Source organism: Salmo salar, chromosome ssa04, assembly GCF_905237065.1.
Source record: "Salmo salar chromosome ssa04, Ssal_v3.1, whole genome shotgun sequence".
NCBI classification, from domain to species: Eukaryota; Metazoa; Chordata; class Actinopteri; order Salmoniformes; family Salmonidae; genus Salmo; species Salmo salar.
The window spans coordinates 75993023-76137201 of NC_059445.1; the positions used below are offsets into that span (position 1 = coordinate 75993023).

The 144179-nt window shown below is 41.3% G+C and overlaps 1 protein-coding gene and 1 non-coding gene across 6 annotated transcripts; one reads left to right on the forward strand and one right to left on the reverse strand.

Moving 5' to 3' along the window:
- Positions 1-19053: 19053 nt before the first annotated feature.
- Positions 19054-94849, forward strand: LOC106603848 (gamma-aminobutyric acid receptor subunit gamma-2). 5 transcript variants are annotated; one of them, XM_014198039.2, is made up of 10 exons: positions 19054-19501; positions 28067-28206; positions 29939-30006; positions 51289-51509; positions 52281-52363; positions 55285-55422; positions 71475-71627; positions 76608-76813; positions 86669-86692; positions 90168-94849. In XM_014198039.2, exons 1-10 carry the CDS (start codon positions 19386-19388, stop codon positions 90447-90449), a joined length of 1431 nt encoding a protein of 476 aa, XP_014053514.1. In that variant the 5' UTR covers positions 19054-19385; the 3' UTR covers positions 90450-94849. The 5 variants fall into 5 exon arrangements, with proteins under 5 accessions (XP_014053514.1, XP_014053515.1, XP_014053516.1 ...); XM_014198040.2 differs by having other exon boundaries at positions 90171-94849; XM_014198041.2 differs by lacking the exon at positions 86669-86692.
- A 19919-nt stretch (positions 94850-114768) lies between these two features.
- On the reverse strand, positions 114769-114844 carry trnaa-ugc (transfer RNA alanine (anticodon UGC)). Its single transcript has one exon. It is a non-coding gene; the product is annotated as a tRNA-Ala (tRNA).
- Between the last annotated feature and the right edge of the window lie 29335 nt (positions 114845-144179).

Here is a 144179-nt window from a genome sequence, read left to right on the forward strand (position 1 = left end):
AAGACACTAATGGTTTTCAAGGAAGGAACTTGGCTGGGTTTTTTCCCCCTTCTACACTCAAGGTCACCTTGACATAGAGGAATGAAATGTCCTCCATCACATGACATTGCCCTGTGTTCTCTGTCTCCCGGGTAACCTTTACACACTGCCTGTTTATGTTGATGTTACTGGGGGGGATATTTTACTGGCAGAATTTTTTTTTTTCTTATGGATTCATGTTGTTTCATCTGGCTCACAGCTCCCGCGCCTCTGGCATATTGACAGCCATTTAAGTCTTTATCGCAAGACCAAAATACACATTTCGTTTGGTTGTTCTTTGACTCTTTGTGTGACACGTTGTGTGAATACTGATGGTGGACTTTGTGTGTGACACTGCTCACATTGTGTGAATACTGATGGTTGACTTTGAGAGGGATGTTAGTTCCCATTGATTCAAACCATTGCAATTGAGTGACATCAACTCTCATAAACATTCACATTTCAGTCATACCTAAATTCCTCTGAAAAAAACGTCCCCCACCTCCGTTTATTACCGTTAGTGCTTTATTTTGCACGGCCAAATACAAGAAACATCGTGGGAGAGCGGAGAGTGGGACAGGAGAAAAGTAGCAAATAAATAGGAAGAAAAAAAGGCAAGTGAATGTAGCAAAATGAAGAGAGAGAGAAGGAGAAAGAGAGAATGAAAGTGAGCGAGTTAAAGAGTGTGAATGCGAGTGAGTGAGAAAAAGAGAGGAAAGAGAGAGAGAGAGAGAGAGAGAGAGAGAGAGAGAGAGAGAGAGAGAGAGAGAAAGAGCGATAGCAAGAGAAAGAGAGAGAGAGTGAGAGAGAGAGAGAAGGAGAGAATATCAGCATACTCTCCATAATTCATCAGCTCATCTCACTGCAGTATTTCCAGCAGGGGGAGTTGTTGCAGTATTTGGTGGTGTGAGCAGCGCGGCGTCAGGCAGGCAGACATCTATAGCCAGAGACAGCCTAACTCTATCACTCCAGTTAATCTCACCAAGTGCAGTGAGGGACAGCCAACTCAGAAGAGTCCCGTGACAATAACTGAAACAGGCCTCTGTCACCGACCGTCGAAGATCACTGTAGGTGTGCAGCCCAACTGGCACAGATAGAGAGCCACACAGTCCCTGCACTTAGGAGGCACTGACATTTTGCCTGCTATAGTTCTCTGGTCTCACGCGGACCGGCTGAGACAGTCTGAGCTGAACTGTCTTTTATTCAGAGCTGTGGTATGCGATAGCATGGGCAGTATGGATATTTGTTTGTTTGGGTTGCAGGGACGAGTTTGCTTCTGAGCGCTTAGGATGTGTAATTTCTTTCTGTGTACTATACCTGAATTTGGAAAACACAAAAAGGAAGTCACCCATATTTTAGAGGAAATTGATGACATATTAATACTGCATAACGTAATGAATAACAGATGTTTGTGTTGTTGAGTCATAAAAATAGATTATGCCCTGTGGTGGTGACTGTGAGGTGATATGAAGTCTTATTTTCTATAGCATTATGCCCAGTCGCAACGCTTCCAGGGACTCCACTGCTACAGTATTACTCAATGTTTTCACTAGATTCTATATCCACAAAGTCCGATTCCACAGCAAGTCCAAATTGACTACAAAAATGAGTTTCTTGATCTTCGTTTAAGGTTAGGATTAAGCATAATATTAGCAGTGTGGTTAGGGTTAATGTTAGGGTATAGAAGTTTGTGATGACCATTACTCACTGAGACTGCAGTGGGAGAAGTTGATTTTTCAGCACTAAATAAATCATGCCACGTCCCAAAGCCATGGTGAGCACTGACGTTACTGCTTTCAGCTGGACTCCAGCTAAATTCAAATTCTTATTCATTTGTATCTTTTTATTAACTTTATTTTCTTAATTGAGAACCATCCTTCTTGCACAGCACATCCAGACTAATTAGACTAATTAGAGCCAGGTCATAGGGTTTATATTGGTAACATTTTAGCTATAAATAATTCATTATCACTATTAAACTTGCGAGCAGGAGACACATACTGTATAGCAGCGTGGTGTGACGGTGAGATAACGATTTATAAAATGCATGTGTCAGAGCTGAAGTGGAGCACCAGGCAAAGCCTTCCCAACACAGGCTAGGCAGCAGAGTGTATGCTCGGGCTGTGGGTCCGCTGGGACCGGGCTGTGGGTCCGCTGGGGCCGGGCTGTGGGTCCGCTGGGGCCGGGCTGTGGGTCCGCTGGGGCCGGGCTGTGGGTCCGCTGGGGCCAGGCTGCGGGTCCGCTGGGGCTCGGGCTGTGGGTCCGCTGGGGCCGGGCTGTGGGTCTGCTGGGGCCGGGTTGTGGCAGGTTAACTGCTGATTGACGGGGGATCAGATATCAGATACGCCTCTGACAGGGGCACCGCTATCTCACGGCCCCCCTCAGCTGACACGTCGCCTGTGCGCGTCCTGCCTGTGGCACTGTAGATGTTCCACACTGCACTCATTGTGGGAGGAAGAGGTGGAGGTAGAGGGGAAGCATAAAAAAATCCAATCCAGATTTGAACGCTCCACAGAAAATACATTAAAAGTTCTAACCTAAATCTATTATGCTCGAGTAAGAGGGTTAGCCAACTTAGCCTTCCACTTAATTGAATCATAGGGCCGAGTAATTGTTATCATGTTAGAAAAACAGGCCCCTGACCTAGACAGTAGACGGCTGAGAGGTAGGATAAGGTGTGGATCAATTCACAGAAGTGGATCTAATGCAGAGGGAAAAGCTGCATTTCTCAGCCAGAGCACTTCTCAGCCCGACAGAGATATTGTAAATTAGACTTAATGCATATTTGATCAACTCATAAATAACCCAATAAGGCACAAATCAGAAGTTAATACACATTGCAGCCAGGGTGCATTATTTTTCATTTGTTCTGGCCAAGTATGAAAAATGAGTGTGTATCTCCAGATGTGTTACTCAAACCTTCACCATGTGAAGCTGAAATTTACCTTTACATGTGGGTGTAAAAGGGGTTGTGCGTAAATGAAAATATTTCAAATATAAATGTAGGCCTTCTCAAAGTGTTATCTGTAAGCATCGTGCAAATTTCAGATAAGACTCTGACAAATGGAGTGTGCCATTTATTTCTGATAAAAGGGTAATTATTCTGTATCATGAATTGAAGATTATTAATAGAACAGTGTTCGGTCACATTGTAAAACATTAAACACATGTAACACCAATGTCCTATGCCTCAAAATCCTTAACATGGGCTATGCTGTTACTCCGGCATCCTCATCTGTTAGGTGGACGGAGTCTAAATCCTTAACATGGGCTATGCTGTTACTCCGGCATCCTTATCTGTTAGGTGGACGGAGTCTAAATCCTTAACATGGGCTATGCTGTTACTCCGGCATCCTCATCTCTTAGGTAGATGGAGTCTAAATCCTTCACATGGGCTATGCTTTTACTCTGGCTTCCTCACCTGTTAGGTGGACGTAGTCTAAATCTGAACAGATGCATCATATGCCGCCCAAGGCACTTCTCCCAAATTAGATCCAAAATTTGCTCGGCTTGCCAGGTGATATATGATGGCCTGCGGTAAGGCGGCAGGCCTAAAGACACTCCTAGTGACAAAAATATATATACAGTGCCTTCGGGAAGTATTCAAACCCCTTGACTTTTTCCATTTTTTTTTACATTACAGCCTTATTCTAAAATTGATTAAATATGCACAGTTGAAGTCGGAAGTTTACATACACTTAGGTTGGAGTCATTAAAACTCGTTTTTCAACCACTTCACAAATTTCTTGTTAACAAACTATAGTTTTGGCAAGTCGGTTAGGACATCTACTTTGTGCATGACACAAGAAATTTTTCCAACAATTGTTTACAGACAGATTGCTTCACTTATAATTCAATGTATCACAATTCCAGTGGGTCAGAAGTTCACATACACCAAGTTGACTGTGCCTTTAAACAGCTTGGAAAATTACAGAAAATGATGTCATGGCTTTAGAAGCTTCTGATAGGCTAATTGACATCATTTGAGTCCATTGGAGGTGTACCTGTGGTTGTTATTTCATGGCGTACCTTCAAACTCAGTGCCTCTTTGCTTGACATCATGGGAAAACCTAAAGAAATCAGCCAAGACCTCAGAAAAATAATTGTAGACCTTCATCGTTGGGAGCAATTTCCGAATGCCTGAAGGGACCACACTCATCTGTACAAACAATAGTACGCAAGTATAAACACCATGGGACCACGCAGCCTTCATACCGCTCAGGAAGGACACGTGTTCTGTCTCCTAGAGTTGAACGTACTTTGGTGCGAAAAGTGCAAATCAATCCCAGAACAACAGCAAAGGACCTTGTGAAGATGCTGGTGGAAACAGGTAGATAAGTATCTAAATCCACAGTAAAACGAGTCCTATATCGACATAACCTGAAAGGCAGCTCAGCAAATCGCCATAAAAAAGCCAGACTACGGTTTGCAACTGCACATGGGGACAAACATTGTACTTTTTGGAGAAATATCCTCTGGTCTGATGAAACAAAAATAGAACTGTTTGGCCATAATGACCATCTTTATGTTTGGAGGAAAAAGCGGGAGGCTTGCAAGCCGAAGAACACCATCCCAACCATGAGGCACGGGGGTGGCAGCATCATATTGTAGGGTTGCTTTGCTGCAGGAGGGACTGGTGCACTTCACAAAATAGATGGCATCATGAGGCAGGAAAATGATGTGGATATATTGAAGCAACATCTCAAGACATCAGTCAGGAAGTTAAAGCTTGATCGCAAATGGGTCTTCCAAATGGACAATGACTCCAAGCATACTTCTAAAGTTGTGGCAAAATGGCTTAAGGACAACAAAGTCAAGGCATTGGAGTGGCCATCACAAAGCCCTGACCTCAATCCTATAGAAAAATTGTGGGCAGAACTGAAAAAGTGTGTGCAAGCAAGAAGGCCAACAAACCTGACTCAGTTACACCAGCTCTGTCAGGAGGAATGGGCTGAAATTTACCCAACTTATTGGGGGAAGCTGGTGGAAGGCTACCCGAAATGTTTGACCCAAATGAAACAATTTAAAGGCAATGCTACCAAATACTAATTGAGTGTATGTAAACTTCCGACTTCAACTGTATGTTTTCTCAACAAACTAGACACAATACCCCATAATGAAAAAAATAATAAAAATGTTTTGTAGAAATGTTTGCAAATTCAGACCCTTTGCTATGAGACTTGAAATTGAGCTCAGGTGCATCCTGGTTCCATTGATCATCCTTGAGATGTTTCTACAACTTGATTGGAGTCCACCTGTGGTAAATTCAATTGACTGGACATTATTTGGGAAGGCACATACCTGTCTTTATAAGGTCCCACAGTTGACAGTGCATGTCAGAGCAAAATTCAGGCCATGAGTTCAAAGGAATTGTCCCTTGAGCTCTGAGACAGGATTGTGTCGAGGCACAGATCTGGAGAAGGGTACCAACAAATGTCTGCAGCATTGAAGGTCCCCAAGAACACAGTGGCCTCCATCATTCTTAAATGGAACAAGTTTTGATCCACCAACTGAGCAATCGGGGGAGAACGGCCTTGGTCAGGGAGGTGACCAAGAACCCAATGGTCACAATGACAGAGCTCTAGAGTTCTTCTGCGGAGATGGGAGAACCTTCCAGAAGGTCAATCATCTCTGCAGCACTCCACCAATCAGGCCTTTATGGTAGAGTGGCCAGACAGAAGCCAAAAGGCACCTAAAGACTCTCAGACCATGAGAAACAAGATTGTCTGGTCTGATGTAACCAAGATTGAACTCTTTGGCCTGAATGCCAAGCGTCACGTCTGGAGGAAACCTGGCACCATCCCTGCAGTGAAGCATGGTGGTGTCAGCATCATGCTGTGGGAATGTTTTTTAGTGGCAGGGACTGGGAGACTAGTCAGGATCGGGGCAAAGATGAATGGAGCAAGGTACAGAGAGATCCTTAATGAAAACCTGATCCAGAGCGCTCAGGACCTCAGACTTGGGCAAAGGTTCACCTTCGAACAGGACAACAACACTAAACACACAGCAAAGACAACACAGGAGTGGCTTCGGGACAAGTCTCTGAATGTCCTTGAATGGCCCAGCCAGAGTGCGGACATGAACCCGATTTAACATCTCTGGAGAGACCTGAAAATAGCTGTGCAGCAATGCTCCCCATCTAACTTGACAGAGCTTTAGAGGATCTGCAGAGAAGAATATTCCCAAATACAGGTGTGCCGAGCTAAAAACCTGTTTTCGCTTCGTCATTATGGGGTATTGTGTAGATTGATGAGGGGAAAAAAACGATTTAATCAATTTTAGAATAAGGCTGTAACGTAAAAAAATGTGGAAAAAGTCAAGGGGTCTGTATACTTTCCGAAGGCACTGTACCTTCAACAAAGTCAAGTACATATCTTCTCCAAAGTCAGGTTTGAGATGTATTACAGAATTAAAGGACAAACCAGTTTGTGATGCATGGCCTTGTTCTCAAGAGCAGAACACAAGAGTACAAGGCTTAACCTTTTCCTACCTCCTGCTGCTGCACCCCCAGGGATAAGGAGCCCTGATTAAACACAGCAGGCAGAGAGAGAAACACTTACTGTATATTGACCTAAGATGACACAGGGCCATACTTTCCACTGGATTTAGCACTAACCCTTTCCATAATTGTTCACCCTGTCTGTTTTGTAAAAATTGTTATCTGTGATATTCTGATGTTAGTGTTCGTTGTCATGGTGATGAGAAAGTATAAAAAAAATCTCAACAACTGATAACCTCAGCTCAAAACCCAAATCACTCCAATATGTTGTGAAATATGCTAATATAAATCCATCCTTGCAATACATTCATTGTCCTCAAGGATGTCTATATTGCACTGATGAAAAATTCACGAGTCTTATTAGAAAACGAGTCTGAGCAACATTCTGTAATATTAAATTGTGCAGGTTCTGACCATCAGATTCTGATCCATATACATCCATTTCATATTTTGAGTTGACACTTTTCAGTAACTGCTTTGTCAAGCGTTTTTTTGCCATAACAGCAAACCATAAGTTTGCAGCTCTGTATGCAAAAGTATAAACAGTCATAAAGGTTATTTATTGTCTGTTTCCCCTGGTGATGCCAAGTACACTTACCTTCATATCCTTAGTCAAGGAGAAAATGTTGAACACGCTCAAAAAACCTGGATGAATGAACAATTGTTGGCTGGGTAACTATTGCCGTCTGTATTCACAGTGAGAGAAATCTATGGCCTTGGGTTGAACAACAGTTATATAACTGCCTGATGAAAATGCAGAAAAGGCTGTGCTTTTCGATACAGCTCTTGGGCAATACATTTGATTTTCATCAAAATTCTGCAGCATTGAGAACTACTGAACAAAGCAAGATTGGCATTCTAAAGTGGCTTGCGAAAGTATTCACCCCTTTGGCATTTTTATTATTTTGTTGCCTTACAACCTGGAATTAAAATAGTTTTTTGGGGGTTTGTATCATTCGATTTACACAACATGCCTATCACTTTGAAGATGCAAAATATTTCTTCTTGTGAAACAAACCAAAAAACAGAAAACTTGAGCGTGCATAACTATTCACCCCCTTCCAAAGTCAATACTTTTTATAGCCACCTTTTGCAGCAATTACAGCTGCAAGTCTCTTGGGGTATGTCTCTACAAATTTGGCACATCTAGCAAAACTTCTCCAGCTCCTTCAAGTTGGATGGGTTCCGCTGGTGTACAGCAATCTTTAAGTCATACCACAGATTCTCAATTGGATTGAGGTCTTGGCTTTGACTAGGCCATTCCAAGACATTTAAATGTATCCCCTTAAACCACTCAAGTGTTGCTTTAGCAGTATGCTTAGGGTCATTGTCCTGCAGGAAGGTGAACCTCTGTCCCAGTCTCAAATCTCTGGAAGACTGAAACATGTTTCCCTCAAGAATTTCCCTGTATTTACCGCCATCCATCGTTCCTTCAATTCTGACCCGTTTCCCAGTCCCTGCCAATGAAAATTATCCCCACAGCATGATGCTGCCACCATCATGCTTCACTGTGGGGATGGGGTTCGCGGGGTGATGAGAGGTGTTGGATTTGCGCAAGACATAGCATTTTCCTTGATGGCCAAAAAGCTAAATTTTTGTCTCCTCTGACTAGAGTACCTTCTTCCATATGTTTGGGGAGTCTCCCACGTTTGGCGAACACCAAACGTGTTTGCTTATTTTTTTCTTTATAGCAATGGCTTTTTTTCTGGCCACTCTTCCGTAAAGCCCGGCTCTGTGAAGTGTATGGCTTAAAGTGGTCCAATGGACAGATACTCCAATCTCCGATGTGGAGCTTTGCAGCTCCTTCAGGGTTATCTTTGGTCTCTTTGTTTCCTCTCTGATTAATGCCCTTCTTGAACTGGTCCGTTAGTTTTGGTGGGCGGCCCTCTCTTGGCAGGTTTGTTGTGGTGCCATATTCTTTCCATTTTTTATAATGGATTTAATGGTGCTCCGTGGGATGTTCAAAGTTTCGGATCTTTTTTTATAACCCAACCCTGATCTGTACTTCTCCACAACTTTGTCCCTGACCTGTTTGGAGAGCTCCTTGGTCTTCATGGTGCCACTTGCTTGGTGGTGCCCCTTGCTTAGTGGTGTTGCAGACTCTAGGGCCTTTCAGAACAGGTGTATATATACTGAGATCATGTGACAGATCATGTGACACTTAAATAAAGTCCACCTGTGTGCAATCTAACTAATTATGTGACTTCTGAAGGTAATTGGTTGCACCAGAACTTATTTAGGGGCTTCATAGCAACGGGGGTGAATACATATGCACACACCACCTTTCCGTTTTTTATTTTTTAGATTTTTTTTAAACAAGTAATATTTTCAATATCACTTCCCCAATTTGGTCTATTTTGTGTATGTCCTTTAAATGAAATCCAAATAAAAATCAATTTTAAATTACAGGTTGTAACGCAACAAAATAGGAAAAACGCCAAGGGGGATGAATACTTTTGCAAGGCACTGTGTTATTACCACAATAACATGAATGCGTCCTAAATGTAACATACTGTAGGGGAGACTGGGGCTAGTTGCCACTCTGGTTAAATTTACAGTCCCAGTCAAATGTTTGGACACACCTTCTCATTCCCGGGTTTTTCTTTATTTTACTATTATTTTTACTATTTTCTACTTTGTAGAATAATAGTGAAGACATCAAAACTATGAAATAACACATATGGAATCATGTTGTAACCTATATTGGCTGAGCTGGCTAATCAGTGGTCTATTCACATTAATATTTTTAATGACATCATGTCCACATCGTTCCATCACAGAAAAGCAGATTTTTAACATACTTAATAAAAACAAATTGGAAGGAAAACAATTTCACTCACATTATAAGTAATATTTCATAGAAATCTGGAAACACGTCACACTTACTTAAAAATATGGAAGGTGCTGTGAATTGTGCGTCTACAGATCAGCTATGTTGTTCGTACATGTCAATGTTGATAAATGTTAATAATGAACAACACCCTATCGTTCAGATAGTTGTGAGTACAGTGACCACTGTCTTCCCTATGTTATAAATCCTACCTATCTTGTATACAGCATGAACTCTGTTGAAAGGGTCAGCTTGATAGACAACTCTTCCTTAGATACCGGCTATGCTGTGCTCATGCCCTGTTGCATTAGGTTAACCCAGGGACAGTAGTTATCTGTTGACCGTTCTACACAGTTCTGACTGATACGAAGGACAAGTTTTATTGTTATTAAAAGAGACACAAACCATTTCAGGCTCTGCCGTTTGAATTCCCCACTGTTATCTTAATGGCTTTGATTGCGCATTTTGTCTTTGTACTGAATGTGGTAACATTTCAGGGCTAAAGGCCTTTATGATAGTCCCTCATGCATGCTTCTCCAGGCATTGTGTTTCATTTGTCATTAAAATCCAAAGCAGTTGATGGTAGATGTGGCTAAATGTCCCCTGGCTATAAGAACCCAGTTACTGGCCTGGGAACTATTCATCCTCACTATGACAAACATTTCAAAAGACCAGGGTTTCATTATTTCAAATAGAAATGTCCTTCATTTTGAGGATTTTTGATGGCAGAATGCAATGCGACACAAACCTCAGACTTGCTTGAGAAAGAAAAACTGTAATATTCCCACCCCCCCTAAAAAAGGGTAATTGCTAAGAGTGTTCAATAACAATCATATCCCACTGTCAGAGGGAGCCAAGAGGTTAGTGGAGGCATGGGAGAAGAGTGGCAAAAACGAAATAATTCACCACAACTTGGCGGAGCAATACCACCTCTGAGTTTGCTGCTCCAAGAAACCTGGAATAAGTCATGTTGCTCCCGAGCACCCCTCTGCTGTTGGTCCAGAATAACTACTTAACCATACATATATGGGCAACTCATGTTCACCTCTAGTCACTCATGAAACAGAATGATTTGGATTTAGTTTGATTGAGTTAGTTGATTGGAGACTTGGAGTGAGAAAGAATCCTAGACATCCCTAGAGCATGGCAAATGTTCTTCAATAGTCAACAGAAGCTGCATGTAGAATTGGGCTAAATGAATTATTTTGGTTTCTAACATCTAAAATAAAAAAATGCATTGTACTGCCAATCTAAAAAGTCACTGTTTTGTTTTAGTCTGCCAGGGGAGAACTCTAATGAATTGGGATCTGTTGAGGGTAGGGTCTCTATTTGCCTCTTTTTCTTTTCTCTATTAGGTCTAATTGGCCCAGTCTCAGTACTTGAATAATGGAAATTAAGTTATACCTTGTATTTGCTTAATTGCTAATGGAATGTTGATCTTAGCAATAATTACTTATTATTGGCAGGGGAAGTCATTTGTCAAATATATCAACATATGGGTGAGTAGTAACTATTTTTTACTATTTGATTTGTAACTCATCTCATTTATGCATTTACCCACAACAAACATGTCTAGTTGCATGACATGATAGGGCATTTAGTCCAGAGGATCACCTAGTTATATTTATGGAGGAGGATATATATTTGGAAGACAGTTTAAATAAAAAATACATACTGGCATCTTACAAGAAAATTGCATTTGATTTTAATCAAGCAAACCTGTTGGAATCAAATTATGAAAATGTTACTTTCATAACTTGAGAGATTGTGGTAAAAAAAAGTACATGAGGAGTTGAGGATTTAAACTTGTAATCAGATAAATCCACAGGGTGTCGAAGAGTGCCTGAGGACGTGTTCATTTGATTAATGATTGCGCTTTGACAACATCTTAAACCAGCTGAATATTTTGTCAACAGAATGACATACTGTATGTGTCTATGCATGACATTTACATTTGAGTCATTTAGCAGACGCTCTTATCAAATGATGTATTTGATTAAGGGTTAGTGTAGGAATGAAGAGACAGGCTTTATGCACAGATGGAATCAGAACCGTCATTTCTTTGTTTACGGTACTCTACACTCTTAGAAAAAGTGTTCCAAAAGAACTATTCCACTGTCCTCATAGAACCGTTTTTGGTTCTCCTAGAACCCTTTTTGGTTCCATGTGAATCCCTCTTTGGAAAGTGTTTTACATGGAACCAAAAAGGGTTCTAACTGGAACCGAAAAAGCTTTCTTCAAAGGGTTCTCCTATGGGGACAGCTGAAAAATGTTTTTATGTTCTAGATAGCACCTTTTTTTTCCAAAAATGTAGCCTACAAGACTTTATTATTTTCTTGTAATACAGTAATGTGGCTAATCACCTCTTCGCCATCTATATTCTCCTTTTGGATATAGCTAAAAAGTATCACTGCATACCAGTTGATTGTTCTGATGTCAATTTGAATGGCAACCTCCCTACAGAGAGCATCAAGGCCCTGCAAACAATATCTAAGCCAAAAGGAATAACCCAGTATGATCTACTTTAGGGAGGGGAGATTATACCTGCTTAACGGAAGCAGACCAAATACTGTATCAGAGCATGGTTTAAATCAGCCTGTTGACGTCTTCCATAATCACAGCAGAGAGAGAGAGAGAGAGAGAGAGAGAGAGAGAGAGAGAGAGAGAGAGAGAGAGAGAGAGAGAGAGAGAGAGAGAGAGAGAGAGAGAGAGAGAGAGAGAGAGAGAGAGAGAGAGAGAGAGAGAGAGAGAGAGAGAGAGAGAGAGAGAGAGAGTCAGGCACCCCACTGCTCACAGACCTGGAGGAAGGAGTTGCCAGCCTTGCAGAAACATACATAAAGTAGCTTTAGTGTGCTTACAAAGTGCAGGAGTGTATTTTTCCATTCAACTCCAGTTTCAAACTTTTTGGGTTGTCAACCTCTCATGGCATGATTATGTTCTGATGACTACAGTACCATCCTTGTTGGGATAGGCTACTAAAGTGTTAAATGTTTCTGCACTGGCCTCCATCCCATGTGTGTAATATCAGGACACACCAGAGGTGGAGGAGGGGTTTGAGGTGCAGTGAATTTATTTCATTTGGATAGGTTTAGATTACGGTGCCTTTAGAAAGTATTCATACCCCTTGACTTATTCAGCCTGAATTTAAAATGGATGAAAATATATTTTTGTATCACCCATCTAAACACAATACCCCATAAAGACAAAGTGAAACATGTTTTTAGAGATTTTAGGAAATATATTGAAAATGAAATACCCAAATATGTAATTTACATAAACATTCACCCCCCTTTACTCCGACTCTCCAAATTCAGCTCAGACGCATCAAATTTTGAAAAACATGTTTTCAATTTGTCATTGTGATGTATTGTTTGTAGATGGGTGACATTTTTGTTTAATCAATTTTGAATTCAGGTTGTTAGACAACAAAATGTGGAATAAGTCAAGAGGTGTGAATACTTTCTAAAGGCATTGTAAATAGACCAGACAATACATGAGCCATAGACACACTGTATAGATAGACTTCCTGGGTACTGTGATATGGCTTAACAGTCTTGGAGGCAGGTTTGTTGGTGTTGTCATTGCCAAACCTTTAATGAAAGCCATCAACTAGGAGCTGTCTGTGTCCTAGATCTATACAGGCAGAGGAATATGTCCCCTGAGGGATTAGGAGACGTGTAAATATTATTCCAGATTTTATCTTGATTTTGATCTGTGTGTACAGAAATAGTTTTTCAGAAACCGAATTCTAATTTATATATCTAGTTGGTATGCACAGTGATTCGAGTTTTTGTTACCCGGACCGCTCAGAGGTTTTAAGATGAACTCTGCCTGGCAGACAATACATAGTCTAGTATCTGTAAAGGCCACATAAGCCCATCTCCATATTGTAAGGAAGCACTCACTGGAGACAAATATGTCTGCTCCTCTCTTCACGTAGCCTATGTTTGACCAACGGTAATGCGGGGCTTAACCTAGTTCTTAAAATAATGCTCTGACTGGATTTATACTCATGGGGTCCACATTTTCTTTGTGTCTACAATGCTTTATTTGGTTCGTTTGCTGAACAAATGCTGAACAGTAATCCATTAAAACAATAGCCATTCATAATGCATACTATCAACTTGCTATTGATCTACATTTATATTTTAGCAGACGCTCTTATCCAGAGCGACTTACAGTAGTGAATGCATACATTTCATACATTTGTTTCTGTGCTGGCCACCCGTGGGAATCAAACCCACAACCCTGGCGTTGCAAACACCATGCTCTACCAACTGAGCCAACTGAGCTACAGGGATGCTATTAAACATCTCATATAGCCAATCAGCATACTAATGACATGTCTGTAGTGGAGTGATGGTGTGACAGCATATGTGGCAGTTGTAAATCCACAATGACTCCCGTTGGCTAGGCATCTGGAGTAAAATGATGATGCCATTGTGGAAGGGCAAACCTACCCAGTCCTCCCTCCTGTTGCTGAAGAGGACACCACTTACTATCCAACCCCATTATCTACCAGCAACCCAGCCTCTATGTTGTGTTCCCTTATTATGTCAACAGAGTAAATGATTCAGAACCGATTGAGCTCATTTCAACGTATTAAGAATATCTACCTGAAAGGCTAGTGGTGTAACCTAAGTATGGCATCTTCATCATGTATTCAAAGTGCCCCGTCTCCAAAATTTCAGCCTATCAATGATGCATAAGATTCTCTTTAAAAGGATGCCCTTAAAAATACATGATGCAAAATCATTTAAAAAATATTGATGATGCAATCAATGCTATGATGGAGTTCAAGTATTCACATTGAACAGGAACAACACTATAAAACACAACAACTTACAAATTACTTCAGTTAATCTAGTCAAGTGAGTATGAAAGGCTGGTGCAGCTAAGAGGAGGCTTACATGTAAAGTGGTTGTCGCTGAGGTGCATATTGCAGGTGAGTATTAGGGAGAGTGTGTAGAGGCACTCTCTGGACAAAGTCCAGGGAGAGAGTCCGGGAAGAGAGTCCGGGGAGAGAGTCCGGGGAGCGAGTCCAGGGAGCGAGTCCAGGGAGCGAGTCCAGGGAGCGAGTCCAGGGAGCGAGTCCAGGGAGCGAGTCCAGGGAGGCAGTACAACACAGGTGCCTGCATGCTAAGGGAGCGTTCCCCAACCCAGCCTTGTGCTGTGACCGCTAAACCAACCTGCCTCTCTCAAAATCCCCTATAACCTGTGCTTGCCTTGACTGAATGCCCAGGCAGCGCCATGAGTAAATTCCTATATTGGTCCATCTCCAATGGTTATTGTGTAGCAACAGCAGTTTGATTGTATAAAGTAATTACAAGCATTCGTTAAAAGGATATAGTTATAGTTTTCTTCATTGACTATCATACAAAAATACACAAGTGCAGTGCTGCATCAAAGGTTGCATCGGAATTACGTCAGAGGTTATTTTGCCTGAAACATTGAATTAATTAAACTGAGCAGCAATGACCGCTGGAAAATCAGCATCAAACCAAATCAATACGAAATCTCTGTACCATCTTTAGGGGATTAGCAGTGACCTGAGAGGTGTCCATGACAGTACCAATGACATGGAGGCCTGCCTGGGAGTGTGATGCTGATGCATCAGTACCTGGGGTAAGTGTTATTATGGATGTTGGCTATAGAGTCTCGGTCCATGTGAGTAGTCAGACAGAATCACATCAGCACACTGGTGCCTGTTTATCCTGTGGGTAATGACGGCACACAGAGAGGAATCTGACGACTGCAGAACATGGAGGCTGGGTATGGGAAGGAGTGGGTAACTGGCAAAATACAGATGTTGGATCTTAATTTGATGACCCTGTTGCAGGAGAACTTTCCTGCAATGTAGGAAATGTAAAACTTGTAGTGTATTTGAGGTTTAAAAGGCTTATGAAGTTTTTAATTTCCACTTTGAAATGTCAGACTTGATTTTCCCTTATGAAAAATGTATCAACCCCTACAAAAACGTCCATGAATTATAATCCACATAATAATTCACATTTCCTGTTGCTGCAGGATTATTTTCCTGCTGTAGCAAACTGGCACAGTATAAGTGAGTTATGCTGTGGCTGATTCTAATGAAGCTGATCAAGAATTAAGACTATCGGTGATCTATAAACAAAGGATGTTTCCCTCCACCATGCAAATTACACATTTTGTCTTTTTTTACGTTTGTTGTCTTCATATCAGCATATAGGGCCCATGTAGATAAGTAATTAAACCCTACGATAACTGATAATTCAGCAATGTATGTGAGAAATTATTGGAATGAATCTGTATGATACAGAGATTAGCTGAAAGAAAAGGCCTAGAATGTATATATAAAATCTCCAGTCAAACACTTCCAGCAATCATGACATGCTGTTGTAAAGCCTTTTGTTTATCGTGTTAATCTGTCTGAGGCGACCTGGAGAGCTGGGTCACTTATATGACACTGAATTAAACAAGAAGAATCTCATTAATCTGCAGACAACCATTGATAAAACCCGCAACCTGGGTCGTGAACTAAGGCAGTGTAATCTTCCTCCTCTCAATTTGTTATAATAATACACAGGCTCAGCTCTGTAGTATGTGGTTCATCCTGACATTTAATACTTAAGTATAGACGTTATACCCACTGGATGTAAAAGTATGATTATCTGAAATCAGCCTCCAACTACACAGGCTCAAAGCTCAGTGTAGACTTCTTCACTAACCAGTGGATGTCATGGTACCATGCTGTGGCTGAGGGTTAAAGGGGTCACTGTGAGAATATAAAGTAACAACGACAGTCGGAGATGAATAATAATGCCGTCCTCTGTCTTCTTTGCCCTTGTGTATCAAACCCCAACACACCCTTTGCTCAACACATCTCCAAGCTGTTTCACTGTAGCACACATGATCTAAAAATGACCTTTTTTTGTTGTTGATCTATTTTGTCCTCAAACAATGGAACAATGAACCATGGTTTTACGCTGGTACCTGACAACTGTATTTATTTGGGGTTATGATGAGGAAAGGATTCAGAATCCCTTTTTGCGAGTCACTGATGCGAAATACAATTTTGATTAGATTTATTAGGATCCCCATTAGCTAACGCCAATGGACACATCTAGTCTTACTGGGGTCCAATACATAACGAAAAAGACATTACAGACAAAATGTACATAAATAAAAACATTTACATTAACAATAGAATGTTAAGGAACAAAGCAGAGACTTTAGTGAGTGTACTGTAGGTGGCATGGCTGGAGAACACCAGGCTTGCCTGTGTCTATGTAACAGTTTAGCTTCCGTCCCTCTCCTTGCCCCAACCTGGGCTTGAACCAGGGACCCTCTGCACCCATCGACAACAGCCACCCTCGAAGCATCGTTACCCATCGCTCCACAAAAGCCACAGAGCAAGGGGAGCAACTACTTCAGGTCTCAGAGCGAGCGACATCACCTGATTGAAACGCTATTAGCACGCACCACCGCTAACTAACTAGCCATTTCACATCGGTTACATCTAGTTTCTGTATTTGATTGCTGGGTTTTGTAAACATGGCAATGTGGTTATTTGTTGTGATCGCTCTAAATGTAGTTCATCATTAGTGTAGATATATGGCTGGTGATGAAAAATGACCTAAAACTGTTAGCGTTTCCACATGTTGCGTGCAGCACATTGTGAATCTGACATTTGAAGAAAAGCTTCAGGCGAGGTGGAGGAATTGTGTTTAAAACCGTTGCTAGGATAATGCAAAATATTTCAACCAACTCTCTTCCTTTTTATTGAAGGTGGTTGTTGAATACAACATTTTTCAAGGAGTTCTATTGTAAATCTGGTGAACCAACTTACGATTTTCTTGAGATAATTATACCACTCCAAGCTTAAATTGCTATAAATGAGTACATGGTTTTGTTTATTAAACCAAGGAACCTCCCCATCCATACATGGCAGAGGCAGCTGGTAAGGCTAGCCATTCAATTGGATTCAGTCAAAACAAATAGTAAAACTTAACTGAACTGTCATTGCTGATTTGCAGAGGGGTCGATGGAAGGACACTGAATCCTCATGTGTATCTGAATGAAACAGTTTTTACATTGCAACATTGAATTGATACAGGCAAAGAGTTCATGAGCACTATCCTCATAGGACCCTCATTTAAAGAGTGGTGTGTGTCTGTTGTTGTGTATGCATGTGGGCTAAGTGTTCAGAGGGATTTTGGCAGGCATCCCATTAAAATATGTAGAATACTGGATACATCTGCTGCCATTTACTTCTGGTGAGTGAGGTTTTCTGACACCGTTTGTTTTCAGCATATTTTTTTTGTTTGAAAAAGCAAGAACACTTTTAGTTTTCATACAACACCAAGCCTCTTAAATTTGAATGGCTGGTTTGTGAAGGGGAAAATAAGACAAACCCAACAGGACAGCTCAGACAGCAGGTTCAAATGTCATGTGTCCCATGGTGTAGGCCAGGCTATGCATTTGGTGGATTTTAATACATATAGTACATATACCTTGCTGTACTTGAATTGAAACAATTTCCTGTGGAATGCATTACAGAAATATAAGGTACTGTCACTTTGATGCTTAGATGTGCCAGTGTTCAACAAATTAATGCATGTAGACAGTATACTGTACATAGGCTTCCAGGGAGCATCATGCTGCTTTATATCAGAGACAAAGTGGCAAACTTTATGTGACTGCTGCTAATATACCCCAACTACAGTTTACTCAGTAGAGAAGCAACGCTAAGCACACGTGACGCATTTGATGACGTCACGAACGTAATTATGTGCATAAATTATATTTCAATTGTTTTTTTTGGGGGGGGGGGGGGGGGGTTCATCCCTCAGGCAAAAGTAAACTGGGACTGACCATTTGGGTTTACTGTCTCCCATGTTTGAAATGACCCAGACTGAATCAGATAATTTGTCAAACAAAGGATAGCCTATTATCTGATGTTATGTTATAGTTGTAAATTACCCAACTGAGACCTCAGAATGAATTACAGCAAATGGGAACATAAATATGGACATTGATCCATGTGCTGAACAAATTTGGAGACTCTCCAAAAGAGACTATTGAACGCCACACTGTTCGTAAATTACAATTAACAACAAGTCAGGGTGGGTTGTTAAAATAGCCCTGAACTACAAACCTCCAAGACCAAGACAAAATAGCCAGTATCAAGCACTTTGGCGACTAATAAGTATTAAACATGTTATTTACTACGGAAATATATCTATTTGTTAAAGATAGTAAATTATTGATTATTCTGTTTATAATCAACCAATAAATCAATGAATCAATCAAATCAATAATTTGCTTACGGGGAAAGCCAGACAGTCTGGTTTGCATTTTAACGGGGGTGCTGAAAGCAGAACGATCTGTCCGTACTGGTGACGAGTAGAATACGCTAGATCACATATCTTTCAGCTCAATGAATTACATATTGTTCCCATACTTGTTTAAAATGGGCAAGATTTACCTATAGCCTAATTATCACCGCCATATCAGCTGTTTGCTGGCTTTATTTAATCGCACACAATTCAAACCCGTATCAAACCAACAACTCCCTCTAAACATATAATGCGGCATTTATATTTTAGGGAAATAACACACACACACACACAAAAAAGATTTAGGGTACATTTTTAAGTATAGTAGCAAGCTAAGTTTTATTTTTCTCTCCCCACAGCTCTGCTTCCGCGCAATGAAACCACGCATGTGTTCATCTGTGCTGCAGCAACGTGCATCAATTCCTCTTTGACCCCAGAGTTAATCTGCATTCAGATTTAGATTGACGCTCCAATATATTTCTCAGTTGCTGGATTTTAGGCTATTCCGTTGCTGCTGTATTTATGTAGTTGTTACTGTTATTTCTTAGTCGGGGAAGCTTGATTAGATTCAATCGGTTTTGTGGCCGTTTTGTTCAACACCGCAGAGGGTGTACATTTTCCGAACCGAACGCTAACACAAACCGTTTATCCTATGCTTATGTGCGTGATGTACCACAGTGAGGATAGACAGTAGTCCATATGCAATAAAGACGGAAAGAAGATGGTGATCATTGCTCCTCCAAATTTAGCATCTAAATGCTCGAAAGCGATGGCGAAGCCTTCCTTCTCTCTAAAGCTATTTCTTTGGGTGTTTTTACTGGCTAATCTTCCTACAAGGTAAGGAGAAAATATACCAGGCTTTTATTAAAATGCCGTCGACACATACATGTGTGGCCGGGCAAATATTTTGTTTTTGGATACTAGAATGAGAGTCCGGCCCAGTTATTTCAATCTTATGTTTTCCTCAGATCTTCCCCTTATGCTTTCTATCAGACAGGATAAAACCCTGCCGTTTATTAGGGTGGCTTGTTACAGAACCAGGGCTCGTTTAGTTACATGTCAAGGAATGTATTTCGCACATTGTTGGCACTTTGCATGGGTGGTATTGGCTCCATCAGGGGAATAACTGTAATGCTTAATGTGATTCCCATAGATATAGTCGTGTTTTGGGGAGGTTAGAATAAAAAGCAGTGGTCAGGTAAGGATTTCCATTATTTGCACGGGTTTATTCGCTGTATAAGGAATATTATAATGGTGCTGTAGGCTACTGGGCAAAACTATTCAGATGTGAACAATATTTAAAGCTAATGTCTTGAAAATAGATGTATACCATACCATATCATTCTGTTGAAGTGTTGTCAACATAAATCATTATGTTTATGTACTGTATAAATGGCATGTGTGAAGATGTAGCCTATTGATGCATGAACCTTATATATTACAAGATCCAAAACGTCCCCATTCCCAGAATGTTTTTAAGGTGATGCATGTAGAACTTCAATGAAACCCACCGGTCTCATATGTACCGCCCCCTTAGCCATTATAATCATGATTCAAAAGTAATTGTTGATTCCTGTATCTAAATCCCGACTTTTCAAAATGGTAGACTTTTATATTTACATAGAAGCAGTGCAATAAAGGCAACAATAGAGAGACTATCTCTGGTTCACTGCTAACTCCACAATCTGTAGAAAGAAAATGCTCAATTGACTTGTCATGAAAAGGCACCCATTGCACCAAGAAAATATGAACACTTGAGAAGGAAGCGGATGGTTTAAGGGCTCACATCGCTTCTGTCTTGTGTGCTGCCTGAGGGTGAAAAATGGAGGGTGATAGATCAGTCTTCATTCAATCACCATCGTAGAAAATGCAGCCATGGAGTCTCTGGCCTAGATCAAAATGTCTGCACTGTGTGTGCTATTGTGTTCACACATATGCCAGCCTTTAACATGATTCAAACCTAATTTAAAAGGATTCTGTTCTCAAGAATTCAGTAGTCAAGGCTTTTCATATGCATCTGGGACCACGTAAATAAGAGCGATGAAATGTAATGAGCTCACCTTGACTGCAGCTCATGGTTATCAGAGAAAGGCAACATAAGGGTGCATCCTAGGTAGTGATAACACGTAAGCCCCTGTGAAAGAGCAACACTGTATAGGCTGTCATGGCTAGGTACAACATAAGGCTTGAACTGTCCTAACAACTGGCCAAGGGATTTTATGTTGACACATTGAGGGATATATTTGTTATTACAATTGTATTACTATCTATTTGAATATGGTATTAATTGTATAGTAATAACATACTCATCCAACTTTCACTCCAACTACTTGGTTTACAGTACACTGGGCCATGCTCCACGGCCACCCATAGGGCACCCAGGGGAAACACATGCCTTCTGATGTAGCTAATCCCCAAGGAGTATCTGTAAACCCAGGAAGTGCCAAAGCCTTGCCAGCAGGAAGTAGTGCAACAATGAGAGATTACCTGTAGTCTGGTGGGCCTCCCTTCGACCCCAACCCACCTGGGCAGCTTGTGTTGTGATGTCTCTGCTTCCAAAAGACCAATAGAGCATCACAGGTTAGGTGATCTGCGTTGAGTGGATTATCACAATATGAATAGCTAATAATCCATGTGCAGACAGTGCTGGATTAAGGTGGGCCCTAGGTCGGGGCCATACAAAACAATGGGAATAGGTGTATTAAGCTTTATCACATTGGTGTGCCTTATCAAAGGGCATGTGTAGTGCTTGATCCATATTGCAACCATTTCAGGCAATCATACTTACAACTTGTGGTGGATGGTCAAGTCAGCGCTTTGCAAGTCAGATCTCAATTATAATTTCTGACAACATTGCATGCAACTCGGTATAGGTGGATGACACTACTGTCAAACAGTTTACCTATAGCAGACTCACCATACTCAACATACCTGTATTGTTAATTTGTCTCTCTCAGTGTGTCCTCTCTTTCTTCTCACTTGATATACTCAACAAATGTTGTCAAAGAAGCAAACATACACAACTACAGTATAGCATATGGAGGACAATCATCAATGGCCTATGCTCATTATAGGAGCCAAGGGATTAAATCAAGTAACTCACTGTTTAGCATGCCAGAAACAAGGCCCATGTTGCCCATTGGGTTAAACTGTCCATGACTATAGACTATGTTGTGATTACACAAGCAATACACTACATGGCCAAAAGTATGTGGAAACCCCTTCAAATGATTGGAATGAGATGTTCGACAAGCAGGTGTCCACATACTTTTTGGCATGTAATGTATGTCAGACAAACTGCATCTACTGTATAACCCCTCAGGATGTCTATTACTGTGACCTACAGGTGTCTCGTGTGTCTACCGGCCTTCAATCAAGTGACTTTTATGGAAAGAACTTTGGATACGGGCCGCTGGGCCTATTCTTAATCCTAAACAGCAAGTTTATTTCCAAAGAGCACAGGGAATAAGCCTACTGTAGTGGGTGACCTGGTGATAATACAACTTTTTCACAAGTATTTATATCACCTGCTTCCTTAAATTCCCACCTGCATGCCGCTCAGTATGTCTAGAATTTCAGTAGGTCTCTGTACTCCCATTTTACAATTGAACTGCTCTGTTTTAATAATGGATTTCGGGTTTTAACTGGTATCATTTGCCATCCCTCGCTAGTTGTAAAGAAACAGTACACCCTCTTTCCATCACAAACCTCTGTGTACTGTAGGCCTATGGGTCCTTTTTTCTTATCTGAACTGTTGGCTGCTGAGGGAGGACGGGTCATAATAATGTCTGGAACGGCGTGATTGGAATGGCATCAAACACATAGAAACCATGTGTTTGATTATATGATACAATTCCACGGATTCCGCTCCAGTCATTACCATGAGCCCGTCCTCCCCAATTAAGGTGCCACCAATCTCCTGTGGTTAATACAAATGAAATCAACAGTCTTGTGCCTCTCAAATTAGCCTTATCTGTCTTAAGATCTATTTAATAATTGATGGAAAACAATGTATTGCGCCTCTTAAAATACTTTGGGATTTTGACAATGAGGCGCTTTATCTACTTCCCCAGATTCAGATGAACTTGTGGATACCATTTTTATGTCTGCTTGCAGTTTGAAAGGAGGTTGCTAACTAGTGCTAGCACAATTGCTAACTAGCATGCTAGCAGATACCCATAGACTTCCAGTCATTGCACTAACGCTAGTTAACATTGGCTTGCAAAACTTCCTTCGTACTGGACGCAGAGACATGAAAATGATATCTACGACTTCATCTGACTCCAGGAAAGTAGATAAATGGCCCAAATCCCAAAGTATCCCGTTAAACAATCATAATGTTTCTAATCTGTCTGATCCCATTTAGTTCGGCTTAACTGGGTACACAAATAGAGCTGCTGCCAGAGGTGAGCTAATTAGGGAGTACCAGGTCACCACAGGTCAGGTGATCTGTCACTAATAACTCTGTGTCCTCAGGACAGAGGCCATTTTATAAAATGTCAGCTAAACTGCAATCTTACCCTCCAAGAAATGAACAAACAGAGGCATTTTCATCTTGTTCCACCATGGATAGATCCTAGTACCTTCTCTATGGCGATAACAAGCAAAATGGTGCGAGGACTACGTTAAGGCAGTCAGTGTTAGCTACCGTAATGAGTCTTCATTTGGTGTAGTGATTGTAAGAATGGTGCTCAGTGATGTGTCTTGTGTGTGGCTGGATAGGAGGAGAGTTGGGATGGGCTTTGCCTCATTAGCCACAGACACAAACCCAGGAAATTATAGCTTACGGAAACGTGACATGATTACTATCAATAGACAAGCAGTGATTTTCCCACCTGATAACATTATGCTCAAATATATATTTTTAAAGTTAACATCAAATCATCCCAGAATTGTTTGTAGTATTTTAAACGATATTGAAGTAACTGATTTGGCGGTCTGTACAGTATACTTGTCACGTCCTGACCAGTAAAAGGGGTTATTTGTTATTGTAGTTTGGTCAGGGCGTGGCAGGGGGTGTTTGTTTTGTGTGTTTCGGGGTTTTTGGTTTATGTTCTAGGTTATCTATTTCTGTGTCTTTCAAATTTTTCTATTTCTATGTTAGTTTTGTCAATGACCTCCAATTAGAGGCAGCTGGTTGTCGTTGTCTCTAATTGGAGGCCATATTTAAGTGTGTTCATTTTTCACTTGTGTTTGTGGATGGTTGTTTCCAGTATAGTCTGTGCACCTTATTGGACTGTTTTCGTCGTTTGTTTTGTTTAAGTGTTTTTCCTTTAATAAATAAGAAGATGGGAACTTTACCCGCTGCATTTTGGTCCACTCCTTATGATGCCCGTGACAGAACCACCCACCAAAAGAGGACCAAGCAGCGGAAGAAGGAGCAGCAGGATAAATATTTGGAGTCGTGGACATGGGAGGAAATATTAGATGGAAAGGGACCTTGAAGGCAGGCTGGGGAGTACCGGCGACCGAAGGAGGAATTGGAAGAGCAAAGGCAGAACGACGGAGGTATGAGGCATTATATAGTGTATCCAATGTATCCTGTTCCTGCTCCTCGCACTAGCCCTGTGGTGCGTGTTACTGTTCTGGCGCCTCCAAAGCCAGCCCCACGCATCAGGCCTCGAGTGCGCCTGCCCAGTCCAGTACATCCTGTTCCTGCTCCTCGCACTAGCCCTGCGGGTTACTAGTCTGGTGCCTCCTAAGCCAGCCCCACGCATCAGGCCTTCAGTGCGCAGTCCCAGTCCAGAGCTTCCGGCGACAGTTCCCAGTTCAGAGCTTCCGGCGACAGTTCCCCGTCCAGAGCTTCCGGCGACAGTTCCCCGTCCAGAGCTTCCGGCGACAGTTCCCCGTCCAGAGCTTCCGGCGATGTCCTACAGTCCGGAGCCGGCAGAGACGGCCCACAGTCCGGAGCCGGCAGAGACGGCCCACAGTCCGGAGCCCTGCAGAGACGGCCCACAGTCCGGAGCCCTGCAGAGACGGCCCACAGTCCGGAGCCCTGCAGAGACGCACCTCAGCCCGGAGCCCTGCAGAGACGCACCTCAGCCCGGAGCCCTGCAGAGACGCACCTCAGCCCGGAGCCCTGCAGAGACGCACCTCAGCCCGGAGCCCTGCAGAGACGCACCTCAGCCCGGAGCCCTACAGAGACGCACCTCAGCCCGTGGTCTCCAGCGACGCACCTCAGCCCGAGGTCTCCAGCGACGCACCTCAGCCCGAGGTCTCCAGCAACGCACCTCAGCCCGAGGTCTCCAGCGACGCTCCTCAGCCCGAGGTCTCCAGCGACGCTCCTCAGCCCAGAGCCTTCAGCAGTGGTCTACAGCCCTGAGCCTTCAGCGGGGGTGGGCAGGTTAGAATGGGGACTAAGGCCGGAGCAAGAGCCACCTTCGTAGTTGGAGGATGGGGGGTTGGGGGGGTGTAGCATGGGAGCCGTCGTTGATGGTGGCCAGCCTCCCTTCCCTCCCTTTAAGTTTGGGGTTATTTTTTGTGGGGTTTTTGTTTTCAGGTGCATTCGGGGTCTGCACCTTTGGGGGGGGGGTACTGTCACATCCTGACCAGTAAAAGGGGTTATTTGTTATTGTAGTTTGGTCAGGGCGTGGCAGGGGGTGTTTGTTTTGTGTGTTTCGGGGTTTTTGGTTTATGTTCTAGGTTATCTATTTCTGTGTGTTCTAGTTTTTCTATTTCTATGTTAGTTTTGTCAATGACCTCCAATTAGAGGCAGCTGGTTGTTGTTGTCTCTAATTGGAGGCCATATTTAGTTGTGTTTGTTTTCACTTGTGGTTGTTCCTAGTATAGTCTGTGCACCTTACTGGACTGTTTTCGTCGTTTGTTTTGTTTAAGGTTTTTTTTCCTTCAATAAATAAGACGATGATCAATATACCCGCTGCATTTTGGTCCACTCCTTACGATGCCCTTGACAATACTGGTATTTGGATATCGATGCTTCCGAGTGCTGCAGCAGTTGAAGGCACTGCATCACAGTGCAAGAGGTGTCACTATAGTACCTGGTTTAAATCCAGGCTGTGTCACATCTGGCCGTGATCGGGAGTCCAATAGGGCGGCGCACAATTGGCCCAGCGTCGTCCGGGTTTGGTCAGAGTAGGCCGGCATTGTAAATAAGAATTTGTTCTTAACTGACTTGCCTAGTTAAATAAAAAATACATGTTTTATGAATCATTGGTGTTGATGATAAGAATTCAATTAGAGAGCATATTTAACAGAACTACTTTAAGGAGTGTTTTCAAATACATTCTAGTTGTTTTTCTGAAGACAATTGAATTGTCTTTCATCTGGTACGTGAGGAAAGTGTCAATTAAAAGAAAATCCATCTGATAGCAGTTTTCACATGATGCAACTGCGATAAAGGCCAATTTAAACCTTTCAGTATAGGAAACAGTCCTCTTGTGGTTAGCTAGGCCCTGCAGCATGTTCTCAATGGGGGTAGCTACAATAACATTACTGTACTCCAGTGGACTCCAGTGTCACATTCTAAGTTGGACATTTTTATGGGCCTCCCGTTACCAAATTAGCCACTGATACTTTAGATCTGTCTGGGGGACATACACAGATTTCTCTTTCATCCAGCCGTCTCTGGAGGATTTCCGTTGACAACTGGGTTCTGCTAAAAAGTAGGAACAGCACCTGAATGCTATTGGCTCAATCGACTCTGCAGTAGATTAGAACCAAAGACCTAGTATGTTTAACTATTTCAATCTTCATTGTAGTTCTATTATTAGAACAGAGGGGACTGCTGAACAATTAATCAAATGGCCACCCGGACTTTACACTGCTGCTACTCGCTGTTTATTATCTATGCATAGTCACTTTTTTTTCTTTTTTACTTTAGTTTATTTAGTAAATATTTTCTTAACTCTATTTTCTTAACTGCATTGTTGGTTAAGGGCTTGTAAGTAAGCATTTCACGGTAAGGTCTACACCTGTTGTATTTGGCGCATGTGACAAATAAAATTCGATTTGATTCGACATCAGGTCCATTTACAATGTCCAAGATAGGCCAAAAGATCCAAGCTGTCCTGAATCCCTCTATAAAGTCTTAATGTGTTGGTGGTGTCACCATATTTAAATATAAAGCATGTAATGCTGCCTGAGGAAGCCTGGCAGTGAAAACACAATGTCCTGCACCATGCCTAAGTGCATGAAAACAATTCTTCCTCTGAAGCCTCTCTCTGCTCAATGGACTTCCAGTAGCTGGCTGTTCTCAAGGTTTTTCTATATATACAGTATCCCTCGGATTCCATGGTTACTGAGTTGGGTAAAGCTCTTGGTACAGTAAGTTCTGACACAATGGAAATCCTTCATATTCCATCTATCGTGCCATTGGCGGTAACAACTTCCCAGAGCCCTGAATCTGTGTTTGTTAGTCTAATCACACACTTCGTGACAGTGTGTTGCCGTTAGCACTTCTAGATAAGACTCATCTGTGGTGCACTCCAAAGCACCATCATAGGTATATTCACACCTCCAGCCTCAGTATCCCAGCCCCATTGCAAAACACTTTTATTCAATGTGTAATTCAGTTAACTGGCACTTGGCTGAGTGAAGAACATTTTCATTAGGATTTTTGAGACATTGTAATGCATTGAGACATTTTACAGAGGTGAGCCAACTCCCAAGACTAAGTCTTCTGCTAGAGCACTGAAAAGAGAGCAGAGAACCAAGGAATCTCAAAGAAAAAAAATCTCACAAATGGAACAACAGAACCACTGTTTGTACCTTGCATTTCTTCAGTGTGTTATGAAAGGGCCTGAGTAACCAGAACATTCTCTCCCCATGTTTCTCTCCTGACTGTGTTTTTGGTGACTTTACAGACATTTTACAGAAGTGAGCCAACTCACAAGACGGATCCTTCTGTTCGAGCACTGAAAAGAGAGCAGAGAACAATCATTCTATTACAAAATCTCACACAAAGGAACAATGTCAGGTCCACTGTTCGTACCTTGCATTTCTTCAGCGTTCTGAAAGGGCCTGGGTAACAGTCTTTCTCTCCTAACTGGGATTTAGTTTTTGAAGACTATGCTACTATTCATTGCCGTTATCCTCAGTTCCAGCTGCACTGTGGGGCTGGTGTCAGTTTGTGAGGACTTTCATTTAGGGTATCACATAGAGATCAGTGGCAACCAGCAGGAGTTCTGCCCTTTTATCCCGTTTCTGGCTTGTCCTTTGATTTCAACCAGCGGGCAGTGCCATTTCAAAGAATGGAACCTAAACGCGTAGCAAGCTTAGCCTAGTATGATGTAGTGGTCTTTTCTGTGCTGTTGTTGTGGATCGTTGCTTTACATATTGACAGCATAACAAGATTCTCTCTCTTTTCATTTTACCTTGCTGTTTATAGTGCTGATGGAAAAATCATTGCTTCATATTTCCTCTGTTCCCCTTTTCTCTTCCCAGCTCCCTCCAGACGGAAAATGACGATGATGTGACAAACAAAACGTGGGTGTTGACTCCCAAAGTGTACGAGAGCGATGTCACCAACATCCTAAACAGCCTACTAGATGGCTACGATAACAAACTGCGACCAGATATAGGAGGTAGGTGTCATACCACTGCACATTGATTGGCTGCTGCTGCTATGGCCGCCCTCCCCAAAGATCAATCTCCATTTGCATCAACACCTTCGTCACTGCTGCCATAGGCCCGCCCCAGTATGACTTGTGTAAAGGTTGGCGCAACAGAAACAACATTCTAGCATTATTATGCAGACGCAGTGTGAGCTATGAAACCTGGACGGCTGGTTATCCATCATGGGCCTATTAGCCTCGTCTGTCCCTGCACTGCTGTTGGCCAAGTATAGAGCCAGTGAAGTAGCTTTCTCTCCCTTCACTTGGGCTGGCAGCTGGGGTCAGCTCCCATGTTCAGACAGAAAATGCATACAGCTACAATAGATTTACCGAGGCAGCCGCCACCATCTTACCATCAAACATGATCTGATGTTGCACCCTGTCATCTCCCAGACTGCCAGAGTTACACAGTGGGTATAATTAGCTAACAACTACCAAGAGTGCCCCGTTTTTTCTCCAACATGCACTGAACACTGGGATTTGGATTCATTGCAGATTGTGGACAGTTCTTTTCAAGTCCATTGTGCAGCTCATTCAATTGTAATGCTGCTGCAGTCTATGTATAGCAAAATAGCTAACAAGAGAGATATGTGGGGAATGACATTTGAATTTCCTCGCGTTATGATATCACAAGGACACAGGCTGCAATGTTGTTATCTGCTAAAAAGGAAATGTGTGCGTCATGGCATGCAGGTATAGACAAGGTATAATATAAAGCCAACCTGGAGCCAAAGGAAATGAGGACGTCCAAACGGCAGTTTGCTGCATTTGTTGTTTGGCTATAGGTTTTACACACCATTGCACCTTTGATGAGTATTCCCATGATGAATGTAGCAGTTTGTTTATATGACTGCGTTAATGTTATCATCCTCAAAAGTGGTGTGGCAATTCAGAAAGCCAAGCTATGTTTTTATTTAATTTGTATACGGTCATATTTATTGTGTTTTTCAAATAAATCTATTTACCAGCTGGCAATTGGAACTAAATCTGGCTTCAAGTTTTAGTTTTTATCATGCTATGTTTTTGACACCGATTATGCAGTCGAAACTCACTAAATGGGGCCAGTTTATGTCCACTCACTATATAATCTCTAGTAACATGCCTTTTATGGTGAGAGAGTTTGTGATTGGAGATAAACTAGAAGCCGTGTCTGTGTTGTGTCAAAGCCTTTACCACATCAATATCGTGGAAAAGCAGAGATCGTCTCAGGCTCAGGACAGATGTAGGATCCTAAAATTATTTTCTCTTACAAAAACATATATTAAACCCTACAAAAATGTCCACATAATAATTAACATTTCCTGTCATTTTCCTGCTGTAGCAAACTGGCTCGCTATTAAGAGCCTACATCTGTACTGTATCATGCAGTAAGCTCCAGTACCATGGTGAACTTTGGAGAGAGAGAGAGAGAGAGAGAGAGAGAGAGAGAGAGAGAGAGAGAGAGAGAGAGAGAGAGAGAGAGAGAGAGAGAGAGAGAGAGAGAGAGAGAGAGAGAGAGAGAGAGAGAGAGAGAATTTAGTGCAGGGTAGTAAAATATGTTTTCAGCACCATGGACAGCTCCATGGTGCCGTCATTTTACACTCGGACACACTAACTGCTATAGTAGTACAAGCTATTTAGCCCTGACATAAGATAGACATGAATAATACCTAAACACAGAATATCGAATGTGCATCATAACACTTGTTTTTTCTTCTTTCAGTAAAGCCAACCGTGATTCAAACTGACATGTTTGTCAACAGTATTGGCCCAGTGAATGCTATCAATATGGTGAGTATATAGAGAGAGTCCCCTCTCAAATTACAATCTGCTGCTACTGTTTAGTATCTATCCTGTTGCCTAGTCACTTTATCCCTACCTATATTTACATATCTACCCCAATTACCTCGTAACCCTGAACATCGACTCGGTACATGTACCCCGTGTATATAGCCAAGCTATGGCTATATACACGGGGAAACTACAGGGCTTTTGTTGTGAAGACCTATAGGGTGGATGAGTTAAGGCTGTTTGTGCAGTACTTTATATAGACAAGTTATCGTTACTCATTGTGTGTTTATTCCTTCTGTTATTATTGTTCTATTATTTATCAAATCATTTTTTGATTTTAAATGTTTTGTATTGTTGGGAAGGGCCCGTAAGTAAGCATTCCACTGTTAGTCTACACCTGTTGTTTACCAAGCATGTGGCAAATACAGTTGGATTTAATTGATGTGATGTCTATCAGTAGCCGCCAATCATTGCACTTTTTCAGACATATTTTATTTACGTCATGGTCTGTTCATGTACATGCCAAGTTTGTTTTAAAAATAGATAGATACATTGAAAGCCGTAATGTTGATGAATTGCATTAAGTAATGAATGCCATAATTGTGTTGCTTTCATGTCATGTCATGGATTGTTGCATAAATCTAACTTAAGATACCTTGCACAAGGTAATATCATAGCTTTTGTTTCATTGCCTTGGCTATGGTTGTTGGAAAGACATCCAGAATTCTATGGAGTAGGCCTATACAAACTTGATGGAATAAGCTACTCCAAGATGGTTGTTGCTATTTGTAGACAGTACAGGAGTTACTGTAAGCTGGGCTGTAAAAATAGGGCAGGGTGTGTAGGGTGAGATAAGTGGACTGCATTGCTTAGAGAGCCTGCAACCACTGTGTCCCATTGTACTCCAGTTAAAATCCATGCTGAGGTTCCAATTCCATTGTAATTCAGCACAACAATCTCATCTCCACCATGGGCAAGCGCCAAGCCACAGAGAAAATCTTAACACAAGCATGGCTCTGTTACTGTCATCGTGGAGTTTAAAGACAGTCACTCGTTTGATCTTCTTGTTCTTAATCACCTTCATCCTCCATAGCAACCAGCTCACATTTCTTAGTGTTTATGTGTGTGTGTTTGCATGTGTGCATTGTGTGTCTGTTTGTGTGTGAGTGTACCTTTGTGTGTACGTGCATGTCAAGACCATATTGATTGCCGTACATTCAGATGTAATCAGTGCTGGGTACGTTCACATGAAATCACGTCATGGCTGTTGTTGAGGATTGTGGTGAGGATGCTAGCTTTTCTAAAGAGAAGAGGATTATGGGTCAACTGATGATGCTGGAGTGTGTATCAAAGCATGAACGGTATAGAATGCAGGACTACTCACTTTGCCACAGCTTTTAGCAGCATCCATTTGGTGCAAGGCCTGCTTGGGTCGTAAGTTGAAATGTCCTGTTGAGAATAGCAAGATCCTGCTTTCTGGTCAGTAGTCATGGCGTTGGAGTTTAACCGGAAGCCGTTGCTATAACAACGTTTACAAATGCTTACCTGTGCATGCACAATTCCTATTCTGAACAGGAAGCAATCTAGCTACATTTATAATGGGAATCTGACTGGTAGCAGGAGGCTTACAGTATAGTATCCTCCAAACTGGTTTCAGTAGTGTCACAGGTGGCGTAGACCAAAACGCAGCGGGAAAATATATACTCATCTTCTTTTATTTAGGACAAAGAAGGAAAACGTATACAAAAACACAACGACGATTAACAGTCCTGTAAGGCATGAAGCTATACACGGAAACAATCTCCCACAAAATCCCATGACAAACACACTCCTAAATATAGGACCTTCAATCAGAGGCAACGATAGACAGCTGCCTCCAATTGAAGGCCCCAATCCCCATTACCAAAACATAGAAATACAAACACCTAGACAGAACATAGAAATAAACTAACATAGCACAATAACCAAAACCCTGGACTAATAAATCAAATACCCCTCTACATACACACATACACAAACACACCCTAAACCACATAAAACAAATAATCCCTGCCACGTCCTGACCAAACTACAAGAACAAATAACCCCTTTACTAGTCAGGACGTGACAAGTAGACTATGGCTATGGAGGTAAAAGAGATACTAGGTAAGTATAAGTCTACGGGATGTTTGCAAATATGGCCAAAACTGCATGTTTTAAAACTCCAGTTTTGGGCTTGATGTGTCAATGTACAGTATAGTTCATGTACACCAATAAAATATTCATTGAATGATTGTTTTACCTTATTTAACCACGGAATCCCTAGTTTGACATAGGTTTTAGACCACCAGAGTTATGAGGTTTTAGGCAGACTTTTTTCTCAACATACGGGTTATATGGAATCTGGTGACGTACTGTCGGCTTGTGTTCCCATGACCTAGGCAAGCCCCTGGCCATTTGAATAACAGCCAGCCATAAGCACTTGAAACAGTGCAATGTGCATTCTCTCATTCCTACGAGACAGACAGCCTACAGTAGTTGACCCGCTAGCTAGTTAGTAGTAAACACACATCTTCTCAAGAACAAAACATGTCACCCGAACAGGTAATGTCGCTACAGTGCATTCGAAAAGTTTTCAGACCCCTTGACTTGTTCCCCCCCCCAAAATACGTTACAGCCTTATTCTAAAATTGATTAAATATTTTTTTCCCTCATCAATCTACACACAATACCCCCAAAACAGGTTATTAATTATTTTTGCAAATGTATAAAAAAAATATATACAGTACCAGTCAAAAGTTTGGACACCTACTCATTCAAGTGTTTTTATTTTATTTGTACTATTTTCTACATTGTAGAATTATAGTGAAGACATCAACAGTATGAAATAACACATATGGAATCATGTAGTAAACAAAAAAGTGTTAAACAAATCAAAATATATTTTAGATTCTTTAAAGTAGCGACCCTTTGCCTTGATGACAGCTTTGCACACTTGGCATTCTCTCAACCAGCTTCACATGGAATGTTTTTTCAACAGTCTTGAAGGAGTTCCCACATATGCTGAGCACTTGTTGGCTGCTTTTCCTTCACTCTGCGGTCCAACTCATCCCAAACATTCTCAGTAGGGTTCAGGTTGGGGGATTGTGGAGGCCAGGTCATCTGATGCAGCACTCCATCACTCTCCTTCTTGGTCAAATAGCTCTTACACAGCCTGGAGTTGTGTTGGGTCATTGTCTTGTTGAAAAAGAAATGATAGTCCCACTCAGCGCAAACTGATGCCAGGCGGCCAGCTCTAGGAATAGTCTTGGGGGTTCCAAACTTCTTCCATTTAAGAATGATGGAGGCCACTCTGTTCTTGGAACTTCAATGCTGCGAAAATGTTTTGGTACCCTTCCCCAGATCTCTGCCTCTACACAATCCTGTCTCAGGACTCTAAGGGCAGTTCCTTTGACCTCATGGCTTGGTTTTTGCTTTGACCTGCACTGTCAACTGTGGGACCTTATATAGACAGGTGTGTGCCTTTCCAAATCATGTCCAATCAATTGAATTTACCACAGGTGGACTCCAATCAAGTTGTAGAAACATCTCAAGGATGATCAATGGAAACAGGATGCACCTGAGCTAAATGTTGAGTCTTGTAGCAAAGCATCTGAATACTTATGTAAATAAGCTATTCCGTTTATTTTTTTGTTTTTTTAAATAAATTTGCAACAATTAAAAAAAATCTGTTTTCACCTTGTCATTACGGGTTATTGTGTGTAGATTGATGAGGAAAAACTATTATTTAATCCATTTTAGAATACGACTGTAACGTAAACATTTTTGTAAAAAGTCAAGGCGTCTGAATACTTTCCCAATGACCTGTATATAGTCTATGCATAATATGTCTTTATTAAAGGTCGCTGGTTCGAATCCCGAGCCGACTAGGTTACAATTCTGTCATTGTGCCCTTGAGCAAGGCACTCAATCTTAGTTACTCCTGTATGTCGCTCTGGATAAGCGTGTCTGCTAAATGACTTAAATGTTAAATGTAAATGATTATACTTGTTGTTGTTTTTTACTGTGAAAGCCCATTATCTCAGAGACTTAGATCAGACTGGGGTGGAATGGGATGGACCCCTCTACTGTGTTGAGAAACAAAGGTGGGATAGGCAGTATATTTCAGCTCCCGCTTGGAAGGCCCAAATTAAAAGGCCAAGAGTGCCATGTCATTGAATTTGGGCTGTCCGTTTAAAAATCACAATAACAGCCAATTGAATTGGCATAAATGTCTGCCGGGTAACAGGGTTGCTTTTTATTTCGTTCATGACTCTTTGTTATGGATTTGGGCTTTACTGTTAGGCTAAGCATTGTAGAAAAGGTAATGACTATGTCCTCTCACACACAAATCCACAAATTTCTTTCTCTCTCTCTCTCTCTCTCTCTCTCTCTCTCTCTCTCCTATTCTCTCTTTCACTTTCCCTCTTTTTCTTCCTTTCTCTCTCTCTCTCTCACACTCAAACACACACGACCACACACACATACACTCCTCTCTCCTTTCTCCAGTGTTCTATTGAATAGCCTTCATATATATTTCCTAGGCCTGTTGAATGGGAGACAGAGAGCACTGCAGGAAGGGTTTTGTCAGAGTGAGAGCAAAGTGCTTCTCAGGGAGGTTATGAGGTTAGATAATGCTTCTGCTAAACAAGGGAAGCCATTAATTGCCCCGTTAAACATTTCATTTTCAGGTTGAGGGGCTCAAGGTGGCCCAGTGCAGCTGCATTCTTTAATAGGAACAAAGGATTCATGGCCTGAAAGGAAGCCATTTTGCTTTGAGAAAGTGCTCTGCCACTGTATCCCAGACAGCAGTTTTACCATGTAGTTATAAAACTGCCCTCAGTTTAAATGGGTTCGGTGGAACATGGAGAGTGATTTGTATTCAACGTTTTGGAGGACACTCGGTCCTGTTTAGAGTCTCAGGGTGTTCTACAGTAGTTTTTATTCATTGTTAAATTTCAACACAGAATTTAACGTGTATATACACTACCGTTCAAAAGTTTGGGGTCACTTAGACATTTCCTTGTTTTTGAAAGAAAAGCACATTTTTGTCCATTAAAATAACATAAAATTGATCAGAAGTACAGTGTAGACATTGTTAATTTTGTAAATGACTATTGTAGCTGGAAACGGCTGATTTTGAATGGATTATCTATATAGGCGTACACAGGCCCATTATCAGCAACCATAACTCATGTGTTCCAATGGCACATTGTGTTTGCTATCATTTAATAAGGCTAATTGATCATTAGAAATCCCTTTTGCAATTATGTTAGCATACCTGAAAACGTTTGTGCTTATTAAAGAAGCAATAAAACTGGCCTTCTTTAGACTAGTTGAGTATCTGGAGCATCAGCATTTGTGGGTTCGATTACAGGCTCAAAATGGCCAGAAACAAAGACCTTTCTTCTGAAACTCGTCAGTCTATTCTTGTTCTGAGAAATGAAGGCTATTCCATGACAGAAATTGCCACTGAAGATCTCGTACAACGCTGTGTACTACTCCCTTCACAGAACAATGCAAACTGGCTCTAACCAGAATAGAAAGAGGAGTGGGTGCACAACTGAGCAAGAGGACAAGTACATTAGAGTGTCCAGTTTGAGAAACCAACGCCTCACAAGTCCTCAACTGGCAGCTTCATTAAATAGTACCCGCAAAACACCAGTCCCAATGTCAACAGTGAAGAGGCGACTCCGGGATGTCTACACTGTATTTCTGATCAATTTTATGTTATTTTAATGGACAAAAATGTGCTTTTCTTTCAAAAACAAGGAAATGTCTAAGTGACCCCAAACTTTTGAACGGTAGTTTAAATGAAGAGTTTCGTTCCAAAACTCTATATCCACAAATTGTTCACATTTGTGTTTTTTCATCTGAAATGATTGCCTATGGGTACCTTCATGTGTGTGTAAAATATTACTGATCTCTGATTTTTAATTCAGCGATTTTAGATGTGTATAATATTTATATATTGTTGCAAAATGCTATATATCCATTCTTTAGCTGGAATGCATTGTTCGTATCCTGTATATTTGACTGTGATATGTGGTTGTCTCACCTAGCTATCTTAAGATGAATGCACTTACTGCAAGGCGCTCTGGATAAGAGCATCTGCTAAATTACTAAAATGTCAAATGTAAATGTTTTACATACAGATCTCATATGTAGCATTTGTACAGTTCTTTATTAAAATGTGTTACATTTGATTGTGTAAAACCTAGCAGTACTACTTATTTCTCTGAGAGTGAGTATTATTAACCCAGTATTAATAATTTCTCTGAAATTAAACCATCAAGTGATTTTAAACAAATACATTGCTGTCATTGAACAACCTCATGCCATGATTAGATATAGCACACCAATCTCTTTCATAATTTATTTAATAAAAGCTAATTTACCAACATTTGGACAGTGACACAATTTGCATAATTTTGTCTCTGTACGCCACCACAATGGATTTGAAAGGAAACAATCAACATGTGCTTTAAGTGTATACTTTCATCTTTAATTTAAGAGTTTTGTCAAAATTATTGTATAAACTGTGTAGGAATTACAACCATTTTTATACATAGCCCCCCCCCCAATTTTAGGGGCTCAAAAGTAATTGGACAAACTAACATAATCATAAATTAAATTGTGAGTTGTAATACTTGGTTTCAAATCATTTACAGTCAATGACTGCCTGAAGTCTGGAACCCATAGACATCACCAGATGCTGGGTTTCTTCCCTGGTGATGCTCTGCCAGGCCTTTACTGCAGCTGTCTTCACTTCCTGCTTGTACTTGGGGTATTTTATCTTCAGTTTTGCCTTCAGCAAGTGAAATGCATGCTCAATTGGATTCAGATCAGGTGATTGACTTAGTCATTGCAGAACATTCCACTTCTTTAAAAAAAGAAAAAATATTTCACCTTTATTTAACCAGGTATTCTAGTTGAGAACAAGTTCTCATTTGCAACTGCGACCTTGCCAAGATAAAGCATAGCAGTTAGACACATACAACACAGAGTTACACATGGAATGAACAAAACATACACTCTATAATTCAGTAGAAAAAAAGAAAACAAAAAGTCTATATACAGTGAGTGCAAATTAGGTAAAATAAGGGAATTAAGGCAATAAATAGGCCATGGTGGCAAAGTAATTACAATATGGCAATTAAACACTGGAATGGTAGATGTGCAAGTAGAGATACTGGGGTGCAAAAGGAGCAGAATAAATAAATAAATACAGTTTGGGGATGAGGTAGATAGATGGGCTGTATACAGATGGGCTATAAACAGGTGCAGTGATCTGTGAGCTGCTCTGACAGCTGGTGCTTAAAGCTAGTGAGGGAGATGGGAATCTCCAGCTTCAGTGATTTTTGCAGTTCGTTCCAGTCATTGGCAGCAGAGAACTGGAAGGAAAGTCGACCAAAGGAGGAATTGGCTTTGGGAGTGACCAGTGAGATATACCTGCTGGAGCGCGTGCTACGAGTGGGTGCTGCTATGGTGACCAGCGAGCTGAGATAAGGCGGGGCTTTACCTAGCATAGACTTGTAGATAACCTGTAGCCAGTGGGTTTGGCGACGAGTATGAAGTGAGGGCCAGCCAAGGAGAGCGTATAGGTCGCAATGGTGGGTAGTGTATGGGGCTTTGGTGACAAAACGGATGGCACTGTGATAGACTGCATCCAGTTTGTTGAGTAGAGTGTTGGAGGCTATTTTATAGATGACATCGCCGAAGTCGAGGATCGGTAGGATGGTCAGTTTTACGAGGGTATGTTTGGCAGCATGAGTGAAGGATGCTTTGTTGCGAAATAGGAAGCCGATTCTAGATATAATTTTGGATTGGAGATGCTTAATATGAGTCTGGAACGACACCCAGGTATTTGTCGTTATCCACATATTCTAAGTCAGAGCCGTCCAGAGTAGTGATGCTGGATGGGCGGGCAGGTGCGGGCAATGATCGGTTGAATTGCATGCATTTCGTTTTATTTGCATTTAAGAGCAGTTGGAGGCCACGGAAGGAGAGTTGTATGGCATTGAAGCTCGTCTGGAGGTTAGTTAACACAGTGTCCAAAGAAGGGCCGGAAGTATACAGAATGGTGTCGTCTGTGTAGAGTTGGATCAGAGAATCACCAGCAGCAAGAGCGACATCATTGATGTATACAGAGAAGAGAGTCGGCCCAAGAATTGAACCCTGTGGCACCTCCATAGAGACTGCCAGAGGTCCGGACAACAGGCCCTTCGATTTGACACACTGAACTCTATCAGAGAAGTGGTTGGTGAACCAGGCGAGGCAATCATTTGAGAAACCAAGGCTGTTGAGTCTGCCAATAAGAATGTGGTGATTGACAGAGTCGAAAGCCTTGGCCAGGTTGATGAATACAGCTGCACAGTAATGCCTCTTATTGATGGCGGTTATGATATCGTTAAGGACCTTGAGCGTGGCTGAGGTGCACCCATGACCGGCTCTGAAACCAGATTGCATAGCGGAGAAGGTACGGTGTGATTCAAAATGGTCGGTAATCTGTTTGTTAACCTCTTGGGGCTAGGTGGGACGCTAGCGTGCCACCCGTGGTGCACTCCATCAACAGCAGGTGCATTTCAAGAGCGGCAAATTTGAATCCAAATAAATGTCAAAATTCAAATTTTTCAAAAATACAACTATGTTACACCATTTGAAAGATAAACATCTCCTTAATCTAACCACGTTTTACGATTTCAAAAAGGTTTTACGGCGAAAGCATAAATTTAGAGTATGTTAGGACAGTACATTTACAAGAGTTGTGTGTAATGTTTTGTCAAGTCAAAGACAGGGTCACCAAAACCATAAAACTAGCTAAAATGATGCACTAACCTTTTACAATCTCCATCAGATGACACTCCTAGGACATTATGTTAGACAATGCATGCATTTTTAGTTCTATCAAGTTCATATTTATATACAAAAACAGCGTTTTACTATGGCATTGATGTTGAGGAAATCGTTTCCCTCCAATAACCGGCAGTCAAGTCAGCGTCACAAATTAAATAATTAAAATTAGAAAACATTGGTAAAATATTATATTGTCATTTAAAGAATTATAGATTTACATCTCTTGAACGCAATCAACTTGCCAGATTTAAAAATAACCTTACTGGGAAATCACACTTTGCAATAATCTGAGCACTGCGCCCAGAAAAATACGGCGTTGCGATACAGACTAGACGTCATGTTGGGGAGATCTAAAATCGAAAATACTATGTAAATAATCCATTACCTTTGATTCTCTTCATCAGATGTCACTTCCAGGTATCACAGGTCCATAACGAATGTAGTTTTGTTCAAAAAAGCTCATCATTTATGTCCAAAAATCTCCGTCTCGTTAGCACATGATGTAAGCCAGCCGGACTTCTCGTCATGAACGAGGGGAAAAAATATATTTCCGTTCGTTCAAACATGTCAAACGTTGTATAGCATAAATCATTAGGGCCTTTTTTAACCAGAACATGAATAATATTCAAGGTGGACGAATGCATACTCTTTTATAACGTATTGGAACGAGGGTACCCAACATGAAGTAGCGCGCCAGGTGTCTAATGGGACATCACCGTTCCATGGCTCTTGTTCGGTCAGATCTCCCTCCAGAAGACTCAAAACACTTTGTAAAGGCTGGTGACATCTAGTGGAAGCAATAGGAAGTGCCAAAATATTCCTAAACCCCTGTGTTTTTCAATGGGATAGGTTTAAAGTCAATACAACACATCAGGTATCCACTTCCTGTCAGAAAATGTCTCAGGGTTTTGCCTGCCAAATGAGTTCTGTTATACTCACAGACACCATTCAAACAGTTTTGGAAACTTTAGAGTGTTTTCTATCCATATATAATAAGTATATGCATATTCTAGTTACTGGGTAGGATTAGTAACCAGATTAAATCGGGTACATTTTTTTTATCCAGACGTGCAAATGCTGCCCCCTAGACCCAACAGGTTAACTTGGCTTTCGAAGACCTTAGAGATGCAGGGTAGGATAGATATAGGTCTGTAGCAGTTTGGGTCAAGAGTCTCCCCCTTTGAAGAGGGGGATGACCGCTGCAGCTTTCCAATCTTTGGGAATCTCAGACGATACGAAAGAGAGGTTGAATAGGCTAGCAATAGGGGTTGCAACAATTTTGGCAGATAATTTTAGAAAGAGAGGGTCAAGATTGTCTAGCCCGGCTGATTTGTAGGGGTCCAGATTTTGCAGCTCTTTCAGAACATCAGCTGTCTGGATATGGGTGAAGGAGAAATGGTGGGGGCTTTGGCGGGTTGCTATGGAGGGTGCCGGGCAGTTGACCGGGGTAGGGGTAGCCAGGTGGAAAGCATGGCCAGCCGTAGAGAAATGCTTATTGAAATTCTTAATTAAAGTGTATTTTTCGGTTGTAACAGTGTTTCCTAGCCTCAGAGCAGTGGGTAGCTGGGAGGAGGTGCTCTTGTTCTCCATGGACCTTACAGTGTCCCAGAACTTTTTTGAGTTTGTACTGCAGGATGCAAATTTCTGTTTAATAAAGCTAGCCTTAGCTTTCCTAACTGTATATTGGTTCCTAACTTCCCTGAAAAGTTGCATATCACGGGGGCTATTCGATGCTAATGCAGAACGCCACAGGATGTTTTTGTGCTGGTCAAGGGCAGACAGGTCTGGAGTGAACCAAGGCCTATATCTATTCCTGGTTCTACATTTTTTGAATGGGGCATGCTTATTTAAGATGGTGAAGAAGGCACTTTTAAAGAACAACCAGGCATCCTCTACTGTCGGGATGAGGTCGATGTCATTCCAGGATACCCCGGCCAGGTCGATTAGAAAGGCCTGCTCGCAGAAGTGTTTTAGGGAGCGTTTGACAGTGATGAGGGGTGGTCGTTTGATCGCGGACCCATTACGGATGCAGGCAATGAGGCAGTGATCGCTGAGATCTTGGTTGAAAACAGCAGAGGTGTATTTGGAGGGCGAGTTAGTTAGGATGATATCTATGAGGGTGCCCGTGTTTACAGATTTGGGGTTATATCTGGTAGGTTCATTGATAAGTTGTGTGAGGTTGAGGGCATCAAGCTTAGATTGTATGATGGCCGGGGTGTTAAGCATGTCCCAGTTTAGGTCACCTAGCAGCACGAGCTCAGAAGATAGATGGGGGGAAATCAAATCACATATGGTGTCGAGGGCACAGCTGGGGACAGAGGGTGCTCTATAGCAAGAGGCAACGGTGAGAGACTTGTTTCTGGAAAGGTACATTTTTAGAAGTAGGAGCTCGAATTGTTTGGGTACAGACCTGGATAGTAAGACAGAACTCTGCAGGTTATCTTTGCAGTAGATTGCAACACCGCCCCCTTTGGCAGTTCTATCTTGTCGGAAAATGTTATAGTTAGGGATGGAAATTTCAAGGTTTTTGGTGGGCTTCCTAAGCCAGGATTCAGACACTTTGCCTTAAAGTCTTGGGTTGCTTTCGCAGTATGCTTCGGGTCATTGTCCATCTGCACTGTGAAGCGCTGTCCAATGAGTTTTGAAGCATTTGACTGAATCTGAGCAAGTAATATAGCTCTAAACACTTCAGAATTCATTCTGCTGCTTTTGTCAGCAGTCACATCACAATAAATACCAGGGAAACAGTTCCATTGGCAGCCATACTGTACATGCCCACGCCATAACACTACCTCCACCATGCTTCACAGATGAGGTGGTATGCTTCGAATCATGAGCAGTTCCTTCCCTTCTCCATACTCTTCTCTTGCCATCATTCTGGTACAAGTTGATCTTTGTCTCATCTGTTTTTTAAGCTTACCAATAGTTACATCTTGTGGTAAACCCTCTGTATTTACTCTGGTGAAGTCTTCTCTTGATTGTTGACTTTGACACAGATACGCCTACCTCCTGGAGGGTGTTCTTGATCTGGCCAACTGTTGTGAAGGGGTTTTTCTTCACCAGGGAAAGAATCTTCTGTCGTCCACCACAGTTTTTTCCCGTGGTCTTCAGGGCCTTTTGGTGTTCCTGAGCTCACCAGTGCGCTCTTTCTTTTTAAGAATGTATGAAATAGTTTATTTGGCCACACCTAATGTTTTTGCTATCTCTCTGATGTGTTTGTTTAGATTTTTCAGCCTAATGATGTCTTGCTTCACTGGCAGTGACAGCTCTTTGGACTTCATATTGAGGGTTAACCTGTCTGGGCAACGTCCCACCCTAGACCAAAACAGCCAGTGGAATCGCGTCGCGCGAAATACAAAACCTCATAAATGCTATAACTTCAATTTCTCAAACATATGACTATTTTACACCATTTTATAGATACACCTCTCCTGAATCGAACCACGTTGTCCAATTTCAAAAAGGCTTTACAGCAAAAGCAAAACATTAGATTATGTTAGGAGAGTACCCTGCCAAAAAAAATCACACTGCCATTTTCAAAGCAACTAGATGCATCATAAATACCCAAAATACAGCTAAATGCAGCACTAACCTTTGACAATCTTCATCAGATGACACTCCTAGGACATCATGTTACACAATACATGCATTTTTTGTTCAATGAAGTTCATATTTATATATAAAAACAGCATTTTACATCGGCGCGTGACGTTCAGAAAATATTTTCCCTCAAATGCTTCTGGTGGATCAGCGCTACAATTTACAAAATTACTATTCGAAAACATTGTTAAAATGTAATATTGTCATTCAAAGAATTATAGATTAACATCTCGTGAATGCAACCGCATTGCCAGATTTAAAAATAACTTTACTGGGAAATCACACTTTGCAGTAAACGACGTGGTATGCTCAGAAAAATAGGCTAGGCGATACATGTTAGCGCCATCTTGGAACCATCTAAAATCAAAAATACTATTGTAAATATTCCCTTACCTTTGATTATCTTCATCAGAAGGAACTTCCAGAAATCCCAGGTCCACAACAAATGTAGTTTTGTTCGAAAAAGTTAATAATTTATGTCCCAATAGTTCCTTCTTGTTAGCGCGTTCCGAAGGCTACTCATAATGTACTGAAGCGCACGGGACTTGTCGTCACGAATGTGCAAAAAATATATATTTACGTTCGTTCAAACATGTCAAACGTTGTATAACATAAATCTTTAGGGCCTTTTTCAACCAGAGCTTCAATAATATTCAAGGCCGACGATTGCATTGTCTTACTAAACGTTTCGGAACAAAAGGTTTCCCATGGGCGCCCGCGTCATAGTAGTAATAGCCCTCCCCCTGTGACCAACTTTCCAAGCCTCTCTTTGGGTCAGTTTCTACCATAGAAGACTCAAACCACTTTGTAAAGACTGTTGACATCTAGTGGAAGCCTTAGGAAGTGCTAAATGATTAATAAGTCCCTGTGTGTTTCAATGGCAAAGGTTTGATGTGATTCCACACATCAGATTTCCATTTCCTGTTAGGATTTGTCTCAGGGTTTTGACAGCCATATGAGTTCTGTTATACTAACAGACACCATTCAAACAGTTTTAGAAACTTTATGGTGTTTTCTATCCATATATAATAAGTATATGCATATTCTAGTTACTGGGTAGGATTAGTAACCAGATTAAATCGGGTACGTTTTTTATCCAGCCGTGAAAATACTGCCCCCTAGCCATAAGAGGTTAAAATCAGTATTACAAATTACCTTAAATTCTCCATCCAAATGGCTTTTCAATGAGGCTGATCAGACCACAAAGGTCAAAAGTCATACCACCCCTTCAAAGATGTGTTTCTTACTTTATTAGACAAATTAAAGAAAAACCATCAAACATTATCTACATGTTGTATCCCAGGTTCCCAGAACATTCCCTTATCAAAAGAATTCACGTGTTTAATTAAAACTCTAAAATTCCATGTGTGTGTGTGTACCCCTTTAAGATATCGTGGCTCTAGGAAAAATGGAAATCTCCTCAAACCCAAAGGCAACCCCTAGGTTAAAAACAAACAAAACATTTCCAGGCCTTTTCAATTTGGTAGAAATGTGCCTCTATCTCACTCGCTCCCTTCAAGATTACAGCCCCAGAAAACATTCCAAAGAGAGACAATGAAGCACTCCTTTTCCCAGGAAAAACCCACAACCACTTGGTCAGCATTTCATTATACTACACCAATTCAGAAACCCAAACGTTGACTACAAACAAAACCTAATAATAATGATAATTCCATTGTACCCCCTCCAATCATTAGTTTTGTTGAACAGAAAACCCAAACCTTATGGCAGCAGATTCACAAGGTCCACCATGAGAGATGACTGTATAGTTCCCTTAAGGAAAAGCACCTTCAGTCAATCTGCTTTTGTTCTACGTAATGGAAACAGATTATAATGTTAGAATACATTAACTTCCTGCTCAAATTCACTGGTGTTAGCTAAACAATCAAACAAAAAAAACAATAATCAGAAACTACCACGAATCGTAAAAGTTTTAACTATTCAGACCTGAATCCCTTATAGCCAAATATAGCCCAGCGAGCATGACTAACTCACCTATTCTTTCCAGTAGGTGAAAATATAACCCCTACTCAAACAGCGTTCTGCCTTACTTGTATCGTAAGATTAAAACCACATTTTACAACTTTCTCTTCTCTTTTGGCTTCAGACTTATGAAATGTCCAAGACTTTAAAAATAACATCAACCCTTTAGAATAAAAACATTTCGGTGGGCACAACTCTTTCGCCATTACCTATCTGCTTATTATTGGAAATATGTAATTTCAGCAGATCATTTAGGCAACAGACAACGTATTACATCGAAATCGCCTCGCTATTATTTAGAATTAATTAGTCTTTCAATTTAACTTAAACAAGCTATTAAAACGTTCAGTTTATATCTTAAACAAACACTAACGACCATATCTTTCCAGGCAAAACATACCAATAGTTGAATTACAATCAGGAACTCAGATTTTAGTCAATTAGTGCATAGGCTGGGAAACGTACCCGAGTCTCCCGCGTGGTAGCCACTGGATCACCAACAATATTGAAATGATGGAGACTCCTCACAAATAACGCTATTTATAACCCTATTTATAATTGTCTGTAGTCGTAAAATCAGGCACGTACTACCGAGGCAATTCCCAGAAAATAGCCCTAATTCAAAGGTCCAAGCATTTCTCCAGTGATTATTCTCATTACTCTCGTTGTCTCTCTCTCTCTCTCTTTCTCCCTTATCTTCTCTTTTCATTTCCTCTCCTGACTTTTGTCGCTCTCTCTACTCAGATTTTAGGAATAATTACTATTGTTGTTATTATGCTTCTTCTCACAATCTGTGTGTATGTGCTATTACTCTCTATGTGTGTGCTTACTACTGTTATTACCCTTAACCTATGTTGATAAATACCTCCCGTTAATCTTTCCTAGAATTTTAGAATCATTATTTGTATGAATCCTGATATATTATTTAGGTCTCACACGTATACAACTATAAGTTCAACTTATTTTTTGTTGTTCCCTGTGACTTTTCACTGATCAATATATCTATCTCACACGCAAATAATTATCTTCTTATTCTGTGTGTGCTTTTAAAATTCTGATGTCAATTACTTCTATGTGTATATCTTCTGCCAATCTATGTGTATCACAATCTATGTGTACATCACTCCTCTCTATGTGTGTGTTCACACTCTATGCTCACGATCTATGTGTATGTGCTTTTCACCTTCTATGTGTGTGTGTGCTTCTAAAACTCTGATCTCTTCTCACAATCTATGTGTCTCACAATTGATGTGTATGTCACTACTCCCTATGTGTGTGCTCACACTCTATGGTCACAATCTATGTGTATCTCTTAACCTATGTGTGCTTTTCCTTTCTTGAATCTTTATCTATAGAGGTGTCTTTCGATCGGACATTAGATCTCACACGTGTACAACTATAAGCTATTTTCCAGGGGTTGTAAGGCCCTAGTTAGCAACCTATTTTTCTGTTGTTCCTTGTGATTTTTGACTTGTTAATATCTCGCATCTCACTCCGCTATATTAGGCTTCCCTCCTTCAATGGATAATCAGACCTAGATGTGCGCCTCCTAAAGATTTGACCATCCCCTCCTAAGCGTATGTAGACAGGCGACCTATATCAATATAATCATGTCTCTGACGTCCTCTCTCATAATTCTATTATTATATTTCGCCTCCCAGTTTACGTTTTTGTGCCGATGTCTTTCAACCAATTGTACGTTTAAGGGCTCAACATTTAGCTAGTTTATATTAGTAGTGGCCACAGATACCTTGGAGTCATTCCGGACATCCCCTCCTCCTATTTCAATGTATACCCGATTCCTATCTTCCATTTGCACAGAATACTTGGTTCCCGTTAAAACATTTTTCTCCAAACAAAATTCTAAAGACAGGTCACCAGATATAAACTCCCTCCTATGTTTTAGCGTCTAACACCCAGAGTACATTAAAATCCTTTATCTTTTGGCTAAATCCTAATCGCTCCCGCCCTTTACTCTCACTTCACTCATTTCATCATTTAATGCAATCATACAGGTACTATCCCCCAAATCCGTGAATAAAGTGCACTGACCTTGTTTTTTGCAGCTGAGGTTTCAATGTTGGTTGGATTTCGTCACCGTTTTCTGTCACGTACCAGTTTGCCACCGGCCTGAAATGGAACATAAATTTCCAGAGGTCAGGTCTTTAACTTACAGATCTCTGATCCGTCCGTTGATGTTTTTTCGGCGCTCCCATGGGACGACAGAAAACAGGTATTGAAATCAGGCTCGAAGGACCAAGCTGTTATGAGAATTTTCAATCCCAATGATAATAACTAATAAGCTTTGACTAATCACCAAGGTTTGTAAGACACTGGGTTAATAATAATTAGGCAAAGACTCAGCTTATGCAAAAGGTTCGTACAGTTTATTCACGAGAATGTTCTGAAGTCCATAATACAGAGACATTCATATTATAACTTGCTTCTTCCTTACGCACATACATACAAACAAACAGTAGGTGGGATGTATCCCTCCCCAGAGTTCTCACCACTGTTTATCACTACCCAGCGCTGTCCGTTCCATTCCCCCGTGATTAGAGGAACCTTGAGAGGTACTCCCTGAGCTATCATAAGTTTCTCAGAGTTTCTAGCCAGGTCGAGCCAAACACAGTCTCTATTGTTCTCGGTATTTTCTTAGGCACACACATACACTTCTCTTCCTCACAGGTCTGTACTAAACCTTATGGGACTTATGTTTAGTTCTTTAATTATTCATTATACATGCTACATAAACTAATAATCACTAATAGTTAGGTTTCAGGGTAGAATTATTTAATCATTACATTTAAACATACACTGCTCAAAAAAAAGGGAACACTAAAATAACATCCTAGATCTGAATGAATGAAATAATCTTATTAAATACTTTTTTCTTTACATAGTTGAATGTGCTGACAACAAAATCACACAAAAATAATCAATGGAAATCCAATTTAGCAACCCATGGAGGTCTGGATTTGGAGTCACACTCAAAATTAAAGTGGAAAACCACACTACAGGCTGATCCAACTTTGATGTAATGTCCTTAAAACAAGTCAAAATGAGGCTCAGTAGTGTGTGTGGCCTCCACGTGCCTGTATGACCTCCCTAAAATGCCTGGACATGCTCCTGATGAGATGGCGGATGGTCTCCTGAGGGATCTCCTCCCAGACCTGGACTAAAGCATCCGCCAACTCCTGGACAGTCTGTGGTGCAACGTGGCGTTGGTGGATGGAGTGAGACATGATGTCCCAGATGTGCTCAATTGGATTCAGGTCTGGGGAACGGGCGGGCCAGTCCATAGCATCAATGCCTTCCTCTTGCAGGAACTGCTGACACACTCCAGCCACATGAGGTCTAGCATTGTCTTGCATTAGGAGGAACCCAGGGCCAACCGCACCAGCATATGGTCTCACAAGGGGTTGAGGATCTCATCTCGGTACCTAATGGCAGTCAGGCTACCTCTGGCGAGCACATGGAGGGCTGTGCGGCCCCCCAAAGAAATGCCACCCCACACCATGACTGACCCACCGCCAAACCGGTCATGCTGGAGGATGTTGCAGGCAGCAGAACGTTCTCCACGGCGTCTCCAGACTCTGTCACGTCTGTCAGGTGCTCAGTGTGAACCTGCTTTCATCTGTGAAGAGCACAGGGCGACAGTGGCAAATTTGCCAATCTTGGTGTTCTCTGGCAAATGCCAAACGTCCTGCACGGTGTTGGGCTGTAAGCACAACCCCCACCTGTGGACGTCGGGCCCTCATACCACCCTCATGGAGTCTGTTTCTGACCATTTGAGCAGACACATGCACATTTGTGGCCTGCTGGAGGTCATTTTGCAGGGCTCTGGCAGTGCTCCTCCTGCTCCTCCTTGCACAAAGGCGGAGGTAGCGGTCCTGCTGCTGGGTTGTTGCCCTCCTACGGCCTCCTCCACGTCTCCTGATGTACTGGCCTGTCTCCTGGTAGCGCCTCCATGCTCTGGACACTACGCTGACAGACGCAGCAAACCTTCTTGCCACAGCTCGCATTGATGTTCCCATCCTGGATGAGCTGCACTACCTGAGCCACTTGTGTGGGTTGTAGACTCCGTCTCATGCTACCACTAGAGTGAAAGCACCGCCAGCATTCAAAAGTGACCAAAACATCAGCCAGGAAGCATAGGAACTGAGAAGTGGTCTGTGGTCACCACCTGCGGATACACTCCTTTATTGGGGGTGTCTTGCTAATTGCCTATAATTTCCACCTGTTGTCTATTCCATTTGCACAACAGCATGTGAAATTTATTGTCAATCAGTGTTGCTTCCTAAGTGGACAGTTTGATTTCACAGAAGTGTGATTGACTTGGAGTTACATTGTGTTGTTTAACCTCTTACATCTAGACGTTCCGCTAGAGGAACACCTGCTCCAATATCCAATGATAGGCGTGGCGCGAATTACAAATTCCTCAAAAATACAAAAACTTCAATTTTTCAAACATATGACTATTTTACAGCATTTTAAAGACAAGACTCTCCTTTATCTAACCACACTGTCCGATTTCAAAAAGGCTTTACAGCGAAAGCAAAACATTAGATTATGTCAGCAGAGTACCCAGCCAGAAATAATCAGACACCCATTTTTCAAGCTAGCATATAATGTCCCAAAAAACAAAACCACAGCTAAATGCAGCACTAACCTTTGATGATCTTCATCAGATGACAACCCTAGGACATTATGTTATATAATACATGCATGTTTTGTTCAATCAAGTTCATATTTATATCAAAAACCAGCTTTTTACATTAGCATGTGACGTTCAGAACTAGCATTCCCACCGAACACTTCCGGTGAATTTACTAAATTACTCACGATAAACGTTCACAAAAAACCTAACAATTATTTTAAGAATTATAGATACAGAACTCCTTTGTGCAATCGAGGTGTCCGATTTTAAAATAGCTTTTCGGTGAAAGCACATTTTGCAATATTCTGAGTACATAGCCCGGCATCACAGGGCTAGCTATTTAGACACCCAGCAAGTTTAGCCTTCACCAAACTCCGATTTACTATTAGAAAAGTTTGATTACCTTTGGTGTTCTTCGTCAGAATGCACTCCCAGGACTGCTACTTCAATAACAAATGTTGGTTTGGTTCAAAATAATCTATAGTTATATCCAAATAGCGGCGTTTTGTCCATGCGTTCAAGACACTATCCGAAGTGTAAATAAGGGTCACGCGCACGATGCATTTCGTGACAAAAAAATTCTAAATATTCCATTACCGTACTTCGAAGCATGTCAACCGCTGTTTAAAATCAATTTTTATGCAATTTTTCTCGTAAAAAAAGCGATAATATTCCGACCGGGAGTGGTGGTTTTCGTTCAAAGAGAGAGAAAATAAACAATGGAGTCGACTCGTGCACGCGCCTCAGTTTCATAGTACTGTGACTGGCCACTATCCAAACACGCTAATGTTTTTCAGCCAGAGCCTGCAAAGCCACGATTCAGCTTTTTGCCGCCTTCTGAGAGCCCATGGGAGCCGTAGGAAGTGTCACGTAACAGCAGAGATCCCCTGTATTGGATAGAGATATCAAGAAGGCCAAGAAATTGTCAGACAAGGCACTTCCTGCATGGAATCTTCTCAGGTTTTGGCCTGCCAAATGAGTTATGTTTTACTCACAGACACCATTCAAACAGTTTTAGAAACTTTGGAGTGTTTTCTATCCAAAGCTAATAATTATATGCATATTCTAGTTTCTGGGCAGGAGTAATAATCAGATTAAATCAGGTACGTTTTTTATCCGGCCGTGAAAATACTGCCCCCTAGCCATAACAGGTTAAGTGTTCGCTTTATTTTTTTGAGCAGTGTATAAATCCCTTATCACATCCTCAACAAGGTTGGAAAGTGACAGTGAAGATGAAGCCTCAGTCTAATGTTCAAGAGGTGAACATTGAGGAGTTCCCGGGAGAAGACATGGAAGCCTGAGAGGAAGACAACCAAAGCTTTAGTTTCTAGACTATGATTTTACAGATGTATGTATAAAACGTTTTTGCGAGATGTGATGGATAATTGGGGATCATTCAATATTCTCTTTCTTTTGTTCAGTGAAATCATCCCATAACTAAGTTTTTTTTCTATTGGAAGGATTTAATCATTTGCAATTATGTCTACTTATGATAAGGTAAAAGGTGTATGTTTCTGTCTCCATATGATATGGTAAATATATCCAATGCAAAAAACATCTACATTTAAATGGTAATAATATTAATTTGCATCTTTTTTCATTAATTCCCATATGTCACCGATAATTCCCATATATTCCTGTTAATTCCCACGGAAAGTTCCCACCTCTGAATATTCCCCAAAATGTGTAACCCTAGACCTGACTGTAGCATTTTGGAATGAAACTCTTCCAAAGATGACTATGGATGGAATCAACTCAACTGCCATAGTGATAGGCAATTAGGCAGTGTTTATTTACTACTGCCTGTGTACACACTTCTTATTCTGAAAACAGGATGCATATACCTGTGAGTGGGGTCTAGCTAGTAATATTAGGTTCCTACAGTAGTAAAAAACATTGTCTGATCCCCGCACATTGACTCTGTACCGGTACCCCCCGAATATAGCCTCATTACTGTTATTTTATTGTTGCTATTTAATTATTTGTTAATTTCTTTTTAACTTTTTTTTATTTCTTAACACTTATTTTTCTTAACTGCATTGTTGGTTAAGGGGTAAGCATTTCACAGTAAGGTCTACACCTGTTTTGTTCGGTGCATGTGACAAATAAAATGTGATTTGATTTGACCTTGTATAATACCGCACCGTGGGTTTTTCCCTCCGCAGGAGTACACCATCGACATATTTTTTGCCCAGACGTGGTATGACCGGAGGTTAAAGTTCAACAGTACCATGAAGGTCTTGCGTCTCAACAGCAACATGGTGGGCAAGATCTGGATCCCTGACACCTTCTTCCGCAACTCCAAGAAGGCCGACGCCCACTGGATCACCACACCCAATCGTATGCTCCGGATCTGGAACGACGGACGTATACTCTACACATTGCGGTGAGATGTTGTCCAATGAAGAAGCACCACTGGGAGACTGACACAAATGAGGGAACAGACAGTTTCCAGTTGACTGTATTTGACAGGCGGTAGTTGATTGAGCTTGACTGATTGCGCTTCAGACCACATTAATCATCCTAATTTGGTGCCTCTGGTTAAGAAAGAAGAGTAGCTTCAGCCTGGCTAGCTAGCTAACTCTCCCTCACACTGTCTAATGAGAATATGAACTTTGGTGCACTGGACTCCTCAACCCAGCAGTGATTGATGTTCTCCCAGAATGCAACCACAGTTCATTAATTCATTAGGGAACTCCAACCTCACCAATGACTAATTGTAATTTTTTTAAATGTTTTTTTATTTTTTATTTAACCTTCATTTAACTAGGCAAGTCAGTTGAGAACAAATTCTTATTTACAATGATGGCCTTGGAACAGTGGGTTAATTGCCTTGTTCAGGGGCATAACGACAGATTTTTACCTTGTCAGCTCAGGGATTCAATCTAGCAACCTTTCGGTTACTGACCCAACGCTCTAACCACTAGGCTACCTGCTGTCCAAATGCTGAATAAAATGGCACATAACAATAGGAAGCGCATGGATGGATAATGCCATTATTGCACATTTTGTCTATAAGAAGGTTTAATGAGTTTCACTTTTAAGTCCACTGAACAATAGAAATCAGACAGGATAGTTACAGAACAGAATATGTTAGATGCTTTGTTGACAACCCCGACCAGCACAGCAGATGCAAACTGTGTTTTTCTGTTTGTAGGTTGACTATTGATGCCGAGTGCCAGCTTAAACTGAACAACTTCCCAATGGATGAGCACTCTTGTCCACTGGAGTTTTCAAGCTGTAAGTCTTGCCATGTGCTCTCTACTACCCCACCATCACTCTCACTCTTGTCTCTCTCGCTCACACACTCTCTCTCTCTCTCCATGGCCTCCACATGCCACTTTCTCTCTCTCCATGGCCTCCACATGCCACTTTCTCTCTCTCTCCATGGCCTCCACATGCCTACTTCCAACAGCAGTGGCAGCCAAGAACAAGCACTATACCACAAATACATCAGCACAGTGCACAACATGCTGCTGTGTTTTTAGCGCTTTTCTATTGTGAGAGAGGGAAAAAGGAGAGAAAGCAGTAAAAGAGGGGAGAAGCAGTACAATGAAAGAGGGAGTATAACATTAACCTCCAAACCTACAGTAACCAGACAGGGTTGGTGAGAGAAACCAGTACAGTAACCAGACAGGGTTGGTGAGAGAGACCAGTACAGTAAACAGGTAGACAGGGTTGGTGAGAGAGACCAGTACAGTAAACAGGCAGGGTTGGTGAGAGAGACCAGTACAGTAAACAGGCAGACAGGGTTGGTGAGAGAGACCAGTACAGTAAACGGGAAGGGTTGGTGAGAGAGACCAGTACAGTAACCAGACACAGGGTTGGTGAGAGAAACCAGTACAGTAAACCGACAGGGTTGGTGAGAGAGACCAGTACAGTAAACAGGCAGACAGGGTTGGTGAGAGAGACCAGTACAGTAAACAGGCAGGGTTGGTGAGAGAGACCAGTACAGTAAACAGGCAGACAGGGTTGGTGAGAGAGACCAGTACAGTAAACGGGAAGGGTTGGTGAGAGAGACCAGTACAGTAACCAGGCAGGCAGGGTTGGTGAGAGAAACCAGTACAGTAAACTGACAGGGTTGGTGAGAGAGACCAGTACAGTAAACAGGCAGGGTTGGTGAGAGAGACCAGTACAGTAACCAGACACAGGGTTGGTGAGAGAAACCAGTACAGTAAACTGACAGGGTTGGTGAGAGAGACCAGTACAGTAAACAGGCAGGGTTGGTGAGAGAGACCAGTACAGTAACCAGGCAGGCAGGGTTGGTGAGAGAGACCAGTACAGTAAACAGTCAGACAGGGTTGGTGAGAGAGACCAGTACAGTAAACAGGCAGACAGGGTTGGTGAAAGAGACCAGTACAGTAAACAGTCAGACAGGGTTGGTGAGAGAGACCAGTACAGTAACCAGACAGGTTTGGTGAGAGAGACCAGTACAGTAACCAGGCAGACAGGGTTGGTGAGAGAGACCAGTACAATAACCAGGCAGGGTTGGTGAGAGACCAGTACAGTAACCAGACAGGGTTGGTGAGAGAGACCAGTACAGTAACCAGGCAGACAGGGTTGGTGAGAGAGACCAGTACAGTAACCAGGCAGACAGGATTGGTGAGAAAGACCAGTACAGTAACAGGCAGACAGTGTTGGTGAGAGAGACCAGTACAGTAAACAGTCAGACAGGGTTGGTGAGAGAGACCAGTACAGTAAACAGGCAGACAGGGTTGATGAAAGAGACCAGTACAGTAAACAGTCAGACAGGGTTGGTGAGAGAGACCAGTACAGTAACCAGACAGGTTTGGTGAGAGAGACCAGTACAGTAAACAGGCAGACAGGTTTGGTGAGAGAGACCAGTACAGTAACCAGACAGGATTGGTGAGAGACCAGTACAGTAACCAGACAGGTTTGGTGAGAGAGACCAGTACAGTAACCAGACAGGGTTGGTGAGAGACCAGTACAGTAACCAGACAGGTTTGGTGAGAGAGACCAGTACAGTAAACAGGCAGACAGGTTTGGTGAGAGAGACCAGTACAGTAAACAGACAGGGTTGGTGAGAGACCAGTACAGTAACCAGGCAGGGTTGGTGAGAGACCAGTACAGTAACCAGACAGGTTTGGTGAGAGAGACCAGTACAGTAACCAGACAGGGTTGGTGAGAGACCAGTACAGTAACCAGGCAGGGTTGGTGAGAGACCAGTACAGTAACCAGGCAGGGTTGGTGAGAGAGACCAGTACAGTAAAAAGGCACGGTTGGTGAGAGAGACCAGTACAGTAAACTGGCAGGGTTGGTGAGAGAGACCAATACAGTAAACAGGCAGACAGGTTTGATGAGAGAGACCAGTACAGTAAACAGGCAGACAGGGTTGGTGAGAGAGACCAGTACAGTAAACAGGCAGGGTTGGTGAGAGAGACCAGTACAGTAAACAGGCAGACAGGTTTGATGAGAGAGACCAGTACAGTAAACAGGCAGACAGGGTTGGTGAGAGAGACCAGTACAGTAAACAGGCAGGGTTGGTGAGAGAGACCAGTACAGTAAACAGGCAGGGTTGGTGAGAGAGACCAGTACAGTAACCAGGCAGGGTTGGTGAGAGAGACCAGTACAGTAACCAGACAGACAGGGTCTGTTGTAGGATATCTGTTACAGGGTATCTGTTGCAGGATATCTGTTATAGGATATCTGTTACAGGATATCTGTTAGAGGATATCTGTTATAGGATATCTGTTACAGGATATCTGTTAGAGGATATCTGTTATAGGATATCTGTTACAGGATATCTGTGGCAGGATATCTGTGGGCTATTCAACTAAAAAGCCCATTACAGCTTGCACTTGGGAAAGCTAATGTGCATTAAACCACCCCATTTAGCATGATGTAGGCCTATACTCTCACCAACCCTGTTCTTCTCTGGACATAAATCAACAGAGACTTGACTGAAGGTCAGTCGTTTTCAGACTTTATTAGTGTCCAGTCACTATTTAGGATTGCTCCTTACAATGTTCCTGAATGTTGGTTATGTCCACATTAAAGTCACCCTAAACCTAATTACCATTGGAGTGGAACAGATGTACATCACCTGTTTAACACGTTTTAATATTGGATGGATTCAGTCATAGACCACCACAGGTAGTAATTTCCCGAGCTAACTGTCTCTCCACCCTCCCTCTGTCCAGATGGCTACCCCAGAGAGGAGATAGTGTACAAGTGGAAGAGGAGCTCCGTGGAGGTGGGAGACATCCGCTCCTGGAGGCTCTACCAGTTCTCCTTCGTTGGCCTGAGGAATACCAGCGAGATCGTCAGGACTGTGTCAGGTAAGTCTTTCTTTCTCTCTCTTTTTCTTTTTCTTTCTCTCACTCTTTCTCTGTTTCTCTGTCTGTCTCTCTCTCTCTCTCTCTCTCTCTGAGCTTCCCTATTCTGAATGTGGTTTACTTAAGGAGGCCCCTCCCCCTTTTCCATAACCCCCCTTTCCCATAACCCCCCCCCCCCTTCTGCTTCCCGGCACTTGCAGCATGCACACACCCTGGTGAATTAAAAGACTATGTGCCTAATAGATTACATAACAGAGGAAAATGTATGCATTATGCATGCACACATTTTTGGTTGGATTCCAAAGCAGGAAGTGAATTTGTCTCCTGAGGAAAATGGCTCTGCATTGGAGCTAGTACCAGAGGCTGGTTAGAGGCTGTTTGGAGTTGAATGTTTATAATGTGTGGTGGTGTGTCAGGAGCCTTGTATGGAAATGCATGAATTCGTTGGGAAGTCACTGTGATATTCTCTGGCCTACAGCCTGACAGGGAGCTTTATCTTTGGCCTGCACACAATCTATGGTCATTAAAACATCTGGGTTTGCAAGGGAAATGGCTGAAGTCTCCTCTAGGGGAAAATAATGTATGTAAAACTAAAGGCCAACCTATAAATCACAATGTTTAATCAGTCAAGAAGATATACTGCCATTTAAGCAGTTATTTTCCCTAACTGGCAGTTACAGAAGAAGTGCTAACCAGAGGAAACATTATCAGTTTCCATTGTCATAAATGTGGCAAGAGTTCTTTTGGCTTCTGTGCAAATTAAGAAAGATCTTAAAAAGATACTACATTTATTTAGGTTATTCGCTTAAATGGATATTGATCGCACAGAATGGATCTTTGTTGGCTACATTCCATCAGTTTAATCACCCTGGCCTAAAGAAACAGAAATTATTCTATCAGATATGCTTTAGTAGAGCAATTATGTCTGGTATTTTCTTCAGATTACGTCTCACTATATTTTGAAGGCGATGTTGTTGTCCTGAAAGGTACATCTGTTTAGTAATCCATTTAACTGAGAAGCGAACATAATGTACCATGCATGTATTATTACAAATCCTTTTGATCATTGCTTTGATGACTAGTTATGATGACTAGGTTACAGATGGCAGACATGATGGTTACAGTTAGCATTACACGTATGATGACTAGGTTACAGATGGCAGACATGATGGTTACAGTTAGCATTACACGTATGATGGCTAGGTTACAGGTGGCAGACATGATGGTTACAGTTAGCATGACACGTATGATGGCTAGGTTACAGATGGCAGACATGATGGTTACAGTTAGCATTACATGTATGATGGTTAGGTTACAGATGGCAGACATGATGGTTACAGATAGCATTACACGTATGATAGTTAGGTTACAGATGACAGACATGATGGTTACAGATAGCATTACACATATGATGGTTAGGTTACAGATGGCATACATGATGGTTACAGATAGCATTACACATATGATGGCTAGGTTACAGATAGCAGACATGATGGTTACAGATAGCATTACACGTATGATGGTTAGGTTACAGATGGCAGACATGATGGTTACAGTTAGCATTACACGTATGATGGTTAGGTTACAGATGGCAGACATGATGGTTACAGTTAGCATTACACATATGATGGCTAGATTACAGATGGCAGACATGATGGTTACAGATAGCATTACACATATGATGGCTTGGTTACAGATGGCAGACATGATGGTTACAGATAGCATTATAGGTATGATGGTTAGGTTACAGATTGCTGACATGATGGTTACAGTTAGCATTACACATATGATGGCTAGGTTACAGATGGCAGACATGATGGTTACAGATAGCATTACACATATGATGGCTAGGTTACACATGGCAGACATGATGGTTACAGATAGCATATTCTTTAAAAAACTCCATATAATGATCTGAACTAGTAATGTGGAAGATGTACATACATTCTCGCTTGGGTGTAGTAGCTACTTTCTTCTAGAGAATCAGAGATGACAACGGAACCAACTCTTTTCAGCATATAGCCCTGATCAAGGGGTTATGTTTGAGTTACTATTTTAAGTAGCCTATTTATCATGTAAACTATTGCATTTGTAGATAGTGAAATGTAAGCTGACCTGTTAAAAGTGTAAAGCTGTGTATGGAGAAGATAAACTGAATGGAGCCACACAATCTGTGTCTTTCTGACCTGATGAAACCTGGCACACTTCATCTTCATAGCTATTTCATCAAACTTCTCCTCCTGGAACCCAATCAGAGACAGAATGAAATGGTCTGTTTATTTTAGGAGGCAGTTTACAAAGCAGCACTCTATCTGTCTGCCGTGAGCGGCTGTTCCGGCAGCTGTTGTCTTTCATAGTCACACAGTAGCTTCTGATCCCAGGGATAACACCAGCTCTGAAGTCAGTCAGTGAAACAGGGAAGATACAGCACAAGGTCTTGGAATAATACTCACTGTTTATACAACTGAGAGGGAATTACATTGATTGGAGATAGTAGACTACAGTTAGATTCCTTTAACTTGCAATAGACGCAGGCCTAAATCGGGTTCTTTCTGTTCTTTTGACCCAAAGGTTAGATAAACAAACAGCTGTTCTGTTACATGACAAGGGAAAGTGGAGCTGCTATTGTAATGGTGCAGTCCATTGTGGGGCTTGCGTCGGTTTAAGATTCTGAAACACACCATCTGGTAAAAATGTATTCCGAGGGGGCGGAGGAGGGATCATGCCATTGCCCTCTGTATTTTAACTACCGTTTCATCCGTGCTGATATGGAAAATGTTGACTACTTGCCCTCAGAGCACATAGCTTGAGTTATATTTCAAGTTTGGCCAAAAGCACAAAAAGAGAGAATTAAAGACAACACCACCTGCTCCTCCGCTGTGGTTGTTTGCCTTATAAGGAGGCTGTGTCTGCTTTGATTTGGTGTTCCTCCTCTGGCAACGTCAACGAGCTTAGTCCTTCATTGTGTCGCACCACATCAATGCCCCTCAAGGGCCACAAGTCTACCTGCCGAGCCCTATGTCCTCCTCAGTGTCCTGATCCAGCTCCCTGCTGCTGCCCGCTGCTGCTGACAAAACAAGATACTAGCTTAAACCAAGATACTAGCTTCTCAGTTTCTTAAGGGCAAGCAGTCTGAGAGTGAGAAACACACTAGAGAGGGGGGGTGGGAGAGTGAGAACATGAGTGAGAACATGAGGGAGGGAGAAGGAGGGGGAGAGAGAGAGAGAGAGACGGATACTAAGACGGCGAAAGCAAATTACTTGAGGGTGTTGTGGATATTCTACACAGGGACACTCAAAGTCAATCTTAAATTAATTATTGTTTATTATCAGTTAACTGGGGAGGTTCTAACATACTTGATACCCCATAGTGAACGTCTGTCAGGAGTTCTCTCTGGGCAGTCCCGTTAGTTCCCTTATAGACTGGTTACAGACACGTTTACCAGGCACAAGCAGGAACCAAGGATTGTTTATGACGCCAAAGACTTTTCCTTCACAAGGGTCTGATAGTTAGTTGTGAGTCAGACATAGTTTTTTTATTCCATGTGATTTGTTCCCGCCAAACACAGACCTTAGTTTGTGGGCATTTGAGTTAATCATCATCATTATTGCAAAAGGACCTCCCCACATTCATTAGTTTCCTTCTGAGCGCATTAACAGAATAAATGAATGGTAAAAGCATTGTTTAAACAGAGCACGGTTTAGGGCTATCGTCTCATGCGTAAAAAGAGTCAATTGCATTCTCCATGTTTCAATTTCCATGTTTCATTCTTCATGTTTCAATTTCCATTTTCCACATTTCCACTCTCTCTTTGAGATGAGTCATAGTATTGATTTTAAACAGAGTAACTGATGGTTAATTTGTTATTTATTTGTGTTTTGTTGTGTTTTTGGGGCTAGTGCTATTCTTAGAAGGACCTTCTAGCTGCTGTGGCGTGCAGCTCTCTTGTCTGTGTGATTTAGCTGCAGTGGAGAAAGCCTCGGGACACATCAGCGGCCTCCCCACAGATGAGCCATTGACAGGGGAAATCTGGAGGCATTGTGGATGACAGGAAGTGGCCGGGGTGAGGGACTAGCACAGCACTCAGGACACGCGCCGCCAGCCCGCCCACCCACCGACCCGCCAGCCCACCATCCTCACACAGCGGTGTGTCATTGTGCTCTCTGTAATCCTTCAGTCCTGCACATGGGGGCCAGCAAAGAAACAAAGAAAACCAACCACAGCTTCTCCGAGGTGACCCGTCCCAGGGGGACAGTAGTGACATTACACTGAGCACTGACCAATTTATCTCCAGCAAATTCCCTTTTAGATGGTCTACATTCATTCAACTCTAATGAATGGGGTGTATTGTAGGGGTGTATTATGGGGTTTATTTTTCGTAATCTCAGAGTTCTTGGATGTTTTTTGATGTTATATTATTGCTGGACATCCTCTATACAAGCTCCTAATAGATGGATGGACGGAAGGCTTTGGTTCCATCAGCGTACGTTAGTTGTACTGTACTCTAATACCAACACAGGATCTTTTCTGAGGCAATCCACTTAGGGTGAAGAGACAAACCCTGTGGCAAAATAGTGACTGTGTGGCGGGAGGTTTGGGAATCATCTCAGGGGCACCTTGGTGGCAATATAGTGACTGTGTGGCAGAAGGTTTGGGAATCATCCCAGGGGCACCTTGGTGGCAATATAGTGACTGTGTGGCAGGAGGTTTGGGAATCATCTCAGGGGCACCTTGGTGGCAATATAGTGACGTCAGAAGGTTTGGAAATCATCCCAGGGGCACCTTGGTGGCAATATAGTGACTGTGTGGCAGGAGGTTTGGGAATCATCCCAGGGGCACCTTGGTGGCAATATAGTGACTGTGTGGCAGGAGGTTTAGGAATCATCCCAGGGGCACCTTGGTAAAAGTCTTGCAACAGGTTCGATAGAAGTAATCCACAGCAGAGACGGACTGTTTTAGAAGACCACCAAGAGGACACATTCACAGGGCAGATTGAGCTTGGTGAATGGAATATATCAATTTACCACGGTGCTGCGGCTGTGTTCCCATAGTAGGAACTGGTCTCTGAACCCCTGACTTCCTCCTGGGTCATGCCAGTGATGAGCAGAGCAGAGAGGTGGGAATGGAGGCTGTGAGAGGCACAATCCCCTGTGCTGAGTTGAAATACCAATCCCCTGTGCTGAATTAAAATACAATCCCCTGTGCTGAGTTAAAATACCAATCCCCTGTGCCGAGTTAAAATACCAATCCCCTGTGCTGAGTTAAAATACCAATCCCCTGTGCTGAGTTAAAATACCAATCCCCTGTGTTGAGTTAAAATACCAATCCCCTGTGCCGAGTTAAAATACCAATCCCCTGTGCTGAGTTAAAATACCAATCCCCTGTGCTGAGTTAAAATACCAATCCCCTGTGCTGAGTTAAAATACCAATCCCCTGTGCCGAGTTAAAATACCAATCCCCTGTGCTGAGTTGAAATACCAATCCCCTGTGTTGAGTTAAAATACCAATCCCCTGTGTTGAGTTAAAATGCCAATCCCCTGTGCTGAGTTAAAATACCAATCCCCTGTGCTGAGTTGAAATACCAATCCCCTGTGCTGAGTTAAAATACCAATCCCCTGTGCTGAGTTGAAATACCAATCCCCTGTGCTGAGTTAAAATACCAATCCCCTGTGTTGAGTTAAAATACCAATCCCCTGTGCTGAGTTAAAATACCAATCCCCTGTGCTGAGTTAAAATACCAATCCCCTGTGCTGAGTTAAAATACCAATCCCATGTGCTGAGTTACAATTCCAACAACCTGTTTTTTCTCCATCTCCATCCAGCCTGAGAAATACTAGTAAGTCCATAATTATCACCTGGACACAGACGCTGCTGATGAGCCAAAGAAAATATATTGCTTTGGGAATATATCCTCCCCATTGACTACCACCTGCATATTAAGAGCTCTTGTGGGCACCAGATTTGGGGTAGAGAGAAACAGAGGGAGAGGGGGGTAGAGAGAAACAGAGGGAGAGGGGGTAGAGAGAAACGGAGGGAGAGGGGGGTAGAGAGAAACGGAGTGAAACAGGGAGATGTGGATAGAGAGAAACAGAGGGAGAGGGGAATAGAGAGAAACGGAGTGAAACAGGGAGATGTGGGATAGAGAGAAACAGAGGGAGAGGGGGGTAGAGAGAAACAGAGGGAGAAGGGGGTAGAGAGAAACAGGGAGTGAAACAGGGAGATGTGGGATAGAGAGAAACCGGGGGAGAGGGGGATAGAGAGAAACAGAAGGAGAGGGGGGTAGAGAGAAACAGGGAGTGAAACAGGGAGATGTGGGATAGAGAGAAAACAGGCAAATAGATGGCAAGATCGACAAACAGAAAAAGAGATGAAAATAGACCACAACATCCCAGCATCCCAAAGTCTCACAACAGCTCCTAAGCCAGAGCCAGAGAACATGAAGCCCTACTGTACAATCACAGTAACGGTTGAAATTCTAAACAGGGATTTGAATTTGCTAAGACTTTCCACTTATTCTCTCCCTCATTTGATGGAGTGTAACCACAGCATCCTGCCTTGGTGCACGTCAGATAAATAAACTAGGACACAGGAATACATTGAGCAGAAATGAAATCAACCCATTTGTGAGTGTGGGACATTGTAAGGCTGCGTGACAGTTGTTATTTCTTGGCACAGGATGGAGGCAGCGAAGTGAGGTATAGTGTATAAACAGGCTGGGCTGTCAGGGAGCTGCCGTTTGGCCCGCTCCCCAGTGTCTGCTGGTGCACCCGGCAAGGGAAGGCCGTCACGCTGACACATCCTGACATATCATTATCTGAGCTGAGAGGGCTGGGAGGGCTGCACTGGGGGCCGTCAGGGGGCTAGACCAGCTCAGCCAGCACACACTTTAATATCAGTTAATAGCCTTCCGTCCACTCCCAACACCACACTGTTGAGACAACACAGGAGCTAGCCCAGTATCGGGCATTGAGTTTTGAGCTGCAGGAAGCAGTGCAGACTCAATGCCACCCTGAGGAGCAGTAGGTGGGAGGAGAGGAGAGTCGTGGAGATCATGATCAAATTATCCAGCCATGTAAAGTCTTCCCTGAGAGCACAGTGAATAGTAAATGGGTATCGTGTTCCTGAGTCCATGGCTCACTTCTCCAGCCATTACTGCTCTCAGCCGCCATTGGACTGACTGTACTGGACCGTCTCCAAGCTAATAACCAAGGAAACGAGGAGGAGAGGAGACTTGTTGCTCGCTGGTTACAGTAGTTTCTGACAATCGTTTACTGTTTCTACAACAGAAAGTGCTATAGTGTGTAATCAATTCATGGAAACCTGAGCTAGTCATCATATTTCTGTGACTTTACATTAGATGTCAGATCACTGCAGGCGATCAGACGATCCCCTTGCTTTCACACATGGTAAATTGGGTACTATCCATGAATCTCTGTGATATAAGGCCGCTGCTACATCTTTGCTGTCGTGTAAGCAATTTTGCACCTTTCTCATGTCCACATTAAATGTGAAATATTCTCAGTTTGTAGTAACCCCTCACAAAATGACTCTTGAGCTTATTACTTTGCAAGTAAAATGGATCCCTGCCTAGAGAAAAGATTGCTATGACAACCCGACCATTCTCCCTAGCACACAACGCTCTCCTCTTTCTCTGTTTCTCTGTTTCTCTGTTTCTCTGTCTCTCTGTTTCTGTCTGTCTGTCTGTCTGTCTGTCTGTCTGTCTGTCTGTCTGTCTGTCTGTCTGTCTGTCTGTCTGTCTGTCTGTCTGTCTGTCTGTCTGTCTGTCTGTCTGTCTGTCTGTCTCTGTCTGCTTGCCTATGCATGTCCAGTACAGTATGAGTATGATTGAACTGACCTCCTGCCTTGTGTTTTAATTGAAAGCCTACCCTAATGCACTGTGCGCTGCATACCTCTGAGCTACAGTAATGGTGCATCTCCTTGCTGCCGCCAACCACAGCATTGGCTTGCCTTCACTAATTAGATCTTGTATTTTAGAATTTTAGATTATCATATTTTTCCCAGCACATCCGGGATTAGAGTTTGCTCATCAGCACTCTTTTTGTTCTGTGAGGAGAATTAGTCTCCCCCTAAACCAGTTCAAATGGGTAGCGAGCAGAGGAAGATAAGAAAATAAATATATTAGATATGGGGACTGACTGGACTAGGAGTAAAACAATTCTGATCTGGGTGATTATGTAAGAGGTGTGAATTTCATCTCTCAGGATATGAATAAGAAATACTGTAATACCCTCCTAAAGGGTTCTTCAGCTGTTCAAATAAGATAACCCTTTTTGGTTCCAGTTAAAACGTTTTTCTGTTCCAGGTAGAACCCTTTTGGGTTCAACATGGAACCCAAAAGGGTTCTACCCAGAACCAAAAAGGCTTCTTCAAAGGGTTCTCCTATGGGACAGCCAAAGAACCCTTTTAGGTTCTAGATAGCACCTTCTCATTCTAAGAGTGTGGCCACATTTTTTGAGTAACCTGGAATGTAACTGTAGAGGGAGATTGAATGTCTCTGAATTCAAATTACATTTGCTGTGTTGATGTGAACATCAAAACTACAATATAACAATATTTTTTTTTTAAATACATGAGAATGGGGAGATCCTTTATTCAGGTCTACAGTAAACTGTGTGTAAAGATGATGTAATCCCAACCTGCCGTATTCTAAAATAATCTACTGTGCCAATTTGCTTTTTAATATTTTGCACTGTCGAAATATCACCCACTGGCTGTCTTCCACAAATAGCTGAATTTCATTTTTTTAAATAACAAATCTGTTGTTCTGGTAATATTTTCTGTTACAGCAGAGTTCCCCAACTGGCGGCCCGGGCGCCGAATTTGGCCCGCGAGTAGATCTATTTGGCCCCCCAAGTTTTCGGAGCAAAACAATATATAAACTCAGCAAAAAAAGAAATGTCCTCTCACTGTCAACTGCGTTTATTTTGACAGTTATTAAAACTTAGGACACTAAAGAGGCCTTTCTACTGACTGAAAAACACCACAAGAAAGATGCCAGTAGAAAGGCCTCTTTAGTGTCCTAAGTTTTCATAACTGTGACCTTAATTGCCTACCGTCTGTAAGCTGTTAGTGTCTTAACAACCGTTCCACAGGTGCATGTTCATTAATTGTTTATGGTTCATTGAACAAGCATGGGAAATAGTGTTTAAACCCTTTACAATGAAGATCTGTGACGTTATTTGGATATTTATGAATTATCTTTGAAAGACAGGGTCCTGAAAAAGGGATGTTTCTTATTTTGTTGAGTTTATATACAGTTGAAGTCAGAAGTTTACATTCACCTTAGCCAAATACGTTTAAACTCAGATTTTCACAATTCCTGACATTTCATCCTAGTAAAAATGCCCTGTCTTAAGTCAGTAAGGAACATCACTTTATTTTAAGGATGTGAAATGTCAGAATAATAGTAGTGAGTGATTTATTTCAGCTTTTATTTCTTTCATCACATTACCAGTGGGTCAGAAGTTTACATACACTCAATTAGTATTTGGTAGCATTGCCTTTAAATTGTTTTACTTGGGTCAAAAGTTTCAGGTAGCCTTCCACAAGCTTCCCACAATAAGTTGGGTGAATTTTGGCTCCAAGTGATTTTAATTGTAGAAATCTGTTCCCAAGTATTCCCACAGATATTAGAGACATGTGGTAGTATATTAATGTAAGCAAGGTTTGAAATGATTCAGTTTTAGTCACACATTATATCTGTTTAGGCTTCTTGTGGTCAATTTGCTGTCTACAAATGATTTGTAATTATGTTCCGGCCCCCGACCAACCGCTCAAGAACAAATCGGCCTGCGTCTGAATGTTGTTGATGATCCCTGTGTTACAGTATGTTCAGACCTGAGACCAGGTTGGGAAACCCACCCCCTCTTATAGCTGGCCCCACAGTGATAGTGCTCACCAGCCCCTCTTATAGCTGGCCCCACAGTGATAGTGCTCACCAGCCCCTCTTATAGCTGGCCCCACAGTGATAGTGCTCACCACCCCCTCTTATAGCTGGCCCCACAGTGATAGTGCTCACCACCCCCTCTTATAGCTGGCCCCACAGTGATAGTGCTTACTATCCCTTCTTATAGACTGCTCTGTGGTTGTGCATAACGTCTTCTCTGCCATCCTGTCAGCAGATGCCTATGGCCATAGGACGGCCAGCATGTGCCGCAGGTCCCAGCCTGCTTGTCTCCATCATGCCAGTTTACAGATGTCTGTCTCAATCCCAGGGGATGAGAGAGAGATTCTCCTGTGGCAGCAGCTCTTCTCCTGATCTGCAACCCAACCTGGGATTACCATATCTCTTCTCATGAGAGCAGTCGCCTCCGGCAATATGCAGCCACCAACATTACTGGGAGTGATGTTTCAGCATTTCCTCCGTCCATCCAAAGAAAACAAAAATCAAATAAAAATGGAAAATGGAACTGCTTATTTACCACTGTAGTCTTGTTGCAGTGAGATCTGGAATGGTAGGAGCATGGGCAGAGTGAGGCCTGTGTTATCCAGCGGTCCCAGAGGTTTTAACCGTGTGCTCTGATGAATGATCTTTCCTGACAAGTTATTATTGCTTTCCATAACTCTTTACAGGAGAATATTACATTTGTGAGGTTTCTTACTAAATTTCCTGCTTCAGGAAAATGTGCAGTTATACTAATAAAAATACACAAAACAATACCTCAATATAAACAATGAGTTCGATTTTGAGTCGTTGTTTAGTCTAAGTGGTGGATTTGAATTCTATATTTTTCAGCTTTTCAGAAAACATCAGAACACAGCAGAACATCTCAAACCAATAGCCCACCAGTTGAAATTATTCTGTTTTAGTCAAACAACATCTGTTTAGATAGAGGGAGAAATATTTCAACCCAGATAGACTAATTGAATCCAAGATCTGTCTCAACCTGAATAGAGAAAAGGGTCCATATTCATTGGTATGACCCAACCAAACCCATTGAGCCCATTTCCAACCATCTTTAATGTTCCTGGATAAGAGCTTTGTATTTTCTCATGTCAAAGAGAAGTAAAGTAAATGTATCAATATATTAGGTATAGGCCCCACTAAGGAGTTGCCTGGTGAGAAGGAAGCGTTGTTTCATGCATTCACACAGTGTGATGATTAAAGCAGGACTTTCTACACCTACGTCATGTGTTCCATTATCTTGTGGCTTGACAGATGAGATCTCCTGGAAGAGAGAGGAGCTTTGAGGTGTGTGTGTGCACACGCACATGCGCTGGCCTCTCATTAGGGAGAAGCAAGCAGGGCCCTTTGATGTCCTGAAGCGCACAGAGAAATCCGTTGGGACAAGCCCGGCTACTTCACCCACTGAAGCTCTGTAGATTCTGGGGAAGGAGAGAGAGACAGGGAGACGTATGCAGTACATGCCAAGGACCCGATATTACATTTCACTAAATCATTTGGGAGGGATATTTTTTGTTTGTATTTTTCTGAATACACAAAATAGAAAAGAGCAGAACCAGAAATGGTGACTGGTGGACCATGATAATGTGATAATAGCAGAGCCAGGAATGGTGACTGGTGGGTCATTATAATGTGATAATAGCAGAGCCAGGAATGGTGACTGGTTGGCCATGATAATATGATAATAGCAGAGCCAGGAATGGTGACTGGTGGGACATGATAATGTGATAATAGTAGAGCCAGGAATGGTGACTGGTGGTTCATGATAATGTGATAATAGTAGAGCCAGGAATGGTGACTGGTGGACCATGATAATGTGATAATAGCAGAGCCAGGAATGGTGACTGGTGGGCCATGATAATGTGCTAATAGCATAGCCAGGAATGGTGACTGGTGGGCCATGATAATGTGCTAATAGCAGAGCCAGGAATTGTGACTGGTGGACCATGATAATGTGCTAATAGCAGAGCTACGAATGGTGACTGATTGGCCATGATAATGTGCTAATAGCAGAGCCAGGAATGGTGACTGATTGGCCATGATAATGTGATAATAGCAGAGCCAGGAATGGTGACTGATTGGCCATGATAATGTGATAATAGCAGAGCCAGGAATGGTGACTGATTGGCCATGATAATGTGATAATAGCAGAGCCAGGAATGGTGACTGATTGGCCATGATAATGTGATAATAGTAGAGCTAGGAATGGTGACTGGTTGGCCATGATAATATGATAATAGCAGAGCCAGGAATGGTGACTAGTGGGTCATGATAATGTGATAATAGTAGAGCCAGGAATGGTGACTGGTTGGCCATGATAATATGATAATAGCAGAGCCAGGAATGGTGACTGGTGGGACATGATAATGTGATAATAGTAGAGCCAGGAATGGTGACTGGTGGTTCATGATAATGTGATAATAGTAGAGCCAGGAATGGTGACTGGTGGACCATGATAATGTGATAATAGCAGAGCCAGGAATGGTGACTGGTGGGCCATAATAATGTGCTAATAGCATAGCCAGGAATGGTGACTGGTGGGCCATGATAATGTGCTAATAGCAGAGCCAGGAATTGTGACTGGTGGGCCGTGATAATATGCTAATAGCAAAGCCAGGAATGGTGACTGGTGGGCCATGATAATGTGCTAATAGCAGAGCTACGAATGGTGACTGATTGGCCATGATAATGTGCTAATAGCAGAGCCAGGAATGGTGACTGATTGGCCATGATAATGTGATAATAGCAGAGCCAGGAATGGTGACTGATTGGCCATGATAATGTGATAATAGCAGAGCTAGGAATGGTGACTGATTGGCCATGATAATGTGATAATAGTAGAGCCAGGAATGGTGACTGGTGGACCATGACAATGTGATAATAGCAGAGCCAGGAATGGTGACAGGTGGACCATGATAATGTGATAATAGTAGAGCCAGGAATGGTGACTGGTGGGTCATGATAATATGATAATAGCAGAGCCAGGAATGGTGACTGGTGGGCCGTGATAATAGTAGAGCCAGGAATGGTGACTGGTGGGCCATGATAATGTGTGATGTGTCACTGCTGCCATGCCGTGCTGTGCATAGCCCCAGCGGAAAATGATTGGGTTGTATCTATCAAAGCTACAGCCTATGCTCTTTGTTTATCATACTGCATTCACAATGTGGGGTTAACCAGCTATACAGTGCCCTTAGGAAAGTATTCAGACCCTTTGACTTTTTCCACATTTTGTTATGCTTAAGCCTTATTCCAATTTTTTTTATTTTTTTTATTATACATCTCAGCAATCTACACACAATACCCCATAATGACAAAGCAAATGTATTAAAAAAATTAAGTATTCAGACCCTTTGCTATGATGCTCGAAATTGATCTCAGGTGCATCCTGTTTCAATTTATCATCCTTGAGATGTCTCTACAACTTGATTGGAGTCCACCTGTGGTAAATTCAATTGATTGGACATGATTTGGAAAGGCACACACCTGTCTATATAAGGTCCCACAGTTGACAGAGCATGTCAGAGCAAAAACCAAGCCATGAGGTTGAAGGAATTGTCTTTAGAGCTCCGAGACAGGGTTGTGTTAAGGCACAGATCTAGGGAAGGGTAGAAAAACATTTTCTTCAGCATTGAAGAACTCCAAGAACACAGTGGCCTCCATCATTCTTAAATGGAAGAAGTTTGGAACCACCAAGACTATTCCTAGAGCTGGCCGCCTGGCCAAACTGAGCAATCGGGCGCTAAGGGCCTTGGTCAGGGAGGTGACCAAGAACCCGATGGTCACTCTGACAGAGCTCTAGAGTTCCTCTGTGGAGATGGGAGAACCTTCCAGAAGGACAACCATCTCTGCAGCACTCCACCAATCAGGCTTTTTATGGTAGAGTGGCCAGACGGAAGCCACTCCTCAGTAAAAGGCACATGACAGCCTGCTTGGAGTTTGCCAAAAAGCACCTAAAGACTTTCAGACCATGAGAAACAAGATTTTCTGGTCTGATGAAAGCAAGATTGCACTCTTTGACCTGAATGCCAAGTGTCACGTCTGGAGGAAACCTGGCACCATCCCTACGGTGAAGTGTGGGTGGCAGCATCATGCTGTGAATATGTTTTTCAGCGGCAGGGACTGGGAGACTAGTCAGGATCGAGGCAAAGATGAACAGAGCAAAGTATGGAGAGATCCTTGATGAAAACCTGCTCCAGAGCGCTCAAGACTTCAGACAGGGGTGAAGGTTCACCTTCCAACAGGACAATGACCCTAAGCACACAGCCAAGACGACGCAGGAGTGGCTTGGGGACAAGTCTCTGAATGTCCTTGAGTGGCCCAGCCAGAGCCCAAACTTGAACCCGATCCCCATCCAACCTGACAGAGCTTGAGAGAATCTGCAAATAATGGAGAAACTCCTCAATTACAGGTGTGCCATGCTTGTAGCGTCATACCCAAGAAGACTCAAGGCTGTAATTGCTTCCAAAGGTGCTTCAACAAAGTCCTGAGTAAAGGGTTTGAATGTGATATTTTATTTTTTTATTTTTTTATAAATTAGCAAAAATTCAATAAAACCTGTTTTTGCTTTGTCATTATGGGGTATTGTGTGTAGATTGATCAGGGGGAAAAAAACAATTTCATACATTTTTAAGTAAGGCTGTTACCTAACAAAATGTGGACGAAGTCAAGCGGTCTGAATACTTTCCGAAAGCACTGTATGTAGCTATCATATCTCCATCCAATTGACCTCATATTCATGTGCTTGCTCCATCTCTTGTGCTGTCGAACAAAGGAATAATACAGTTTGCCTTGGTGAGAGATAATGGGGTTAAACATTTGAACAAGCAAGGCGAGTGTTTCAGGATAACAGGAAGGCATTATTGCATTGATACTGATACATTAATCTTGATCCATAATGGAGGAGGTTGTTGATATCCTCACCCCAAGTCTATGTCATGATTAGGAAGCACTGTGCTGTTGTACAGCTGGGGTGTCTTACATTAAGATAATATTTGCCTAATAAGCCCATCATTATTATTGTGGAGGGTAATGCAATGTGGCTGTGCCACTGCTGACCAACCTCAATAGCTATATTAATGTAATGTTAATAAAAACAAATAGTGGACCACAGACCTGTGAGAATATTATTCACGTATCTCTCTCCTCCTATCAACTGCCTCATCAGCAGAAAACTCACATGGAGATGTCAGCGGTAATGGTTTTCTCTCTCTCTCTCTCTCTCTCTCTCTCTCTCTCTCTCTCTCTCTGTGTCTCTGTGTCTCTCTGTCTCTCTCTCTCTCTGTGTCTCTGTGTCTCTGTGTCTCTCTCTCTCTCTCTCTCTGTGTCTCTGTGTCTCTCTCTCTCTCTCTCTCATGATGTCATCAGTGTGGAGGTGAGGAGAGGTGTAACCTGGGATTGATCACGTAACCCTGCTGTGTGCACACACAGATGTTGGTATTTTGCAGAAATGGCAGACAACGTGCATTTCTTTTTTTGTAAGGGAAGTAAATTATCGGGTTGCCAAATTGCTTGGTGCTTTATTAACAAAGCCAGCTGTTCTCGTCCCCGCTGAAAAGCAGTGCGGCCCCACTCGCAGAGCAGAAAAGGGCTAGGAGAGTACTCTCGATGCCCCCAGGCTTACAAGCACGATAACTATAGTAGGGGGCAGGAGAGTTTCTGACACAGCTTACATTGTGGTGTTAATCAATTAGTGTACAACATACAGAAGAACTGCGGGTCAGCGTTGAGCTCTCTATAAACCTACACAGGTAGGGTGAGCTGCTGGCACTGTTTCCAACTTAGTAACTTCATAGCAGAAGTTGTAGGAAGCAGGGATGACCACCCTGTATAACAGTCTAACATCTGGATAGGTCAGGGGTCGAGAGAGGATTCTACACCTAGTTTGTAGAATCTCTATTTAACCCTGTGATGTTATATGCAAATCAGATTTCCAAATCAGATTTCCAGTATATCTTTACCTAACTCTGTCAACTGTTTATTCGTTGTCTGTATGGCATGTATGCTTATTGTATTTCTCTATGGGGATTAAATTGTTTTGACTGCATTGCCTTCCTGCATATTATATACAGTAATTTCCATAATATGGTGATTCAGTGTTTTTCTTTTTCTCATCTTCTCTCTCTCGTAGGAGATTACGTTGTGCTGACAGTCTTCTTCGACTTGAGCAGAAGGATGGGTTACTTCACCATTCAGACCTACATCCCCTGCACTCTCATTGTTGTCCTCTCCTGGGTCTCCTTCTGGATCAACAAGGATGCTGTGCCTGCTAGAACATCCTTAGGTAACAACAAGCAAGGAAAATCAAATTCATAATTCATAGATTTCAGATTAATTCAAGAATAAAAGATAGGGTATTTAACCTCTTCAGGTTAACACCAAACTAGCCTCGACACAAACACGTTGCAGCATTATCAGTGAAGTTCATTAGCAGTGCTTCTCATAACACAGGACTTGTTGTGGTCAGGACCAACCCTCAGCGACCCAGAGAGGCTTCAGTAACTAGTCCTTCTTGATGATATGAGCCCAGACGGGCACATCTGTTTTTATACATATCTTAATTAGACATTCATTATGCTACACAGCAGGGGAGATACAGCCTCAGTGTGAAAATACAGGTGGCCAACTTTGCTTAAGGCAAAAAGGGGGACTTTTTTGCAGAATGTGTGAACTTTTGAACCCGCTCTTGTCTCCGAAGGGCGGACGACTTCAGAGTATGTCCTCTTATAGTTACATATTCTTTAGTCAGCTCCTTGCTTCTCCAAGCTTCTCAAACCTGAACACAAGCCCTCACCAGGATCATTAGAAGCATTGCTGAGTGTAAATTAATCCAGAACACGGACATCCACTTCCAATCAGAGAAGAGACGTTTCACCTTTAGAAGCAATGTTATACCCTATCACTGTGAGAGGTTAACTTGTTATTTTATTTATTGCAGGTGTCTATATCTTATTATTGTTATCTTATAATCTTCATTAAATATTAAATATTAGGACAAAATGAATTACCTAGCAACATGAAAATGGAGTCAAATGGCTTAATTTCCTTCCCAAAGATAACCGGGAGGTTAATGTTGGTTAGCTAGCTGGAAGGATTAATGGCTGTCACATTATTCTTAATCCTTCAGTGCCATCCAACCAAATATGACAATCACTCCAGGCACCTCCATAGATATTGCAACATTTATCTTGAGACATGATGATGTCTCTCGTTTTGCATGAAAAATAGACACAAATAAAACCATATTAGCTGCAAAGCCCTCGTGATCTATTAGAGTGGTTTGTTGAAGAGCTGTGGTGTGTGTTTGAGGCAGGGATGTTGGTAGCTGTACTCACTAAACACGCATCTGTAGTATCTGTGTGCTACGTTAAAGGGTTTCCCCTGGTGTGGTATTTCCCTCCACATCATCATGTCTCGATGACAAAGATCCCATGCAGTGTTAATTGTCAACAATAACTATGACGAAAAATATTACTCAACAACCTATTTAATGAAACGAGAAACGAGTTGCCGTGGAAAAAAACTAAACTCAGCAAAAAAAGAAACATCCTCTCACTGTCAACTGCGTTTATTTTCAGCACACTTAACATGTGTAAATATTTGTATGAACATAACAAGGTTCAACAACTGCGACATAAACTGAACAAGTTCCACAGACATGTGACTAACACAAATGGAATAATGTGTCCATGAACAAAGGGGGGGTCAAAATCAAAAGTAACATTCAGTATCTGGTGTGGCCACCAGCTGCATTAAGTACTGCAGTGCATCTCCTCCTCATGGACTGCACCAGATTTGCCAGTTCTTGCTGCAAGTTCCCAGTCATTTCTTGGGGGAATTGCCCTAGTTCTCACCCTCCGATCCAACAGGTCCCAGATGTGCTCAATGGAATTGCGATCCGGGCTCTTCGCTGGCCATGGCAGAACACTGACATTCATGTCTTGCAGGAAATCACGAACAGAATGAACAGTATGGCTGGTGGCATTGTCATGCTGGAGGGTCATGTCAGGATGAGCCTGCAGGAATGGTATCACATGAGCACAGCGTTGAGATTGCCTGCAATGACAACAAGCTCAGTGCGATGATGCTTTGACCCACTGCCCCAGACCATGACGGACCCTCCACCTCCAAATCGATCCCGCTCCAGAGTACAGGCCTCGGTGTATCGCTCATTCCTTTGACGATAAACGCGAATCAGACCATCACCCCCGGTGAGACAAAACCGCGACTCGTCAGTGAAGAGCTCTTTTTGCCCTGTCTGGTCCAGCAACGGTGGGTTTGTGCCCATAGGCGACGTTGTTGCCGGTGATGTCTGATGAGGACCTGCCTTACAACAGGCCTACAAGCCCTCAGTCCAGCCTCTCTCAGCCTATTGCGGACAGTCTGAGCACTGATGGACGGACTGTGCGTTCCTGGTGTAACTCGGGCAGTTGTTGTTGCCATCCTGTACCTGTCCCGCAGGTGTGATGTTCGGATGTACCAATCCTATGCAGGTGTTGTTACACGTGGTCTGCTCAGCTGTCCATCCTGTCTCCCTGTAGTGCTGACATAGGTGTCTCACAGTACGGGCATTGCAATTTATTTCCCTGGCCACATCTGCAGTCCTCATGCCTCCTTGCAGCATGCCTAAGGCACGTTCACGCAAATGAGCAGGGACCCTGGGCATCTTTCTTTTGGTGTTTTTCAGAGTCAGTAGAAAGGCCTCTTTAGAGTCCTACGTTTTCATAACTGTGACCTGAATTGCCTACCGTCTATAAGCTGTTAGTGTCTTAACGACCGTTCCACAGGTGCATGTTCATTAACTGTTTATGGTTCATTGAACATTTACAATGGAGATCTGTGAATTTATTTGGATTTTTACGAATTATCTTTGAAAGACAGGATCCTGAAAAGGGGACGTTTCTTTTTTTGCTGAATTTATAACTGTAACAAATGAGTTTTCATTTTTAGTTGACGAAAACATGGACATTCAATTTGATATGTAGCTGCTTTTCATCTGTATTTTTTTTAACCTTTATTTAACTAGGCAAGTCAGTTAAGAACAAATTCTTATTTTCAATGACGGCCTAGGTTAAAGGGGCAGGACGACAGATTTGTACCTTATCAGCTCGGGGATTCGAACTTGCAACCTTTCGGTTACTAGCCCAAATCTCTAACCACTAAGCTACCCTGCTGCCCCATTGTTCAATTTTACGCATGCATGCCTTTGCAGAATACTGAATGCGATTCTCTCATTGGTTATGATTGGGAGAAAAGAGCTGTAGGCCTATACATAAATTGTTTAACCTGTTTCCAAGGCTTTGTAGCCTTGGTTACAATCTTCCTCAATAGCAATGTGCCAGTTGTATGAAGGGATATTAGGCCTAGTTGGATGTGAATGTGCACATGATGGAAGTTAGAGGTAAATATTAATTATTTAATGGGGAAAAATGCACTGACTAAAATTGTCCGGAGTTTTAGTCAATTGATAATAACTAAAACTAATGATGGATAAAATGACTAAGTGTGACTAAGGCTCAGATATATTTTAAGACTAATACTAAATAGCTGCCAAAATGAACACTGATCCCTTTGCACCAGATGGCTGGTGGTAAGGCATGGATGGTATGGCTGAACTTGAAAGAAGAGATACACTACATGACCAAAAGTATGTGGACACCTGCTTGTCGAACATTTCATTGTAAAATCTCGGGCATTAATATGGAGTTGGTCCCCCCCTTTGCTGCTTTAACAGCCTCCACTCTTTTAGGAAGGCTTTCCACTAGATGTTGGAACATTGTCGCGGGGACTTGCTTCCATTCAGCCACAAGAACACTACTGAGGTACCATGTAGAACCATGAAAAACAGCCCCAGACCATTATTCCTCCTCCACCAAACTTTACAGTTGTCACTATGCAGTGAGGCAGGTAGCGTTTTCCCGGCATCCGCCAAATCGAGATTTGTCCGTCGGACTGCGTGATTCATCACTCCAGAGAACGCATTTCCACACTTGGCATTGCGCATTGTGATGTTAGGCTTGTTGTGCGGCTGCTTGGCCATGGAAACAAATTTCATGAAGCTCCCGACGAATAGTTCTTGTGCTGACATTGCTTCCAGAAGCAGTTTGGAACTCGGTAGTGAGTGTTGCAACTGAGGACAGACGATTTTTACGCACATCAGTACTCTGCGGTCCTGTTCTGTGAACTTGTGTGGCCTAACACTTCGCGGCTGAGCCGTTGTTGCTCTTAGACATTTCCACTTCACAATAACAGCACTTACAGTTGACCGGGGCAGCTCTAGCAGAGCAGAAATTTGACTAATTGACTTGTTGGAAAGGTGGCATCCTATGACGGTGCCACGTTGAAAGTCACTGACCTCTTTAGTAACGCCATTATACTGCCAATGTTTGTCTATGGAAATTGCATGGCTGTGTGTTCAATTTTATGCACTTGTCAACAACGGTGTGGCTGAAACAGTTGAATCCACTAATTTGAAGGGGTGTCCACATAATTTTGTATATATAGTGTATGTTGTGGATCAACGGACCACAACAGTTGGTTGCTACGCCGTCCATTATGGGAAAACTGTACGTCATAATGTGTCAAGTGTTTGCAATTAAACACTCTGCATTTCATAATCCTTTAGTTTTGTGTAATCCAGTACTCGAATACTCTGCCTTGATTTCTAATCACTATACTTAATGATACCGTTTCCTTAGATTCCTTTGATTTGTTGGAGATGTATTATGGATAATATACTGTATCTGTTAGACTTGTTACATGACCAGAGAAAGCACTTTGGCATAACCCAGCTCACACACGTTTTTGCCTGCCTAAAGTATGTAATTCATTTAAAACCCATAAGGATCAAATAGCAAGCTCTCTTCAAAATAGATGTGTGCAGCATGCTAAAATAGTTCAAACATCCCCACTGTGTATCATACATATTGTATTTTGTTCAACCAGTCTGAGATTGCTCCATTCTAATACTCTCTGAGAATATATTTTTGTATAGAAAGTTTCTTAGAATTTTTGGTCAGTTTTTTCTCACATCTCTGAGACTAGGGAGGTCAATAAAAAAATTATATATATATACACTCTGAACCACTCTCACAACTCTATTTTGTTAGTCTCCGATATATCCTACATTTTATATTGCCTCCACTGCATCAACTCCCCAAGTCCTAAAATCAAATCTCTCTAAAAATGGCATACTGTTATCTTTTGTTGCTATACCCTTTCTATACCCTCGTCTGACCCTCTTGGCCATCTGGTCCATTGACAGGCATCACCACTGTGCTGACCATGACTACACTGAGTACCATAGCCAGGAAGTCGCTGCCTAAGGTGTCCTACGTGACGGCCATGGACCTCTTTGTTTCCGTATGCTTCATCTTCGTCTTTGCCGCGCTGATAGAATACGGAACACTGCACTACTTTGTAAGCAACAGGAAGCCAAGCACAAAAAAGGACAAGAAGAAAAAAAACCCGGTGAGTCGTTTATCCAAAACAAAGTGGGCACACAATGACTCTACTCAAGTAGTGAAGATAAAATGGTCAGAATAGCTGAGATGAATGTCAGACACATTTTGAGCTTAATGTGTTTGCAAAGAATGTTGACCTTACCTGTGAGAATGTGTTTATATTAGGAATAGGCCAGGTCAAGGGGTGGGGATTACAACACTCTCCAAACACAGAGTTATTTCCAGTCTCTGAAAGGCTCACCCAATCACTGTATTACTGTGTTACTGTAATGCAAAGCCTACTACTACTAGTTTCTCTGATGGGAGCAGTCATTGTGAGGGCATCTCTTGCCATGCAGTCTACGAGAGACATAGAACCTGTCCTTAATCCATACCACAGCTGTGCAGTACAATTTTAAAACCTCATCACATGACCAGAAGGTGTTGGGGCTTCAAATCCCCACAACATCATGACAGCTAAAGTAAAAGCACCAGAGTTAGCTAGCTAGGTCCTTAACAGGCTGTGGAGTGCTCCAGTTTCAGCTTCTCTGTAAGTAAGATTTGCTTTTGGATATAAATGTGTGCTGGGTGAATGAGTTTTGACGATCTGAAGGTGTAATGCCAGTTTGCTTTCTCTAAGGGGATGTTCTAAATGAGGTTCTTCACATGGTCTGCCAAGTTGTGATGCAGAAGCCTTTGACTCAGATGCTTTTGATCTTCATGAATAAAAAAGGAAATCGAGGAAATAACATATTTTTTATTCTCATAGGTTTTGGGTGTAAGGGTCTAACCATTTTCATTTCTCATAGGTTTTGGGTGTAAGGGTCTAACCATTTTCATTTCTCATAGGGTTTGGGTGTAAGAGACAAACCATTTTCATTTCTCATAGGTTTTTATGGTGTAAGGGTGTAACCATTTTCATTTCTCCTAGGTTCTGGGTGTAATGGTCAATCCGTTTTAATTTCTCAGAGGTTTTTGGTCTAAGGGTCTAACCATTTTCATTTCTCATAGGTATTTTCTGTAGGGGTCTAACCATTTTCTTTTCTCATGGCTTTTGGGTGTAGGGGCCTAACCATTTTCATTTCTCATAGGTTTTGGGGGTAATTGTCTAACCATTTTCATTTCTGATAGGTTTTTGGTCTAAGGGTCTAACCATTTTAATGTACAGTATTATGGGTTTTGGGTGTAAGGGTCTACCATTTTTCATAGGTTTTGGGTGTAAGGATCTAACCATTTTCATTTCTCATACGTTTTGGGTCTTTGGGTCTAACTGTTTTAATTTCTCATAGGTTTTGGGTGTAAGGGACTAACCATTTTAATTTCTCATATATTTTGGTGAAAGGGTCTATCCGTTTTTATTTCTCATAGGTTTTGGCTATTAGGGTCTAACCGTTTTCATTTCTCATTGGTTTTGGGTGTATTAGTCTAATCATTTTAATTTCTCAGAGGTTTTTGTGGTGAAAGGGTCTAACCATTTTCATTTATCATGGGTTTTGAGTGTAAGGGTCTAACCATTTTCATTTCTCTTAGGTTTTGAGTGTAAGGGTCTAACCATTTTCATTTCTCATAGGTTTTTATGGTGTAAGGGTCTAACCAGTTTCATTTCTTGTAGGTTTTGGGTGTAAGGGTCTATTTGTTTTAATTTCTCATAGGTTTTTGGTCTAAGGGTCTAACCATTTTAATTTCTCATTGGCTTTGGGTGTAAGGGACTAACCATTTTCATAGGTTTTTATGGTGCAAGGGTCTAACCAGTTTCATTTCTCATAGGTTTTTGGTCTAAGGGTCTAACCATTTTCATTTCTCATGGGCTTTGGGGGTAATTGTCAAACCATTTTAATTTCTCATTGGCTTTGGGTGTAAGGGACTAACCATTTTCATTTCTCATAGGTTTTTATGGTGCAAGGGTCTAACCAGTTTCATTTCTCATAGGTTTTGGGTCTAAGGGTCTGACCATTTTAATGTATTATGGGTTTTGGGTGTAAGGGTCTAACATTTTTCATTTCTCATAGGTTTTGGGTGTAAGGGTCTAACCATTTTCATTTCTCATAGGTTTTGAGTGGAAGTGTTTAACCATTTTCATTTATCATGGGTTTTGAGTGAAATGGTCTAACCATTTTCATTTCTCTTAGGTTTTGAGTGTAAGGGTCTAACCATTTTCATTTCTCATAGGTTTTTATGGTGTAAGGGTCTAACCAGTTTCATTTCTTGTAGGTTTTGGGTGTAAGTGTCTAACCATTTTCATTTCTCAGAGATTTTTGGTTTAAGGGTCTAACCATTTTAATTTCTCATAGGTATTTTCTGTAGGGGTCTAACCATTTTCTTTTCTCATGGCTTTTGGGTGTAGGGGCCTAACCATTTTCATTTCTCATAGGTTTTGGGGGTAATTGTCTAACCATTTTCATTTCTGATAGGTTTTTGGTCTAAGGGTCTAACCATTTTAATGTACAGTATTATGGGTTTTGGGTGTAAGGGTCTACCATTTTTCATTTTTCATAGGTTTTGGGTGTAAGGGTCTAACCATTTTCATTTCTCATACGTTTTGGGTCTTTGGGTCTAACTGTTTTAATTTCTCATAGGTTTTGGGTGTAAGGGACTAACCATTTTAATTTCTCATAGATTTTGGTGAAAGGGTCTATCAGTTTTTATTTCTCATAGGTTTTGGCTATTAGGGTCTAACCGTTTTCATTTCTCATTGGTTTTGGGTGTATTAGTCTAATCATTTTCATTTCTCAGAGGTTTTTGTGGTGAAAGGGTCTAACCATTTTCATTTATCATGGGTTTTGAGTGTAAGGGTCTAACCATTTTCATTTCTCTTAGGTTTTGAGTGTAAGGGTCTAACCATTTTCATTTCTCATAGGATTTTATGGTGTAAGGGTCTAACCAGTTTAATTTCTTGTAGGTTTTGGGTGTAAGTGTCTAACCATTTTCATTTCTCAGAGATTTTTGGTATAAGGGTCTAACCATTTTAATTTCTCATAGGTATTTTCTGTAGGGGTCTAACCATTTTTTTTCTCATGGCTTTTGGGTGTAAGGGCCTAACCATTTTCATTTCTTATGGCTTTTGGGTGTAAGGGTCTATTTGTTTTAATTTCTCATAGGTTTTTGGTCTAAGGGTCTAACCATTTTAATTTCTCATAGATTTTGGTGAAAGGGTCTATCAGTTTTTATTTCTCATAGGTTTTGGCTATTAGGGTCTAACCGTTTTCATTTCTCATTGGTTTTGGGTGTATTAGTCTAATCATTTTCATTTCTCAGAGGTTTTTGTGGTGAAAGGGTCTAACCATTTTCATTTATCATGGGTTTTGAGTGTAAGGGTCTAACCATTTTCATTTCTCTTAGGTTTTGGGTGTAAGGGCCTAACCATTTTCATTTCTTATGGCTTTTGGGTGTAAGGGTCTATTTGTTTTAATTTCTCATAGGTTTTTGGTCTAAGGGTCTAACCATTTTAATTTCTCATGGGCTTTGGGGGTAATTGTCAAACCATTTTAATTTCTCATTGGCTTTGGGTGTAAGGGACTAACCATTTTCATTTCTCATAGGTTTTTATGGTGCAAGGGTCTAACCAGTTTCATTTCTCATAGGTTTTGGGTCTAAGGGTCTGACCATTTTAATGTATTATGGGTTTTGGGTGTAAGGGTCTAACATTTTTCATTTCTCATAGGTTTTGGGTGTAAGGGTCTAACCATTTTCATTTCTCATAGGTTTTGAGTGGAAGTGTTTAACCATTTTCATTTCTCATAGGTTATGGGTCTTTGGGTCTAATTGTATTAATTTCTCATAGGTTTTGGGTGTATGGTTCTAACCGTTTTCATTTCTCATAGATTTTGGGTTTAAGGGTCTATCCATTTTTATTTCTCATAGGTTTTGGGTATAAGGGTCTAATAATTTTCATTTCTCATAGGTTCTTGTGATGTAAGGGTCTAACTAGTTTCATTTCTCGTAGGTTTTGGGTGTAATGGTTTATCCATTTTGATTTCTCATAGGTTTTTATGGTGTTAGGGTCTAACCAGTTTCATTTCTCATAGGTTTTGGGTCTAAGGGTCTGACCATTTTAATGTATCATGGGTTTTGGGTGTAAGGGTCTAACAATTTTCATTTCTCATAGGTTTTGTGGGTAATTGTCTAACCATTTTCATTTCTCGTAGGTTTAGGGTGTAAGGGACTAACCATTTTCATTTATCATGGGCTTTGGGGGTAAGGGACTAACCATTTTCATTTCTCATAGGTTTTTATGGTGTAAGGGTCTAACAATTTTCATTTCTCATAGGTTTTGGGTGTAAGTGTCTAACCATTTTCATTTCTCATAAGTTTTGGGTGTAAGTGTCTAAGCATTTTCTCTTCTCAGAGGTTGTGGGTCTTTGGGGGTAAGGGACTAACCATTTTCATTACTCATAGGTTTTTATGGTGTAAGGGTCTAACCTTTTTAATTTGTCATAGGTTTTGGGTCTAAGTGTCTAACTGTTTTCATGTCTCATATTTTGGGTGTTAGGGTCTATCCATTTTCATTTCTCATAGATTTTGAGTGTAATGGTCTAACCATTTTAATTTCTCATACATTTTGGGTGTAAGGGTCTAACCATTTTCATTTCTCATAGGTTTTGGTCTAAGGGTCTAACCATTTTAATGTATTATGGGTTTTGGGTGTAAGGGTCTACCATTTTTCATAGGTTTTGGGTGTAAGGGACTAACCATTTTAATTTCTCATAGATTTTGGTGAAAGGGTCTATCCGTTTTTATTTCTCATAGGTTTTGGATATTAGGGTCTAACCGTTTTCATTTCTCATAGGTTTTGGGTGTATTAGTCTAATCATTTTAATTTCTCAGAGGTTTTTGTGGTGTAAGGGTCTAACCAGTTTCATTTCTCATGGGTTTTGAGTGGAAGGGTCTAACCATTTTCATTTCTCATAGGTTTTTGGTATAAGGGTCTAACCATTTTCATTTCTCTTAGGTATTTTCTGTAGGGGTCTAACCATTTTTTCCCCTAATGGCTTTTGGGTGTAAGGGCCTAACCATTTTCATTTCTTATGGCGTTTGGGTGTAAGGGTCTATTTGGTTGAAGTTCTCATAGGTTTTTGGTCAAAGGGTCTAACCATATTCATTTCTCATGGGCTTTGGGGGTAAGGGACTAACCATTTTCATTTCTCATAGGTTTTTATGGTGTAAGGGTCTAACCAGTTTCATTTATCGTAGGTTTTGGGTCTAAGGGTCTGACCATTTTAATGTATTATGGGTTTTGGGTGTAAGGGTCTAACATTTTTCATTTCTCATAGGTTTTGGGTGTAAGGGTCTAACCATTTTCATTTCTCATAGGTTTTGAGTGGAAGTGTCTAACCATTTTCATTTCTCATAGGTTAAGGGTCTTTGGGTCTAACCGTATTAATTTCTCATAGGTTTTGGGTGTAAGTGTCTAACTGTTTTCATGACTCATATTTTGGGTGTTAGGGTCTAACCATTTTCATTTCTCATACATTTTTGGGTGTAAGGGTCTAACCACTTTAATTTCTCATACATTTTGGGTGAAAGGGTCTATCCATTTTCATTTCTCAAGTGTTTTTTTGTAAGGGTCTAACCGTTTTAATTTCTCATAGATTTGGGATTTTAGTGTCTATTCGTTTTTATTTCTCATGGGTTTTGTGTATAAGGGTCTAACCATTTTCATTTCTCGTTGATTTTGGGTGTAAGGGTCTAACCAGTTTCATTTCTTGTAGGTTTTGGGTGTAATGGTCCATCCATTTTTATTTCTCATAGGTTTTTGGTCTAAGGGTCTAACCATTTTCATTTCTCATAGGTTTTGGGTGTAAGGGTCTAACATTTTTCATTTATCATAGGTTTTGGGTGTAAGTGTCTAACTGTTTTCATGACTCATATTTTGGGTGTTAGGGTCTAACCATTTTCATTTCTCATAGATTTATAGTGTAAGGGTCTAACCATTTTCATTTCTCATGGGTTTTGTGTGTAAGGGTCTATCCATTTTCATTTCTCATAGGTTTTACGGTGTAAGGGTCTAACCATTTTCATTTCTCATAGGTTTTACGGTGTAAGGGTCTAACCATTTTCATTTCTCATAGGTTTTGGGTCTTTGTGTCTAACTGTTTTCATTTCTCATAGACTTTGGGTGTAAGGGTCTATCTGTTTTTATTTCTCATAGGTTTTGGTTATAAGGGTCTAATAATTTTCATTTCTCATAGGTTTTTGTGATGTAAGGGTTTAACCGTTTTAATTTCTCATAGGTTTTGGGTGTAAGGGACTAACCATTTTAATGTATCATGGGTTTTGGGTGTAAGGGTCTAAACATTTTCATTTCTCATAGGTTTTGGGTGTAATAGTCTAACCATTTTTATTTCTCATAGGTTTTCGGTCTAAGGGTCTAACCATTTTCATTTCTCATAGGTTTTGGTTCAAAGGGTCTGACCATTTTAATGCGTTATGGGTTTTGGTTGTAAGGTTCTAACATTTTTCATTTATCATAGGTTTTGTGTGTAAGGGTCTAACCATTTTAATTTCTCATACATTTTTGGTGTAAGGGTCTAACCATCTTCATTTCTCATAGGTTTTTATGGTGTAAGGCTCTAACAATTTTCATTTGTCATACATTTTGAGTGTAAGGGTCTAACCATTTCAATTTCTCATACATTTTTGGGTGTAAGGGTCTAACCATTTTAATTTCTCATACATTTTGGGTGAAAGGGTCTATCCATTTTCATTTCTCAAGTGTTTTTTTGTAAGGGTCTAACCGTTTTAATTTCTCATAGATTTGGGATTTTAGTGTCTATTCGTTTTTATTTCTCATGGGTTTTGGGTATAAGGGTCTAACCATTTTCATTTCTCGTTGATTTTGGGTGTAAGGGTCTAACCAGTTTCATTTCTTGTAGGTTTTGGGTGTAATGGTCCATCCATTTTTATTTCTCATAGGTTTTTGGTCTAAGGGTCTAACCATTTTCATTTCTCATAGGTTTTGGGTGTAAGGGTCTAACATTTTTCATTTATCATAGGTTTTGGGTGTAAGTGTCTAACTGTTTTCATGACTCATATTTTGGGTGTTAGGGTCTAACCATTTTCATTTCTCATAGATTTATAGTGTAAGGGTCTAACCATTTTCATTTCTCATGGGTTTTGTGTGTAAGGGTCTATCCATTTTCATTTCTCATAGGTTTTACGGTGTAAGGGTCTAACCATTTTCATTTCTCATAGGTTTTGGGTGTAAGGGTCTAACATTTTTCATTTATCATAGGTTTTGGGTGTAAGTGTCTAACTGTTTTCATGACTCATATTTTGGGTGTTAGGGTCTAACCATTTTCATTTCTCATAGATTTATAGTGTAAGGGTCTAACCATTTTCATTTCTCATGGGTTTTGTGTGTAAGGGTCTATCCATTTTCATTTCTCATAGGTTTTACGGTGTAAGGGTCTAACCATTTTCATTTCTCATAGGTTTTGGGTCTTTGTGTCTAACTGTTTTCATTTCTCATAGATTTTGGGTATAAGGGTCTAACCATTTTAATTTCTCATAGCTTTTGGGTGTTAGGGTCTATCCGTTTTTATTTCTGATAGGTTTTGGTTGTAAGTGTCTAACCATTTTCATTTCTCATAGGTTTTTATGGTGTAATGGTCTAAGCAGTTTCATTTTTCATAGGTTTTGGGTGTAACATGCTGACCAGACCGGACACGTCGCGTGCGTGAGCGTCGCAAAATACATTTAGAAATCCATGTTATTCAATTATGGCACCCACTCTGCTCGCACTCGCCAACAAGCGTCTGCGTTGCCAAGGGCTAAAATAGAACTCCTTTCTATTTCTGACGCAGATCGCGCTGCAAGTCCTGCCTCTCCCATCTCCTCATTGGTTTATAGAAGCAGGTACCCACGTGCCATCTCCTCATTGGTTATACCCACGTGGGTGATTGAAAGACGAACTGTTTTGCCGGTCGTCGTGGTAATACTATGAAAGTTTAGATGACGATCACCATATAAGTTCAAAGATGAAAAAGCCTGGAAGGAGGAGAGATGACTAGAAACGATTCGGTTGACTGTTTTATGTGTGGATTAATTGTCGGAGTAGAGGACCTTGTGCATTTCAGGTAAAATAACAACTCAATGTTTATATCCCAGGACAAATTAGCTAGCAACAGCAAGCTAGCTAAATAGGACAAATTAGCTAGCAAGTGCAAGCTAACTAGCTAAATTGCCATTCATGTTTAATGCTTTTCGACCTGTCCCCGAAATTAATGTCATTAGTTCAGAGTTTGTTTTGATATTTTAACCTGCGTGTCGTGGTCCCGTTTGGTGTGGGGGGACAAAATAAATGTATGCACGAAAGCGCATGATGGCGCACGCGCGCAGCCGGTTTGAGTTCCGTGTAATGGTCCATCCATTTTCATTTCTCATAGGTTTTGGGTCTAAAGGACTATCCGTTTTTATTTCTCATAGGTTTATGTGGTGTAAGGGCCTAACCTTTTCCATTTCTCGTAGGTTTTGGGTGTAATGGTTTATCCATTTTCATTTCTCATAGGTTTTTATGGTGTAAGGGTCTAATCATTTCCATTTCTCATAGGTTTTGAGTGTAAGGGACTAACCATTTTCCTTTCTCATATGTTTTGAGTGTAAGTGTCTAACCTTTTTCATTTCTCATAGGTTTTGGTTCTAAGGGTCTGACCATTTTAATGTGTTATGGGTTTTGGGTGTAAGGGTCTAACATTTTTCATTTCTCATGGGTTTTGGGTGTAAGGGTCAAACCATTTTCATTTCTCATAGGTTTTGGGTGTAATAGTCTAACCATTTTTATTTCTCACAGGTTTTGGGAGTAATGGTTTATCCATTTTCATTTTTCATAGGTTTTTATGCTGTAAGGGTCTAACCATTTTCATTTCTCATAGGTTTTGGGTCTTTGGGTCTAAATGTTTTCATTTCTCATAGGTTTTGGGTGTAAGGGTCTAACCGTTTTAATTTCTCATAGATTTTGCATGTTAGTGTCTATCCGTTTTTATTTCTCATAGGTTTTGGGTATAAGAGTCTAACCATTTTCATTTCTCATAGGTTTTGGGTGTAAGGGTCTAACTGTTTTCATGTCTCATATTTTGGGTGTAAGGGTATGAGCATTTTCATTTCTCATGGGTTTTGGGTGTAAGGGTCTAACCATTTTCATTTCTCGTGGGTTTTGGGTGTTAGGGTCTATCCATTTTCATTTCTCAAGTGTTTTTTGTAAGGGTCTAACCATTTTCATCTATCATGGGTTTTATGTGTAAGGATCTAACCATTTTTTTTTATTAAAAAATAAATAAATAAATAAATAATGATGTCCTATTTCAATGTTATGATGGTACAGTAATTGTTCCAATAATTGTATTATGCATGTAGACAACAACAGTGTATTTATAATCAATCTGTTATATGTATGCATACTGGAACTGATGTGTTATTCCATTAGGACAAATTTTGTTAACAGGAAATAAAATCAGTAAAAAAGCATTTTTGAAGATACAGTAGTTTGAGAGTATAAAGTACTACAAATCCATGTTCAATGTGTTTTTCAGATAAAAATGCCTTTAACTGGGCTTAGAAATGCCATTGTCTTGTCTTGGTGTAACGGGTCAGCTTTGAGCCCGACTAGGATCAATATCATCCCTAAATCGTTGATGTCAAGTTTGTTTCATGGATATAGCACATCTCTAAATGTAGAATTGACTGGGGATCAACCTGGTCCACAATTTGATGTATCCAGTCCTGCATCTTCCTCCTGTATGTGTGTCTCAACAGTATGTTGTTCCCTTCCTACTTCTACGGTGTTACTTTCTTTAGACGTTCTCTCTGTTTGTCTTTTTACATTTGTTCTTTTTTGTGTTGTTCTCTTTTAATTCCACATATTCTTTGTTTCCTGTTGGGACAAAAGCTCCTCCGGCTCTTTTCCTCAAAGGTATATTGCCTGTGTCTGAGTTTCATCTATTGACTGCATGTGTCTGCTGCATTTTGCCTGTCTCTGTACCCAGCTAGTGTACCTCACTGCTAAATGTCTGTTTTAGAGACCCTTTCTTTACCTTCACCTCAGAATGTCCTCCACAATACCACCAAACAAAGCGCTCACTGTGCAGAGGCAGCCAGACGTACTTGTGTAATGACAACATTCTGCTCTCTCATATAACCAACCCACACACGTCCACAGCTAGTAAAAAGATGGTGCAAAATGGTTTCGTTCTGACTTTTTATTTTATTTTTTACACGGTGCAATTTTAACAGTAAAGCAGTGGCAGCTCTATTCCCCCTGTAAAGCTAAGCTACCCGTGTGTTTGTGGGGCTTTTAACCTGACGCTTCCTATAGAATCAGCAGAGCCTTAACAGACTGAAATAGACAACCCCTACACTGTGTTAAGCCTAATTAGTAGTGATCATTTTAATGGCTCCACACACAGCAGAGTAGATTTAGCCCCAGTAATCTCTGAAACACTCACAGTGCACAGGGTGCTACTGAAGAGCTACAGGTAACTGCCAAAATAATGGAAACACTTAAGTGAGGCGTACAAAGTATATTGAAAGCAGGTGCTTCCACACAGGTGTGGTTCCTGAGTTAATTAAGCAATTAGCATCCCATCATGCTTAGGGTCATGTATAAAATGCTGGGCAATGCTGCTATCATGGCTGTGCCCCCATAGAATGACAATGCCCCATCCACAGGGCACGAGAGGTCACTGAATGGTTTGATGAGCATGAAAACGATGTAAAGCACATGCCATGGCCGTCTCAGTCACCAGATCTCAACCCATTTTGAACTTATGGGAGATTCAGGAGCGGCGCCTGAGACGGCGTTTTCCACCACCATCAACAAAACACCAAATTATGGAATTTCTCGTGGAAGAATGGTGTGAATCCCTCCAATAGAGTTCCAGACACTTGTAGAATCTATGCCAAGGTGCATTGAAGCTGTTCTGGCTTGTTGTGGCCCAATGCCCTCTTAAGACGCTTTATGTTGGTGTTTACTTTATTTTGGCAGTTACCTGTATATTTAACACTCAAGTAAAGAAGATGGTGTGCTTTAAAAAATGGAATCACCCTGAATCTATTACATGGAAGTGTAACATTTCATAATGGGGTAATTTGACTGAATTTAAATACCACTAGTCAGAGGATACTGTAAGTATGGTAAACATTTGAACCAGCCATTTAAAGTGAGGCCATTTTTATAGCTATTTTAAATAATGGACAGAAAATGAGCTACAGCTGACACTAAGCTTTGATTATAGTGGTAGGGATCCAGAGTAGGAGACTAAGGCCTATATTCAACCTGTAAAGCTGAACTTCCACGGTGCGGATTGAGTAGAGCCCTAAGTGTTTCTGTCAATTATTCATTTTGAGAGGTTGTCTACTTCATCCGGTTAAAGCTGGTTATGCCACTTTTGTTTGCAAACCCCGGCCACACTGCAGGATCTGGGTTTGCTCTTCTGCTTGAGCTAGCTTCCACTACACGCTTCCTTCTCCCGTGCAACCCCCCCCTTTGAGAACCAAGTCACATGACCTGATGCTGCTTCCTGGTGCAAATCTAGGTTGATGATAAAAGGTTAAAACAATGTAATAATTCCATGCGGAAGCGTTGGAAAATTAACAAATTCTTTGGACCAGCGCCATTGCTGATTCTACAGAATTAACGAGCGAAAGTGACTGGAAGCAAATGTTAGCAGTACAAAAAGTTTCCCATTTTAACTAACTACTCACCAAACACAACATAACTGTTTTACTGTCATTATATTCTTTAAAAAATATATAAAAAATTATCTGCAGCCACTTTATTACTTGATTTCTCGACCATTGGTGACATTTTCAATGCTATCCCTGTAGAATCAGCCACAGAGCTGGTCCAATGAATGTGTTTATTTTCAAACTCTCCACATGAAATTATTAGGTTGTATTAACCTGTATATTTTCCACCTAGCTGCAAATCCCCTGGTTGTCAATCAGAGTATAATGTGGAACCAACCAATCTTTACATGTGGTTATGCATCGTTTTCAAAGGAACTACAAGCATACTTGTATTCTAGTGCTGGGCAAATTTGAGCTGCAGAGAAGGAGCTACAGTCAAATCAGTGTTTTGATTTTTTATGATGACACATGCCTTAAAACAATTTAACCCCAATGCTTAGGCATTTGATGGTACTTGACACACATATAATTAATTTTATGAGGACATTAGGAAAGCAGTATGATTACCTATAGATAGCACTGGTATGACATCCATTAGCTACAATAAAGCCTAATGAAAAGGAAAAAAACTTCCAAGAGGCTAAAGGCTACGGGATAGGACCTAGAGGTTAGGGATTAGTGCCTATGGGTTAGGGGCTAGAGGTTAGGGGATAGGGACTAGAGGCTAGGGGTTAGAGGCTAGGGACTAGGGGTTAGAGATTAGAGGCTAGGTACTAGGGGTTAGAGGCTACGGGATAGGGCCTAGAGGCTAGGGCTAGAGGTTAGGGACTAGAGGTTAGGGGTTAGACGCTAGGTGTTAGAGGCTAAAGGCTTTGGGCTCTGTTCAGTTAGTAGCGATTCCATTCAGTTTATTTGAAGTGGAACAATACAATACTGTATGTAACTGCATCATTATATTTCTAAATGAATCATACACAAAATATTATGCTGGGTCAGCAAAAACTCAGTCTTATAGTTAATCACGAGAGAAGACATATGTGCAAAGGTGGCTTGCCATTTTGAGATAAAAGCCCATGAAAATGCTAATTGTGCCTCCTTTGACTGATGGAGCAAAGGACTATTTTAGGAATTGTCAGAAATGAAAGGCTGTGCCCTCAAGTGGTGAGCAGGCTTTAAAGGAGGTTGATTTAACCCATTTAGGGATAGGAAATGGAGGAACAGTGAGTCCCTGCTCAACAGTCTTTCTTATCCTACAGCTTAAATGTTCCCCCTCTGAAATCCACACAATGGCATCCACATACAGAACAAGAATTATGTAATTTGAGTGAATCATTATGCAAAAAGGGACTGTGTTTAGGTTTGGGACTAATGATAACCATGATACTCCTTGTATTTTCCCATGACGTGCAAAACAGAGCTTAAAATAGGTTGCCCAGCACTAGCATCATCTTTCGACTAAATAAAGCCCAACTACACAATGTATCCTACAGAAGCCAGATACTTTGTACTTTTGGCTTTACCCATAGGTGTAATTTGCATCGTGTGTTTCAAGGGAATAGTCCATTGTCAGCTTTAAGCCACTCTAATTAAATACAGGTACCACTGATGGCTTATTTGTGTTTTACTGAAATGCTTAAAAATATTCAATTTCCAAGTGAAGTTGCAAATTATATTTTGTGTACTAAGATAGAGACTAAATTAGGTCCCCCATGTTTCACCTCTTAGACTCCAGTTGCTAACTGTGCTCTCTCTGTTAAAAGCAGACCCCTACGGTGGACATACGCCCTCGCTCAGCCACCGCCATCCAGATGAACAACGCCACCCATATGCAGGAGCGGGATGAGGAGTATGGCTACGAGTGCCTGGACGGCAAGGACTGCACCAGCTTCTTCTGCTGTTTCGAGGACTGCCGCTCCGGGGCCTGGCGGCATGGGCGGTTGCACATCCGTGTCGCCAAGATAGACTCGTACGCTCGCATCGGTTTCCCCACCGCTTTCGGTCTCTTTAACCTGGTTTACTGGATCTCCTATCTCTATCTCTAGATCCAGCGTGTAGCCAGACTTAGAATATATGTTCTGCTCCAACAAGACCATTTTTAAGAAGGGACCCACTGAAATGTTTTCCTTTTATTTTTGTTTCTCTTTTATTTCGTTGTTTGATCATTCATATTTTTTAAAGCAAAAGTTGTAGCAAACCCATTAGGCATGCAGGGATGTGGAGTCTGATAGTGGAACATCGACTGTGCTTTGTGTAAGCAAGAACCTAAGCTCACCATAGTGATTCTGCATGACTATGTTTCCCAGATTCCCCTTGGTCAGGTATTGGTTTATGTAGAAGTTATTCAATATCAAGGCCGCTTCAATGTTTTATTTGTAACTGCCCTTAGTCAGCATATTAGATCACAGTGAAAAGGGCAGATTCCTGTTTTTTTGTATTAACAAGTTACGCATGCGCTACAGAAGACAAATGTCAGATATGACGTCAGCTTATTTTCCCATGTTTTTATTTATTGCTATATTCATCCGTCCAAAATACAAAAAGCACTTTAATAGTTATATAGGTTGAACAGTAAGTATGATTTTACATTTTACTTTGATATGTTTCTTTTAGCTAACAGTTAAACATTACTTTAGCAGTGTTAAACATTACTTTAGCAGTGTTAAACATTACTTTAGCAGTGTTGAACATGACTTTAGCAGTATTGAACATGACTTTTTTTCATGTGTGGTCAGAGCGCTAGAAAAGACTGTTTATGGTCGACTGTACAGACACTGTGTATATATGTTATTATGTAGTGGTTTACATTTATTGCATGCACCTTTCAGGCCAAAATTCAACACGTTTTAAGGTATTCTATTGTTGGCTATGGATGCAAAAAAAGAACACGGCTGATTATTCATCATTTTTTTAGGAAAAGTAGAAAATGAGACAAAAATACTTTCAGATGTTGACTTCTAAGTTCATGTTCATCTCCACCAATATGTATTAAGACAGGATCAATACAGACCTTACAGGAAAAATGTTATATAAACTTTTATGAACTTGTAGTGTTCTGAGGACCTAATCTTCCTTTTCAAACACTTTGCTATTTCTGGCAATCTTCTTCAATTGACACAGGTGTGGCTGTGCTGGCTCCTATGGGAAGTGTGTAGATAAAAAATAGGCATCAAAAACATCCCAAAAATATTCTGCTCCTTTTTCTCCCCGACAACCACTTGGTGGACGTGAGTATTACACAAACACAGCAAGCAGTGTTTTACTTCATTCGGCTGGCACGTTGAGTGTCTACACTGGAAGCGGCAGTAGTTCTGAATGCCTACACCCATCAAAATGCCCAAACTCTCAGTGACAGAAAACACACTCTCATTTGCCATAAGACTGAACAGCATTGCTTAGTCACTGCATTAAAACAGATCCATCTGTCTCAATGGGTGGTTTAGGGGGACTTAAGGCACAAAAACTAACAATTTAACTGGAGGAATATTGCTGAACTTGACAGCTCCGTGGAGAAGAAAGCATCTGCTTGTGACCAGACCAGATGCATAAGCCTTACTCTCTTTGAAGAGACACACTGTGGAAATTACAATGATCTGACACTGAAAACGTATTGATCTGGGAGAAGTTCAGGAATTCATTTTGTTTTGTTGTTGTTTTTTCCAGTGTTTATAATGTGTCAGTACAACATTACTCATGTACTGTATAGTGTAGCACATTGTGAACGTCAACATAAGTACTCAAACTGCTTTGAGTACTAATGTGCTTCACATCATACGGTACAGAGGTCTTACAATGCAACTTGAGGGATATTTATATATCCAAATCATAGCCAAACGTTTCCAAACGAGTACCTTAGGTAAAGGCAGCCCGAGGATGTTAAAGAGCAGTGCTTGAATCGAAATCAATAAGTCATTATGCATATTGTAAGTAACATGATATTATGTACATAGTAGATCACAAAAGGAAACCAACACTTAACAAACCCTTACATTTTTGAATGGGGCACTTATTGGTTTGTTGTCTTTCCTTCATTTAACCCCTTTCATTTATATCATTACATTATGCTTGAACCTGTGGGATATTGTGGGGTATTTTTCAAGGAAATTGTATTTCCCTATTTAGATGGCCCTTAACGAAACAGAGATGGAGAATGTCATTTGTCAACAACGAGACACACTTTCGTTCTATGTAGAAATTCATTTATCGTGTTGTAGTATTATTTTCCATGTTGTGGTCTACATAGGCTTTAAAGACCAGTTATAGTCTGTTCATTGAATGTTATGGCTAAAAAGGTAGGTGGCAAAGTTACTTATTAACCAGCCTCAATTGAAAATATATTTTCAGACATTTTACTGTGATGTTAGCTACTTCCTGAGGTACTGAACAGATGTGCTACTCTAGAGTGATCTTCAGAGTTTCTGTATTAACTGTACTACCCATAGTTAGTTGAATGAAGTGGAAACTGAAGCGCTTTCATTCACTAGTGGTCCTATATATTGTACCTGTTGCGAAGCTATCACTCAGTACCAGGGTGTGTCTTAAGCATGTATGTTGTTTTTTGCACTTCTTGAAAAGAAAGGAATTGATTTTTTGGGCCACTTGATAGTTTACTTAAAGGTCCAATGCAGCCTTTTTCTGAGTAACAATTAAGTACCTTACTGTGATAGTTTTTTCAAAAATTAACAAAAATAGCTTCTTAGCGAAGAGCAATTTCTCAAGCAAGAATTTTGCTAGGACCTTCTGGGAGTGGTCTGAAAACTATCTGTGAATGGCAGAGAGGTTTGGAACTCTCTTATTTACATTTTAGTAATTTAGGAGACGCTCTTATCCAGAGCAACTTACAGGAGCAATTAGGGTTAATTGCCTTGCTCAAGTGCACATCGACAGATTTTTCATTTAGTCAGCTCAGGGATTCGAATCAGCAAGCTTTTGGTTGCTGGCACAACGCTCTTAACTGCTAGGCTACCTGATGTCACCAGGCAGGCCAAAACTGAAATTTCAGGTGGTATTTTCAAACAGCTCTTACACTAAAAGGGCATTATCATAATTTTCTCAATTTCACAGTATTATTCCAACCTCATAGTCTGAAAATGTATTTTTTTAAAAACGTTTTAGACTGCACTGGGCCTTTAATGTGTAGTGTTTACTTCTTTTAAAATGTAAAGGAATGGAAGGTTATGGAAGAACAACTAAGTGCCAAACTTTGACACAAATGTGATATATCCTTTCAGAAACCCATAGTATCCAAGGATCTCTAAATTTAAATGAACTGTTTTGCTGCACTGGAGTTTTTGGAAATAATATGTGAACAAGAGAAACACGTTTTGTGTTCTTAGAGAAAATATATTTAACACAATTTTTATATAATTTACTATTAACACATACAGCATGAAAATATGACAAAAATTTGACTTTTATTTGCATATCTTTAACATTTTCTCATGGTCTATTGCATATGAACAAATATCAAGGCACAAGGACTAAACCATGAGTTAGCTTTATCTAAATGTCTCCTTCTTTCAGCACACTTTCATAAATTCAAGTTTCACCTATGAAAAGAGAATGAGTTAGCATAAGGCATCATGTTTTCTTCGTTTGTATGAAGGACTGAGTGCAGTCAGAAAGTAGAGATGTTTTAAACTGAGGAAGTAGTTACTGAGGTATCAAGCCAGAGTGGAAGAACTGTATTTGGTTTATAAATACCCAACGACCCACCAGTCTTTCGAGCTTGAGAGGTCATGTTATTGAACGGGGATGGCATACAAAATCTGATTATTTCTATCAACTATTTAAATGTTACTTTACTATAACCACAAAAAAACATTAAATTGTATTTTTGTGATTTCTTTATTTTCTTGTGCTAGTTTACAGTATCGTACATACAGTTGTATAAACTGTTGAAGGTTTTGGAAGTCTGCTGGTACTTGCAAAGATATCATAAAATATACAGTATTTGCATAAAATATATAGGTCAATCACAAAGATTAATATATTTCTGACATTGAAGTAATGTGGTATTACTCAGCTTAATTTGGCCCCATGCCTTGCCTCCATCTATTCGACCATCACATTTATGTTAGATGAAGACTGAGCATTCAACGATCAAGGAAGACAGAGTTATTTTATTTTGGGCAAACTATAAATAAGACCCATGTGAAGATCACATGTAAATAATTTATATTGTTATATATTTTGTCAGACTGGGAAAAACAATTATATATACCACACCATCATTGCTGTATTGGGTACCTGGGTTCCAAATACAAAATAAATATATTATAAATTCCGTTGATATGTTAGTTGTTTGCCATCTCTGTATATTTCTTGAGGACATTGATGAATTATTCTTGGGGTCTGCATAATACACTAAATGTACTGAAAATATCCTTTTCATAAGGGAATTGCACACAGCTGTGGAATTTTATAATAAAATGATTGCATTTATCAATGTGTCTTGTTTGTCAAATCAACACGTTATGTACATAGTATTACAATACATCTATTTAATATACATTGCTGTTATTCTAGCAATGGCATGGTATAACACAAACAAATGCGACCATGCATCAAAACATGACACACTGGAACATTTGATGCTGGTTTCTCACGCTGTATAGACCAGGGGTATTCAACCTATGAGGTCGGGAGCCTGCTGTTTTCTGTTTTAAATGATAATTAATTGCACACACCTGGTGTCCCAGGTATAAATCAGTCTCTGATTAGAGGGTAACAATGAAAGAAAATACAGTGGAACTGGTTTAGAAGTCCAGAGTTGAGTTTGAGGGTTATAGACCATATAATACCTGAAGTCCATCATGATAATCACCGGGGAGAACAGATTCAAATCTGTATTGAGCTACGATAAAGCACTTGGTGCCTAAACAAAAAACAGATAAAACAACAGATGACAGCATATTTGGAGGCATGTGAAGCAGTTTTTGATCGGCAAGTTGAGGTGTGGTCGACTGTGCAGTGATGTGATGGGAACATCGGCAGTAGCCCAGTGTTTGATGTGTTTCAGGGCAGCAGGGTGCTGGCCTGGCTGGCGCAGACAGATTCTGACTTGGCATCTCCTCATCCCCTGGGTTGAGTGACAGCTGCTGGGGCAGAGATGGCAGCGAATCACCCTGGTTATTACACAACCCATGATAAAAAGTAGCCTTTCATCCACAGAGGTGCAAGCTCTTCTGAGGAATAACTGGAACTACAAGGAGATCCCCCCCTTCATGAAATTAATGCCTGAGAACTTGTCTGTAAGCCCCATCGCTACAACATTTTGAATTGTCTTAACTAACTGACAACTGGATTATCGGATGTGCATATCCCTGGAATGTTGGCATGAACAGGTCATTCTATAGGACTTGCTTTACGTCGGGATTATAGCTTGCCATAAGGCAAGGCAAAGATTTTACTAACCCACATAGGCTATGTGGTTGGAGGGCAAAGTCATTTCAGGGACATAAAAAAGAGGGATTTGTGTAAGCCAAATTCCAAGACATGGTGAAATTTAAAGGGAGAGTTCATCCAAATAACAAAATGTCTCATCGTAAAGTCATACAGGCTACCTAAAACATATTCTATGATGGACCTGGAGATTCAATAAGCTCAACATTTTGATTTATGGATTAAGCGTGGGTGGGCGATCAATTTAGCATGTTTTTTAGTCCAAGAGTTTTGCAATCAGCAATGCTAAAGTACCACTATGGAAATAAGCTTTTGAGCTTTATTGTGGTATCCTTGATTTTTTTATTGTATGTGGCGACATCTCCGGCTGGAGCACTGTTGTGTTTTTTTAAATTGTCTAATACATTTTATAAAATCAAAGCTTAGCTGCGGCTACGTAAACAAATACAAATCTTTACTGACATTAATAATGTGAAGTGGATGAACTATCCCTTTAAGGGGAAACTTTTTGCTGATTTAATAAAATATCTTTAGTGTCTCACTGACGTTTATGTTGTTTGAAAAGCTATTTAGATATTAAAGATATCACCTTACTGCATCAAAAGGCACCAAACTTAATTAGTAGTGACATTAAATTACTTTTGAACTACTCAAACAGTGATTCACATTTCAAAATGTCAGCCATGAAATACAAGCTTTAACCCATGTCTAAACTTAAACCGAAACCACAAATAAATCTCTTTGAGATTTGTACCCTGGTGGTCATTGACTCCGCTGTCCTGGCATCGTGAGGGAGCTTGTTCCACCATTGGGGTGCCAGAGCAGCGAACAGTTTTGACTGGGCTGAGCGGGAACTGTGCTCCCTCAGAGGTAGGGGGGCCAGCAGGCCAGAGGTGGATGAACGCAGTGCCCTTGTTTGGGTGTAGGGCCTGATCAGAGCCTGAAGGTACGGAGGTGCTGTTCCCTTCACAGCTCCGTAGGCAATCACCATGGTCTTGTAGCGGATGCGAGCTTCAACTGGAAGCCAGTGGAGAGAGCGGAGGAGCGGGGTGACGTGAGAGAACTTGGGAAGGTTGAACACCAGACGGGCTGCGGCGTTCTGGATGAGTTGTAGGGGTTTATATTTATTTTACGTTTTGTTGTGTTACAGCCTGAATTCAAAATGGATCATATAGATTTTTTTCTTAGCCATCTACACACAATACCCCATAATGACAAAGTGAACATGTGTTTTTAGAAATGTTTGCAGATTTATTGAAAATGAAATACATAAATATCTAATTGACATAAGTATTCACACCCCTGAGGCAATACATGCGATTACAGCTATGAGTCTAAGAACTTTGCACACCTGGATTGTACCAAATTTGCACATTATATTTTTAAAAAATCTTCAAGCTCTCTTAAATTGGTTGTTGATTTGTATTTGTTTTTTACTAAGGATCCCCATTAGGCAGCAGCTACTCTTCGTGGGGTTTATTAAGGATCCCCATTAGCCAAGGTAGCAGCTACTCTTACTGGGGTTTATTAAGGATCCCCATTAGCCAAGGCAGCAGCTACTCTTCCTGGGGTCCAGCAACATTAAGGCAGTTACTTGATCATTGCTAGACAGCAATTTTCAAGTCTTACCATAGATTTTCATGACAATTTAAGTCAAAACCGTAACTAGGCCACTCAGGAACATTCAAAGTCAGTGTACATTTGGCCTTGTGCTTTAGGTTACTATCCTGCTGAAAGGAGAATTTGTCTCCAAGTGTCTGTTGGAAAGCAGACTGAATGAACTAGGTTTTCCTCTAGGATTTTGCCTGTGCTTAGCTCTATTCCATTTCTTTTTATCCTAAAAAACTCCCTAGTCCTTGCCGATGACAAGCATACCCATACCATGATGCAGTCACTACCATGCTTAAAAATATGAAGAGTGGTACCCTGTGATGCCTTGTGTTAGATTTCCTCCAAACATAAGGCTTTGTATTCAGGACATAAAGTTCCTTTCTGTGCCACATTTTTTGCAGTTTTACTTTAGTGCCTTATTGCAAACAGAATGCATGTTTTGGAATATATTATTTTCTTTACAGGCTTTCTTCTTTTCACCATCATTTAGGTTAGTATTGTAGAGTAACTACAATGTTGTTGATCCATCCTCAGTTTTCTCCTATCACTGCCATTAAACTCTGTAACTGTTTTAAAGTCACCATTGGCCTCATGGTGAATTTTGCTCCTTTGCACCCCAGTATCTCTACTTGCACACTCATCTTCTGCACATCTATCACTCCAGTGTTTAATTGCTATATTGTAATTATTTCGCCACTATGGCCTATTTATTGCCTTACCTCCCTTATCCTACCTCATTTGCACACACTGTATATATACTTTTTCTATTGTATTATTGACTGTATGTTTCTTTATTCCATGTGTAACTCTGTGTTGTTGTTTGTGTCCCACTGCTTTGCTTTATATTGGCCAGGTCGCAGTTGTAAATGAGAACTTGTTCTCAACTAGCCTACCTGGTTAAATAAAGGTGAAATAAAAAAATATATAAAAAAATCTTTGTAGTGACTGGGTGTATTGATACACCATCCTAAGTGTAATTAATAACTTCACCATGCTCAAATGGATATTCGATGTTTGTTATTTATTTTTTTACCCATCTACCAATAGGTGCCCTTCTTTGCGAAGCATTGAAAACTTCCTTAGTCTGTGTTTGAAATTCACTGCTCAACTTAGGAACCTTACAGAGATAATTGTACGTGTGGGGTACGGAGATGAGGTAGTCATTCAAAAATCATGTTAAACACTATTATTGCACACAGATTGAGTTCATGCAACTTATTATGTGACTGGGTAAGCACATTGAATACTTATTAACTCAAGACATTTCAGATTTTCATTTTTGTCTAAATGTCTAAAACATAATTTCACTGTGACATTATGGGGTATTGTGTGTAGGCCAGTGACACAAAATCTCATTTTAATCCATTTTAAATTCAGACTGTAATACAACAAAATGTGGAAAGTGAATACTTTCTGAAAGCACAGTACCTATGTAAGTGAACCCACCATGTCCTCATTTCTCCCCAGACTTATGTGTGTAACGCATGCTTATCTATTCTCTGTGGTTATGGAGGGCTATCTTAACAATAAGCTTGGGTAATTAATCCCTGTTTACACAGATTGGCTTGGCTAAAGGAAGAGGTTAAGCACCAAGAGCCACTCTCACTGTAACTGAACGCAAGCAGCTTACAGTACATTTGAGCCGGGAACGAAGGGTATAAAACTGAGCACAAAATGCCTAAAGAACGCGAACTACACACTTCCTTAATCCTAAAATAAGTAAAGAAGTAATTTGGTGTGGAGGTCAAAAATGCATTTTACATCGGAGGCAGACACAACGGCACATGCTTAGAATGAACAGAAAGAGCCCTTCCACAGGGCATTTCCCCTTGTCGATAGGTTGGACACAGGCTGTTTAAATGGTAACTTACAGGAGCAATAAGGCTTAAGTGCCTTGCTCAAGGGCACATCGGCAGATTTTCACCTAGTCGGCTCGGCAATTTGATCCAGCGACTTTTCGGTTACTGGCCCAACGCTCTTAACCGCTAAGCTATCTGCCACTTGAATTGATGCTTTGCAGGTAACACATAGGCTACATAATTTCTGTTAGATTTCCAAAATGTAGACCTACTTCTGCGTTATCTTTCCCCCAACACAACCACCCTGATCATGAAGTTAAATATCACAAACTTCAAAAAGGCAGACTGAAGCAAATAGAGGGTGTGAAAAGAAGGACAATTGAGGAGAGATTTGAGCTTGAGACTCTTGTCGTATGTGGAGACTGAAAGCCAATGGAGAAGGCTTTATCTAAAGTCTGGCAGCTTGGGTCCTTGTGCATAATGAGTTCAACTTGATCATTCAGTAGTAATTACTATTGATTTGACTATCCTGACTCTGAGCGGAGGTGGAAGGTGTGCTGTATCTGGGCATGGCAAATTAAAGAACTGAAGGCCAGCATCTCGGAGTCGCCTCTTCACTGTTGACGTTGAGACTGGTGTTTTGTGTGTACTATTTAATGAAGCTGCCAGTTGAGGACTTGTGAGGCGTCTGTTTCTCAAACTGGACACTCTAATGTACTTGTTCTCTTGCTCAGTTGTGCACCGGGGCCTCCCACTCCTCTTTCTATTCTGGTTAGGGCCAGTTTGCGTTGTTCTGTGAAGGGAGTAGTACACAGCGTTGTATGAGATCTTCAGTTTCTTGGCATTTTCTCGCATGGACTTGCCTTCATTTCTCTGAACAAGAATAGACTGACAACTTTCAGAAGAAAGTTCTTTGTTTCTGGCCATTTTGAGCCTGTAATCAAACCCAGAAATGCTGATGCTCCAGATACTCAACTGGTCTAAAGAAGGCCAGTATTATTGCTTCTTTAATCAGGACAACAGTTTTCAGCTGTGCTAACATAATTGCAAAAGGGTTTTCTAATGATCAATTAGCCTTTTAAAATGATAAACTTGGATTAGCTAACACAACGTGCCATTGGAACACAGGAGTGATGGTTGCTGATAATGGGCCTCTGTACGCCTATGTAGATATTCCATTAAAAATCTGCCGTTTCCAGCTACAATAATCCTTTACAACATTAACAATGTCTACATTGCATTTCTGATCAATTTGATGTTGTTTTAATGGCCAAACAATTGCTTTTCTTTCAAAAACAAGGACATGTCTAAGTGACCCCAAACTTTTGAACTGCAGTGTAAATATACACAAATTGAACATGTGGCAACTTGGGTTGAAGAAAACAACATCAGGTAGGAGATGGGATGCACCAGCCACTCTAAAACAACATCAGGTAGGAGATGGGATGCACCAGCCACTCTAAAACAACATCAGGTAGGAGATGGGATGCACCAGCCACTCTAAAACAACATCAGGTTAATGGTAGGAGATGGGATGCACCAGCCACTCTAAAACAACATCAGGTAGGAGATGGGATGCACCAGCCACTCTAAAACAACATCAGGTAGGAGATGGGATGCACCAGCCACTCTAAAACAACATCAGGTAGGAGATGGGATGCACCAGCCACTCTAAAACAACATCAGGTAGGAGATGGGATGCACCAGCCACTCTAAAACAACATCAGGTAGGAGATGGGATGCACCAGCCACTCTAAAACAACATCAGGTAGGAGATGGGATGCACCAGCCACTCTAAAACAACATCAGGTAGGAGATGGGATGCACCAGCCACTCTAAAACAACATCAGGTAGGAGATGGGATGCACCAGCCACTCTAAAACAACATCAGGTTAATGGTAGGAGATGGGATGCACCAGCCACTCTAAAACAACATCAGTTTAATAGTAGGAGATGGGATGCACCAGCCACTCTCACAATCAATATACCACCATGCCATAGGCAGAGATCGTACAGTATGATAAACACATGGATAATAGATCGCTCATTTCCCCCAGAAGACATGGTACACAGTAGGGGAGGACTCTGGAGCACCAGAGATATCATATGTTATTCAGTGTTACAGCAGTGAGTATTGGTAGTGCTTTTCATGTTGATGTATTTATGGACCCCCCTTACCAAAATCCAGATGGTAATCTTCTGCTCATCGACCGTGAGAGCCAGGCATGATGGTTTCACCTGTGAACAGAAGTTTCCCACTCTCCTAAAGCACTCAATGGGTCACAACAGTTAAATGAACCTTAACTGAACCTAAACTAACTTCGAGATCCATGAGATCTTAAACTATTCCACATTCATTGCGATTTCCAAATGTTTTCCAAAAGTGTTTGCTGGCTGCACTTACAACTCACTAGACTTTAAACACATTATATACACACACTGCACTCACACAAAACCCACACACGCAGAGTGCATTCGGGAAAGTATTCAGACCCCTTGACTTTTTCCACATTTTGTTACGTTATAGATTGATTCAAAAATTGATAAAAAAAGATTCTAAGCAATCTACACACAGTACCCCATAATGACAAAGTGAAACAGGTTTTTAGAAATGTTTCCAAATTTATCAAAAATAAAAAACAGAAATACCTTATTTACATAATTTACATACATAAGCAGACCCTTTGCTATGAGACTCGGAACTGAGCTCAGGTGCATCCTGTTTCCGTTGATCATCCTTGAGATGTTTCTACAACTTGATTTGAACATCTTGGCCATGTTCTATTATAATCTCCACCTGGCACAGCCAGAAGAGGACTGGCCACCCCTCATAGCCTGGTTCCTCTCTAGGATTCTTCCTAGGTTCTGGCGTTTCTAGGGAGTTTTTCCTAGCCACCGTGCTTCTACACCTACATTGCTTGCCGTTTGGTGTTTTAGGCTGGGTTTCTGTACAGCACTTTGTGACATCAGCTGATGATTTCAATACATTTGATTGAAATTTGATTGAATTGGAGTTCACCTGTGGTAAATTCAATTGATTGGACATGATTTGGAAAAGCACACAACTGTCACAACGGTCCCACAGCTGACAGCGTATGTCAGAGAAAAAACCAAGCCATGAGGTTGAAGGAATTGTCTGCAAAGCGCCGAGACAGGATTGTGTCGAGGCATAGATCTGGGGAAGGGTACTAAAAAAATTCTGCAGCATTGAAGATCCCCAAGAACACAGTGGCGTCCATCATTCTTAAATGAAGAAGTTTGGAACCACCAAGGCTCTTCCTGAGCTGGCCACTGGCCAAACTGAGTAATCGGGGAGCTGGCCAAGAACCTGATGATCACTTTGAAAGAGCTCTAGAGTTCCTCTGTGGGGATGGGAGAACCTTCCAGAAGGAAAACCATCTCTGCAGCACTGCACCAATCAGGCCTTTATGGTAGCGTGGACAGATGGAAGCCACTCCTCAGTAAAAGGCACATGACAGCCCTTGTAGTTTGCCAAAAGGCACCTAAAGACTCTCAGACCGATGAGAAACAAGATTCTCTGGTCTGATGAAACCAAGATTGAACTCTTTGGCCTGAATGCCAAGCATCACGTGTGAAGGAAACCTGGCACCATCCATACGGTGAAGCATGGTGGTGGCAGCATCATGCTGTGAGGATGTTTTTCAGAGGCAGGGACTGGGAGACTAGTCAGGATCGAGGGAAAGATGAATGGAGCAAAGTACAGAGAGATCCTTGATTAAAACCTGCTCCAGAGTGCTCAGGACCTCAGACTGGGGTGAATGTTCACCTTCCAACAGGACAACAACCCTAAGCACACAACCAAGACAACACAGGAGTGGTTTCGGGACAAGTCCCTGAATGTCCTTGAGTGGCCCAGCCTGAGCCCAAACCTGAGCCCAACCTGACAGAGCTTGAGAGGATCCGAAGAATGGGTGAAACTCCCCAAATTCAGGTGTGCCAAGCTTGTGGCATCATACCCAAGAAGATTCAAGGCTGTAATCACTGCCAAAGTTGCTTCAACAAAGTACTGAGTACTTATGTAAATGTGATACATGTACAGTGCCTTGCAAAAGTATTCATCCCCCTTGGCATTTCTCCTATTTTGTTGCAGTACAACCTGTAATTTAAATTGATTTTTATTTGAATTTCTTGTAATGGACATACACAAAATAGTCCAAATTGGTGAAGTGAAATTTTAAAATTACTTGTTTACATTTTTTTTAAAATACTAAGCAGAAAAGTGGTGCGTGCATATGTATTCACCCCCTTTGCTTTGAAGCACCTAAATAAGATTTGGTGCAACCAATTACCTTCAGAAGTCACATAATTGGTTAAATAAAGTCCACCTGTGTGCAATCTAAGTGTCACATGATCTGTCACATGATCTCAGTATATATACACCTGTTCTGAAAAGCCCCAGAGTCTGCAACACCACTAAGCAAGTAGCACCACCACGCAAGCGGCACCATGAAGACCAAGGAACTCTCCAAACAGCTCAGGGACAAAGTTGTGGAGAAGTACAGATCAGGGTTGGGTTATAAAAAAATATTCCAAACTTTGAACATCCCACAGAGCACCATTATTAATCCATTATTAAAGCATGGAAAGAATATGGCACCACAACAAACCTGCCAAGAGAGGGCCGCCCACCAAAACTCACGGACCAGGCAAGGAGTGCATTAATCAGAGAGGCAACAAAGAGACAAAAGATAACCCTGAAGGAGCTGCAAAGCACCACAGCGGAGATTGGAGTATTTGTCCATAGGACCACTTTAAGCTGTACACTCCACAGAGCTGGGCTTTACATAAGAGTGGCCAGAAAAAAAGCCTTTGCGTAAAGAAAAAACAGCAAAGTTTGGTGTTTGCCAAAAGGCATGTGAGAGACTCCCCAAACATATGGAAGAAGGTACTCTGGTCTGATGAAACTAAAATTGAGCTTTTTGCCCATCAAGGAAAACGCTATGTCTGGCGCAAACCCAACACCTCTCATCATCCCAAGATCATCATCCCAAGAGTCACCATCCCCACCATGAAGCATGGTGGTGGCATCATGATGCTGTGGGGATGTTTTTCATCAGCGGGGACTGGGAAACTGGTCAGAATTGAAGGAATGATGGATGAGGGAAACCTGTTTCAGTCTTCCAGAGATTTGAGACTGGGATTTGAGACCATCCAGCAGGACAATGACCCTAAGCATACTGCTAAATCCAATTGAGAATCTGTGGTATGACTTAAAGATTGCTGTACACCAGCGGAACCCATCCAACTTGAAGGAGCTGGAACAGTTTTGCCTTGAAGAATGGGAAAAAATCAGAGTGGCTAGATGTGCCAAGCTTATAGAGACATACCCCAAGAGACTTGCAGCTGTAATTGCTGCAAAAGCTGGCTCTACAAAGTATTGACTTTGGGGGGGTGAATAGCTATGGACGCTCAAGTTTTCTGTTTTTTTGTCTTGTTTCTTTCACAAGAAAAAATATTTTGCATCTTCAAAGTGGTAAGCATGTTGTGTAAATCAAATGATACAAACCCACAAAAAAATATTTTGCAATTATGTTAGCACAGCTGAAAACTGTTGTCCTGATTAAAGAAGCAATACAACTGGCCTTCTTTAGACTGGTTGAGTATCTGGAGCATCAGCATTTCTGGGTTTGATTACAGGCTCAAAATGGCCAGAAACAAAGAACTTTCTTCTGAAAGTCGTCAGTCTATTCTTGTTCTGAGAAATGAAGGCTATTCCATGTGAGAAATTGATAAGAAACTGAAGATCTCGTACAATGGTGTGTACTACTACTCCCTTCACAGAACAGCGCAAACTGGCACTAACCAGAATAGAAAGAGGAGTGGGAGGCCCCAGTGCACAACTGAGCAAGAGAACAAGTACATTAGAGTGTCCAGTTTGAGAAACAGACGCCTCACAAGTCCTCAACTGGCAGCTTCATTAAATAGTACACACAAAACACCAGTCTCAACGTCAACAGTGAAGAGGCGACTCCGGGATGCTGGCCTGATAATGGGCCTCTGTAAGCCTATGTAGATATTGCATAAAAAAATCTGCCGTTTCCAGCTACAATAGTCATTTACAACATTAACAATGTCTACACTGTATTTCTGATCAATTTGATGCTGTTTTAATGGACAAAAAAGTGCGCTTTTCTTAAAAAAACAATGGCGTTTCTAAGTGACCCCAAACTTTTGAACGGAAGTGTATATTTTTTTGTTGTTGTATAAATTTGCAAAAATGTTTACATTTTTTTAATGTTTTGTGTAAATTGATGAGGGAATAAAACATGTATTTTTTAGAATAAGGCTGTAACGTAAAACATTTAGAAAAATTCAAGGGGTCTAAATACTTTCTGAAGGCACTGTATACACATTCACTACATACGCATGCACACACACACATAACGTACACACGCATACCGACAACACAAACACACACATAACATACACACGCATACCGACAACACATACACACACACACGCACGCACGCACGCACGCACGCACGCACACACACACACACACACACACACACACACACACACACACACACACACACGACAACACAAACACACACACACACGACAACACAAACACATATTGATCCAGTTAATAATGATGACATCAGCTGGTGTTTTTGAATGTTTATGCTTAGGGTGATAGTCAGAAACCAGTTGCTGCTGCTCTTCCATGCTGAATGACTTGCTGAATGACTTGGATGATCCATAGTTTGTCATGATGAGCTAAAGAAGAAAAATAAGATCCCAATACACAGTTAGCACTTCGGAGTGAAAAATGCTGTCAACAGCATCTACAGTACATCTATTTATATGCAACCATCTCAAACGTATGTTATTCCATCTTGTTTTCGGGGAATTTCAGAATTTTCCCAGTTGAATATTTCATGAAAAATGTGTCCTCAAAAAGAGCAGGATGGAAAGGTGGGCCACGGAGGGGGCTGAAAACGCTGCGTAGGAAGCATCAGCTGCGGCTTATTATGGACAGGCACTGGGGAGAGGCAGAATTTACACCTTTTGGGCTTGCTGTTTGGATGCCAAACATGCACATTTTAATTATTATATAATTAGCCGTGATAAACTTTGAATATGATTTCATAGTGGCTTGGTCTTGTGTATATTTATATCTTGGCGCCATGGCGACAGCTGATTGACAAGTACACTACCCGTCCAAATGCCTGACGTCCACGTCTCATCATGTACAGATTCAAACTACAGGCCAGATTCCGTCAAAGCACCGATAGCAAGGTTTATGCAATATCTACGACTACAGTGCATAGACATCTTATACTAAAAACGAGAAGCATCTACCTGTGCTAAAAAAAAATGTCTGTCAATATTATGTGACATGGAGGGGGTTGTTGAAGGAAAGGTGTTGAACAGGCATCATCAGAGTCAGTTCACACGTCGAAAATAACTGTCACAACATATGGCAAATACATGTGACATCTCTATTCTGGCACAAGTTTACTGTTCTTTTGTAACTTAAAAAGTTATAAGCTTTGGTTTTACCTTCAAACTTTGTGAAAGCTAACTCCCTGGAAGTAAATAAAACACCACAGTGTTTAATTTTCTTCAGACCTGAAGTTAACCTCATGCATATGATATGCTGCTTATTACTCTGCTCCCCTGCTGGGCCGGCCCCAGGTATTAAGAATGTTCTAATCCATAATCTACAAGTTCATATAGTCCCTGTATCGGTTACAGTTCTAGTGAATACGAGCCAGGTGAGAATATCCCTGCACTGTTTCTATCTTCCTTCCTGTGAGCAAAAACACTTTAGTGTTGTCTGTCTTATTGTTGTTTATGACTAATGAAATAAGACTCTCCAAACCTGCTCTGTGCCCCACATCATTTCATGCTCAGCGTAGGGCGACTATTAAAGATAATCAAAGTCTGATAAGGCAGCATTACCAACCGTTTCACAGTTTGGGTTCCAGATGAACTATGGCAATGAGCTTTGGCAGGATTGATGGGGCGTGAGGCCAGGAGTGACAGAGCGCTTAACACCTCTGTAGCGCCCGCCCACGCCCGGGCTCCACGGCAAGGGGGAAATCAAATCTGCAGCGCGGTGAGACGGCAAAGGCCGGCGCTTATTGCCCGCGCACCCAGGGGTCGAGAGTAGACCTAGTTACTGGCACCACAGTGATGTCAGACAGGCTGGCCTTGTTTACCTACTGTATGTTCTAATCTATGCTGTCTGGATCCTCTAAGCAGCCATATCACACTGGTTATGTATTTCTACACACATCACATTTCGTAATGTTTCTCTTGAGGTTTCAAGGATGTACAGTAGTTGATGCAATTGACTAGCATACCAACAAAAGGTTTAAGACTTCATATAGGCCCAACTGAGGCTATGTGACCTCAGCATGTTGTTAGCATGTAGTTTCTTTAGCATTCAACAGCCAGAGTAAAGGGTAAAGATTATTCTAGAGACTCTAGGACAAATACACTGTCATATCACTATTCTGATGTACAAACATAATGTGCTGTATCTTCAATTTCCAAGCTTGGTGAAGATATACTGTATCTGCTCAAACCTTACCAATACCTCTCTAATTGAGGAGTATAATCAGCTAGTACAGTGATTCTCAAACCTGGTCCTGGGGACCCAAAGGGGGACACGTTGTAGTTTTTGCACTAGCACTACACAGCTGATTCAAATGATCAACTTATCATCAATCTTTGATGATTTGAATGTGTGTAATGCTAGGGCAAAAACTGAAATGTGTCCCCCTTTGGGTCCCCAGGACCAGGATTGAGAACCACTGAGCTAGTAGTTTGAAAAGCCTTGTTACGCTAAAACCACAACTGATAGGTGAAATTCATGAAAGTTGTAAACAACTTCATCATCCCAAAACTTCAAACAATTTACCACTTCAAGTGTCAAAACCTGCATGAAATGGGAGTGCAGATGTTTATTTTATTCAATGTGAAAAAGCGATGAAAGCTGTGTGATCCCGTTCTTTGATCACATATTTGAAAGTGTGACAGCAAGGGTCTTGCTTTAGTTTTGGACTGATAGACATGCATTAAAGGCTATGACTCACAACCTAACACATAGCAGAGAAATAGTCCTTGATTAGCTAAGCCAATAACGTGAACTATACATGAAGTCAGTTAACAGTGTGCTAAATGAAACAAAAATATGTCCTTATAAACCTTGGCCAAGTTTAAATAAGTATTTGTGGTGAATTCATTTTCCCCAATGTGTTCACAATGCATATCCCCTTTAAGTTATCCTACAATATCAATATTGTAATAGTTCTAAGTGTCATGTCCTGACCAGTGAAAAGGGTCATTTGCCATAGTAGAATGGTCAGGACATGGCAGGTGGGTTGTTTTGTGTGTTTTGGGGTTTGTTTGTTTTCAGGGGAATGTGTTCTAGTTTTCATTTTCTATGTTTCATTTGGCCGAGTATGGTTTCCAATCAGAGGCAGGTGTCTTTCGTTATCTCTGATTGGAAGTCATACTTAGGCAGCCTGTTTTCCTTTGGGTTTTGTGGGTGGTTGTTTTTCGTACAGTCCATGTACCTTACGTAACTGTCGTTTTGTCATTTGTTAGTTTTTGTTTAAGTGTTCACTTTAATCTAAATAAAAGAAGATGAGCACTCAACACGCTGCGTTTTGGTCCAATCCTTCCGACAGATGTGACAGAACCACCCACCACCGAAGGACCAAGCAGCGTGGAAGGGAGCAACAGGAGAAGTACTTGGAGTCGTGGACTTGGGAGGAGATATTAGACGGGAAAGGACCCTGGAGGCATCCTGGGGAGTATCGCCGACCGAAGGAGGAACTTGAGGCAGCGAAGGCAGAGCGGCGTTACTATGAGGCGCTGTTTAAGCCAAGAGGCAAGTGCGAGAGGCAGCCAACTCCCCGTGCTTACCGTGGGGAGCGGGTGACGAGAAAAGCACCGAGCTATGCGCAAATGCGCACTGTATCGCCCATACGCACGCACAGTCTGGTGCGGTCAGTACGGGCTCCTCAGCGTTGCCGTGCGAGAGTTGCCCGGCAGCCAGGGAGAAGTGCGCCGGCACAACGTATCTGGTCTCCAGTGCGTCTCCTCGGCCCAGCTTATCCTGCTCCTGCTCTACGCATGGCAGCCCTCGTTCTCCAGCACAGCCCAGTTCACCCTGTGCCAGCGCTCCGCCCGTGCCGGGCTACAGTGACCATTCAGCCAGGACGGGGTGTGCCAGCCCTGAGCCCCAGACCTCACGTTTGACCCATGCATAAATGTGTGGGTCAAACGTGTATATTTTGTAGTGTGTGTGAAGCTTGTGAATGTCTTCTTTTAACCTTGTCTAAATAACCAAGGTCTACATGTTGTTATGAACCCAAGCCATATTCCAAATGTAGCCAAGATTTTCTAAGATCTTTGACAGGCCAGTAGCATACCACACTGCATCCTGCTGCTGGATTGCTTCTGAAGATTGCCTCTGGGTTGGTCCCTGTTTGGGAGACCAGATGCTGCTGGAAGTGGTGTTGGAGGGCCAGTAGGAGGCACTCTTTTCTCAGGTCCAAAAAAATATCCCAATGCCCCAGGGCAGTGACTGGGGACATTGCCCTATGTAGGGTGCCGTCTTTCCGATGGGACATTAAACGGGTGTCTTGGCTCTCTGTGGTCACAAAAGATCCTGTGGCACTTATCGTAAGTGTAGGGGTATTAAGCCTGGTGTTCTGGCTTAACAGTCAGACCCTCATACCATCATGGCCACCTAATCATCCCCTCTCCTCTTCCCTGTAACTATCCCCCAGATTGTTGATGTAAATGACAATGTGTTCTCAGTCAACTAACCTGATAAAATAAGGGTTAAATAAAAATTTGAATGTGATCTAAGAGAAGAAACACAGGGATGCAGATGTTATTGTCAGTGTGAATGGGTTGGGTCAGTCTGTCCCAGAGGAATGGAAGTGACTGCAGCTGTTATAGAGACAACTCTATATTTATCAGGTACTGAAATATCATTCCATGTGACCATGTGCCCACGTAGCTGTACATCTACAGTAACTAAGCAGTTAAACATCATGACTTTATTATGAGGAACTTATGAGTTGCAATACAGGATCAACACCTTTATCTAATGGAATCTCATCACTCAATGATTAATGCCTAAATAATGTCCAAAACAACACCAGTCGACTGGTGTACAGGAACTGAGATTAAACAGCATATCCCCCGCTCCGATATGACACACTGACACTCATTCAAGCTATTCCTATGAACATGTGACTTTGCTGATAACTACTTTATTGAGGGAATATGTACTTGCTACAATTGTGATATGTTGTTGTCTCACCGAGCTATCATAAAACCTGTTGATGACAGATGTTCCGCTAGCGGAACGCCTCGCCAATATCCAATGGAAGAGCGTGGCGCGAAATACAAATACCTCAAAAATGCAATAATTTCAATTTTTCAAACATACAACTATTTTACACCATTTTAAAGACAAGACTCTCATTGATCTAACCACATTGTCCGATTTCAAAAAGGCTTTACAGCGAAAACAAAACATTAGATTATGTTAGGAGAGTACATAGCCAAAAATAATCACACAGCCATTTTCCAAGCAAGCATATATGTCACAAAAACCCAAAACACAGCTAAATGAAGCACTAACCTTTGATGATCTTCATCAGATGACACTCCTAGGACATTATGTTATACAATACATGCATGTTTTGTTCAATCAAGTTCATATTTATATCAAAAAACAGCTTTTTACATTGGCGTGTGATGTTCAGAAAATGTATTCCGAAAACTACCGGTGAATTTACTAAATTACTCATCATAAACGTTGACAAAATACATAACAATTATTTTAAGAATTATAGATACAGAACTCCTTTATGCAATCGCAATGTCAGATTTTAAAATAGCTTTTCGGCGAAAGCACATTTTGCAATATTCTGAGTACATAGCTCAGCCATCACGGCTAGCTATTTTGACACCCGCCAAGTTCGGAGCACACTAAACTCAGAATTAGTATTAGAAAAATGGTATTACCTTTGCTGATCTTTGTCAGAATGCACTCCCAGGACTGCTACTTCCACAAGAAATGTTGTTTTTGTTCCAAATAATCCATAGTTATGTCCAAATACCTCCGTTTTGTCCGTATGTTCAGGTCACTATCCAAAGGGTAACACGCGAATGCATTTCGAGACAAAAAAAATCAAAATGTTCCATTACCGTACTTAGAAGCATGTCAAACGCTGTTTAAAATCAATTTTTATGGTATTTTTCTCGTTAAATAGCAATAATATTCCAACCGTACAATAGTGTATTCATTCAAAGAGGAAAAGAAAAAACAGCGTGGTCGCGTGAATGCGCATATCCAATCTTTTTGTCACCAGGCAGACCACTGAGAAACTGAGCTACTATACTCTACCCAGAGACAGGAGACGCCTCAATCCGCTTTCTGAAGGCTTTAGAGAGCCAATGGAAGCCTTAGAAAGTGCTACGTAACCCCACATTTACTGTAGTTTCGATAGAGAATCAAAAGAAGAACTACAAATTCTCAGACAGGCCACTTCCTGCTTGGAATTGTCTCAGGTTTTTGCATGCCATATGAGTTCAGACACCATTCAAACAGTTTTAGAAACTTCAGAGTGTTTTCTATCCAAATCTACTAATAATATGCATATTCTCGTTTCTGGGCAAGAGTAGTAACCAGTTTAAATCGGGTATGTTTTTTTCATCCAGCCGTGAAAATACTGCACCCTATCCCAAACAGGTTTTAAGATGAATGCACTTCATTGGGTTCACCATGCAGGATCAGTCTGTCAAGGGGAATGGAAGTGGCTGGGCCATCAGGAAATGTCTCGTACAACAGGAAGGGGTTGAATGACCTGCCTGTCCTCCATCCTTCCCTCCCTGACTCTGACTGTTACAATGACTTTGGAAAGTATTCAGACCCTTGGCTTTTTCCACATTTTGTTACATTACAGCCTTATTCTAAAATGTATTAAATGAAAAAGAATCCTCATCAATCTACACACAATACCCCATAGTGACAAAGCCAAAACTGATTTTTTAAATTGTTTGCAAATATATTACAAATAAAAAACAGATACCTTATTTACATAAGTATTCAGCCTCTTTGTTATGAGACTCGAAATTGAGCTCAAGTGCATCCTGTTTCCATTGATCATCCTTGAGATATTTCTACAACTTGATTGGTGTCCACATGTGGTAAATTCAATTGATTGGACATGATTTGGAAAGACACACACCTGTCTACATAAGGCCCCACAGTTGACAGTGCATGTCACAGCAAAAACCAAGCCATGAGGTTGAAGGAATTGTCATAGAGCTCCGAGACAGGATTGTGTCGAGGGACAGATCTGGGGAAGGGTACCAAAACATTTCTGCAGCATTGAACGTCTTCAGGGAGCAGACCAATAACCCAATGGCAACTCTGACATAGCTCTAGAGTTCCTCTGTGGAGATGGGAGAACTTTACAGAAGGACAACCATCTCTGCAGCACTCCACCTATCAGCCAGACGGAAGCCACTCCTCAGTAATAGGCACATGACAGCCCGCATGGAGTTTGCCAAAAGCCACCTAAAGATTCTCAGACCATGAGAAACAAGATTCTCTGGTCTGATGACACCAAGATTGAACCCTTTGGCCTGAATTCCAAGTGTCACATCCGGAGGAAACCTGGCACCATCCCTACAGTGAAGCATGGTGGCTGCAGCATCATGCTGTGGGAATGTTTTTCAGCGGCAGGGACTGGGAGACTAGTCAGGATCGAGGTAAAGATGAACGGAGCCAAGCACAGAGAAATATTTGATGAAAACCTGCTCCAGAGCACTCAGGACCTCAGACTGGGGCAAAGGTTCACCTTCTAACAGGACAACAACCCTAACCACAAATCCAAGACAACACAGGAGTGGCTTCAGGACATGTCTCTGAGTGTCCTTGAGTGGCCCAGCCAGAGCCTGGACTTGAACATCTCTGGAGCAATCTGAAAATAGCTGTGCTGCAATGCTTCCCATCCAACCTGACATAGCTTGAGAGGATCTGCAGAGAAGAATGGGAGAAACTCTCCAAATACAGGTGTGCCAAGCTTGTAGTGTCATACCCAAGAAGACTCGAGGCTGTAATCGCTGCCAAAGGTGCTTCAACAAAGTACTGATTAAAGGTTCTGAATACTTATGTAAATATGATATTTCAGTTTTTTTTTTTTTTTTATAAATTAGTAAAATGTTCTAATAATCTGTTTTTCTTTGTCATTATGGGGTATTGTGTGTAGTTTGATGAGGAAAATAAACAATTTAATACATTTTAGAATAAGGCTGTAATGTATCAAAATGTGGAAAAAGTCAAGGGGTCTGAATACTTTCCGAATGCACTGTATATAAGCCTTTCTCTCCAATCAAGGGAAGATTACAGGATGGCTAATTCCTCGAAGATGCAAATAAACTCAGTGTGCTCCTGGGTGTGCCGTGCATCACTCTTTGTCTGGGCTGTGTGTGTGTGCATGTGTGTTGGTTCTTCTATCCTTATGGGGACCTAAAATCCCCAAAAGTCCCCACAAGGATTGTAAAACAAGGAAAGCTTAGGGGTTAGGGTTAAAAATAGAGTTAAAATTAGGATAAGGGGTTAGTGGTTACGTTTAGGTTTAGGGTTATGGGTTAAGGTTAAAGTTATGGTAATGATTAGGGTTAGGGTTAAGGTAAATGTTAAGGTTAGGAGTTAGGGAAAATAGGATTTTGAATGGAATACATTTTTGGTACACACGAGGATAGAAGAACATAACGTGTGGGTGTGTGCATGTGTGTGCGTGTTGCTATATTTTTGGTGATGAATGAGAATGAGGAGATAGATCCTATCCGCTCTCAGGTCCCATTTGACTTGAAGCTATTGTCATAAACACAGTTGATGGTTGTCATAAGCTGTCATAACTACTTACATGAGGCCATAAATGTCAATAGCAATCACTTGTGCACAACATTTGACTTTTTTTACATTTACATTTTAGTAATTTAGCAGATGCTCTTATCCAGAACAACTTACAATTAGTGCATTCATTATAAGATAGCTACAGTAGGTGAGACAACAACACATCACAATCTTAGCAAGGACACATTCCCTCAATAAAGTAATTATCAGAAAAATCACACGTTCCTTGGAATAGCTTGAGTGAGTGTCAGTGTGTCATATCAGAGCGTGGACTAATGCTGTTATTCTCACGTCACTCTACAATGTCAACAGTTCCTGTACACCAGTCGGCTGGTGACGTTTTGGACATTATTTAGGTATTAATCATTGCGTGATGAGATTCCATTAGATAAAAATGTATGTCCTGTATTGCAACTCATAAGTCCCTCATAAGGACCATGAAATAAACTCAAGATGTATAACTGGTTAATTACTGTAGATGTATGGATACATGGTCACATTGAGGAGTTACATTTACATTTACATTTTAGTCATTTAGCAGACGCTCTTATCCAGAGCGACTTACAGTAGTGAATGCATACATTTAATTTCATACATTTTTTTTTTTTTTTTTTTTTCTGTGCTGGCCCCCCGTGGGAATCGAACCCACAACCTTGGCGTTGCAAACACCATGCTCTACCAACTGAGCTACAGGGAAGGCTGTAGCTCAGTTGATCTATGCAGAGTAGATAGATAAAAACCATTTCAGTTGCTGCAATATGACTTAAAAACAGCCGCAGGCATGATTCAGTTTATTGCACTTTTTGTTTGTTTTCAGAGTGAAATGGAGTGCATTGACGTCATGGGGCAAGATGAAGCAATAACCGTTCACAACCCTGACCTTTCAGCACAGACGTTGCTTTCACATAACATGTCTGTCTCCTTTGGACCAATAGGCACCGCAGCTGCTCTACGTTCTGTGACATCATCATGAAATGCCTGTATGTAGAATCCCAGGTAGGCTGTACTGTAGTGATCTGTCAGAACGCACAACAACAGGTCTGTCTGTTGCTTGGTGAGCTACATGTGGCCATGAGAAAACCAATTTTGCATTATTTGTTAGCTGTGTTCCAGCCAGGGAGATGGTTTGTATGATGTTGTTTTGGATCCGTGAGCGTAGCTATGAACCACAGAACCTAGGCCTAGACAAGAAGACATTTATCAAAGCAGTGACATGCTAGAGAAACAAATAAAGCAAATGCACCAACTGAAAGGAAGTAAGGATGAAAGTAAGGGATTATTTTTACAAACTCAGTAATAATTCTGTCGCTACTGTCTCTTGAACAAGACAACTTTCGTTTAGAAATCTTTCGCCACACAGAGAAATGTCAAGTTTATTTTCATCTTTGTAACCTTGTTATTATGTTTGAGATTTCATCTTGTCTGTGAGCATGTCTGAGGTGAAGGAGCATTAAGGCCAGTCAGTGTATGTGATCTTATTTGGGAGCTGTGAGAGAAGCTCTGCAATGACACCACTATGATGTAAAGATTATTGGAGCTTCACAGTACACTTCTCGGTTTCTCCAATGAGCCTTGGCAAGGCAGACACTGTGCCCTGGCCACTTGGGGACTGACTGACTGACAGAGCGGGAGCCAGGAGCACATTTTAATCCAACCTGCATTGTCTTCCCCTATCGTCTGGTCCACCTAACCTTTCTCTGTGAGTCTAAAAGGAATGGATTTTCTGGGATTATGTTTTATTCAGTCTGCAAGGTCGTTTCAACAAGGTTCTCTCTCAGACTTGTACGGAAAAAAGTACAGTGGTTCAAAAAGAGAATTGATGTACTTATTTAGCTTAGCTGACTGCAAAGAAGTTGACGGCTTGTGCTTTATCAGTAGGTGTTGGTTGCTTCATTTGGAAATGTCATTTGGTTTGACAAACACTACAAATAAAAACAACAAATGTCAACCTTAAGCAGAATTTTTTTTACAGAGCACCCAAAAGCGACAGACCAACACAATTAGCACAACACATCTTTTTAAAAGCAATTCTCGCAAAGTTACACGTCATTCATTTCTATCTCCCCTTGTCATTGTTTAAGTGACCTAACATTGTAGGTGTTAAAGAAAAACGCCTAAACTAAATGCCTCACATTCTAGTCATGATGTATGAGAAAAAAACTGTCATGGAGGATCTCTTCTGAACTATGATTTTTGCCGATGGCGCTGAGGGTGTTAAGCCTCACTTACTCTCCTCTATTGCTCCAATCACTGCTTTGGTGTTAGAGCTATGGTTTGTTTCGCAAGACAAATCCCAGCCTTCTCAGATGGTAGGTAGAGTGAGTGTGATTGATGTCAGGGAAAGCCAGACGGTGATTAAGCGACTATGGGAGCCTTTTATCCCCTCGCTCTACGCAAACTTTACTCTGCTTCACATTCACTTACACAAAGGGATGGAGACGAATCCTACAAGCATTTTCCCGTTAGGTTTGTGTGTAAGTGACTGTGAAGGTCTCTCCGTACGGTGAATAATAAGAGAACTCTGTCTAATTGATTAGAGAATGCCCCGTCTCTGCTGTTCAACCATTCAGATAGCTATTTAACATAGGCTATTTTCAATGTGGTGTCTAAGGCATCTGCCACGTCTGCAATACAAATTAATAAATGACGTCCATCCTATATTTCAAACATACCTTTTATTCATTTTAATAAAGTATAACTTTTTATTACATTTTTTTTTACTATTGACCATGACTAATAAATAGGTGGTTGTTATGTCAGAGATGTTTACAAAAGGTTTTCTGCCTAAACTGTTGGAACTGATAAATGTCTCAAGTTGGTCTTAAATCTCGTGAACTCCAAGGATCGCTCATTTATTTTCCTGTCACATACTGTATCTTCCTCAGTGGCATTTCATTTAACTCTCGGTGGAATGCCAAGGAACACCCTTCAAAAAAGATTCCTTCCTGATAGAGATGGGTTTTTTTTTTTTGAAAATCCAACAACCCATCAAATGTTGTGGTGTCATGGCTTCACACCAGCTGTTGTTGGAAATGTGTTGTAAGGGTAAGGTGTATTCAATTTAAGCCCCGGCGACCCTGTGACACTGTCAGACTAATCCTGTCTGTGGTTGCCTATCTAAATACCAATACCCTTCCTAGGCAGCCAGACCTGCTCGTGTTCCTGCACTATGTGCTGCTGGGGTAGCGCTGTTATTCTAAATTATGCTTGTGTCGAGCCCAGGGGCAAGATGGGTTTTCAAAAGAATGATAATTATCCAAGGTCAAAGGCTTTTTGGATGATCTGTCAGGATATGGGAAAGAACAAAACAAAACATCTTATTGGCTTGTTTATGGATTCTTTCAGTGGTGATTTCATGTTGAATAATAACTTACTTGCAAAAACTTCAGTGAGTCATCCATCACATGGGAGTTGGGAGAATAATTTGAATTAGCTCTGCAAGAATAGTCACCATGTCTGTTATTAGGATGGTTACCACATTGAGAGTAAAATGTGGTTCAGTTTAGTCAATGGACTATGTGTTAGAACCTGTAACAAGGCTCCACTTCTCAAAAACAATGGGATTTATTGTTGACATCAGCATTATTATTGTTGCTTGCAGAAATATTTCCAATTTCAAAGTCAACGGGTGAACTTCTAACTTTTGCGTTCTGTACTTGTATGTCGATGTTCCATTAGGGGCTTTTAACTTCTCAGAGCAACTCTTTAATCTTGCTGTAGGACCTTAGGAGGGTGTTAGTGAGGGGAGAGGGGAGGGGAGACATCTGAGGGAGATCTGAGGAGAATGGCCCAGGGACTGATGGCGCACCTGGCTTGGACTGCTGCCAGATAAGAGCGAGACTGTAGCTAGCTTCAGAAGGAGTGAAGGGCGGCCTACTCTGCCTGCTCCACCCTGCAGATGGTTATCTCCGTTGGGTGAGAGGCGGGGGAAAGATCAATTCCGTCCTGGAGATCAAAGTTGGGGCCGTTAACGATGTGAGCTGCGGGCCGCTGTGGCTGCTGCTGACCGAGCTAAAAGTTTTACTTGGAGAAGACAGAGGGCCTTATTTACACATCCTTTGCTAGGGGCAGACGTGTTAGCAAACAGTACATCAATGAAGGGTGCAGTCAGCTATGGCATCTCAATATCACAAGAAATTGACTCTTCACATTGGCAAAGTACAACAGACACTGATAATGTGGTCGAGTTTTCAAGTTGAGGTTCAGAGCAGCTGTTTGCAGAGCCCAATAACTTATACAACGACACAACAATTCAGGCATATGTAGAGGACAATAAAACTCAACTTAATATAATACCACATGACACATTCTATTGAAATGTCCTTTATGATGGAGTTATAATACACCCTCTGTCTTTACATTCAGGCTGCTTGGTCTGTTTTGATCACTGTCAAGATTATACCTTTCGTACATGTTTTCAATGGCAGTTTTATGATGTATACTGAAGAGTAAGGCGTTTAATTATATCTACTCCCTCCACTGCAGACTATTTCAGGATATAGGGACACAGATATGAAGATGAGCAGATCGGGCCATACGGAGGATGAGAGAGAGATCTTATTTCTCTTCTGCCTCACTAGTAAAAAACAACACGCTTTGTCCCACATAGTACAACCATTCTTACGATTATCACTGCATGAACAGATGGAGGAGCATGAAGAGAAACCTGCATAGAGCAGTAAGAAAAATGTATCTCATTCACAGTAACAATTGGTCCTTACATTAATACCAATGCCTGAATGTTCCCGCTTCCTCAAACACACAGTCCACAATACAATGCAATCCTTCCCCAAATCCTTCCTGCTACAAATCACCCAATTTTGTCCGGTGATTTTTTGCAGTGGGATGACTCCCATTGTAAGAAGGCTTTTGTATAAGATAAAGACACCTGTCCCTACCTGCTGCGTGTCTCACAGTTAAGGCCTCTACTCCTCCTAATGGCAATTTTCAGGGATTTAAAAAGGCCTCTAACAGGGACAAAATCATGTACCAGCAATTCTGCTGCCTGCCAGGCTGGGAGCTGCTTCCACACTTCCTCAGCAGCTGTGAACGTGTTCAGTTAGATCATCCCATGGTTCATAGCGTGGCTCTGACTTTGGGTTGGTGAGCATAGGTAACCATTCACTGGAAATATTTAAAATCAGGGGAGCATTACCCAAAACATTTACTTCAGCTTTCTTTCAAGGTCACGCTGTTCAGTACCGTAGGGTGTCGGCATCTTTAGAAAAGGAAAAACACCCATTTGTTACCTTAGACCCATGGAGCTTTGCCAATATATAGAGTGTTCCTTCATGTAGTGTTAGTGGAAAAGGGCTTGTATTCTTTTCATAGCCGCGGGAAATAGGGGTGCTGGAAGTGCAATTTTTCCGTTGCATTTTTTATATAAAGGATCATGGGATTGGGGTAGGGGACAGAAACAAACATAGGATTTTTAAATATGGGCGCCATTCTGCATGGAGAGCGCTCAGCTTTGTTTTGTAAGCAGTGACCTCATATGCTCATCTATTCAGATGTAGGGATTTGGAGTTGGACACAGGTCCTGTTGTTCGATAGTCAGTTTAGTGTGAGATAAGTACAGTCTCTCTCTCAAACACCCCCATTTTTATTATACAGTACGAAGAAATGTGCGCTCTGTCTACAACAGTCTATTCCTAGATGGCGGAGTTTAAAGTTTGGGGAAGCTTACAATTTATCCTGCCATTTCTACCAATCTGCATGCCAATGATGATTTTCATATGCACATTTTCATGGAACAGTTTCACTTCAATAATAATGTTTTAGTTTCTCCCAATGATTGTCATGTGGTTAATAATACAAATCTGAATTAAGATAATAAAAATATCAACATTTTAATTCCACTAATGTGAGAGCACCAGCCTCTGCCATAAGGACACATTGATTTACTGAGTCATTGGCAGCTAAAAAAATGAAACTAAGAGAGAGAGAAACTAATGTCGCAGTAGGCCTATAACTTTCATTGTCAACTAAGTAAAAATACATAAAGCCGACAAATAAAAACAGAAAATATCCTGATGAAAATGGAGATTCTTTCAATCCCATTCATACCGCTAGCCTGCCTGTCTGCCTCCCTTTCAATCTGTCTTGACTTGAGATATCCTTAGTGAAGTGCAACATCGTATCAAATCAATCAACTGGGTCTGGCCCAATGACTGCATACAGTGCATTCAGAAAGTACCCCTTGACTTTTTCCAAATTTTGTTACGATACAGACTTATTCTAAAATGGATTAAAATGGTAGAGTGGCCAGACGGAAGCCACTCCTCAGTAAAAGGAATATGACAGCCCACTTGGAGTTTGCCAAAAGGCCCCTAAAGACTCTCAGACCATGAGAAACAAGACTCTCTTAGGGGTACACATCCAACAGGACACCAAGATTGAACTCTTTGGCCTGAATGCCAAGTGTCACATCTGGCAGAAACCTGGCATCATCCCTGCAGTGAAGCATGGTGGTGGCAGCATCATGCTGTGGGGATGTTTTTCAGCGGCAAGGACCAGGAGACTAGTCAGGATCGAGGCAAAGATGAACGAAGCAAGGTACAGAGAGATCCTTGATGAAAACCTGCTCCAGAGGGCTTGGGACCTCAGACTGGGACTAAGGTTCACCTTCCAACAGGACAACGACCTGAAGCACACAACCAAGACAACGCAGGAATGGCTTCGGGACAAGTCTCTGGATGTCCTTGAGTGGCCCAGCCAGAGCCCAGACTTGAACCCAATCAAACATCTGGAGAGACTTGAAAATAGGAGTGCAGCAATGTTGCACGTCCAACCTGACAGAGCTTGAGAGGAACTTCAGAGAAGAATGGGAGAAACTCCCCAAATACAGGTGTGCCAAGCGTGTAGCGTCATATCCAAGAAGACTTGGCTGTATTTGCTGCCAAAGGTGCTTCAAAGTACAAAGTACATGCTCTCTGGTGAAGTTTTTTTTGTGTACGCTTTGCCCATTCTTTTCTCCCCAATTGGTAGTTACAGTCTTGTCCCATTGCTGTAACTCCCCTGTGGACTCGGGAGAGGCGAAGGTCAAGAGCCAGCGTGCATGCGCCTGGTTGCCACAAGGAGTCGCTAGAGAGTGATGGGACAAGGACATCCCAGCTGGCCAAACTCTCCCCTAACCCGGATGACGCTGGGCCAATTGTGTGCCACCTCATGGGTCTCCCAGTTGCGACTGGGTGCGACACAGATCTGTAATGACGTTTCTAGCACTGATCAGTGCCTTAGACCGCTGTGCCACTCGGGAGGCCTCTGGTGAAGTATTTCAAATTATTTTATTTATTTATGTATAGACAGGAGTAATTATATAATTTTGGTACATGTATTTACATTTTATTTTGGCTGCAGTGACTACTGTTACCCAATCTTATTCTATGCTTAGGCTACTCATCACATTAGGAATTGGATTTTGTTAGCCTACAAATATTTCATTATAAAAAAAGTATTTTCCTCCAAAAATGTGTAATCGAAATGGGGTGAGGTTTGAAGGCTTTTTCATATAACACAAATGTCCATTGATAAAAATATAAAAAATACTGTACAAACATGGAATAATTAATTACATACAAGGAGAGAACACATCAGGGGATGTATTCGGTGGCACCAAAGGAGGTAGTTTCAAATAGTGCATTGGCCTATAGAGCAGTGGTTCGCAACTCTGGTCCTTCAGTTCCCCCAACAGTACACATTTATGTTGTGGCCCCAGACAAGCACACCTGATTCTACACACCTGATTCTAAGTTAAATGAGGTGTGTTTGACTGGGGCCACAACATAAATGTGTACTGTTAGGGGTTCTCGAGGACCTGAATTGGGAACCACTGCTATAGGGCAATCTGTTCGTAGTGGGGGCTGAAAAATCTGGCAACATGGTCACACCAAAGGGGAGAACCAGGGGTGAATTCATGGTAAACACATTTAAAACTACACCCTTTCACCCTCTGTAAACCAGGTTTACGTTCTGTCAATGGATACTTCAGTAGCACAGACATACATAGCAGTCCCCGGCAGTCCAAGTGTGCAAGTGGATTTGGATGTGTGCAGACACAAAAATCCACCATGATCCTATTAAAGTAAAATGCAATTAATGGATAGTCTAGATAGTCTAGATAATTGCAATTAAAGTCAATTTAAGTAAAAGTGAGTGCATGGATATGTAGAATTATCTTGACTAGCACCCCTTTGTGATAACATAATTGGCTTTCTTTGCTAGGCCTCAATTAGGAGCCACTTGGTTTGGCACAGACACAGGCAGGGGTAGAACAGATAAATACATGACTGACTCTTACTCGTGGCTTCAATCATTCACACTGATTTTTATGTAACTCATTTATTTATACAATATTGCCTTGATTTACGTTTAAAAAGTTGCTGCCATTAGTGAAGGGAATCATTACTTGCTCTAACACCCACATTTCACATACATCAGAATGGATGGCTGTTTCACCTCAAATCTGAGCATTGCATACAGTTAAAGGGGATTTTCTCATGCTTGTTATCATCCTATCCGGCTCAAAGGACCATTGGATGAGTTGAAATATGCAGGTGCACTGGACAGGTTAAAAGAGTGACAGGTGAACAGGCTTAACACTAGAACTGTTCGGCCTCGAGTGACCCAGTCAAGTCATTCTGACTGCAACAATCTAACAGTGTAATTAATACATTTCATATATGCTATAGCAAAAATAATAATTTGGTTGTGTTTATAAAAGCCCTGGATAACATTAGAATACCATGTTTATTTTATTTCAAATAACACATTTTAATTTGTTTATGTTACTGTAGGCTATAATGTAAAAAACAAAATGAAGTGTTCAATAAATGTATTTGTGGAGATCCTTTGTTACAACTAGGAAACAGAAAGCATGTGTTGGAACACAATAACAGCTTCTTTTTATAATGACAAAGTAAAATACATACCCCAAGCACCAAGAACACAGTCAGCAAGACACGTGGTCAAATTATGAAAACATCAGTTGCCTTAACATCATAATAAGCCCCAAGTGGCCTTGATAAATTGTGAAACTGGGCACAAATTCATAAATGGCATTATAATGAATATAAGTATCAATATGACAGCAGTCAAAATGGTCAATTATTGTCAGCTCGTGCTTTTGTGCATCTTCAGACAATAGCATCAGTTGGGTTTCATTTAGCTGTTATCCCTTGTCCTATCAGTTGGCACAAATCTTTGAAACTTTCACTTGCTTGACACACTCTGACATACCTTTGTTTGGTTGTAGTGCATACTAGTCTCCGGATTTCTCTTTATTGTGTCCGTTGTCTTGTCATTCTTCAGCACCGTTGTGGAATACATCCGCTGCATTGGTGCCTTATTTTGCGCAGAGGGAGGGAGCTCCCGTATGGGATCAATATCATGCCAAATGTATTCGCAAATGTAAATCGCTATCCACAAATGTAAATTCCTATCCACAAACAAACACCTTTTGATGTGTATTTGTAAATCGAGGGCCTTAAGTAAAATGACTGCCATAAAGATTTGCGCAAACATCACAGATATGGCAAACCTGCAACTCAATATTTGGAAGCGCTTAGGTCACGTGACTTTTGGCAGGATTTGACGATAAGAAGTTCTCACATATAGAAAAAAGTTCTCACGGTAGAAAGCGATTTCTAGTCGTATAAAAAAAGTTGATCCGGATCACTGGTTGCTGTGGAAGAAGGAGGCGAGTGTAAGAGGTGTAAAATGGCTAGCTAGTTAGCGGTGCGCGCTAATAGCGTTTCAATCGGTGACGTTACTCGCTCTGAGACCTTGAAGTATGGTGTTCCATATTGAAGTAGGTGTTTCCCTTGCTCTGCAAGGGCCATGGCTTTTGTAGAGCGATGGGTAACTATGCTTCGAGGCTATGCTTTGACTTGTAGATGTGTGCAGAGGGTCCTTGGTTCAAGCCCAGTAGGAGGGACGGAAGCAATTCTGTTACAAAGTCTGATTCCCATATCCTACACCTCCCCTCTACCTTTTACATGCCTCTCCTGGGGAAACGGTTAGAGGCATCAGGAATACTTATGTCTCCTTAACCTGTTATGGCTAGGGGGCAGTATTTTCACGGACGGATAAAAAACGTACCCGATTTAATCTGATTAGTACTCCTGCCCAGAAACTAGAATATGCATATAATTATTAGCTTTGGATAGAAAACACTCCAAAGTTTCTAAAACTGTTTGAATGGTGTATGTGAGTATAACAGAACTCATTTGGCAGGCCAAAACCTGAGAAGATTCTGTACAGGAAGTACCCTGTCTGACCATTTCTTGGCCTTGTTGATTATCTCTATCTATTACAGGGGATCTCTGCTCTTACGTGACACTTTCTACGGCTCACATGGACTCTCAGAAGGCGGCAAAATGCTGAATCGTGGCTTTGCAGGCTCTGGCTGAAACAAAGTAGCGCGTTTGGGTAGTGGCTGGTTACAGTACTGTGAGACTCAGGCTCGTGCCCGCGTCGACCGAAAACTTTGTTTTCTTTCCTCTGTTTAGCTAAACGGAGATTCCCGGTCGGAATATTATCGCTTTTTTACGAGAAAAATGGCATAAAAACGGATTTTAAACAGCGGTTGACATGCTTCGAAGTACGGTAATGGAATATTTAGAAATCTTTTGTCACGAATTGCGCCATGCTCGCGACCCTGATTTACCATTTCGGATAGTGTCTTGGAACACACGAACAAAACGCCGCAATTTGGATATAACGATGGATTATTTTAGACCAAACCAACATTTGTTATTGATGTAGCAGTCCTGGGAGTGCATTCTGACGAAGACAACAAAGGTAATGAAACTTTTGTAATAGTAAATCTGAGTTTGATCAGGGCTAAACTTGGTCGGTGTCTAAATGGCTAGCCGTGATGGCTGGGCTATCTACTGAGAATATTGCAAAATGTGCTTTCACCGAAAAGCTATTTTAAAATCGGACATATCGAGTGCATGGAGGAGTTCTGTATCTATAATTCTTAAAATAATTGTTATGTTTTTTGTGAACGTTTATCGTGAGTAATTTAGTAAATTCACCGGATGTTTGCGGGGGTATGCTAGTTCTGAACGTCACATGCTAATGTAAAAAAGCTGGTTTTTGATATAAATATGAACTTGATTGAACAGAACATGCATGCATTGTATAACATAATGTCCTAGGGTTGTCATCTGATGAAGATCATCAAAGGTTAGTGCTGCATTTGTAATTTGTAATTCGCGCCACGCCCATCATTGGATATTGGAGCAGGTGTTCCGCTAGCGGAACGTCTAGATGTAAGATTAATGCTCATCGTCTGTGCAACATGAGACAGCGAATGGATTATAATCACTTACAATGTATGACATATCCTTCACATTTAGTGGCGCTATCACACTGGCCAGCTAATTCAACTATTTGATTGATGAACGGGTGTACACCAAATATAGATCCATCAATGGCTAGGGTTTTGGTTATTTACATTGGACATACTATAGTTACACAAATGGTTAATTAACATATTATGGTTACCATACCATAATTACTGCAGCCTTGAAAAGGCGGCATCAACATGGCCAAAGGAGAGGCTACCAGTGATTTATAGAAATTGCTTTGTGTGGGTACAAACCTTTTTTCTATGACTACAAATCGCTTTCTACCGTGATAACTTTTTTTCTGTGTGAGAACTTCTTGTCTACGGTTGATAACTTCTTGTCTGTTTCTTGTCATCAAATCCCTGCCAAAAGTCAGCTGACGTAAGAGCTTCCAAATATGGAGTTGCAGGTTTGCCATATCTGTCATGTTTGCGCAAATCTTTATGGCAGTCATTTTACTTAAGCCCCTTGGTTTACAAATTCACATCAAAAGGTGTTTGTTTGTGGAAAGTGAATTGCATTGGACAGCGATTTACATTTGTGAAAAGCGATTTACATTTGTGGATTGGTGATTTAAGTTTGTGGAAGGTGATTTACATTTGTGGATTGGTGATTTACATTTGTGGAAAGTGATTTACATTTGTGAAAAGTGATTTACATTTGTGGATTGGTGATTTACATTTGTGGATTGGTGATTTACATTTGTGGATTGGTGATTTACATTTGTGGATTGGTGATTTACATTTGTGGATTGGTGATTTACATTTGTGGATTGGTGATTTACATTTGTGAAAAGTGATTTACATTTGTGGATTGGTGATTTACATTTGTGGATTGGTGATTTACATTTGTGGATTGGTGATTTACATTTGTGGAAAGTGATTTACATTTGTGGATTGGTGATTTACATGTGTGGAAAGTGATTTACATTTGTGGATTGATGATTTACATTTGTGAAAAGTGATTTACATTTGTGGAAAGTGATTTACATTTGTGGATTGGTGATTTACATGTGTGGAAAGTGATTTATATTTGTGGATTGATGATTTACATTTGTGAATACATTTGGCATTATATTCATCCCATACTCCCGACTCACTGTTCATGGCGCCAGCCAATGACTGTGAAGTGAAGAAATTGTCCATGGTGACATTGCTCCCATTGCCAATGTAAGGTTCCACAAGCCTCATCACCATATTCTCCGACATTTGCTCACCTGCTGCACGATGTGGACCTTTTCCCAGATATTGAAATCTATTTAGCATGTTCAATTACGCACGCTCTCACTTTGTAGCATACTCCAAGTAGGCCAGAGTAGACTAATAAGACTGCTTGGATTCAGTGAACTGATATAGGGTACAAACCATTTTGAGATTAGGCCTATAATTAGAATGGATCAATACGATAGAATGGCCCGCCCTGTTTTTCATTCCCAGTTATGCATCGCTTCCCCTCGCTCATCAACTCCATTCTCCCCCTTTCTCCACATCATACTTTACTTCATTTATTTCATCTGTTGTTATATGTGTGAAATTATGACCTGGGGATTATAACCAGTATGATACAGTGTGGGACTCCTCACAGAAGCAGGTCTGTTCAGTGGCATTGTGGGCTCCCCGCTTGTGCCATCAAAACCGTGCAACTTATCTAGAACGCCACAGCCTGCCTGGTATTCAACCTTCTCATGTTTCCCTATGTCACCTCACTCCTCCACACACTCCACTGGCTTCTAGTCTAAGCTTGCATCCGTTTCAAGACCCTGGTGCTTGCCTACGGAGCAGCAAAGGGGACTGCTCCTCCCTACCTTCAGGCTATGCTCAAACCCAACACCCAACCCGAGCGCTCCATTCTGCCACCTCTTGGCCCTCCCACCCGTACAGTTGTCAGCTCCCAGTCAGCCCAGTCAAAGCGCTTCTCAGTCCAGGCACCTCAATGGTGGAACAAGCTTCTGACTAATGTCAGGACATAGGAGTCCCTGCCCATCTTCGGAAACTGAAGGAGTATCTTAAATAAATCCCATGGCGCCCCCTGTGAATGTCATGAAAAGAAGCACAAGAATGATAATGCTAATCCAACTCAAAAATGTTTTAGCTAATACTTTAATGAGAACTGTATGAAAATCTATTCAGAAATAATTTTGATAACCATCAAAACCAACTAATGTTTATATTTTAATTGCTTAACCCGTACAAAGGAGTAAAATTATATTTGATAATTAAGGCCAAAAACTGATCAAGTCAGGGATTTTGTGAATGTGGTGACTATGTTTTGAACACTTTCACTTTTGACACCTATTTTCAACTGTGGGTTGTGGTTCAGCCCACTTAGCCTACACTGACTCAAACCATGCTGAATGACACAGCATAGTACTTTAACATCACTGCAAATATGCTCAATATCCACTGTAAATGGCTGTATAATCATAGGAATCTCATCCCTCACAAAGAGTGCACTCTGACTCCCATCCAGACACATCCCAGCCGATTAACATGCAGCAGTGGAGGAAGGCTTCCTCTCCATCAGACTGGCTAATGGGAAGCTGTCCATCACCAGCCTCTCTGTGCTCACAGAGGACTAAGCACTAGTCTGTGAGGGGGCTTAATAGCTATCAGAGCCCGTCAGTGAGTGCAGGGTAACGGCCCCGAGCCCAGACCGCCAGCTTGTCCCACAGTCAGAGATCGCTGCTTGTTGATAAACATAGGGAGTTAAGGAGTGTCTGTGATAAACACAGGGAGTTAAGGAGTGTCTGTGTTAAACACAGGGAGTTAAGGAGTGTCTGTGTTAAACACAGGGAGTTAAGGAGTGTCTGTGATAAACACAGGGAGTTAAGGAGTGTCTGTGATAAACACAGGGAGTTAAGGAGTGTCTGTGATAAACACAGGGAGTTAAGGAGTGTCTGTGATAAACACAGGGAGTTAAGGAGTGTCTGTGATAAACACAGGGAGTTAAGGAGTGACTGTGATAAACACAGGGAGTTAAGGATGCACACTTATTCTAGATATTAGTATGCCTATACCTACATGTAAATGAACATATGCACACAAACATGCCCTATGCTCACATCCACACACACACACACACACACACACACACACACACACACACACACACCTGGTCGAATTATAGCAGGGCAATTTTTTGTGTTAATTAATCCCAATATTTCTGAACTGCAATAACATTGAATGTTCAAACATGAATATTCAAAGTTCATAGACAGATGCCACTTGACGTGGATTCTAAATTCTGTGGAATAGCTTCAGCTGTCCCCTGGAAAAACATGATGATGATGATGATAATAATAATAGATGTCTTTTATATAGATCTGACAGGTCTTGGGCAGTGGTCTTCCACAGATTCAGATCCCTTACAAAAAACGATTGCAGTCAGAATGCAGTATAATTGCAGTATGCTGCAAATACTACATCAACAATTAAAGTTTTTTTACTGCGTCCAAAATACAACTGCAGTTACTGCACTTTTATTGCAGTTTTAAAGCGGCAATCTTTTTTTGTAAGGGTATGGTGTTGTTCAGTCAGGCAGTCAAGGGGTGTAAATAGTTTCTGAAGGTACTGTAAAGCCTTTTGGAATCCACATTTTACACTAAATCAGAAGTGATATTTCCTGGGGACAGAGTAGGAATGACCCGGCAGGTGGAAAAAAGCTGGATAAAAGCCAGTGCTGTATTGATCATTCAAAAGTTTGCATAGCCAGCTAGCTAGCCTACTACCTAGCCAAGACAAGCAAACTGACTTGCCATTAGTCCAGCAACTCCATGGGTCAAAACCATCAGATTTTGTACCTCAGAAACACTGAAGAAGTCATGAAAAACAAAAAACTGCTATAAGAATACTTAAAACAACACTGCTTCCTCACGGCACCATGGCAACCATGGAATGTAAATGTTAATTTTTTTCAGTCCATGATGGTGGTATGCAGCTGCTGCTACTTCTTTCTCCCATGACCACCATACTCAGAGATTGTCTACCATGAAGGATGACTGTTTGATTAGTGCTCTAGATCTCTTGTTACTCATGAAGCCCCAATAAAGTGTCCCTCTCCTGGACGATGTCTTTAAGCCTCAATGAACTGTCCCTCTCCTGGACCAGGTTTTTAAGTCTCAATGAACTGTCCCTCTCCTGGACCAGGTTTTTAAGTCTCAATGAACTGTCCCTCTCCTGGACCAGGTTTTTAAGCCTCAATGAACTGTCCCTCTCCTGGACCAGGTTTTTAAGCATCAATCAAGTGTCCCTTTCTCTCCAACTGCTCTAACTGGCACCAAGCGACAGCTATACTTTCTCTGTGCAACTTTGAAAAGTGTGCACTGAATCATATTAAGATTTTTGTCTGCCATAAAGAAAGGCGTTACCACCTGGGTAAAGATGTTGCATTGGAATGTAAAGGGGATATTTGAAGCAGCATTTCCATTTTCAGAGTGATTTGAAGTCATAACACTGTCACAGAGAGCTTATATTATGTGGAATTATGAAGCACATGAGACATATTATTTTAAGCTATTATCCCAAGGAATTGTTCCTGGGCCACCAGGACATGAACATCTGCTATGAGCTAGAGTATCTAATATTCCTGTGATGACAGTGGCATTTCATTTTTTTCTCCCAGGCCAAGCTACGTGGAAGCAGACTCCTAACGGAGAGGCAGAGTATATCAGAGGCTGTACTGTGTGAGGGAGCCTCCTGTGGTGACAAGCGGCATGACACTTGGCGCATATAACAGCAATGACAAAGTGCTTGTCTTTATGCAAGATAATGTATGCGATGCATAAAAAGAGTCTTCTCAGCTAGGTTGCACATTAACTGGTGACAAATGGAAATCAGAGTTTAGAGAAGAGATGGATGTAAATCACAGAGACAGATGTTAATGTGATAGGAGACAGAAGTGCTGACACTTTAATTAACACAATGATCATGGAGAGAGGAGATGTCATACATAGATTTAGCTAGGTATCAATTTCCCCTCCATGTTATAACAGATTGTCATTATCAGCTAGCTATATCTACACACACCCTCTACCACCTCTAATCTCACAGTGTGGAGAGCATCTACGTACCCCAGCTATCTAATTTCATCATTTTTTTCTAAAATCAGTGGGTGGAAACTCCTAAGCTCCTTGAAATGAGAACTTTATATGAATTATACATTATTCAACACGTACCTAATTCCATGTTACAGACATAATCAAGATGCACTCTTACTAATGTGATCCAAATTTGTATTCCACGTCTATTTCCGTCAGGGGGACTGAATTCATTAAACCAAAGCAGCCTCCACGAACAACGCATCATGTAAAAATATAAATAAGCCACTTAAATGTATAAAAATTCTCCAATATCAAACCTGAAAATGAGTCTGTGTCTCACAGATAGTTCCACATTAGGAGTAAAAAAAGTAGGCAAAGGATGTTGAAACTTCTCAGACAGACTTCTTTGTTGGTGGAATCGTACTGTGAGTCAAAGGGAACCGTGTACCGCTGCGCTCCATGGCTCCTGGATCAGAGCTCTTTGTTGTGACTGAGACAGCATTGAGAGCAAGAGAGTGAGAAGGAAAGGAGAAAGGAGGTCGTAAGCGAGAAGGCCTGGGAAACACGACTTCTATGACATCCACATCCTAGGAGGGTGTCAGTGGAGGTGAAGCACTCTCACAATACAGACGCCAATTATCGGCAACCCTGGCTAAGCAGGTAACAGATGGCGCTGGGTTCCTGGATGCTGATGAAACCTCCTAATTATTTCAGACAAAGCGCCCGGGTTGACACAGCGGTCTTTGGAGTGGATTGGCTCTGCCTTTGTGCCTACCGTCATAAGGAGCTGAGGAGATATTGTTGGATAGTGTCCCACGGGAGGCCATGGGTGGGGTGGTATAAGATGAGGGTGAGAGGAGGTGCTGGGGTGGTAGACTAGGGGGGTTGTGGGGGGAGGCTCTGTCACTGAGAAAGACATGCAATTCCAGGTAATCTGTATTCACACAGGGTTCTCTGCTTGCTCACAATGAGTGTGCCCAAGGGAGCTGTCATGTCTTTGGGGGTGCTGTTCCTCTCCAATGGCTTAATGCCGACGAGGAATTACAGCAATGCCTGAGAAGGGGTATGTGGAGAGAAGGAGCCTCCGCTGGATACAGTTGGCCAGGCAGCGTAAACAACCAGGGACGTTAACACTATCTTGCTCAAACACTCCATCACCAGCCAAGCCCTGCGCTGTGCAGTGCTGATGCTGGGTTAGAGTGAAGGTTTCTATCATTCTCTGAGAAGTGACTCCGCTGAGTCCTCTGGGATCAGTCATACTGGGAGTGGTTGGCTTGTTACAACTTATCAGAGCCGTTTCCTGTAAATCTGAGGGATGTTCCTTACTCACTCTCTCCCTATACTGTACAGTACCTACAGTAAGTCCAAGCTGTGGGTCTCTCTGGACCACTTAACATGTGTTCTGGATGGATGCAGGGGCTGCTTGGTTTACATGTGCATTCAGTACATTACTGATTAATTAGTCATTTCACCAGGGATCCAGAAGGGAATCAGGTTCAGTTTGAGAGATCAGTGTTGTGGCTGTTAAACTTCCAGGATTGGTTGTAGCCCCTTAGGACAAATCCACTTTTCTGGAATACAGTATGCCATGGAAGACCAGGAAATTAGAAAAAAGGACTCTATTCGCTGACAGTTACTGGTCAGAACTATTCAATGTCATACAATGCTGTATCATTTTCAAAGGACAAATGATAGGGATCTGTTGCAAAGTGTTGTGTTCTTCATGGTTGTGCTACAAGGCGATGGTCATACAGTCCTTTGAACTACATCTGTTCTCAGGAGCAGGCAGATTTGAAATATAGTAATTGCATCATGGTAGCCTTCTTTTTAAAACGGCAAGACTCTGGTCATGATATCTTGTCTAGCAACTATGATTCATCTTTTTGTGACAATCTTTTTTACATTTCAAATCTGTTCTTCCCTTTCCATGGTTGACTGAATTAGGTTAAGGTTCCCTTTTCCACAGACAAACTGACAGGCATGCCCAAAGTTTCAGGAAATTAAAGGTAATTCAAATGAATTATATTATACTACTACAGACTGAGGTTTCAAAGCGGAAAATAGGCTCTTCTTCCTCTCCAACTCAACAATGCAGCCTTGCAATGGTAGCATTCCAGTTGTGTACAACAGTACAAATACTGTGACCTTTTCATCTTTGGAACCTCTTTTCTATAAGGCCTGATTCTCATTAAAATGGAAATACGGTAGACACCAAACTGCCACATCTAGCAAACCTCCAGTATACAGATGTAGGATCTTAATTTGAACCAGTTTGCTACAGCAGGAAATTAATCCTAAAACAACAGGAAATGTGAAATATTATGTGGATTATAACTAATGGATATTTTTGTAGGGGTTGATACATTTTTCATAAAGGAAAATCTAGTCTGAAATTCCAAAGCAGAAATTCCAAACTTCAGAAGCCTTTTTAAACCTCAAATACACTACAAATGTTCAATTTCCTGCATTGCAGTAAAGTTCTCCTGCAACAGGGTGATCCAATTAAGATGCTATGTCTGTAGCACCTGAGAGAAAACTGCCCAAGTCAAAGGTGTCATCTCTCTAGATGTTATATTTTCTTGAGCTAGTTATCATTACATTAACAAAATGGAATTAAAGTACGTTACTTTCCAAAGCTTTTTAGGACACAATGAAGAAATGAACAGGGTACTATGTTTAAGATGTATTAACTTTTGAAAGTATAAAGCTGTTTCAGAGCTATTTATTCAGAACATGTCTCATGGCGCAAAGAGCTGAAAGGCCCATGGTCTTGGTTTCCCTTTTTAATGATCCTCACTGGGACTTGGACATCTCCCATCTCTGCCCTCGTTCTCTAACCAAAGGAATCCCACAGATATGAAATGCCCATAATACATGACCTCATTTTCATATGTCACTGTGGTCTAATAGACTTGGACACTACATAGAGAAAGGGTACTGAGAGGGTGCGATCTCAGAACCAAGGTCTTGCGCAGTTCCCAGTCCATTGGAGATAATGAGACTGTGATGGAACGTCAGTGGAAGCACTTTGAAGTTAGCCATGTTACCTCTCAAAGGAGAAATGCTCTTGGTTGCTTTAGTTTTGGAGCAAGTCAGAGGTCATCTGAAAACCAAACTTCTAAAAGAGACCAGAGAAATTAGAGATAGCTGTGGCACACTTTTGGAAGTAGACACAGGCCTTAAAGAAAATATTTCTTCAAGGAAGGTCAAACTAAAATCTCTGTCATTAATACAAATTATTGTGGGGGGTTTTCCCACTGCAATCTTATTAATAATGTGATTACAGTCCTTCTCAACATCTCGGGACATACTGTGCATACTGTAGGTGATGTAAGTTTGTTTGCAGCTACATGCAGTGATGTCACCTTCACTGAGACCTAAAGTCATCCCAACACTAGAAACAACTTTTTTGGTTAAATTGTACTGCCGGTGGACATGGGGTGGTCAGTATACCGGTATGAATGTGAATACCGGTATGACGTTGTGCCATGATGTGGATTTTTCATGATAAATTAATAAATGTATGAAATAAGGCCTTTTTAATAATGTAACTTAAAAACAACATAACTCAACTGCAGAATAACTATTGTATTCCTTATCTCCTCTGTTTAACGTTATAGCTGATTATATAGCCTGATCCTTCTTATACGTTAAGCTGAATATATACAGCTATTCAAATCTATAATATTTGTAAATGTGTGCAATATCCAAACATTACATGGATTACATTGCTTTTATTTAGAATTGATACATTAGCCTATGTTTTCAATATATTAATCTATCCTCTGTCTTTCAATAATAAATAGACTACCCAATAAATTATCCCATTTTCTAAAGCCACGTAGATCTCTTAATCACAACAGTTGTATGTAAATCTATAGATGGATTACATTTGTAATCATATTTAGTGTCCAAGCTGTAAATTGTTGTAATTACAGCAGATGCAATGTTATTTCTATTGAATAATTGTGACTTTTTTAGCAAAGCAAAAGCTAGAAGCATGGACGTTACACGCAATCTGCCTGCCAACCAAAGTCAACAAACAAGTATGCGCAACTGCAAAGTGAACATTTAATGAAGTAAACTCCTTTCGTTAGCCAAAGTGTCTGAAAATCAAGCATTGAGGATGACTGAAGACAAGGAAAATAACGCTATTGAAGTTGATTTGCAGGACAACGAAGAATTGGTTTGAAAAAAAGGGGGCCTCCTCTGTCATTTGGAACTGATTTGGCTTTTAGATATCCAACCTCGACCAACAAACAGTACTGTGCAAGTTGTGTCAACACATTGTGCTAGCCAAAGGTGGAAACACCAGTCATCTTTTTACCAGCGGAAAACCCTGCATGTGCGCGAATATGAAGAATCTACCAGAATGCGTGCAACAAACCCCCGGAGCAGCGGAGCAAGTCCCAAGACATCTTCAAGACAGACCCGGACTCAGCTATCACTCAAAGCATCATTCTTTAGTGGTACTCCCTATGACAAGAAGAGCAAGAAGTGGAATGAGATAACAAGTGCAAATTCGTATCACATAATGAAAGACATGGAATCAATTCAAACTGTGGAGAAAGATGGTTTCAGAAAGTTGATTCAAACTCTAGACCCAAGATATGAGATCCCGAGCCCTAAATACTTCAGCAAAACATGTCTGCCAGAACTCTACACAGAATGTCGGGACAGAGTTGCCAACGAAATCCGTAACACTGCATTCTTCTCTACCACTGCCGACTTATGGTCAAGCCGGACCACAGAGCCATACATTAGCCTCACGATTCATTACATTGACGACAACTGGAAGCTGCAAAGCAAATGCCTTCAGACCTCTTATTTCCCAGACGAACACACCAGAGAAATAATTGCAGCTAGGCTGTGGGAGGCACTTTCATCCTGGGGCTTGAAAGAGTGATGTCAAGTATGTATGACTACCGACAGCGGATCGATCGTACATGGTCAAAGCATTGGAGCTGAATAAATGGACAAGACTAGGGTGTTTCAGACACAGGCTACACATTGTTATTGGCAAGTTTAAACGTCCAAAACACATAGAGCTAGATAGAAAAATAACGTAAATTAAAAACAATATAACTTAAATGCAGAATAACTACTGTATTCCTTATCTCCTCTGTTTAAAGTTATAGCTGATTACACTGCCTGATCCTTCTTATACGTTAAGCTGAATATACACAGCTATTCAAATCTATAATATTTGTAAATCTGTGCAATATCCAAACATTACATGGATTACATTGCTTTTATTTAGAATTGATACATTAGCCTATGTTTTCAATATATGCATCTATCCTCTGTCTTTCAATAATAAATAGACTGCCCAATAAATGATCCCGTTTTGTAAAGCAACATAGATCTCTTAATCACAACAGTTGTATGTAAATCTATAGATGGATTACATTTGTAATCATATTAAGTGTCCAAGCTGTAAATTGTTGTAATTACAGCAGATGCAATGTTATTTCTATTGAATGATTGCAACTCATACGTAATTATTTTTCACCTTTTTATTTTTCTGAGAGAACTTTGGGTTTCCCGGGCCACAGGAGCGTGCAAGAAAGTGATCAGCACATTTTCCTATAGATGGAAGAAGCAGAAGGTCTTGACAAGTGCACAGGATAAACTGAGCCTGCACCTCCACAAGCTCATCATGGAATCCCTGACAAGGTGGGGATCTCGACCGCAGATGATGGAAAGAGTCCTGGAGCAGGAAAAGGCCATTACACAAGTCTTGGCACCATATTTGTCAGGAAAAAGAAAGAACAATGTTTTTAATTTTACTGCATATTTATTTAACTCGTATACCTTTGTATATGTTTCATGTTTGCACAGGTTACCACAGAAGTAAAAAAAATGTGCAATGCCCCCTTTCTGTTTCTATAAGGTTAAAAGCAATATTTTGTCATTTATTAACTTTGAAGGGTTCATAAAATGTACAATTTTTTTTATAAATGTACAGTATATTATAGATTATATTGTTATCGTCCGGACAGTGGAAAATATTGTGATATGTATTTTACAGTGCCTTGCAAAAGTATTCATCCCCCTTGGCATTTTTCCTATTTTGTTGCATTACAACCTGTAATTTAAATGTTTTTTTAATTGGATTTCATGTAATAGACAGACAAAATAGTCCAAATTGGTGACGTGAAATGAAAAAAATTACTTGTTTCAAAAATTATTATTTTTTAAAACCCGGAAAAGTGTGTAAGTTCATGTGTATTCACCCCCTTTGCTATGAAGCCCCTAAATAAGATCTGCTGCAACCAATTACCTTCAGAAGTCACATAATTATTTAAATAAAGTCCACCTGTGTGCAGTCTAAGTGTCACATGATCTGTCACATGATCTCAGTATATATATACTGTTTCTGAAAGGCCCCAGAGTCTGCAACACCACTAAGCAAGCGGCACCATGAAGACTAAGGTGCTCTCCAAACAGGTCAGGGACAAATTTGTGGAGAAGTACAGATCAGGGTTGGGTTATAAAAGAATATATGAAACTTTGAAAATCCCAGGGAGCACCATTAAATCCATTTTAAAAAAATGGAAAGAATATGGCACCACAACAAACCTGCCAAGAGAGGGCCGCCCACCAAAACTCACGGACCAGGCAAGGAGGCCATTAACCAGAGAGGCAACAAACAGACCAAATATAACCCTGAAGGAGCTGCAAAGTGGAGATTGGAGTATCTGTCCATAGGACCACTTTAAGCCGTACACTCCAGAAAAAAAGCCATTGCTTTAAGAAAAAAATAAGCAAACATGTTTGGTCTTCGCCAAAAGGCATGTGGGAGCCTCGCCAAACATATGGAAGAAGGTAATCTGGTCAGATGAGACTAAAATGTTGCTTTTTGCCCATCAAGGAAAACGCTATGTCTGGCGCAAACCCAACCACTCTCATCACCCCGCGAACACCATCACCACAGTGAAGCATGGTGGTGGCAGCATCATGCTGTGGGGATGTTTTTCATCGGCAGGGACTGGGAAACTGGTCAGAATTGAAGGAATGATGGATGGCACTAAATACAGGGAAATTCTTGAGGGAAACCTCTTTCAGTCTTCCAGATATTTGAGACTGGGACAGAGGTTCACCTTCCAGCAGGACAATGACCCTAAGCATACTGCTAATGCAACACTCGAGTGGTTTAAGGAGGAGCATTTAAATGTCTTGGAATGGTCTAGTCAAAGCCCAGACCTCAATCCAATTGAGAATCTGTGGTATGACTTAAAGATTGCTGTACACCAGCCAAACCCATCCAAGTTGAAGAAGCTGGAGCAGGTTTGCCTTGAAGAATGGGCAAAAATCCCAGTGGCTAGATGTGCCAAGCTTATAGAGACATACCCCAAGAGACTTGCAGCTGTAATTGCTGCAAAAGGTGGCTCTACAAAGTATTTACTTTGGGGGGGTGAATAGTTATGCATGCTCAAGTTTTCATTTTTTTTGTCTTATTTCTTGTTCCACAATAAAACATATTTTGCATCTTCAAAGTGGTAGTAGGCATGTTGTGTAAATCAAATGATACAACCCCCCCCCAAAATCTATTATAATTCCAGGTTGTAAGGCAACGAAATAGGAAAAATGCCAAGGGGGGTGAATACTTTTGCAAGCCACTGTAGTTCATATTGCCCACCCATAGTATGGATACCACCAGGTATTGCTGGTAGAAATGGGTTAGATCAATTTCACTCCAGTTGTTAAATGAACTGTAACATTTTGACAATGTCATTAAGAGCTTGTTAATGGAAGTAATTGTATTAAATAAAAACCTGTACATATAATGGGTCTACTCTACAGAGACCTGTCCAATGTCCACTGACTGAAGGATCTCAGGGCCCACCATCACATTGGCAGACTGGGCCAATTAAGAGGTGACTGAAACGGAGTCGACATCCAACACTGAGGTACTTAAAAGTCTGTTCTGTAACCGTGCACATTCATGGTGAGAGGATGTCATAGGTTGGGAGCACTGGCTCTCTGATCCATCTGAACTGACAGTGTGTCACGTGGCATTCATCAGAAACACTGAGGTTATCATCAAAGGCAAACAGGTGAGATGGGTTAACTCAGTTCTAGACAAATATGATCACGTCTATTTGAACATAGTTTTTTTTCCTAATTCTGTAATTTGCTTTGAAAATTGCAGTGTACACCCTTGCAACAGGGTGATCGAATTAAGATCCTACGTCTGTACCAAGCTACAGAACATTTCTAGGAAATTAAGATAAGGCACAGGGTTTTCAAGGTAATGAACAATACCGTTAGAGTTCCAGGTAGAGGGAAATTAAATTAATTTCTCACCCACTCTTATGCTCGATTATAAAGAGATTGTTCTATCCATCTTTATTTCCCAACACTGTGGTTGCATCACCTCTGATAAATACATCCTGTATTGTGAGACATGGGGCTTTCATTATGGCTCACAAGCCAATTAGAGTATTGGGATCTCACTAAGATGGATAGTTCTGACCAGAGATCAGTTAGAAGGCCTCCCCACTTTCCGTTATTGGCAGAAACCCAATAGGTCCTGCTAGGGACGAGCCAAGGGACCCGACTTCCTCACTGAGCAATATTATCTGATAAATTACTTTACTGGGTACCCTTTTACGTCGGAGATCTCCATTGTCTGTGGTAACAGTGTTTCAGATTTGTGAAAAAGTAGAGGTCCATTTTATATATAATGAAAAAGGACAGTTGAATGTTAGGCTTATATTGCATGTTGTCTGCAGTATGTAATGTACTTTAACTACTCCAGTTCCTGGTGTCATGCTTTTTAATACGGAGAGTTTCATACCCCGCAGGATATGCACCCAGTTGGCTATGTACTGTATGGAATCACTAGTGTAACCAATTTCCACGCTGCGATGTTGGGGAGGGAGGTACAAACAGACCTAGAGGGAAATGTTCTACTCCAAGAAGATAGAAAGAAAGTTCAAAATCCGTCCAGAGTGAGTCAAAGTACTGTGTCTCTATACTGTCAGAGGGATTGATTGCTACACATACCATTTTGCTCTGGCCACTTTACAACGCAGCTCTAACACTATGTGACACAGTTTATGTATGTAACCATCTACAGAGTCACATCTCACGGTATGTTATTTTTAACCAATTTAATCCCATCTGTCACAATAGTGAAAGCAAATTTTTTTAACAAAAAAAGTAAAATATTATGCAATATTGATGTGTCTAGTATGATTCAGAGAAGTTTAAAACCATTTCTCAAAATTGTCATAAGACTACAAGTTTAAATTTCCAAGGTGTACTTTTACAGACCAATTTGGCAACAGAAGTGTCACGCTCATCGTAAATATGGGACCAAGGCGCAGCGGGAATGTGTATGCTCATCTTCTTTTTTTAATGAGAAGAACGAAACAAAACAGTCCTATTAGGCATACAGCTAAACACGGAACAACTACCCACAAAAACTCATGAAAAAACACCCCTACTAAATAGGACTTTCAATTAGAGGCAACGACAAAAAAACGACAAAAAAATTCTAAATATTCCATTACCGTACTTCGAAGCATGTCAACCGCTGTTTAAAATCAATTTTTATGCAATTTATCTCGTAAAAAAGCGATAATATTCCGACCGGGAATCTCCTTTTCGGTAAACAGAGGAAAAAACACAAAGACGGGGGCAGCCAGTGCACGCGCCTAAGCCCACAGTCCCTTGATCGGCCACTTGAGAAAGGCGATAATGTGTTTCAGCCTGGGGCTGGAATGACGACATTCAGGTTTTTCCCGGGCTCTGAGAGCCTATGGAAGACGTAGGAAGTGTCACGTTAGAGCAGAGATCCTTTGTAATGGATAGAGATGGCAAAGAAGTTCAAGAAATGGTCAGACAGGGTACTTCCTGTACAGAATCTTCTCACGTTTTGGCCTGCCAAATGAGTTCTGTGATACTCACAGACACCATTCAAACAGTTTTAGAAACGTTGGAGTGTTTTCTATCCAAAGCTAATAATTATATGCATATTCTAGTTTCTGGGCAGGACTAATAATCAGATTAAATCGGGTACGTTTTTTATCCAGCCGTAAAAATACTGCCCCCTAGCCATAACAGGTTAAATCAGAGATATTGACTGTAAAACGTCTTAAATGTTGTTATTTTAGGGTGAACTGGCCATGTATAGACCAATAAACTGAATTTGTGTAATAACTTAACAAATATTTAATGTCAGTAGATTTGTTTCATGTCTTTTGCACAATGGTAGATCTGGGTTATGTGAGATTTGCTGAATAGTCAAAAGGGTAGACCTGGTTTATCATGTATTGGGACATAGCCACAGGTGTAAACCTGGTTCGTATGGGTATTTGTGCTGAGATATGCAGGTGTAGACCTGGTTTGTAGGAGTACTGGAGCTGAAGTGCAGGGGTAGACCTGGTTTGCAGTTTATGGGTATTCAGGCTTCGGCACATTTAGACATGGCTTAGTTGACTAATTGGGTTCAAGCACAGGTCCAGACTTTGTAGGTATGTAAATTGGAGCTGAAGTACAGGTGTAGACCTGGTTAGTATGAATATTGGGGCTGAAATGCAGAACTACACCTATTTTTATGACAATTGGGGCTGACATGTAGCAGTAGACCTGTTTTGAAAAAAATCTATATTGGGTTAGACGTGCAGGTTTACACTTGTTCTGGAAGAATATTGGGGCTGATCTACAAGCGTAGACCTGGTTTGTATGAATGTTGAGACGTGGGCCCTGGGGAATACCTGTTTTCTATGAGTATGGCCATGGATTTACCTGGTTTATATGATTAATGGGGTGTAGGGATATATACGGCTCATACAGGTAATGGGTCTGGATGGACGTCTATTGCCCATTGAAATCCTTAGTGGCAACATGTTTGTGGTAGGAAAAAAGTGAATGAGGCTGAGGCACATGTGTTATATCACTATACTATTATTTTTGTTTAAATAAATTATATATACAGGTCAGAAGTCACAGGACCAAGATATGCAAATAACAGAGTTGGGATGTGCAGTGAATAGCTGGATATAGGTTAGTACTCAAATCAAATCAAATCCAAGTTTATTTGTCATGTGCGCCGAATACAACAGGTGTAGACCCTACAGTGAAATGCTTACTTACAGGCAATAACCAACAATGCAATCTTTAAGTAAAACATAGGTATTAGGTGAGCAATAGATAAGTAAGGAAATAAAAAACAACAGTAAAAAGACAGTGAATAATAACAGTAGCGAGGCTATATACAGGAGCGAGGCTTTATACAGACACCGGTTAGTCGGGCTAATTGAGGTAGTATGTACATGTAGATTTGGTTAAAGTGACTATGCATATATGATAAACAGAGAGTAGCAGTAGCGTAAAAGAGGGGTTGGCGGGTGGTGGGTGGCGGGTGGCGGGACACAATGCAGATAGTCCAGGTAGCCAATGTGCGGGGGCACCGGTTAGTCGGGCTAATTGAGGTAGTATGTACATGAACGTATAGTTAAAGTGAATATGCATATATGATATACAGAGAGTAGCAGCAGCGTAAAAGCGGGGTTGGGGGGGGGGGTAGCCATTTGATTAGACTTGGCGCTCCGGTACCGCTTGCCATGCGGTAGTAGAGAGAACAGTCTATGACTGGGGTGGGTGGGGTAGTTGACAATATTTAGGGCCTTCCTCTGACACCGCCTGGTGTAGAGGTCCTGGATGGCAGGCAGCTTAGCCCCAGTGATGTACTGGGCCGTACGCACAACCCACTGTAGTACCTTGCGGTCGGAGGCCAAGCAGTTGCCATACCAGCCAGTGATGCAACCAGTCAGGATGCCCTCGATGTTGCAACTGTAGAACCTTTTGAGGATCTGAGGACCCATGCCAAATCTTTTTAGTTTCCCGAGGGGGAATAGGCTTTGTCGTGCCCTCTTTACAACTGTCTTGGTTTGTTTGGACCATTTTAGTTTGTTGGTGATGTGGACTCCAAGGAACTTGAAGCTCTCAACCTGCTCCACTACAGCCCCGTCGATGAGAATGGGGGCGTGCTCGGTCCTCCTTTTCCTGTAGTCCACAATCATCTCCTTAGTCTTGATCATGTTGAGGGAGAGGTTGTTATTCTGGCACCACCCAGCCAGGTCTCTGACCTCATCCATATAGGCTATTTCGTAGTTGTCGGTGATCAGGCCTAACACTGTTGTGTCGTCTGCAAACTTAATGATGGTGTAGGAGTCGTACCTGGCCACACAGTCGTGGGTGAACAGGGAGTACAGGAGGGGACTGAGCACACACCCCTGAGGTGCTCCAGTGTTGAGGATCAGCGTGCCAGATGTGTTGATACCTACCCTCACCACCTGGGGGTGGCCTGTCAGGAAGTCAAGGATCCAGTTGCAGAGGGAGGTGTTTAGTCCCAGAATCCTTAGCTTAGTGATGAGCTTTGAGGGGACTATGGTGTTGAACGCTGAGCTGTAGTCATTGAATAGCATTCTCACGTAGGTGTTCCTTTTGTCCAGGTGGAAAAGGGCAGTGTGGAGTGCAATAGATTTTGCATCATCTGTGGATCTGTTTGGCCGGTATGCAAATTGAAGTGAGTCTAGGGTTTCTGGGATAATGGTGTTGACGTGAGCCATTACCAGCCTTTCAAAGCACTTCATGGCTACGGACATAAGTGCTACGGGTCTGTAGTCATTTAGGCTGGTTGCCTTAGTGTTCCTGGACACAGGGACTATGGTGTTTTGCTTGAAACATGTTGGTATTACAGACTCAATCAGGGACATGTTGAAAATGTCAGTGAAGACACCTGCCAGTTGGTCAGCACATGCCCAGAGCACACGTCTTGGTAATCCGTCTGGCCCCGCAGCCTTGTGAATGTTGACCTGTTTAAAGGTCTTACTCATGACGGCTATGGAGAGCGTAATCACACAGTCATCTGGGACAGCTGATGCTCTCATGCATGCCTCAGCGTTGCTTGCCTCGAAGCGAGCATAGAAGTGATTTAGCTCGTCTGGTAGGCTCGTGTCACTGGGCATCTCACGCTGTGCTTCCCTTTGTAGTCTGTAATAGTTTGCAAGCCCTGCCGCATAAGATGAGCGTCGGAGCCGGTGTAGTACGATTCAATCTTAGCCCTGTATTGGCACTTTGCCTGTTAGATGGTTCGTGGGATGGCATAGCAGGATTTCTTATAAGCTGCCGGGTTGAAAAACTAGTTTTAATGACTTCCACCAAAGTGTAAACTTCCAACTTTAACTGTATATAGATATTAGGGCTGATGAATATGGGAATATATATGTTAATTGTAATATGTGCAGAACACTGTATGTTCCCATCGGTCACTATTTACATACTTTTCAATATATACAGTTGAAGTTGGAAGTTTACATACACTTAGATTGGAGTCATTAAAACTCGATTTTCAACCACTCAACAAATTTCTTGTAACAAACTATAGTTTTGGCAAGTCGGCTAGGACATCTACTTTGTGCATGACACAAGTCATTTTTCCAACAATTGTTTACAGACAGATTATTTCAGTTCTAAATTCACTGTATCACAATTCCAGTGGGTCAGAAGTTTACATACACTAAATTGACTGTGCCTTTAAACAGCATGGAAAATTCCAGAAAATTATGTCATGGTTTTAGAAGCTTCTGATAGGCTAATTGATATAATTTGAGTCAATTGGAGGTGTA

Bases quoted from the DNA above. Each gene is read 5' to 3' on its own strand.
- LOC106603848 (XM_014198039.2), top strand. From the start codon at position 19,386: ATGGTGATCATTGCTCCTCCAAATTTAGCATCTAAATGCTCGAAAGCG. The intron at 76,814-86,668 runs GTGAGTCGTTTA...TTGGGACAAAAG, and splicing joins ACAAGAAGAAAAAAAACCCG to CTCCTCCGGCTCTTTTCCTC. The intron at 86,693-90,167 runs GTATATTGCCTG...CTCTGTTAAAAG, and splicing joins TCCGGCTCTTTTCCTCAAAG to CAGACCCCTACGGTGGACAT.